This window comes from Sciurus carolinensis, chromosome 8 (genome assembly GCF_902686445.1).
Source record: "Sciurus carolinensis chromosome 8, mSciCar1.2, whole genome shotgun sequence".
Classification (NCBI taxonomy): Eukaryota; Metazoa; Chordata; class Mammalia; order Rodentia; family Sciuridae; genus Sciurus; species Sciurus carolinensis.
The window spans coordinates 113,534,290-113,678,468 of record NC_062220.1 but is presented as its reverse complement, the minus strand read 5'-3'; the positions used below and the strand labels follow the sequence as shown (position 1 = coordinate 113,678,468).

Here is a 144,179-nt window from a genome sequence, read left to right as displayed (position 1 = left end):
TGACAAGGGCCATGTCCTCATAAGTAATAACCAAGCTTTCTGCTAAAAACCCTAACTGTAATTATGCTTCTATTTTAAGCCAGCTTCTTTTTCAACTAGATTCTACTCATCTGATTCTATGAAGAGGAGAAAATGATAGAAAGCATTGATAGGCAGGAATATCTAAAGACGGTCAGTATGGCAGGTGACTAGATCCTATTCTAGTCTGACCTCCTTTGAAAACTTTAGAAGAAAACTATTCCTAGACAAAATGAATCACTTGTTAACTAGTTTTGCAATTTCATACTTGAAGCACTATTGACAAAATTTTAGTTACTTGTCAAGAAAAGCAGTCCTGGGATGTGTAATTATATCAAGTTATATCCCAGTCCTGGCAAGAAAGTAAGCAGAAGACTGTTGCTGAGCTCTGACTATAGAAAACCTTCAATGATCTTTGTTGGCATGGGACAGGAGTTACAGGGACAACTTGGATAAATTAAGTTCTCATACCATTATTATCTAAGAAGCTATTGGATGAATTCAACCCTCCCAACACCCCTTTACAATGCAAACAATTTGTTTAAGATCTACTCTCCCTCCTCCTGGCCATTCCCTAACAAAAATGCTAACCATCATCTATCTATTCAAAAATGAAAGGTCAGATAAAATTTTCAACCATCCAAATGGTTCTGTTTTTTCAGCAATTCCAATCTTAAATCATCAAAGTGATTTTTACTTCCTGAAGATCACTTCCACTCAACATCCCAACATCCCTTTCCCCAATATACCTCCAACCCCTGATTTTGATTCTTCTAAATCAAATGTCTAACTATATTAATAATGCTTCCTTGAAATGAAGATAAAGTACTTGACAACTATGACATTAAAATTGGAAAAGGTTGACATCCACCATCTTTCAATTCCAAATCCCTGGTAATTACAGGTCCTGCACTTACTTTTTCTCCTGATGGGTCCTTCAGACCCTAGGGCTTCAAGGATCCCTCTTAGGGCCTATTATGACTTCAAGACCTCTCTGATTAACTCCTAATTTCATTAACCCCCTGGGGAAAGTCAAGAAAACTCTGGTCCTGCCCATGCCCAAGGAATGTTAAAGACAAACACCAGCTCTCCTGTGCCAGCACAGGGGAAGACAGAGTGGCCAAGCCCCAGTGGACATGACCCCAACTTCTTCACATGCAGGAGGTGGATCATGGGTCCATGCCCAAAGTCAGTGTATCCTGTGTATCTGGGAGGGCCAGTGGATTGGTGCTGCCAAGAGTTGAGGAGAGCCTACCCACTTCATTTCACAGCTCACCTCAACTGACACTTCACCTCACTTGACACCTGAGAAGCCTGGAGTACCCAGCACTGCGCTGTGAAATGTGGAAAGTCCTAGAGTAAAAAAAATCCACACAAAGTCTGACAGGGTGTCCTTCTGTTCATAGAAAATGAATACCAGTGACAACGCCAACCTACAAAGAGTGAAAGCTAAGGAGATCTCCATGTCTGTAAGGTTTCTGTATTGGATTGAACTAGTCAAATGTCGACACTTCTTACACTGGAACAAATAGGACACCCTCTATTGTTCTCAGAACAGCAAAACAAAGACAAACTCAAGACAAAACTGGAGAACCTCCATATCTAAAGATACCAAGACAGCAGATCAAACATTCACAAACAAGTTTTTGTGGGAACAGGAGCCTGATTTTTCTGGCTTCAATGCCTACAAAAAGTATTGTAGGTCTCAGGGTCAGCTGTCCCTGCCAGCTGGGTCTGCTGCACTTCATAGCTGTCATCCCAGACAGACATCTGGTGGCCACCCACACTACTGTTCTCAGCAGCTCTCCCTTCCAGTGTTCCCAGGGTAAGTGCAGGAGGACACATAGGCCCTGATCCCAAAGATGCCACCTGCTGCAGATGCCACTTAACCTGGGGCCCTGCTCTGCAGCCGTTCCCCTCTGTCTAGTCAGCCCCAATCCCTGATCGCTCTCTGATAACTCTTGGGCCCAAACATGGGCAGAGGGGTTCTGTGTAATTGCAAGAATCCTGGCTCTCAGTCCCATGACCCACATCCCTCACCAGAAGATTCACAGCAAGTAAGCTCCCAAGTTGCCCTCTTGCTGGTCCCAGATCAAGGCTAGAGACAGGTGCCAGAATACTTGCTCTGGGACAGAAAAGGTCAGGGTCCAAAGTGCAGGGCATGTTACCCTGATGACTGCATGCCATTCTGATTTGCCCATGGAGAAGCAGTGAGTGCCTGCCTGTGCACCACTGATCCCCTGTTGATGATTCCTTGTTTCAGAAGCCCTGAAGCAGGCTCCCACCTGACATACCACAAGACTCTCAATGGCATGTGAGGTGCTTAGTGTAGAGTGCATGCCAGAGTCCAGGATGCTTGGGAGGAGCACCCAAAAAGAGGCACACTTATCTGTGTGTCCCTACACGGGAAGTTCAGGGTACCATGAGTCTGAGACCCATAGGCAGCACTATGAACCCCACCTACCATGAGCTGGCAGCATCCGTGGTGTCTGCAGTTCTTGCCACACTGCTCACATACTATCCCCTCACCTCAACCAGCCCTCTTCTGGGCCCCATCCTACAGAGCTCCTGCCCAGGCCACTGCCTGGTGGGTCACTGCATAAGGCAGATGTAGAAGTGGTTGCAGAAGGTCTGCCTCACTCCAAGAGGTGAGGCAGATTCATGGGCGGTATGGGAAGTTTTAGAGCTTTATAACCAACCCTCGGCACAGTGTTGTTAAACTCATAAAACTAATAGAAGGACAACTCTGACATAAAGAGTGTACAGCAAAGTGATCTCTGCCTGTATAGGTTTCTGTATTTTATTTACCTTGGCAAAACCCCAATGACAAGCTCACTTGACAAATTGAAGATCCTCAGCATCTAGAAGATGTGAAGAAAGCTGCCCAAACATTCACTCACAAGTGTCTGTGAGGACACAGCTTGGTTTTACTGGTTTTCATACCTAGGAAAAGGATTGTGTGTCACAGGGTAAGCTGGTCCTCCTAGCCTGCCTTGCTCCACTCCTCAGCTATCACCCCAGCCAACATTGCATAGTACCTTCATTTTTGATCCCACCAGCTGTCCCCTCCAGTGTTCCCAGAACATGGACAGGACATACAGGTCTTATCTTAAACTGCCTCCTCATGGAGTTGCTGCTGGGCCAGTAACCTTCCTCCACAATATTTCCCTGTGTGCATGGTGTGGATCATCCTTAGACTGACAGCTCTAGGGCCCAGCCATGAGCAGGGATCCCTGCTATGGCAATAGATGTCAATCCCAACACCTTCCATCTTCCCCAGGAGACATGGAGCCTCACTGCATTGCCAGTGGCATGGTATCCACTAGCCCACAATAGTCTCCCCAGGTCACATGAGAGCACACATGCACACAATCCACCCCTCTTCCTACATCTTGTGCAAACACACCTTGCATGTATGCCCCTTTCTGGCACATCAGTGCACCCTTGGTCACCAGTTTTCTGCCCATGTGCCCATTCTTTGCTTGTACTTTCCTAACCTGCATCTTGGCAACAGATCAAATATTACCTTTCCTGCTGAAGCCAATGCTGCTTTGGCAACAGAAGGAAAACTATTCTGGACCTCCAGAATCAAACTTTCCCCAACTGTTGCCCTGGGGAGTTCCCTAGGCAAGCTTTGTCCCTCACTACTGCCCCTGGCCCTGGGGATAAAGGACCTGCCAAAAGGTTCCCACATTGAACCTGCTCACTATGTCTTCCAAGGACCCACTGGCTGGACATGCTTGGTTGGCCAGGCTTAGCTGCTGGTGCCCATGGGCAAGTGGACCATCCTTCCCATATTCTGACACTGTATATTGGTGGTTTGGAAAAAGGCCTTCCAGGCACTTTTGGGGTCCTATGGACCCAACAATTTTCTGGGAGAGGGAAACATTACCTCAATCCACAAACCTGGACTCCTAAAGATGTTGCTGTCCACTGCCTCTTTCAAAACTTCCTGTAGCTCAGACTACCTACTGAGCAAACTGACTCGTTGATTGGCATGAGAGCAGGAAGTTTCCCCTTGACATCCTACAACACTTGACCTGCCTAACCCCCCCTGCACTGGAAAGATTGTTCAGAGCCCCAGGAGACAGAGGCACACGGGTGACTGAGCAGGGGGAAGACCCTGCAGTCAGAGCAACAGAGGAAAGACATGAATGGCTTGGTGGTGCACAGTCTGCCTTTAGGCCGCTGGTGCTCCATGGAGGCTGGTCTTCCTTTGTGCTCAGGTTTGGAGCTCAGTTGAGAAACCTTCAGGCCCAGAGCTGCTAAGATGGAGCTGAGAAGATCTCCAGGGCCTCTCCTGCCCCAGAAAAATACCATCACCAGTCTCATACAGATCCACTTGAGGTATCATACCGCTGAAGAGGAGGGATTGGGGCTCATCCAATTGCAAACTGCCCCTGGGATCCTCAGAAATGAAGGAGAAGGGCTCCTAGGCTCCCTCTTCAGTCTCAGAGACTGCCTGGAAGAAGGCCAGTGCAAGATGTCAGACCGCTAGCAGGGCAGCCAGCTATGTGGAAGAAGCACTCAACCATGGTGGACAGTTGTAGGCCAGGTAAACAAAAGATTGCTCTGCTACTGTGCCCTTGCACAGAGACTGCTGCCACCTCTGGAACTGGCATTTCCAGCCACTGTTGAGGACCTAGACTGGGAGAAGAAAGCTCTGTAGCACATCAACAGTGCTACCACTTTTGTCATCCAAAACATGCAAGCCTATGGATAACTCTAGACCTGGTGTCTTACCCCAAAAGGAAAATGACCTTAGAAAAGGACCAAAGTGGCTACCGTAAGGAAAATGGGCACTGGAAGGAAAACTGCCCCAAAGACTTCCATGAAAAGGACCAGCTAAGTAAAGAGATGAGCATCAGATGCCAGTGGCAGCGATGATCTCACTGAGGGTTTGCAGACCCAGGGGCCCCAATCATCATCTCCCCACAGAATCCCTGGGTATAGCCGGCAGTGGGGGACAAACCAGTAGACTTCCTCATCAGTATTGGAGCCAGAAATAAGAACCTAATGACCTCCCCACAAGACACAAAATTCTAATCAGACTGCCTATTATAGGAGCAGCAGGAAAGCCCCAGGAGCAGGAACTCATGCAGCCTGCGCAATGCCACTGAGGAGACCTGCACTTACCCCACAGCTGCCTACATCTACCACAGTGCCTGGCTCCACTCCTCGGCAGGAATAGTTGTCTCCCATTATTGTTGTCATTGTTATTATTCAATCCTTGTTAGATTTTGAATCAGGGTCATACTGGTCTTGTAGACTGAGTTTAGACAAGTTCTTTTCACTTCCATGTTATGGAATAGTTTGAGGAGCTCTGGTGTTAGTGCTTCTTTTAGATTCTGGTAAAATTCAGCATTGACTCCATCTGGACTTGAGCTTTATTTTCTTTGCTGTAAGACCTTTTATTCCTGCTTCAATCTCCTTGTTACTCATTATTTTGATTTTTTATATCCTCTTGGTTCAATTTGGTATGTCATAAGTGTCCATAAATTTGTCTCTTTCTTCTGGATTTTCCAACATATTGACATAATTGTTCTTCAATGTTCTCTGTAATGATCCTTTGAATTTCTGTGGTACCTGTTATGGTACCAATTCTCATTTTATTGATTTGGCTCTAATCTGTCTTTCTTTTGGTTAATTTAACTAAAGGTATGTCAATTTTGTTTTATCCTTTTGAAAAAGGATCTTTTGTATTGTTGCTTTAGGTTTAATTTCATTTATTTCTGCACTTATCTTTATTATTTTTTACCTTCTAGTTATTTTAACTTGGTTTGTCTAAATTTTCCTAAGATACTGAGATGCATCATTAGTTTATTAGTTTGAGATATCTCTCTTATTTGGTAGGCACTTAGGGTTGTAAACTTCCTTCTTAGCACTGTTGGCTCTGTATCCCACAAGTCTGGCTTGTTGGGTTTCCATATTCATTTGATTCTAGGAATTTTTAAGCTAGGCCCCTAATTTCCTCAATGGCCCACTTAACTATTCCTCAGTCAAATCAAAACACATTAAAATCAATTAACCAATTAACACCAATTAACTCATTTCCATGAGGAAATATAAAACCGTTCTCAGGCTTAAGCCAAGGTAAAGTGTGCTGCAAAGGAGCAGCTCTTTTTTTGTCATCAATCACAGGTTTTCCAACTAACATTTAGGTTGTCCTCCATCTCTTCCCATTTATACTAGGAAGTTTAATTTACACAGAGCCCTGTAGCCCGTCCCAGAAGGCTACTAATTGGAAAGACTAGAAGCAGTTGTTCCTTTTGGGTGCCTCCCTGCATTTCATTACATGAACCTCTTGTGACAATCCTTTCATCTTAAAGAGCAGGCTGATTAATGCTCCCATATCAGATGTTCCATGTGAAACATGATACTTTTCACTTTTTGATTGCTATTGACCAGGGTCATGGAGAGAATTCATATTGTCCTGCAAGGTGCTGTGTGCTTCCTCAGCCTCAGTTGTGGGAAGCAAGCTAGGCTTGCTGTCCTCACTTCTATATCAGGCTGGTGCTGTGCCCAAACCAGAACCAGGCAATGGCCAGGTAGGAGCACAGGTGGGCAGTGGACTGTGAAGGGCGTCACCTACCTTGGTTAATCCCCAGGCCCTGTGTGAGTGGGAACCAGCTTTCTGCTGGCAGTCCCAGCTCAAATCACAATGTCTGTTGTCTGTGCAGCAGGTAGGAAACATATGCCTGTGCTTCCTTACTGTTGCCATAGCCCCTGGCACATGCCCTAAGATAAGCACCCCTAGTGCCATGAGGGTCATGGATGTAAGACAAGAAAGCCACCCAAATATTCACCCATGAGTGTCTATGAGACCACAAGCTTGATTTTTCTGGCTTCGTTACTTGGGAAGCTGATTGTGGGTCACAGGTAAGCTGCCCCTCCCAGCCTGCCCTGCTCCACCCCTCAGCTGTCACCCCAGATAGACACTAGGTGACACTCACACTTCTGTTCTCAGCAGCTGTTCCCTCCAGTGTTCCCAGGACATGGGCAGGAAGACACACAGACTCAAACCCTAAAGCCCCCTCCTCATGCAGATTCTGTTCCCCAGTAGTTCCCCATGTGCAGGGTGTGGACCATCCCTGACAGAGGTCCAGCCATGGGTCGAGGGGTCCCTGGCATTGCATTGGTGCTTGATCCTCAAACCCAGCACCTTCAACCCTACCCAGAAGATCAGGGAACTTCACTGGGTCTGCCTGCCGGATCCACAGTCCAGGCACCAGTGTCCACCCCCCATCACTTACACACAGTCCCTATACCTCTTCCTGCTCATATACTTTGCATGAGTGGACCTTCCTGGAGAATCTATGACTGGGACACTCCATGGGGTACAGGTACACAGACACACAAGAGTAAGACCCAGTCCTTGCAAGGAGCCATGGTTGCCCTGATTTTCAGTGTCATTCCCCAAAATCTGCCCAGGCAGAAACTCCTAAGATCGCCTTTGGGGGTCAGCACCACCCCCAAAATGCTATTATGCCCTGGACATCAGTGGGATCTGGGAGCATAGACTTGCCTGCAAATCTGATACCTGTCTTCGTGGCAATGAGCCTCTGTCACAAAAGTAGAGAGACCCTCTGCACCAGAAAGTGCAATGAGGCAAGCTTGGGCCTAAATACATCTGAAGTTCCTAATAGAAGCACCTCCATTGAGACCAAGGGACACAGACGAGGAGGAAACATGTGCAAGGAGCCACAGCTGTTTCTAATTTTGGTGCTAACCACAAAGACTGCTCAAGTAGAAATACCCAAGTTCAACTCTAGGGACCAGCAGTGCCCTAAGAAAGGCCACCTCCAGAGATCCAGGAGCATATACTTGTCCCCCAGATCTAATATCTCCATTTGGGGGCAATGTACATATGCTCCCAAAGAAGAGGGTCCCCAAGCAACAGATGCCATGGGGTAAACTTGTCCCTGAACAACTGCACAGTCTGAGCATCCCTCTGCATCCACAGCATCTCCATAGTGACTAAGGGACAAAGAGCAACCTTGTACTTGAATCCAGGGTGCCCTTCTTTTACTGCCATCCCCAAAGGGCCACCCAAGCAGAAAGCTCCAAGTTCACCTTGGAGTCCCCGCACCACTTCTAGCAAGGCCGCATCCAGCTGCACATCTGTGTCAGCCTCTCACCCTTGCAGCTCTGCTTCTCATAGGGTAACAGTGAAGAGAAACTTTGCCTTTAGAACCTCCTCATACATCCAGGGCTTCGCTGCATCAGTCACCAAGCCATCCTCTTCTGGGCAGGTCCCATTCCTGTGAGGTCCAAGAGGGAAAGGTTTCCCTAAGACAACATTCACCTTCTCCCTCGTGGGACCTGGTGTAAGCCCCATTTAGATGCATCATGCAGGTTGTGCCTTGACCTCTGTGATCCTGAGGCAAGCTGGAGGCTCAGAGACACAACATCCCATTCCCACCCACTTCCTGGCAAATTTTCTCTCAGTAGGAGGCTGTCATCTTATTTGGACTCAGTGCTCAGAGTCCTCACCATTACAGACAGAGGTCCTACTGCCTCTTCTATTGTCCTCGTTGGAGCTCCTTGGAGCTCTTTGGGCTTAGATCATTTGCCTGAATGTGGCAAAGTGGAAATTGACAGGTTTGTAGTATCAGAGAATGAGAAGAGATGTGAAGGACACAGAGGAACCAGGTATTGGGGGGAACTCTGTTGTCATTTGTACTATGGGAAATGCTGAGCCCATACTATCAGGAAGCTCCCAAGGGAGAATTTTCACTGATTGCTCTGCAACAGATCATGTGTGGTGTGCACTCTGTTTACTCCTACAATGGGAAGGGAAGCATCTATCAGGTGTTGGGGGTTTCCTCGGGTTAATTACTGTTGGCATATTCCTTGAAATCATTTCTGTTCCAGTTGTGGTGATGAACCTGCAGCTTTTTATCCTCTTCTTGGACACTAGTGCAGTTCCAGTCATGACTCAGGGAGAAGCAGGGACCATGATCACAGCTGACCCTCTGTGGCATTCACCTCCCATATTCTTGGCCATATGTGACCTTACAGGGGGTGGGTGCAACTGAGACTGAGGCCTCTTGTAGCTGCAGCATCCACAATAGTTGTGATTTCTTACCACTATTGCTGTGTGGTGAGAGTCCAGGATGGAACTTTAGATCCTTTCTAGCCAAGCTAACTTGGGGATGGGTTGTTGGCTGGAGGACATTATCCTTCACATTCTTTAACTTATAGTATACATCAAGGATTGAGCAGGATTGGGTCATGGCGGGAGTCATGTGCAATTCTTTGTGCTGTGTAGAAGCATCACCCAGCAGAAGAGGAAGTTCCCAGCATGAGGAAAGTACTACACTTGGTCTGAAGCCACACAGAACAGGGGAAAATGTTAAAAATCAGTTGAAGTAAAAATCAAGACTAGTAACACCACTACCAGAAAAAAAAACAGGGAAATATGTAGTGAAATACAAAGTTAAAACTTACGCTAATAAAAATTTTTAAAGGAAAAAAGCAGGAAGAGAGAAAAGACATAAAAGAAGGAGAAAGAAAAGAAAGACAAACATTAACAACTAACAGGGGGAGAAAAGAGGCAATAGGGAATGCAAGAAATAGCTCAGGGAAAAAAGTGGGAAGTAGTTATAAGAAAAGGAAGAAGACAGAAAAATTAAATATTAGGAAGAAGAGAAAAGGGAAAAGAAGAGAAAACACAAAACAGCAACAACAAAAGAGCATCGCTACCACAGAACAGATTCCTCTTGGCTAAGGTGCTCAACGAGAGGGTAAACTGGATGTTTGCAACTGAACCCAGTCAGAGCTCCTCACCATGTCTTCTTCGGGTGAACGCAACTTGTTGCACACAAGAAGGAATTGGGCAGGGCGCAGGCCATTTGTGCCAGGCACCCCAGGAGCAGGGTGCACGCCATGGCTGGAATGTGTCAGTGAGGTAGTGCAAAAAACGTAACTTCCAAGATAGTTTCTCTGGAGCTGCTTCTGCTGTGTGCACTAAGGGTTGGGGTAACGCCAGCTCTGTGGAGAGAGCCATGGAGTCTCAAAGATCAGCGCTTGGGCTAGGGAGGATAGCACCAGGTTTCACACCACATGCCACCTCCAGTTTGCCACTGCATAGAACTCTTAGTGAGTAGGCGTCAGAATCTCTCCCTCCAGGGTTGAAGTGAATCTCAGAGATGCCATCTATTGAGATGGTGCAGTGATATTTCTGTGGGGCCCGAAAGGCAGAAAAATGCAGGGGTCTTTGAATTCAAAGAAGTTCAGACAACAGAGCCCTTAAGATGGCTCCCACCTATGGCATCATGAGAATATGCAGGGAAGGGCGGAGAAATTCTCCAGAGCCACTTCACCAGGCACATCCCGGGTCCATCACATGTTTAGACTACATTACTGCAGAGCGCTAAATCCTGTGCATGTGATGCTCACTAGGACTCTCCATCTTTCACCTCTGCTCTTGCTGGGGAATCACTCCCCTGACCTTGCTGTTCTTCCCTGTGATCACTGCTGGGTGCTCTCTTCCACAATTCACTGCATAGTGCAATGTCTTTGGGTTTTGCAGGTCTGTGCCTGCCCTCTATTGAACTCCAGCATTTCCGAATGGCCACCCACTTCCATAAGCAGTTACACTCCAGTTGTTTGGTTTCATCTTCTGGACAGGCAGGGAAGTACCAGGTATCTCTACTCCACAATCTTTACCCTCTCACCTGAATTTGATTTAACTACATTTTCCCTGGAATATTTGGGAGCAGATGAAAAGAAGCTCAAGAATTGGGTATTCAGGAATTGAATCCATCTTCCCCACTGGAACCTAAATCCTCAGTGTCATTTTACTGTTGAGAGGTTTGGGTTTGTCAAAATTGATTATATTCACCAAGGCCCTCATTGTGGGCCAGATATGTTATCAAAATTTGCCAGACCAAACCTCAAAGGATGAGGATCATTGTAGGCAATAAAAAGGTGACCCAAAACATGCCAACTCTGTGCCTAAAATAATGTGAAAACAAAATAGCCACCAAGAAGTTGTGGGGCCTGATGTCATAGGCCATATGCCTTGAAGACTGGCAAGTGGAATTCACCTGAATGTCCCAGAATGGTAGAAATTTAAGAAAAAGATGACTAGCTTTCAGTGGCAGTATCTCCAGTTAAGTTGAGACATATCCTTCAGGAAAGAGAAAGGTCTCAGAAGTGCCTTGAGACTTACACACCTCAGACAGTATTCCCAGGTCTCACATACCTGACTACATACAGGTAATTCTGAATCTGTCTTTCTCTCCAAAGTAATTAAACAGCTCAGTAAATCTTGAGTTCTTTGGAGACTGTGTGATGCTTTGTGACCTCAATGGACAGGGAAGACAAAAAAGATGAACCAAACCCTAAAATAACTCTAGCAAAACTATGTCAGGAAAATAGTCTGATATGGGAAGAGATGTTACCTACTCCCTTCTCCACATAAGGATGGACCTCAGAAGTGGGCTGCAATTGAGCCATCATGAGGTTTTATATGGGAGACCTTTTCAGACATTGCTAAGAGGGATGTTTTCTCCACATTGAAAATATGAAGTAAACATCAAGTATTCTGCACAATGGCTTACATTATAACTTCAGTGCAGGAATTTGTTTCCCCTGGGACCTGACCCTATCCTCAGGACCCTCCACATTTTTCCCAACCAAGAGATCCAGAACTGTGAAGACATGGGGGAACCAGTCATCAGAGGAGCAACTCATGGAAAAGTGGACAGGCCCTTGTGATATACTCCTAATTGCTCAGACATTGCTAAATCTTACAGGTATTAAACCATAGCTTCACCACCAGAAGATGACTCCTGTCATCATCCCGAGCACCCACAATCACCTGGTTGTTTGACACCCCTCTAGAGAGCCTGAAATATCTCTTCAGTTGGTAAGTTCAGATGGGGCATCTAAACTAATTATATGGTATATTATTGTTCCTCTTTACCTTCTCTGTTCTTTCCCAAGCCACAATCACATTCACTTGATTAGGCTCTCACAGTTTCTTGCCTTCAGCTTAAAGTTGAGAGGTGGAAATGTGGAGAGTTTCATCTCTTGGCCACTGGTAGGCTAATGTGGAAAATGTAGGCAGCCAAACTAAACCCACAGCAGCAGTTTTCTAATTGACTTAAGTAATGGAGAGTTTGTATTTTCCCATTCCTAGTGAAAAATACCTGCTTCCCCCTTCTATGAAGGAAAGTGTTCATGGTTTCAAAATCAAGACTGAGACCAGACAACAAGTTTTTGCTCCAGTATAAGAAGAGGTTCACACCACTCAGGGCAAAGGCTGTGAGTATATGATAGAGCCAGACAAATAACTACAGGACAAGTTCAATGGGATGATATCTGCCTAATAAACTGATGCGCTAAATTACATTTATGGGATGTCCCAGAGAATAGATTGGACTCCCCAACAGAGATGGTATGCAACTGTCACTCCAAATGATTCTGTGTCTTAGCCTATGGATTCATTTCTGAAAAATGGGAATTTCCACTGTCTTAGTGAAAACATTTCTTGAGTTTAAGGCATGGTGGCCCAGGATCTAGTGCATCCATTGGAAGAATAAAGGGAAGTCTTTTTCTTGCTGTTGGAGCTGCCACTGTCACCTACCTTCCTGACCACAGTGCACTGTACCATCCCTCACATCCACCAGGGATTTCCATACCATGTTTAGTCTTTGCTAATGATGCCACTTCTTTTTTAGAGTTTCTGATGTTAATAAGTCTTATTCCAATCACCCAAGTGGACATCTCACCCAGTGAATAAGAGCCTGGCATCAGAACACCTGGACCAGGAAGAACAAAAACAGAAAACTCACTTTTGTTCTGTAACCTAGGAAAACATTCATTCTAGGATGTAACATATTCTTGAGTGATTTGTGGCATCCTGCTTTGAAAAAGGAGGAGGAAGTGTTGAGTACATCTCTTCCCTCTTTTAGGAATAGGGTTGTTAGGAGCCTATTTTCCATGTGAACATGCAAAGTTCATCAGATTTTAGTTCTAAAGAATAACTCAAATGCTTCCAATTTTGGTCCTATATATATGGAGTTTTGCAGTCATCATACTTAACCTCACAGTCCTCTAAGAGCAGAACAAACTGAAAATGACTACTCTTTTCAGCCTCATCAGAGGATTGAGGTCAGAGGGTCAACCAAGCTCCCCAAATTGGTATGGCTGGAAAATCTAGACCATTAACTTAACCAAGCAGGAAACTCTGCTGGAGCCTGTAGTTGGGTAGGAAAACTGACACTGTCATTGGAAATGACTGGAGGTGCAGTGCTGTCAAGCTGAACAAATAAAAGGCCCCAGGGAAGAGCCAGTCTTGTGGACCTCATCATACTTTCATGTATTTACTTCAGTTACCCTACTAGCTTTTCAGCATGAACATCAGAGAAAAGTAGCCTCTTGCTTCCAGTAGGGAAAGAAAAAAAATGGAAGCATTAGGATCTGTGTCCATCTGGCTCTGTTCTCCTTTTTATGAAAAGAACATACGCCCACAGGAGAAACCACCCTGAGCAGAGAATAACTGGGTTAGATTGTGACAGGGTCTCCTTGGACTGGGGAGAGGAAAGGATCCAAATCCAGCCTCTCTAGCCTTTCACCTGGGAGAAGGGAAATATCTAACTCCAGTTCCCTTTGTACTTCCTGTCACATCTGAGAAGGAGGAATAAGAAGGACTTGTGGAGTCACAGTCCAGGGTTTCAGGCTCACTCATTGACTAGTCACAGGATAAAAGAAGACTTTCCTCTCTCCGTACCTCACTCTTCACCCCTAGAACCTCCGTATACTAACAGCAGGTTTCAACAGAAGGAATGGGAAGTTTCAGATAGCATGAAAAAGAGATCCCTATGGGAAAACTAAAGTCACAACTAAATTAAAAGAAATACATCACAAGCTAACACACCTCAATTCTGAATCAGAAAAATTTTTTAAAAAAATCACACTAAAGATCTTTTTGCCTCACTACATTTTTCTCTGTACATCACACCCACATCAGGACTAAATGGGAAAAGCCATACTAAAAGACATAAAAACATCATTTGAAGGGACAGAGCTAGCATCAGAACCACACTGAGATACATAACTATGTGAGGATTTCCCAACTGAAAATTAAAGTAACTATTATTAACACGCTACATCTCTAATGGAGGAAGTAGGAGACATGCAATATTAACAGAGACAATATGTGGTTTGAAGAGATAGAGCAAGCCTTGGAACCAGGTTCAGATATGGCAGAGATATTGGCATTTTAAGACCAGAGATTTAAAATGGCAATGGTCACTGTGTGCATGCACTAATGTGAAAGGCAGACAGCATGCAAGACCTGGTGAGGAGGCAGGGCAGTAGAAACTCTTATAAGAACCAAAACATGAAGTTTAGAAGTAAAGGCACTGGAGTTCGAAGACGGTGGACTGTAGGCTGTGTTGCTTTTTGCTCTGAAACTCAGGTTTCAAACAGAGGAAAAACTGTTTCTCTGTGAGGCAATCTTTGCTGCTTATCCATCCCCTGCTGTTTACCTCATTAGTCCACATGATCGCCTGCCATCTGCCATCATATTGCCTGCATTTTGAGTGCAGATTGCTCGCTGACTGCCACCTATCATCTGGCATTTGCCCGTTTACCTGCCTCTTGCAAGTCCATCACCTGCCTTTCACCTACCCATTACCACCACCCAAGATCCACCTGCTGATTGTCCATCAGTAGCCTGCAGACTGCCTGCAACTGCCACTGGAGTTCCAGCTGCCTGCTCTTACCTGGAAGTCCATTGTCACAGTACCCACAGGTTTTGTTACATGTGGTTGCTGCCATTTTGGAACAACTGCCAGGACTTGCAGGACCCCTAGCCTGACTGACCAAGCCCTGCCTTCAAGACCCCCTGCCCAACCGACTGTGCCCCAAATGAACCTGGTGCCCATGCCCTGCCCTGCAGTTCCCCATTTGCCAACACATCTGGAAGCCAGTGCAGCCATCTTGGATTATCCTGGAAGCAGAAGCTGCCAGCTTTAGGTGGGGCAAATCCCATCCTGAGACATCTGCTGGAGACTGGCAGCTCATTGTCAGTTACCTCTCATACATCAGGCTACTGAAGATGGGGAAGTTTGAATACTATATGACTGTTGTAGTGTAGATTTATTTTCTCCTTTTTGACAATTTTTAAGTTTTTATTTCTTTATTTTTTAAATTTATTTTTTTATTTTTCTCCCTCTATTTTCCTTTTGCTTACCTGTTTCCACAGTGTCTCTTCCCCTTTTTTCATGCTAACAATCAACTTCTTTTGATTCCACTTTTACTCTTCCTACAATCTAGTACTTCTATATACTCTTTTCTTATCCCATTAACAGTTACATCCTACACCCCTCCCCATCCTCTTTGCTCACCATTAGAAACTGCAGATATCATTGCAAATCTATTTGCTATCCTGTAGATAATAATTGAACTGATCATCCTCTCTGTTTATTATGGCAATACTGTTAACATCTTCATAGGGGCTCTTTGGTTTAGGGCTGCATATTGTTTGTACTGGGTGCTGCTAATATCAATCTCCCCCTTAAAGAAGAGATTTTGGAAACTTGCAGGGCCACTATAAGCCTATTTGGGGGAAAACTGCAATACCTCAAATCTGCATTGCTAGAGGAGAAAATACATGAACATCATGAAAAAAACAAGGGAAGAAAGTGTTCCAAGCAAACCTAGATTCTATATTAATAGAATGACAGCATGGTAGAAGAAATGTCAAAAAAGGAGTTCAAAAGTAAAAGCATTAACATGAGTGGGCTTTGCATACATGGGCTCCTCTACAGAATTCACAGTGTCAAGGGAAGAATCTGAGACCAAGAATCTGAAAGAGTCATTTTAAATGAACTCAGCAAACCCTGAGAAACACAGAGAAATAATAAAGAAACTTGCCAGAGAAGGTGAACCAAGGGATTCAAGTAATTTTTATTGGTTTTTTTTTTTTTAGTTATACATGACAGTATAATTCATTTTGATATAATTATAAAAGCATGGAATATATCATGTTCTAGTTCAGTTCCCAGTACCTCCCCTACCCCTCTCCTCCTCCTACCCCCTGCTTCCTTCCTTCTACAGATCTTTCTGCAATTTGCCTATAGTCATTTTTAAAATTACTTTCTTGTGGATGTACATGAGGGTGAGATTCATGGTGGTACATTTGAATATGTACATAGGAAAGTTATGTCAGATTCATTCCACTGTCTTTATTTCATCTCTCCTCCCTTCCCTTCATTGTCCTTTGTTTACTCCACTGATCTTTTTTTATCCTCCCCCTTATTGATGGATCTGGAGACTATCATGCTAAATAAGCCAGTCCCAAAAAACCAAAGGTCAGTTTTTTTTTTCTCTAATATGAGGAAGCTACTCAAATCACTGTTTAAAATCCCACACAAACCCTGAAACCCACAATGAATTAGCTCCAGGATATACTGAGTCTCAGCAGCAGAATGCAGCAAGCAGAGCAAAGAATCAGTGAGCTCTAGTACAGTCCTTTTGAAAAAAACCATAGAGGAGAAAAAAGAAAGAAATGAAATGAAGAAGGGTTAATGGAATAGGATTAAGAAGGCAGATGTATGACACATTGTCTTTGAAGAGGAGGAGACAATTAGAAAGGTGTAGCTCATTTATTCAAATACCAGAAATGTTTCTTAACCTGAAAATAGATGAAAGTACTGATGCACAAAATAGGTCAAAGTTCACCAATGAGATTCAACCCCAATTTTACTATCCCAAGGCAGATAATAGGAAAACTCTCAAAAATCAAAGATTAAGAGAGGGTCCTGAGAGCATCAAGAGGAAGAGGCAAAACTTCTATGGGCATTCCAATATGCCTGGAAATAGACTTCTCAGCAGAAGTTTACAGGCCTAAAAGGAATGAAATGATACATTTGAAGTATAGAAAGAGAAAAAACTACCACCCAAGATGACTGCACCCAGCACAATTCTCCTTCAGACATGAAGAAGAGATACAGACTTTCCCAAACAAATGGTGAAGGAATTTGTCCCACCAGACTTGTCTTATAAACATGCTAAGTGGATCCCCTCATAATAAAAGAAAAAAAAAAAGCATATGTGTAACACAAAAACAGGCAAAGGTATAAAACTCACTGCAATAGTAAGTGAACAGGCACTTTAAGAATAGTTGATAACCATGACATATAAACACTTATGCATATGGCCCAAAGATGAAAAGACAAAACCATTAATGACAAGTTATAATAACTTTTTAAGGAATAACAAAGACAAATATGTCTATAGCATATGTTATGCTATAGATAAGAGTGAACTATTAAAATTATTAAAGTCATATCAAGGAGTAGAAAATATAAACTAAGTAGATCATACTATCAAAAATTCAAAACATGTGATGGGGATATAGCTCAGTTGGTAGAGTGCTAGCCTCACAAGTATCAAAACCCTTTGTTCAATTTCCAGCCCTGCAAAAAAAAAAAAAAATCAAAATTCAAAACATGGGGTGGGCTGGAGTCAAATTATGAAGTTTTTTGCCCCTTTTTTCTTTAATCAAATATATCAGTTATTTGTTTAAATAGACTTGTTATAAGATGTTTTTGAAAGCCTCATAGTAACCACAAAGCCAAAACCTATAATACATACACTAATATCAAAAGCAACCAGATATAAAGCAACCATACTGTATATCACTTAAGCACAAGAAAAACTAGCAAGAGAAGAAGGATGTATGTCACAATGAGTAAATAAGCACCAAACTAACGGTACTAAGGCATTACCTATCAATAGTTACCTTTATATGAATGCTTTAAATTCTTCAATTAAATGACACAGAGTGATGGAATAATAAAAAAATAATTCCCAACTACACGTTGCCTATAAGAGGCCCACTTCATCTGCAAGGACATACATAGACTAAAATTGAAGAGATGGAAACAGATATTCCATGCAAACACAAACAAAAAGGCAGCAGGAATAACCATGTACGTAAGATAAACTTCAAGTCCAAAACTACAAAAAGAGAAAAGAAGGCCATTATATAATGAGAAAGGGACTAATACAATAAGAGGAAATAACGATTGTAAATATACATGGACACGACCGTGGATATCACAAATCTATAATACAAACATTAACAGATTTAAGGGGAGAGATAGACTACAATAAAATAACAAAAGAGAATTAAGTCCCCATTTTCATCAATAGAAAAATCATCCACATAGAAAATCAACTAATAAAAATGAAACATTGTATTTAAACTGAATACTAGAAAAAATGGATCTAATGAATATTAATGGAACATTCTATCCAACACCTGCAGCATACACATTCTTTTCAATGAGATATGGCACATTCTGCATGTTAGATCATATGTTACTCTATAGACAAGAGTGAACTATTAAAAATTATTAAAGTCATATCAAGTATCTTTTCTGACAACATTTGAATAAAATTCTGTATCAATAATAGAATTATTGGCAAATTAATAAATGAATGCAAATAAGGCACATGAAACTATCTGGACTGGACCAATATGTTAGTCAGCAGAACAAATCTCACTATAGTTTAAAAGCTCAAAATCATATAAACTATCTTTCCTCACTGCAATGGAATGAATCTTAAGTTAATAACAGAAGAATAGGAAAATTAAAAAAAATACATGGAAATAAGCAACATACAATTAACCAATAGTGAGTCACAGAAAAAAATATTTATTTTGAGATAATTTGAGATAAAATAAGTGGAAACACAACTTATCAACTTATTGAAAACAATGCTCGGACGGAACTTTTAAATGCTCACAGTGAAGAGGAAGAAGCATCTAAAATCAATAACCTTATAGTAGAATTTCTCTATCAGAAAAGGTAGAGTAAGCTATGCCAAACCAAGCAGAAGGCAGGGATTAATGATAATTAGAGTGAAGACTAATGAAATATAATGCTATAAAAGCAATGAGGAAAACAAAATCGAAAGTTCATCCTTTTTTGGGTGGGGTGGTTGCTGGGGATCGAACCCAGGGCCTTGTGCTTACAAGGCAAGCACTCTACCGACTGAGCTATCTCCCCAGCCCCAAAAGTTCATACTTTGACTACATCAAAAGTAGCAAATTGTTAAAATCAGAAATGCAGTGGGGAAGATTCCTAGCAATGTTTTAGAAATTCTTTTTCCATAAAGGTTTATTGTTGGGGTTTCTAGAGCCCCTGGCCTTAGACATGGTCAAGATGGCGCCTGACGCTGAGCCAGAGGCGGCCAGCTATACAGTAAACAACCAGCGAATTCCAATAATTGGCTAGTTAACGATGTGATTAGAGCATGCCCCCCCTCGTGTACCCATCCTGTGCCTGCAGCTGTCCGAGTTTATCTCGTGTACTCTCCCCTGATTGGTTGAAGTGTATATAAGCCTGGTGGGTGGGAGAGTAGGGGGCTGAAGCTGAGAAGAAAACGGAACGAACGGAGCGGAAGAAGCTGCGGCGACGGCGGCGGTGACGGCGGCGGCCGCGGCAGCAGCGGGAGCGGAGCTGGAAGGAGGGAGTACTCGGGAGTGGAAGGAGCTGGGAAAAGGGAAGCTGAGAGTGCGCAGAAGCTAGGGGTAAGAGAAGCGTAGGAAAGAAACTGTGCACAATAAACTTCCAAAGCTTCAGACATTTGTCGTGTCTCTCTCTGCGGCCAGAGGGGACCCGATAACTGGTGCCGAAACCCGGGAAGATGAAGGCCTTATAAAGAAAACAAGGTAAGATATTTGAAAGAATTTTTTTTTGTATACAAGTTGAACCGGTTATAAAAAAGTTAAAGGGTGTCAGGATGCGCCATTGGCGATCCTGGGGACACGCGGAGTGCGGTCCGGTTGAAAGGTATCAGGAGTCCTGACGCGTGGAACGCGGGTTGAAAGGTATTGGGGTCCTGACGCGTGGAACGCGGGTCTCAGGACGCGCCATTAGCGGTCCTGACGCGTGGAACGCGGGTTGAGGGGTACCGGGATCCTAACGCGTAGAACGCGGGTCGGGGGGGTATCGGGACACGCCATCGGCGGTCCTGGCGCGTGGATCGCGGTCTAATTAAAGTGAAAGTAGAAACACGTTTGAAGCGGTCCTACGTGAAAAGCCGCTATAAAAATTTTAATGCGCACTTGATAGTTTTCCTTTCAGCAATCTCCTTGCTCCTGGCAGCTAGGCCACTGTTATTGTAATTGCCATAACTAAAGCTATTCAAATTAGTAACAATGGGGTCTGAATGCAGCAACCCCTCAGGGAACCATTAAAAAACAATGGGATGCCATTGAGGAAAAAAAAAAAAAAAAAAAAAAAAAACAGCTAAAGTAAAGAAAAGCCGCTTAGTGTGCCACAAGGGGGATCTTCATGAACAGGGTCTAATAGTAACAGAAAAGAACGCTTAAAGAGAATAAAGTGAGGAAAAATTGAGTGGTGGTGACCTAGAAAATAATTGCTCAAAAAATCTAAGAACAAGGGAAAAAAGGGAACTAAGTCTAACATGAACCCCCAAAAAATAAATAACCAAGTGGTAGTAAAAACTTAAGAACAAGGGAAAAAGGTAGGAGAAACCTAAGCCTAATAAAAAGAGCTTCAGGATTTGTAGAACCTGCCCGTATTTGAGGAGCAAATGGAGATACCATCAACCATTAGAAAAACTTTAAAGAGGCAGTTAAGATTTGGAGACAGGTATGCAGAGCAGTGTTATCTGGAGAACAATGGCTAATTGGGGAAGCTCAGTAGCAAGAAATAGCTGTTGAAACTGCTTGCAGAAACATAGTGGCAAGGTTTCCCGATAGAAATGTTAATAGGAGAAGACCAATACGTTTCAATAGATGCACAAAATCAGCAGCAAGGAGATAATGCCCTAACAAAAGATAAGAGATAACTATAGTAAAATCTGTTACACCTTATGCCCTAGGGCTATGTCCAAGATGCAGAAAGGAAGTCATCGGAATAGTGCCTGTCAGCCTATTAGAGATAGGGAGGATAATTTCCTAGGGTCGAATCCTGAACTTCAAAAAAACGGGAGACAGGGCCCTCCCCGGGGCCCGCAACAAATATACGGGGTAATTCAACAAGTTCCCCGACGGTGGTATCCTCCCACAGAGAAGGGGAGCGCAGAGCCACCTCAGGAAGTGCAGGATTGGACATCTGTGCCACCTCCAGACTCATACTAACCCCAGATATGGGGGTGCAGATGATTGATACTGATTGGCATGAAAAAATCCCACAAAATAGTGTAGGACTATTATTAGGTAGAGGTTCCTCAACACTAAAAGGACTTATAGTACACCCAGGGGTTATTGATCCTGATTTCACTGGACAAATTTAGCCTTGGTCTCTTCACCAAAAGGAATTACGGTCATCTCTCCAGGGGATCGCATTGCACAAATGCTTATATTGCCCAGTCGACATTCCTTGTGGCCCAGTGAAAATACAAATAAAAGACAAGGAGGTTTTGGATCAACAGGAACCACTTTAATAAACCTTACTATGGATATGGAACAGAGGCCACTCCTAGAATTAAAAGTGGGAAATATGGAATTTACAGGTTTATTAGATACGGGAGCAGACAAAAGTATTATCAGTGCAATGGTCTGGCCAAAGCACTGGCCATTGATCACAGCAGCTCAGAGCTTGAGAGGCTTAGGAGTAGCAGAGAGCCCCAATCAAAGTGCTTCCTCATTATCATGGAAAGATACAGAGGGACACACAGGAATATTTCAACCATATGTCTGTAATGTTCCTATTAGCCTATGGGGACGAGACGTCCTGCAGCAAATGGATATGAAACTCACCACTGACCAGATTTACCAAGGGACTCCTGTAAGAAATATGTTATAAAATATGAATTATGATGATAAAAAAGGATTAGGAAGACATAGCCAAGGATCTACCCAACCACTGCCTTTACTTCCACCAAAAAATGATTCTCATGGGTTGGGTTTTTCCTAGGGGCCACTGATAAACCATCAATCCCTATAATATGGAAAGATGATAAGCCTCGCTGGATTCCACAGTGGCCCCTAACAAAAGAAAAGCTAGAGGCAGCTCATAAGTTAGTACAAGAGCAGGTACAAGCAGGTCATTTACAACATTCTGCCTCTCCTTGGAATACTCCAATATTCTTAACAAAGAAAAAATCAGGAAAATGGAGGTTATTACATGATTTAAGAGCCATAAACGAACAAATGTACCCTATGGGACCCGTCCAATGTGGACTCCCTCTTGTTACTGCACTACCAAAAAATTGGCCTACTATTATTCTGGATTTAAAAGATTGCTTTTTCTCTATACCCTTACACAAAAATGATTGTTGGAGATTTGCCTTTACTTTGCCCTCTCTTAATCACACTCAGCCTGACCAGAGATTCGAATGGACTGTGTTGCCTCAAGGTATGGCTAACAGTCCTACTATATGCCAAATATACGTAGATAAAGCGTTAACAACTACTAGACAAAAGTTTAAGAGATTGTTGATTTATCACTATATGGACGACATACTTATTTGCCATCCAGAAAAAGAAGTTTTGTTAGAAGCATTACAATTTATAACTCAAGCATTAGAAAAGAGAGGACTAACGATAGCCCCTGAAAAATTACAATCAGAGGAGATCCAAGAATATTTGGGTACAAGGCTCACTGCTACTACAGTCAGACCAATAAGGTTGACCATCAGGACAGATCAATTGAATACCTTGAACGATTTTCAGAAACTCTTAGGTGACATTAACTGGATCAGATCCTATTTAAAATTATCCACAGGGGAATTAAAACCTTTATTCGATATATTAAAAGGTAATCCTGACTTGAATTCCCCTAGGAAACTTACTCCTGAAGCACGGATATCCTTACAGCTAGTAGAGAATAGACTTCAGCAGTGTTACGTTGATCGTTGTGATCCTACTCAACCATTAAGTTTAATCATAATCTCAGAGAAGCATACCCCTTTTGGCATAGTTTGGCAAGGAGGACCTCTGCAAAGTGTAAATCTCCCTAGCTCTCCAGCTAAAACATTGCAATCATATCCCCAAGCTATTGCCCAGGTAATATTCAAGGGAATAGAATCTTGCATTACTGTTTTTGGAATCCATCCGTCTATTATTATAACTCCTTATTCCACTCAGCAAATTAAATGGTTAATTAATAATGATGATGATTGGTCAGTATTATATTGTTCCACTTCAGCTCAGTTCGATAACCATTATCCCCAACATCCCTGGATTCAATTCTGTAAAAATACTCCCATAGTTTTTCCAAAAGTGACTAGTGTCCAGCCTCTTAAAGACTGTGTAACTATTTTTACTGATGGCTCCAAAAATGGAGTAGGTGCAGTACTTATCGGTAAACAACTTCACACCATAATAGTTCCACCCAACTCCGCACAGGTTACTGAACTTGCAGCTGTAATATTAGCCTTTAAATTAGCAGATAATCAGCCATTCAATCTTCTATCTGATAGCTTATATATCGTTAACGCTTTACAGGTTCTTGAAACGGTACCCCATATTTCTTCCATGTCCACGGTAGCTTCTTATTTTACAACGCTACAAAACCTTATCCTACAGCGTAAACATCTATTCTATGTAGGACATATTAGAGCTCATTCTAATTTACCAGGACCTTTGGCCAATGCTAATGACTTGGTAGATATGGCCACCAAATCAATTTTTGTTTTTTCCATAGAGGAACAGGCAAAACTCTTTCATGAAAAATTTCATGTAAATTCCACTACTTTGAGCAGAAAATTTCCTATATCTAAATGTATGGCTCGACAAATAGTAAGAAATTGTCAACATTGTGCTCCTTTAATCCCAGTGCAATCCTTTGGAGTTAATCCTAGGGGACTGCTGCCTGGTCATATTTGGCAGATGGATGTAACCCATATTTCTGAATTTGGTACTGTTAAGTATGTACATGTGTCAGTAGACACTGCTTCAGGGGTCATTATGGCTTCTGCTCATTCTGGAGAAAAGGTGAAAGATGTCATTCAACACTGCCTACAAGCATTTGCTGGCTGGGGCATACCTAAAGTTATTAAAACAGATAATGGTCCTGCTTATACTTCCAAAAGCTTTCGGTTGTTTTTACAAACATTTAACATCCAATCAGTCACTGGCATTCCCTATAATCCTCAGGGACAGGGCATTGTGGAAAGAGCACATCTTACTTTAAAAAATTGTTTAAATAAACAAAAAGGGGGAATAGGAGCCTCCTACAGGTCTCCTAAAGATAAACTTAATTTAGTTCTTTTCATTCTAAATTTCTTAACTTTGGATAGGGACGGCCATTCTGCCGCTGATCGACATTATAATCCCCATAATACTCCTCAAGTATGGGCAAAATGGAAAGATATCCTGACAGGTTGTTGGAAAGGACCAGATCCAGTCCTTCGTTGGGTCCGAGGGTCTGTTTGTATTTTCCCACAGGATCAACAGACTCCAGTCTGGATTCCAGAAAGGCTAATCAGAGTTTTACAGCATGCAAGTGATGCTGCTCCTCCTCACAATGGCGAGTCTGACCCTTCCTCCAATAACAAAAACTCAGACGGAAAGGCAAACCCGGAACCTATGGGCCATTGTTAGCCTGGCCATATTTTTCATTTCTGACTAACATATTTTTTATCCTTCCTTTTCTTGCTTTTCACCAATTTCTTTACAAGCCTGTCAATTCTACTGATGATTTTTCAGGTCATGCTGTTTTTGGTGACAAGGATATTTCTAGCCTTTCTTTGCTTTAACAGGAGGAATTTCTGTACTTTGCCGTTGGAATCATACTACAAATCAGACCCAGAGTAGAGCAACTTGTTCTGCTGACCCTAGCTGTGATATTGCTTTTCCTCCTACGTCAGCTTGTGTATTTTCTCTTTTTTATGTTTCTGCCAGCTAACATTTCTAATAATACCTCTTAACTGTTCATTAACTGTGTGCTATCTTTCATAATGCTGGAATGGTTCTTTTGCCACCTGTGCAATTTGCACATTTCTATCTTCCTACCAGTCCTAGTTTCTGTTGCAGATATAGAATTGTCAGTGCTATTATCAAGAAACAGAAGAGGCTTTGACATTGCAACAGCCGTGATCATTGCCACCACAGTCCTTGCAGTAGCAGCATTGACACAACCATAACAACGATCACTTGGTCGAAGAATGCAGCTGCAGCCTTACAGACCATAGAGACTCTATCAGAGAATGGACTCATTATAAGAACAAGTGGATACCTTGCAAGAACTTTTGGGACTGGGATGCGTTTATTCCCTGAGAGCTGTTTTGTGTTACCCGTATTGTAACTCCATTGGGATGTATATTGTTTCTGTATTTAATATGGCTATAAGGTTCCTCTTCTGTTTATAGATTTGTCAAACAGTGGGCAAGCTTAGGAGCTATGGTGGTACTCCTCTGCCTTGGTCTTCTTCTCTTCATTCGTTTTGGCATGCATCTGCAAGCTAGCCAATAGAGATCAAATTATTTTTCATCAGGCCATGACCGCCCTAAAGGCCGACAGCCCCCCATTAGTATGGCTCTTGATGCTGGATCGGTAGTCAAGGACGGGTAATGAAGGAGGTGGCTGTGTACCAACCTAAGACAGGAGCTGCAGCATGCTCTGCAGGCTCTGATGACGGGTAAGGACATATGCTGACCACTCAGCCTAAGACAGACACAGTCCCGAGCCTTAGTTTAATATTAAAGAAGGGGGATCTGTTGGGGTTTCTAGAGCCCCTGGCCTTAGACATGGTCAAGATGGCGCCTGACGCTGAGCCAGAGGCGGCCAGCTATACAGTAAACAACCAGCGAATTCCAATAATTGGCTAGTTAACGATGTGATTAGAGCATGCCCCCCCTCGTGTACCCATCCTGTGCCTGCAGCTGTCCGAGTTTATCTCGTGTACTCTCCCCTGATTGGTTGAAGTGTATATAAGCCTGGTGGGTGGGAGAGTAGGGGGCTGAAGCTGAGAAGAAAACGGAACGAACGGAGCGGAAGAAGCTGCGGCGACGGCGGCGGTGACGGCGGCGGCCGCGGCAGCAGCAGGAGCGGAGCTGGAAGGAGGGAGTACTCGGGAGTGGAAGGAGCTGGGAAAAGGGAAGCTGAGAGTGCGCAGAAGCTAGGGGTAAGAGAAGCGTAGGAAAGAAACTGTGCACAATAAACTTCCAAAGCTTCAGACATTTGTCGTGTCTCTCTCTGCGGCCAGAGGGGACCCGATAGTTTATGAGAAAATACAATAAATTATTGCATATGAACAACTTAATATGAAATGGATAAGTTCCTCAAAACCACTAAAACTGACTCAAGAAGTGAAAGAAAGGAGGAACAACAAAGACAAATAACAAAGAATCAATAGTTAAAAACTTCCCAACAAAAAACCACCATGAAAGATGATGTTATTAATGAATTCAACCAAGAATTTAAAGAAGAATTTACACTAATCATTCTCAAATATTCTAATAAATATAAGAGGGAACAATCTCTTTCTCATTGTATTAGCCCTGCATTTCCCTGACAGCAAAACCTGACAAAGAAATAACAAAACAAACAAAAACCACAGACCATCACACTTAATAAATGTCCTCAAGAAAATGCTAGCAAAACAATTCCAAAAAAACAGCAAAAGTATTATATACATCACGATCATGAGTGGTTTATCACAAGAATGAAAGATGGTCATAAACCATCCAATTCAATCAATGGACTATACCATGTTAACAGAATGGAGGGGAAAAAGAGATCATGTCAACAGATGCAAGAAAGCATTTGTCAAAGCCCAACACATTTTAATGATGAAAACTTCAATGAAACAAAATTGAACCAATTATATATTCTCATAAGTACATTCCCAAATATGTGACAAGGAATCCTAGTAACATGCATAATTTTAATGTACTAATAAAAGTACTACAACTAACTGAGACAACTCCCTCAACCTAATAAAGGGTCACTAACACTCAATAGTTAAAAGTCAAATCTTTCCCCCTAAGGAATAAGATGAGGATGCTCACTTTCACCACATTAGTTCAACACTGTATTGGAAATCCTAGCCAATGCAACTATGCAACAAAAAGGGATAAAATACATCTAAGTTAGAAAAGAAGTGCAATTATCTCTAGTCTGTGAAGACATGACTTTAGGTATAAACAATTCTACAGAATCAACACATAAAGTGTTAAAGATAATAAATCCTCAATGTTTCTGGATAAAAGACCAACATACCATGCAAAATAATTCAATTCTGTATACTAGCAATGAACAATCCAAAAGGAAGTGAAGAAACCAGTTTCCTTTACAACAGCATCAGAAAGAATAACTGACAGGCGATCCAAGACGGCGGCCTAGAGGGTGACTGCAACCCCAGTTGCTCCAGAACCCAGGAGTTAAGAAGGGGAGGCATTGAGAGACTCGGACTGAAATAGAGCCACGGGTGAGTCTGCCCACTGGGTAAAGCTCGGCCCGGGTGGCAGGCCCAGATAGAGGTGGCTTATTGGAGCCGGGCAGGGCAGCTAGAGTCTTCCACAGGCAGCCCTGCGCACTTCGGGTGGGCCCCGCCCACACAGCCAGCTTCTCCAGGTTCTAGGAGCAGGCCTCCTAGTGAGAACCTTTCTGACCAGAACAAGCGCCAAGTCCCGGAGTCAGCGCAGCGCAGCGTACTCCGGCACGCAAGCAGCTTCAGGGACCAGGATAGGGCAGCCAGAGACTTCCCCAAGTAGCCTGGACCCCTGCGGTGGGAGGTGCCTTTCAAGGCTAGCTTCTTGGACCAGACCGCCCAGTGAGAGGCTTTCTACATAGAACCAGCCACAAGTCCCCGAACCAACGGAGAGTTTCGATCCGCAAGCAGCCTCTGGGATCAGGGCAGGGCAGCCAGAGACCTCTTCAGGTGACTCTGCCCACTCTGGCCACAGGCTCTTTTCACGGGGCGATCCAGGATGGCGGCCTAGAGGGTGACTGCACCCCCAGTTGCTCCAGAACCCAGGAGTTAAGAAGGGGAGGCATTGAGAGACTCGGACTGAAATAGAGCCACGGGTGAGTCTGCCCACTGGGTAAAGCTCGGCCCCGGGTGGCAGGCCCAGATAGAGGTGGCTTATCGGAGCAGGGCAGGGCAGCTAGAGTCTTCCACGGGCAGCCCTGCGCACTCCGGCGGTAGGGCCCCAACCACACAGCCAGCTTCTCCAGGTTCTCGGAGCAGGCCCCCTAGTGAGAGCCTTTCTGACCAGAACAAGCGCCAAGACCCAGAGCCAGCGCAGCGTACTCCCAGCGTACTCTGGCACACAAGCAACTTCAGGGACCAGGATAGGGCAGCCAGAGACTTCCCCAAGTAGCCTGGACCCCTGTGGTGGGAGGTGCCTTTCAAGGCTAGCTTCTCAGACCAGACCGCCCAGTGAGAGGCTTTCTACATAGAACCAGCCACAAGTCCCTGAACCAACGGAGAGCTTCGATCCGCAAGCAGCCTCTGGGATCAGGGCAGGGCAGCCAGAGACCACTTCAGGCGGTTCTGCCCACTCTGGCTGCAGGCTCTTTCCATGGGACGATCCAAGATGGCGGCCTAGAGGGTGACTGCAACCCCAGTCACTCCAGAACCCAGGAGTTAAGAAGGGGAGGCATTGAGAGACTCGGACTGAAATAGAGCCACAGGTGAGTCTGCCCACTGGGTAAATCTCGGCCTGGGTGGCAGGCACAGATAGGGGTGGCTTATCAGAGCAGGGCAGGGCAGCTAGAGTCTTCCCCAGGTAGCCTTCCACACTCCAGCAGTGGGCTCCTTCCACACGGCCAGCTGCACGGTGTAGGCCCTCAGTGAGAGCCTTTCCGCATAGAGCCAGCTCCAAACCCTGGAACCAGTAGGTGGCTAGGGGCAGCTTTCTTCGGATGCACTGCATTATCAAATTCCTCCAAGACATCAGGCTACTGAAGTCTGGGAGGTGATACACTGGAAATCTACCGGGACACTATAAGCCAATAGCGGAAATCTGCAATATCTCAGGGTCCCACTGACAGCTGACCAATATGAGAAAACAAGGGAAGAGAATGTTCCAAACAAACCTAGATACTACATCAATAAAACCCAATGACAGCACAGCAGAAGAAATGTCAGAAAGGGAGTTCAGAATGTACATAATTAAAACAATCAGAGAAGCAAATGAGGAGATGAAAGAGCAAATGCAGGCATTGAAGGAGGAGATGAAAGAGCAAATGCAGGCATTAAATGATCGCACCAATCAACAGTTAAAAGACCAAATACGGGAAACAAGAAATCATTTCAATAAAGAGTTAGAGATACTGAAGAAAAAGCAAACTGAAATACTTGAAATGAAGGAAACAATAAACCAAGTTAAAAACTCCATAGAAAGCATAACCAATAGGATAGAACACCTGGAAGACAGAACCTCAGACATTGAAGACAAATTATTTAATCTTGAAAGCAAAGTTGGCCAAACAGAAAAGATGGTAAAAAATCATGAACAGAATCTACAAGAATTATGGGATATCATGAAAAGGTCAAATTTAAGAATTATTTGGATTGAGGAAGGCTTAGAGAAACAAACCAAAGGAATGAACAATCTATTCAATGAAATAATATCAGAAAATTTCCCAAATCTGAAGAATGAAATGGAAAACCAAGTACAAGAGGCTTATAGAACTCCAAACATACAAAATTACAACAGACCCACACCAAGGCACATTATTATGAAAATACCTAACATACAAAATAAAGACAGAATTTTAAAGGCCGCGAGAGAAAAGAATCAAATTACATTCAGAGGGAAACCAATAAGAATATCAGCAGATTTTTCAGTCCAGACCCTAAAAGCTAGAAGGGCCTGGAACATATACCAAGCCCTAAAAGAAAACGGATGCCAACCAAGAATCTTATACCCAGCAAAACGTACCTTCAAATTTGGCGATGAAATAAGATCCTTCCATGATAAACAAAAGCTAAAGGAATTTACAAAAAGAAAGCCAGCATTACAGAACATTCTCAGCAAAATATTCCATGAGGAAGAGATGAAAAACAACGATGCAAATCAGCAACAGGAGGCGCTAGCCTAAAGGAATAGCCAAATAAAGGAGAAACCATATCATGTCAAAAACAAATATGAGTCAATTGACTGGGAATACAAATCATATCACAATAATAACCCTGAATGTTAATGGCCTGAACTCATCAATCAAAAGACATAGACTGGCAGATTGGATTAAAAAGAAAAATCCAACAATATCCTGCCTGCAGGAGACTCATCTCATAGAAAGAGACACCCATAGACTAAAGTTGAAAGGATGGAAGAAAACATACCATGCACACAGACACAGCAAAAAAGCTGGAGTATCCATCCTCATTTCAGATAATGTGGACTTCAAGCCAAAACTAGTCAGAAGGGATAAAGAAGGACATTACATGCTGCTTAAGGGAAGCATAAATCAGCAAGACATAACAATCATAAAAATCTATGCCCCGAACATTGGCTCATCCACATATGTCAAACAAGTCCTTCTCAATTCCAGAAATCAAATAGAACACAACACAATAATACTAGGCGATTTTAACACACCTCTCTCACCACTGGATAGATCGTCCAAAAAAAATTGAATAAAGAAACTATAGATCTCAACAACACAATCAACAACTTAGACTTAACGGACATATATAGAATATACTATCCAACAAAGAACGAATACACTTTCTTCTCAGCAGCACATGGATCCTTCTCTAAAATAGACCATATTTTATGCCACAAAACTATTGTTAGCAAATACAAGAAGATAGAGATACTACCTTGTACTCTATCAGATCATAATGGATTGAAATTAGAAATAAATGACAGAATAAAAAACAGAAACTTCTCCAATACCTGGAGATTAAATAATACACTATTATATGATGAATGGATAACAGAAGACATCAGGAGGGAAATAAAAAAATTCTTAGAAGTAAACGAGAACAAAGACACATCATATCTAAATCTCTGGGACACTATGAAAGCAGTACTTAGAGGAAGATTTACTTCATGGGCGCATTCAAAAAAGAAGTAGAAATCAACAAATAAACGACTTAACACTACAGCTCAAAGTGCTAGAAAAAGAAGAGCAGACCAATACCAAAAGTAGTAGAAGACAGGAAATAGTTAAAATCAGAGCCGAAATCAATGAAATCGAAACGAAAGAAACAATTGGAAAAATTAACAAAACAAATAGTTGGTTCTTTGAAAATATAAACAAAATTGATAAACCCTTAGCCACACTAACAAAGAGAAAGAGGAAGAAAACTCAAATTACTAAAATTCGGAATGAACAAGGAAACATCAATTATGTTTTGAAATACAAAACATAATTAGAAGCTATTTTGAAAATCTATACTCCAACAAAACAGAAAACCTCGAAGACATCAACCAATTTCTAGAGACTTTTGAATTACCTAAACTGAACGAGGAGGACATACACAACTTAAATAAACCAATTTCAAGCAATGAAATAGAAGAGGTCACCAAAAGCCTACCAACAAAGAAAAGTCCAGGACCAGATGGGTTCTCAGCCCAGTTCTACAAAACCTTTAAAGAAGAGTTCATTCCAATACTCCTCAAAGTATTCCATGAAATAGAAGAGGAGGGAACCCTCCCGAACTCATTTATGAAGCCAATATCACCCTGATACCTAAACCAGACAGAGACACATCGAGGAAAGAAAATTTCAGACCAATATCCTTAATGAACATCGACGCAAAAATTCTCAACAAAATTTTAGCAAATCGCATATAAATATATATTAAAAAGACAGTGCACCACGATCAAGTGGGTTTTATCCCAGGGATGCAAGGTTGGTTCAACATTCGGAAATCAATAAATGTCATTCACCATATCAACAGACTTAAAGAATCACATGATTATTTCAATAGATGCAGAAAAAGCATTCGATAAAATACAGCATCCCTTCATGCTCAAAACACTAGAAAAAATTGGGGTAGTGGGAACATTCCTTAACTTTATAAAGGCCATCTATGCTAAGCCCATGGCTAATATCATTCTAAATGGTGAAAAACTGAAAGTGTTCCCCCTAAAAACTGGAACAAGGCAGGGATGCCCTCTTTCACCACTTCTATTCAACATCGTCCTTGAGACTCTAGCCAGAGCAATTAGACAAACCAAAGAAATTAAAGGAATACGAATTAGGAAAAGAAGAACTCAAACTATCCCTGTTCGCTGATGACATGATTATATATTTAGAGGAACCTGGAAATTCCACCAGAAAACTTTTAGAACTCATAAGTGAATTCAGTAAAGTAGCAGGTTACAAGATCAATGCTCATAAATCCAATGCATTTTTATACATGTGATGAATCTTCAGAAAGAGAAATTAGGAAAACTTCCCCATTCACAATAGCATCGAAAAAAATAAAATACTTGGGAATCAATCTCACAAAAGAGGTGAAAGACCTCTACAATGAGAACTACAGAACACTAAAGAAAGAAATTCAAGAACACCTTAGAAGATGGAAAGATCTCCCATGTTCCTGGATAGGCAGAATTAATATTGTCAAAATGGCTATACTACCTAAAGTGCTATCTCACTGATAAGCGGATGAGGACATATAATGGGGGGTGGGAGGGGTTAGCATTAGGTTTAGGGTTAGGTTTAGGGTTAGGGATTAGGAGAGCGGTAAGAATGAAGGAAAGAAGGACTGTATAGAGGGGAAAGAGGGGGGGGGGGGGTGGGGGGGGGAAGGAAAAAAAAATAATCAAACATCATTGCCCTATGTAAACGTATGATTACACAAATGATATGCCTTGACTCTATGTACAAATAGAGAAACAACATGTATCCCATTTGTATACAATAATAAAAAAAATAAAATAAAATAAAATAAAAAAAGAATAACTGACAGATGATCCCCAATTTATAATGGTTCCACTTATGAGTTTTCAACTCTTATAATGGTGCAAAAGTGATGTGAATTCAGTAGGAACTGTGAATTTGGCATTGCCCCAAGCAGCAACATGCAATATGATGGTGTCTTTTTTTTTTATTGTAAACAAATGGGATACATGTTGTTTCTCTGTTTGTACATAAGGGCATACCATTTGTGTAATCATAAATTTACATAGGGTGATGTTGATTGATTCATTCTGTTATTTTTCCCCTTCCCCCCACCCCTCCCATCTCTCTTTTCCCTCTATACAGTCCTTCCTTCCCCCATTCTTGCCCCCCTCCCTAACCCTAACTCTAACCCTAAAACTAACCCCTCCCATGCCCCATTATGTATCATCATCCACTTATCAGCGAGATCATTCTTCCTTTGGTTTTTTGAGATTGGCTTATCTCACTTAGCATGATATTCTCCAATTTCGTCCATTTGCCTGCAAATGCCATAATTTTATCATTCTTTATGGCTGAGTAATATTCCATTGTATATATATGCCACAGTTTCTTTATCCATTCATCAACTGAAGGGCATCTAGGTTGGTTCCACAATCTGGCTATGGTGAATTGAGCATCAATGAACATTGATGTGGCTGTATCTCTGTAGTATGCTGATTTTCAGTCCTTTGGGTATAGACCAAGGAGTGGGATAGCTGGGTCAAATGGTAGTTCCATTCCAAGTTTTCTAAGGAATCTCCATACTGCCTTCCAGAGTGGCTGCACTAATTTGCAACCCCACCAGCAATGTATGAGTGTACCTTTTTCCCCACATCCTCGTCAAAACCTACTGTTTGCTTGTATTCTTGATAATCGCCATTCTAATTGGGGTGAGATGGAATCTTAGAGTGGTTTTGATTTGCATTTCCCTTATTACTAGAGATTTTGAACATCTTTCCATATGTTTGTTGATTGTTTGTAGGTCTTCTTCTGTGAAGTGTCTGTTCATTTCCTTAGACCATTTGTCGATTGGGTTATTTGTAGTCTTGGTGTTGAGTTTTTTGAGTTCTTTATAGATTCTGGAGATTAGTTCTCTATCTGAAGTATGATTGGCAAAGATTTTCTCCCACTCTGTAGGCTGTCTCTTCACATTACTGATAGTTTCCTTTGCTGAGAGAAAGCTTTTTAGTTTGAATCTATCCCAGTTGTTGATTCTTGCTTTTATTTCTTGTGCTATGGGAGTCCTGTTGAGAAAGTCTGGTCCTAAGCCGACATGTTGAAGATCTGGACCTACTTTTTTCTTCTATAAGATGCAAGGTCTCTGGTCTGATTCCGAGGTCCTTAATCCATTTTGAGTTTAGTTTTGTGCACGGTGAGAGATATGGGTTTAGTTTCATTTTGTTGCATATGGATTTCCAATTTTCCCAGCACCATTTGTTGAAGAGGCTATCTTTTCTCCATTGCATATTTTTGGCCCCTTTGTCTAGTATGAGGAAATTATATTTATTTGGGTTTGTGTCCGTGTCCTCTATTCTGTGCATTTTTATACATAAGTGATGAATCTTCAGAAAGAGAAGTTAGGAAAACTACCCCATTCACAATAGCCTCGAAAAAAATAAAATACTTGGGAATCAATCTCACAAAAGAGGTGAAAGACCTCTACAATGAGAACTACAGAACACTAAAGAAAGAAATTCAAGAACACCTTAGAAGATGGAAAGATCTCCCATGTTCCTGGATAGGCAGAATTAATATTGTCAAAATGGCCATACTACCAAAAGTGCCATACAGATTCAATGCAATTCCAATTAAAATCCCAATGATGTACCTTACAGAAGTAGAACAAGCAATCATGAAATTCATCTGGAAGAATAAGAAACCCAGAATTGCTAAAGCAATCCTTCGCAGGAAAAATGAAGCAGGGGGTATTGCAATACCTGAACTTCAACTGTACTACAAAGCAATAGTAACAAAAACGGCATGGTATTGGTACCAAAATAGACAGGTAGATCAATGATGGTGTCTTGAGAAGCTCCACAGTTGCAGTGAGCACAGCTCCCAGCTGAACCAGGCAATCACCAGTACAATGCAGTGTTGAGTGAATAACCAGTACAAAGTACTGTGTTGCCCAGCTGTGATATTCAGTAGGTTAAGTGTATGAAATGCATTTGCAACTTAAGGATATTTTCAACCTGCAAAGGAGTTTTCAGGACATAACCCCATCACAAGTTGAAAAGCACCTACGCTTATAAATTTAACCAAGCACATGCAAGTGTGGCTCACTGAAAACTATAAGATAATTCTCAAAGGAATTGAAGAAGACCTAATAAAACTGAGCCCCAATAGACACTGCACCCTCATGGTGAACATGGGACTCAGCACCATTGATGTCCTTGTGTTTGGAAGCATTATTGCCCCCAAATTTCCCCCAGGGCCCACCCAGGCAGCATCCCCTCATCACAGAGAAAGTCCAGGAGCATAGCAAAGAAAGTTGTATTCAGGTGCATGCACCCTCCCACCTTCACTCCTGGTACCCTGCCTTTGGCCTGGGCACAGCAAGGAGCAACTCTGTATTTAGGCTCCCACAGCACCTGACCAGAGTGTGTTGGATACAGAACTGGTATGGACCATATACCAGCCTAATTTTCTCTGAATCAGGAGGCAAAACATGAGGTCTAAAAAGCAAACTGGTCTGAAAGAACAGCTTTCTTGGGAATCATCAAGTTTTCCTATCTCTTTACTCCCCAGCCTGGGTCTTATGCTCTGTCTAGATTTCTAACACAAACTTATTTCAGATCTCTTCCTTTCTCTAGTCAACTGGAGGTCCAAGACTCTAAACTGGTATGAGGAGATGGAGACAGACATGTCCACAGGTTTGAACTGACATGGTCTGCCTCTGATCCAGTTTCCATGGGAAGCCAGATGTAGCCTTCTTTTATGCTTTTCACTGGAACTAAAAGTGTATAGAGGGAGGAACGAGCAGCATTCACTTTCTGGTACCATTGCAAGGGGTCACACATTTCTCTACATCTCCATTTTGCTTGACATTAAGAAGACGTGCCCTTCTCCTGACCCCAAGGATCTGTTTCCCAGGCAGTGTGCAGGTTCCTCTCTGGGTCCTTGGGCAACAGTAAATGGGATGATGGCCAATCCATCTTAGCCTGCAGAACAGTCCCTGAGGGGGTCCAGGGTGCTACTGTTGGCCCACTTCATTTCATTGCTACTGCTGCCTGGCCCATTTCCCTGCAGCCTGGGAGCAGCTAGGATGCCCACTGCTGCCTACACTTCCTACCTCCCTATACCCCATTTTTCTCCTTGTTTTTCTTCTCAATGTTTTATAAATAAACTTTTTTCTTGCTTATTTATGGAATTTTCATATGTCAGTGCTCTGTAAATCAAGTGTGGAGAAGACACTGATATGAAGGAGTGGTGATGTGTGAAGCCAGCAATAACCATTTAAAGCTTCCTGAGATTCAGCTAACAGTGTAGAAAATAGCACAACCTGATGACTCTGAGTGCTCACACCCAATTTCTTAAACACATTTTTGAATTTAAAGGCTGGTAGGTAAATCAAGGGTGGAGAAAGTGCTGATGAATATTAAACAGATGTGTGGCAAGTGGGCAGAACCAGGTTCACCACTACCGAAGTGATCAAGGGAAAGAGCATAGAATGATTGATGTAATGGATTAGAGTTGGAGACATCAATATAAATCTTGTTTGCTTTAATGAGGATATAGGGCCACATATACAAATAATTGAAGATTCCTACATATACACAGATGAATATGCACAGGTTAACATTCACACATCAATTTCCTAACTATGTCAGTTGAAAGGGCCCAGAAGCAACAAAACCCTATAGCAACAACTCCACCCAGCAACACAATCTTGGTTTCTATACCATTCTCCATCAAGCATCCAAATCCCTGGAAAAATAGGTGATTCTAAACAGGGACTGAAAATATATAAGATGATCAATGAACTATACAGTGCCAGAAAAGTCAGAAAGTGAAGAGAGAGCCAGAAACACACACACACACACACACACACACACACACACACACACACAGAGAGAGAGAGAGAGAGAGAAATGGATGTATGTCAATCAACAAATATATGAAGAAATTTTCAACATCTCTAGCAATTAGAGAAGTGCAAATCAAAACTACTCTAAAATTTCATCTCACTCCAGTCAGAATGATAATTATCAAGAATACAAGCCACAATAAATGTTGGCGAGGATGAAGGAAAAAAGCTGCAATTGTAAAATGCAAACTGGAGCAACCATTATATAAAGCAGTATGGAGATTCCTCAGAAAACTTGGAATGGAACCACCATTTGACCCAGTTATCCCACTCCTCAGTTTGTACCTAAAGGACTTAAAATCAACATACTACAGTGACACAGTCACATCAAAGTTTATAGCAGCTCAATTCACAATAGCTGAACTATGGAACCAACCTAGATGCACTTCAATAGAAGAATGGATAAATAAAATGTGATATAGATATAGATATATATCACATGTATATTATATATATATACATATATGTATATGTGTATATATATATATATATGTATATATATATATGATGGCCTATTACTCAACTTTAAAGAAGAATGAAATATGAAATTCTGGCATTTGCTGGTAAATAGATGGAGTTAGAGAATATCATGCTAAGTGAAATAAGCCAAACCCCCAAAACTAAAGGTCAAATGTTTTCTCTGATATGCAGAAGGTAATTCACAATAAAGTGTGGGGGGATAGGGAAGAATAGAGTTTATATTAGGTAGAGGAGAGTGAAGGGAGGGGATGGGGTATGGGGGTAGGAAGGATAGTAGAGTGAAACATACATTATTACCTCATGTACATATTTCTGTGTGACCAATGTGATCCTTCAGTATGTATAATCAGAAAAATGAAAAATTATATCAAAATTTATAGTATGATTTATCAAAATGCATAAATGTATTCTATGGTCATGTATACCTAATTAGAACAAATAAAAAATAGCTGTATGTCAATGGGATACTGGAGCCAACTAAAAGAATCCCATGGCCAAAGATGGAACAATCTGAGCCACCAAAGTAATATCTGATTATAACCCAAGTTATAAAACAAATATCATGAGCTCATGCTAATCTAATTTATTGAACAAGTTAAGAAATAGTATGAGACAAATATTATCTTCTGCAAAATAATTCCAAATAATTTATGTAAAATATCTTGAAAAAAGAAGACCAAAATTAGAGGATGCATAGTTCAAATAGTCATCAAAACAGTGTGGTACTAGCATAAGGAGAGCCGTATAGACAACTAAATAGAATTGAAAGCCCAATAAATAGACCCAAATATTTCCTGTCTTCCAGGACTTTTGCAGACATTGGAGACTGGGAAAATGAGAAAGTGAGGGCTGACCAGAGTTTTACTTCTGAGGGAGAGGGTGGGAAGGCCAACTAGAGCTTCCTCTTTAGTGGTCTTAGTGGGGTTGGGTACTGCAGGGCCTTCTTTAGGATGGGACCATACAGCACATAATTTTAATCTTTCAGTCAGTATTTTGTGAAAGTCACCATCTAGTTGTATGTAATTCATTTACTCATTCTTGCTGCATTAATCCAGTGGGTGAATGTCTCGAAAGCTATGTACTCTTGTTCTGTTGAAGAACAGTTGTGCTGTTTCTGGCTTGTGTATTCTCCCTGGCTTAGTGGGAGGCTAATCTTCTGGATGACTTGCAGAGTCAGGAGGAGTTTGGAGAGGAAGGGAAGGGAGGAGAATTGGAAGCGTCTCTGGGTAGGGAACAGGGCAGGTGTGAGGGACCTGGCTACAGAAGTGCAGAGCAGGCCCTATGGGTGCCATGAGGACCTTTCTGAGATGGAAGGGGTGCACTTCCTCCAAAGCTATGGTTAGGATGTTTGTCTGTCATGGGCACCACCCCTCCACCATCTGGACTAGGCTACCTGATCCCTGTATGCCTCTGGGGTACAAGCCAGTCCTCTGTGCATAATGGAGTCAGGAAAAGAGTTTATTACAAAAGACTGCCCATGGGGAACAGTGGAAACACCACCAATTGGCCAGCCACTGTGTCTCCTTTCCCAGGATGGGCATATCTGAAGAGTTTTATGGTTGGGGAGTCCAGGGATTAGCTGTCACACATCCAGATGCAGACTTGCTTGTAAATAAGCCAGCCAGAGCCCTGGAGTGAAGATACTTATAAATCTGATCACTCCCCACACCTCAGCAGTACAGGAAGCCAGGCTGCTCTGCGGAACCCAACTCTTGGGAAACTTGTGGCAGCCCAGGGCATAGCTCCTCACCTTTACCAGAAAACCAATCTCCAAAAACACCCCAAATCTAGTAATTCATGCTGGGGAGTGTCCTGCACAGATATGGTCCTGCATAAAGACTCCTGCCAGGGGTCTTCCTTCCCCTGAGAGCCCTGACAGATGTTCTCCCTTGGTTTGGCAGGTTTAAGTAAGAGAAAGCTGTCATTGCCTGAGAGCCAACAGACTGCATGGTAGATGAGTAGGATTCCTTCTGACTTCCATGGGGACCGTATAGAAAAGCAGGTAGAGTAGGGGGGGATCAGCCACAGAGTCAGCTTTGGCAAGATGCCACCTTTTACACCATAGACATGTCAGATTTTGTTAATCTTCATCTATTTCCTCACTGATCCCAATAGCCCCATGCGAAGATTGGATAAACATCCTCACAGATGAAATATTAAAGCAGAGCACAGCAGTCAAAATTGCCCCAAGATAAGCAAGTAGTGGGGCTAGAACACAGGTTCCACTACTCTGAATCAGGGCTTCTGTCTACTGGGTGGCAAAAAGCCAGGCACACATGGGCACTTGCCTGGGCAGGCACTGAGCTGTGGCTTCACCAGGCTGAGGCTGTCACAGCTCTGATGGAGATGGTGTCTGCTGCCAACTGGTCTTAGATACAGATTGTCCCTCGCTAGATATGGAAGCTGTAGCATTGAGAGAGGGAGTTCCTCATAGGAGGGGATGCCCACCTGGTTCTCTTCTGGACTAAGCTGTGCCACTGCATGGAAATCCTGACTTTAAAAAGTCAGGCGGGAAGATGCAGTCAATAGGATCAGGTACAGAAACACCACAACAAGGTGCTTGTGAAAGTTTTATTAGCCCAAAGTAAGAGAAAAGTGTGACAAGGTAACAGCAGGCCTTCAGAGCTGCTGGGTCCAGCATGAAATCACCAGACTGGCACAGCCCTGCACACACCCCCTGGGCTGGATGCCTCAGGTCTTAGCCACCTGACTATGACTATGAGAATATTAGCTGTGCTCATCCTCCACCACCTCCCTGTCATGGGACCCACTAATGCTTCCCAATCTCCTGGGGAGGTTTGTGGATGTTGGATTTGAGGGTGATGAGCTATTTCTATTGCATGGATCCCTCAATCCATGCCCAGACTCCAGTGCAGTCATGGATTTGTCAGGGATCGTCCCTGCCTAGCACAGGGGGAATGGCTAGCAGTTTCTGGCTGAGCAGCATCTGCATGAGGAGGTAGATTTGGGATCAGCCACTGTGTGTCCTCCTGCCCTTACCTGGAAACACTGGATGGGACAGATATTGAGAACAGAAGTGCAGACACCACTCAGTGTCTTCTGGGGTGGCAATTGAAACATGGAGCAAGAAAGGCTGCTGGAGGGTGGGACACCTTACCCTTGACCTATGCTGCTTTTTCTAGGATTTTAACCAAGAAAAACCAATCTTGTGTTCTATAAAAACCTTTATGTGAATGTTTGAGCAGCTTATTTTGTGTTTTCTACCTACTGAGGTTCTCCAGCTTTTCTTGAGTTTGTCATTATTTAGTTGTTCTGAGAACAACTCTAGGTATACTAACAATTTCACAGTACATTTAGAATTAATATTTGACTGATTAGACAAAATATAGAAGCCTGAAAGACATATAGTTCACTGTGCCATCCACTCTTTGTTAGAGTTGTCTTATGTTTTACATTTACATAAATTGAAGACACCCTGTCAGACTTTGTATAATTTTCCTGAAAATGTTTCTATACTCTGCCCTGGCCACACTGTGTACTCCGTCCACCTCAGCTTTCAGCTGCCACTGTCATCTCGGGCTGGTACAGCCTGGGGCAGGCTCCAGCCTGGGCAGGAGCACAGGTGGGCTGGGGCCAGGTGGGGCAAGGCAAGGAGGGCAGTACCACCTGAGCCAACACCCACTGTGGTTTGTCCTTATCTCCTCCTGCTGCCCACAGGAGGTCCTGAGGGACAGGGTGGGTGGTGACCAGTGTGCAGCCCATGTATCCCCAGCTCAGGAGCTAGGTACATCTGGATAAAGGACCTGTGACTTTTGCCTCTTTCTGGGCCCCCTCTTCCCATGCAGGGGCCCTGTGCTGATTGATAGGTTGGCATGCAGGGTCCTGCATGCTGTTGGGTTCTGAACCTCTAAAGGAGGGGATCATGGATGGGTCATGTATAGGCATCTGACCCATGTTCCACCTCCAGTAAGTGAAGAAGTGGGTGTCTTGTCTACCTGGGTTCAGGCATTCTGTCCTCTACATCAGTTCTAGTGAGCTGGTGTTCCTCTTTACCTTCCTTAGTGTCAGACAGACCAGAGGCTCACATGCTTCCCTGGCCTCTACTGGAATAAGTCAACTGCTGTAGGGCTCTAGTGAGGAGTGAAGTCATAGTTCTGTGGGTCCTGTGTCTGTGACATCAGGAGTTACTAGGAAAGAGGCTGTGATATCAAGACAGGCCCTAAGAGGGATCGATGCTGCAGGGAAGGACATGAAGTAATGTAGGGGAGAAAAGGAAGTTTAGTTGTTTGTCAAAGCCTGGAATCACAGAGGATTTGAGTTAGAAGTTGTTTGATATCATCTTCTTCCAGTATAATGTGATAGTTTCACATGCTTTACTGCATTTAAAAACAAGCATTTTGGGTAGAGTTGTAGTTGACTGTCTGTCAACCAGCATTCACTTATTTTCCAGGTGTAGTAATCATTTTTGTTCAGCAATAGTGGCTTTCAGGAAAGAAGTGAATAAAGGGTGAATATCTTAAACCACATCTTATAAAATTAGACTTTTCAAAGAGCAGTTTTATGTTCATAGGAAAATTGAGAGGAAAGTACACATACTATTCATATTCCACTGCACCCATTCATGTAGAACCTTGCTCCCAAATTAATATCCTCACAGAATGGTGCACATTCGTGGGCCTGCACTGACACAACAGAGCCACCCAGAGGCCACACTACACACTAGGGTTCATTCTTGGTGTGGTTCATTCTATGGGGTAGTAGTCTGTTTTCTTTTTCTGTAATGCAATGCCTGAGGCTTGGTGACTTATAGAGAAGAGAGGCTCACTTAGGTCAGTTTTGAAGGTTCCAGGGCATGGGAATGATGGCAGCTCAGCCTGGCTCTGGGGAGGATAGCATCACAACAGCAGAAATGCATGTGAGGGGAGCTCATACCACAAGAAGGAACCAGAGCTCAAAAAGGGACTCATTACTAAGAGCTTACATTCAAGAGAACTCACTAGGATCCCACAAGAACTGTGCTGATCCCTTTGAGAGCACACCATGGTGACCTCAGTGTCCCCACTAAAACTCAACTCTTCAGTGCCCCAACCCTGACTCACTGGAACAAGCTTCCAATGCTGAGCCCTTGGGAATACACCCAAACTACCCAAGCCACAGGACCATGTTGGCAGGTGCAAGGACAGGGTGCCGCATGGCCTGTGTTCCATCAGTCACAAATTCTTCTGACCCCATGACCACTGATCTCTCTACCAACTCCTTAGTTTATACTTATATTTCCTTAACAACAAAAACCTTTTGTTTTGAATAATCTGAGCTCTCCTAAAACTGTGAAGACAAGGCAGAGACCCTGCACAGCCCTTGGGACATGCTCCTTCCTTTCACCTCACTTCCCCAGAGCATTTCCACAGTTGAGAACTGATATTGGCTTGTTGCTATTATTCAGTTCCGGATGAATCTCAGATGCTACTGATTACCATGAGTGCTGCTCCTGTCCCAGATTCCCACCAGTGGCTCCAGCTACATTTGGTTGTCACCAGTCCTTCCTTCTGTGGTCTGTGACCCTCCCTTCTCCCTGTCTTTCATAACCTTGAGGAGTAGGCTGGGTGTTCTGTGGAATGTTCTCCAGTTCAGGGGTGTGGGAAAATTTTATATTGTGTCAGGGGTACCTGGTGCTGTCACCCTTCATGGCTTGCTAAGATAGTGTTCCATTCTTGTCTCCATCTCTTCTGTGACTACCAGTCTCAGTCAAGACCTCCCCTTCTTGGAGGGAGTATCTGCATATGCTAATTGAAAATCTTTTCCAAGTAAATTTTTCCTCCTCTTCCTCATTTACTCATTTACGGAATCATGTATTTCTGCACCTGGATTATAAATCCATATCACCCTCCATTCCATCCTTCCAATTGCTCCTGCTTGTCCATGTGCTCTGAACTTTCTTTACCGAAGGTTCCCTGACTTTCTGGCATGATGCAATGCTCAGATCCATCTCATGCTGTCTGCTGCAGCCCTAGAATTGACCGCTTCTCCAAGGGCCCCGTGATTGGAGAGTGAGATTAGAAACCAAGATTGGGTGGATATTGGGATTAGAAAACAGAATTGGGCCAAGACTGGTCCTCCAGTGTCTGTCACACACCTTCACCCTGCTGTGTTGAGTCTTGACCCTACTCAGGTCAGAGCAGCCACAGGCTCAGCTCCTCTGTGCCAGGCAGGGATGTGGGCTCAAGCTCCAAATCCATGCTCACTCTGGGAGCCTCTAAAGTGACTTCTCCCCTGCTGCCTCAATTCTCTGACTCAAAACTAGAATACTAATGGCCTAAGCCACTGTGTAGTCACCATCCCACAGTGCACTCAGGTGGGAGAGTCCCACCACGTTAGCAGGGCTATGTGGTGCCCACCATGTCTTTAACACAGGCAACTTCTCTCTTGGTTGTTTTAAAAAAAAAAAAAAAAAAAAAAAAAAAAAAACTTTTCTTCATTGGCACTTTCTCTTAAGTACTTTTTTGTGATTTGATTAAATTTAAGATATTCTTTATGGAATCTCTGTTCAACTAATTTATTTTTTAAAATTCATTTCAATTGTCATAATAATTGCATACATGGATGGGTGCAATACTTTCATTTATGTTTACAATGTGAAATTGTTAAACCACAGTGATCAACACATCTATGCTTCACATACTTGCTGTTTTGTGGTAAAAAAGTTTAAATTCTACTCTTGGCAGTTTTGAAGTGTAGGATGCATTTTTATCTGGAAGTTACCCCTCTTGCAATGAATCACCATCCTGCTCCTCTGGTGTAGCTTGGCTGGTCATTTGATCCACTCTTCCACAACTACCCGGCCCTAGTGAACATAGTTCTGCTCTCCTTTGAGCTTGCGGCTCTACATTTCACATGTGAGATAAACACACATGTAACTTACTGTTGCAGTGAGCCTGGAACTCCACCAGGGCTCAGTCCTTTCCTGGGGACCCATCCTGTGGGCCCCTTTCTCTCTATCTTGGCTTGTGATAGGTAAAGTTGGAAATTACAGTCCTCAGTCTTTTAAAGTTTCTCCTAAGTTATGTGAGTGAGGTGGCATGGGCCTGGTTGACAGTCATGGTCCTGTGTAACCTCTAGACACTGGTGCTGCATGCAAGTCAGCTGGTCCCCTTGTGCAAAATGCATCACTTTTTGAGTAAAGATTGCAGAAGGCAGTAGATTCACCCCAGTGACAAGACAGGTCAGCAAACAACTGTTTCCAGAAAATAGCAAGTCACTTTGAAGGCAATAATAGAGCTTCTGGATCATTACATGATTCACATCTGAAGGAAGAAGCACACCTGGTGAGGTATTAAAAGGCTCTGATTACCTCAGCACAGCCATGAAACTGATTCATGGTACGGATTTTAAGTACCCCTTGTTTCAATGGGTGCATGAAAGGCAACAGGCTCTCTTGTTTGTCAGAGTCATAAATTAGGGCATGAACATTCCCCCTCAAGCTGACGATGGCTGTGGAGCTCTCACAGTGGGGTCTGCTCAGGACTTGGGATGTTCTGGAGCTGCCTGCACCTGGGTCCTTGTCCTCTGACATTTTCTCTGCAATTATTGTGCTTCTTCATTTTATGTGCTCCTCATTGTGCATCTGGGTGAGGCAGTTGCCCAGGAGGTATTAGGATTTTATTGTGACTAAACATGATTAACTTTTGTCATCTTCATTTCTTGTTTTAATTGATGCTTTGAGGTTAAGTAATGAATAGATGAAAGTTTATGATAAACTCATTTTTCACTGCCTTAAAATGAATTAAAATCTTATTTAGAATTTTACCCATAGAAACATTGTTTTTTAAGTGAAGGGAACATATTAAAAAGGCATATTGAAGGTGTATATTGAAGGAGAGTAGGAAAAAGTTAGAAAAAGAATTGACATCAAGACAGAGAATTTGGATCAGTTTGCCTTTCTAAACACCAACAGAAGCATCCAGTGGGCCCTCGACTCCCTCTTTGTGGTTTTGCCTCCCCCCTGAGTACACAGTCATCAGTCATTTGCAGTCACTTATCTCCTTTACATTATTAAGAGATTCAGCTACTTCCCCAGCAACACCAGCATTGCTGTTTCCATTTCCTTTGATGTGATGCTGTGGACACATGACTTGCAAGTACAGTGGAAAGAATACAAGATCCAACATCAGTCCTGGCTCTGACAACTGGTGGGTAGCCTTGGACACACACGTTCTTTCTTGTGTCTCAGTTTCCTCATGTCAAGTGGAACCAGCATCCTTAAGTTCAGTTATGTCTGTGTGTGCACCTACATCCTGTGATCACAGCTGGAACTCATCCCAGCCCTCCAGGCTCAGCTTCTGTCTTGGCTACAGACTCCCATGATTCCCTTCCAGCAGGCTTTTGCAATGTTCACTTCGTATTAAGGATCAAGTTGTTCAAATCTTTTCTCAGGTTCTTCTTGTGAGAAATAGAAAGTCCAGTGGTCTATTTTCAGAATACAGTATTTAGCCTTAAGTGTTACATTGAGATATAAGAAAGGCAGCCAGAGGGGGAATAGCAGAATAGAAAGTTGCACAATAGATCCATAGCCCATGGATGTGGCAGATCCAAAATCCATCACCTGTACATCCCCTTGAAAAACAGGTGGGGGAAGGGATTGGTCTGACCAAGAGAGAGAGAGAAATCTCTCTGTTAAGAAAGAGTAACTAAAAGAGGGGTGGGAGGGGTGGGAGGAAGGGAAAAAATAACAGAATGAATCAAACAACATTACCCTATGTAAATTTATGATTACACAAATGGTATGCCTTTATTCCATGTACAGAGAAACAAAATGTATCCCATTTGTTTACAATAATAAAAAAAATACATAAAAAGAGTAACTTAGCTAAGTAAGAGGTATACAGGTGTCAGAATGCATGCACCCCAAGAATACTTTCCCACCCCAAGATAACAGAGGGAGGTAGGAAAAACTAAAGGTATATTTCTTTCAATAACTCAATTAACTAATTGCATAGATTGTACCCCTGAGTTCCTCCTGTCAGGTCAAGGGGCAGAGCTGCATTAGGGATAAAAGCAGGTGAACTGCCCACCCAGGTGTGATTGCTCTGCAGACCTTATTTGGTAGCACACCCTTCTGCAGAAGTACTTTGCCTTTGCCTTGCTAAACTACTTCTGAGCACAAGCCTGATTCCTCATGACACCTGGCATGTCAAACATTCTCATATCTGAAATGTTTGTGTGTTGTAATTCATGTCTTTCTTTTTCTGATGACTGTGAATACAAAACCACAGCTCCTAACCTTTAATGAGCTGAATGTGGGTGTGCTGACCAGAAGTGAGCAACAGGGAACAGGCACAGCTCCCCTTCCTGATATTCTGTGAGGTCACACCCTGGCTTGTGCCCAGGCAGCCTGCAGGAATCTGAGGTCCACTGGTAAAACATTGGATCAATGGCAACCACTGCAACAGCAGCCACCTGACTACTTCTTCCCTTGCCTTTCTTCACAGGTCCTAAACAGACCAATAAATATTCACCAGTCACTGTACAGGGAGAGCACACCTAGTCCCCAGTGTGAGGGACTAAGACATTTCCAGGGCTGACCTGAAGTCTGCAGAAAGCAATCTGAGTGACAGGGAAAGTCACTGTATGTTTGAGCAGAGTAACATGATCTATTCTGAAAAGGATCATTCTGACTACTGATAAAGATGGGGGTAACTGAATAGTGCCAAGGGGCCAAACAAGGACCAGTGGTAAAACCTACTGAGAGGCTGAGCTAACCTTGATTAGGAAATGGCTTTCTAACTGACCTGGTCATAAATGAAGCACGCTGCCTCAGGAGATGGTCAGCAGTCCCTGAGTCAAAGGAACCCTGGGGGACTAGTTGCTGAGTAGGGAAGTTCTGCCCTCAGTACTCAAGCATCTGATGTGATTAGACAACTCTCCAAGTCTCTTCCAAGTGGAGATAATGTGGTTCTGGGAAATCAATTGAGAGAATTATTTTCCAGACAGTAGGAATCATTGAACACCTGGGAAGATAAGGATGTGTTCAGTGGTGGAAATGTGGGGAGAGGAACTACTGAGTAAATGAGCAGCATAAGCCAAACTCCAGAGGTGAATAAACAGGGTCTTTGGGGAATCTAGCATACCAAGAAGGGAAAGGTATATGAAGGATGGGGAGGGAGATGAAGCTGGAAGGAGATGCAGGACCTCATAGGGGAGAGCTCCCACAGGGCCTGATGATACTGAGAAAACACTTTGCCAGCCCTTGTTGAAGAAGCAAAAGAGAGACTGTAGGAGCCAAAGAAGCAGGTTTTGACCCCTTGGTTCCCCTCAACAGTTTTTTCCCTGACAGCTTGGTCAGAAACTTCTTGAGTGCAGGTCACCCCAATGTTCATTCTGCTCCCTGCCCAACTTCCCACTTGGAAATATATCCAGAAATGGCTTCCTAACAACCAACAATATAAATATACGCTCATGAGGGCCCTTTCCTGGTGGCTGTTTTGTGACTTCATCATAAGAAGATGGGAACAGACAATTCTGGGGACAATTCTGGGGTGGACCAGTATTTGATGCAAGAGAACTATGCTCATGAGATGCCATAAGATGGAGTCCTTTCCTTCCATCAACTCAGAGCCACTCCACAAGCACCACCCCTGGAATTCCCAGTGCTCAGAACCCAGTGACATCATCTTTAGGTAACAATGGGACTCGTGCCTTCCGAAGACACCGATTGATGGACAGATTCGTGGGGGAATTGATTCTTTGCTGAGCCATGGGCCTGGTAACAAGTCTCAATGGTATGGATCCTCAAATGGAGAACCTGGGTCTTCCTGGCAGTAAGTATCCCTTCAGTCCTTAAGCGGACAAACTTTCAGGGAGTAGACATGGATGGGGTGGTGGCTGCCTGCACAGACTGCTAAATAGTTAAGAGACAGACTCCTCTAGGGAACTAAGGCATTTTACAAGGCAGAAACCATGTTCTGCCCAACCAGAAAAGATACATTGGTGCCCTTGTCAAGTGGTTCCTTGAGGGTCTTGACCTTAAGTTTAATTTATCAGTCTGAGGGATTGGATGGGTCCTGGACTGGGAATCAGAAGGCCTGACTGAGTTTGAACAGGTCATGTTCCCTCTGGACCTAGTATCCCTTATCTCTAAAAGGCTAATGTGGACTCTTAGGCTCCCTGCAGACCTAACTTTAACTGAATAATAAAATGATGAGATAGGTCTTTAAGGAGGGAGGGAGGGAATGGATGGATGAGTGAGCCAAATCAAGGAGAGGGATGAGAAATGGTTCAGGTCCCAAGCCAGAGCTCTTGGTCAGCTGCCTCTTTTCTTTCTTTTACTGCCTCAGCCTGGTTCTTGCTATACTTTGGATTCATGGGACTGTGTTGTGTGATTACCGGTGGCTGCATTATATTTCTTCACTGGAGGAAGAAGCTGCAGCAGGAGAAGTGTGCCCAGCATTGGGTGGAAGTGATGAACGCTTCCACCTTCACTAACAGTCCACTCTTGTACTGGGTAAATACGCAGAGACACCATGGTATCAATGCAGCTATCAGAATAGGCCCTCCCTCAGCTGGTACCAACACTGAGATTAAAGTCAAGATTCCAGATTGTCTGTGGGATACAGACACCCCTGAAGGCAGAGTTTATGGCCTCAGAGGCAGCAGCCCCAGGGCAGAGAACCCTGTTGCTATGCAAGCTGCTCTGGTGGTCTCACAGCAGCTCCTATCTAATCAGTTGCCACAGTGCCAAATCAGATCCCCATTCCCAATTCCCGTCTTTCAGGAGATACCCTTTGCCCCACCCCTCCACAAAATGCCTCCCATGCTGGAACACTCTGCCTCCAACCTGTTGGACATCTATCCTAAAAGGAATGTCCACTACCATTCCCTTCCCACACTGGCCCTGGAGTGAACTGTTTCAATACCAAGCTTTTGCTTCATATTTGTGGCCTCCACTCGCTGAAGGCAGTCATGTTGACACAGAGGACCCAGTTGGATGTTACCTTATTTAAGTAAGATTTTTGAAAAGTCAGAGTCTATTGTGTCTCATTTGCTGTTAGGAGTGCAATGTCCTTCCTCTGGTTGATGGTGGCACAAGTCTAACCAATACAATGAGAACTGGAAGTTGGGTTTGAAGAGACACATTGAATCAATACTTGTGGATGAGCTTAATTCCCTCCATCCAAACATGGGCTAAGTCCCCAAAGGCACTGCTGTTCTGCAGGATGGTAAGTACAATTGCCACAAGAATGACAGTTGCTGAGGGCCACAGGTATGGCAGTCCACAATGGCCATGCCACTGGTCAAACAAGTCTTCATGAGGCCCATGAAGCATACCACACTGTGGGCTGAATATGTTTTTGTAAGGCAAAATTATTTTTGTTTTCTTTTTTCAAATTTAAAGACCTATGAAAAGAAGAGGCTTAAAGTTAACAACCAATATTCAATTTGATAAAGGAAGAGAAAAACAGGAAAATTTCATAAACACATACCCAATATTTAGAGATTTTTGTAAGATTTTTTAATGAAAATATATTTTAATTGTCACCTGAGTCTACTACATTTTCATCCAAAATGGTTAAAACCTATTTTTATTTCAAGTGATCAATGAATAAGGTAAGATCTTTATCTGGACAAAAACAAATTGTAAAAACACTGTACTGAAGATTTATTTCCAGGGAATCCTCAATTAGTACTGCACACTCTTTCCAAAGGTCAATACTTTTTATCAATACATCTTTAACTGGTCATCTAAACATAAATTTCATTGGGATTTTTACTATGACTTTTCTAACATGAAAAGTTTTCAACATAATTCATCAACACTGATTTCATCACTACCCAATCAAATTGCATGGCTTACTGTAATATCAATTACTAATAGCTTATCTTTGTTACTGTCTATAAACAATTCCAAGCACTTTAGAATAAGCGCCTACCATGCAAATTTTTGGAAAGGCAGTGTGTTTCTCTTTTTTATCTGACAAAGCAATTTCATATTTAAAACATTTTTCTTTAGGCAGAAGGCCAATGTATGAGATTTGGGCATTTTACTTCATGCCAAATATAACATAATTAAATCAAAACACATTTAAAGTCATTTACACATGTTTGTGAACCAGAAAATAGGAAGGACTGGGGTTGTTGCTCAGTGGTGGAGCACTTACCTCTAATGTGTGAGGCTCTGGGTTTGATTCTCAGCATCACATACAAATAAATAAAAAATAAAGGTTCATTGACCTCTAAAAAATATTTTAAAAAATAAATTAAAAAAAGAAAGATTTCCTGGGAATATTTAATAAATCTAATTCAAAAGCTTCTATTACAGGAATTTTCTAATATGTTTCAGAGATTATATTTAATAAGGATTAGTAAAATGGAATTATTAGTTACCTTTCTCTTATAATGGGAATGAAGTCTCTTAATTTAGAAAATTATTGTTCTATACAGTGTAAGTACCCTATTTAATTTTATTGGTGACTGAATTTACAAGACAGTCCCTACCTTAAATAAAGAAACCAGTTTTAACATAAACAAATTGAATTTTACTTAGTTAAGGAAGGAAGATGACAGAGAATTTTAAATGAAGTCACATATATAAAAATGCATGTTTTATTATTATGTATTTATGGCAGAAGTTCTTGGTATGGAATATTACAGGCATAGAGTAACTTTGAATTGGTTTATCACTTAGGGATTAGAGTCTTCAATGTTAAAATCAAATTTTCCTGGAAAAAGAAGTACGCAATCAGCGACTGCTACTCCCATAAAGACTAAGGGCAGAGGAAAGATTACCTTGGTATGAGTTCTTTAATATTTTGATATTAAATTGATAAACACAGGCCATGTAAACATATCCAGAGTTCATATATTCTACCCAGAAAGCCAGAAGAACTTCTCAGTTTTCAAAATGGATTTTTCCTTTTTGTTCAATGATGTTATCTAAGTACACCACAAAATGTTAGTGAGGGCCAAGGTGTCTCCACATCTGGCGTGGAGAGTCACAGCTCTTAGATTGCTCAATACAGCATGGACAAAAAGCAGATTTTTTTTTTTGTTGTTTAGAATTCATGTCTTATATGCATTCAACTAGGTTGTTAATAAATTTCTGACCACTTTTACATATTTTTAGTTTTGTGATATGTCAATGTGATTTAAGGTTTAAAAAGTTAATCATTGACTACTCTGAATAATTTTCCACATAGCCTGTGGTTGTTTGGGAGCATGATTTAACAATACAAAATGAAGAGGTGGTATAAAGGTTGTCTCCATGGCCAAGAGATCAAAATAATTATTCCATCACTATAAGTAAGGTTTGCATTTGGTAACAAGCAAAGTCTTTACATGTACGTTAGGCACAAAACTCCAATGGAAAAATTTTTGTAAAGTAGATGCTATTTGATGTGATAGATATATTCATTTTATTATCTATTCCTTGGGGAAAATTTTCCTGGATGAAGATGGAACTATCTAAAAAACATAAGCATAATAATATCAAAAGAAGAGCCCCAATAGGTGGTCCTGACACTACTGTGTCATTGCCCCTTTGGAGCAGCCATGTAATTCTTATGTTTGCAGGTACACTTTTCAGTTCCCTGTCCAATTGTGACATGAGTGAATGTTGCCATTAATAATCTGGGGTTATAGGGGTAGAAATTGATCAATGGCAGAGTAAAGACATTATCTTATTATCTTTGCTTTCTCTCTGATTTGTTTTTTATTTTTCTCCCACTTGAATATTTACTCCCACGCTTATTATCTTATCATTGGATTTTAATTTCTCAGTAATGAAAACAAAGATTTGGTTTTTCTTCTGGATTCTGCAATTTAATATTTTTCCCCATGAAAATGAAAAAAAAGAGTGGGGACATGCAACATTAAGTAATGCAGCATATTCTTATTTTTAAAGGAAACTCAAATATGACAAGTGCAAGTGACATTACTCCAAAATAAATCCCTTTTCCCTCATGCCTCATGACTTACCATAGATTCTCTTGTTTAACTGCCCCTAAAGGATATGAGGCGTGCTTCACTTTCTTGGAGATGTTCCTTTTTAATAAATGTTCTCCATATTACTGCAAATGATTTTAAATAAAATAACATGACTAGTGAATAAATAATATAAATAATATTGAATAAAATAATATTACAATATCAGAAAATTATGTAATTTGCTTGATGTGATATATGCATGCATAGATAGATGGACAGATACATAGATAGGTTCATACAGTTAGTAGTTACAGACAGTTGCACCTCTTTGGTCTTTTAATTAAGATAATTAAGAAAACTCTGATACCCACAGGGTCTGCTTTCAGTCTCTGTGCTGCCACTCTAGCATTCATGATCACAATAGGAAGTGTAATTGAGAAGAAAGGTGTTATTTCATATAGATTTAGTTCTCATTTTATTCTGATTTGTGAAACAGCTGAGAAAAAGTGTGGATGTGGCATTTAAATGATACGGCATTCAATTTCAATCTCTTGATTTTGTAGTTTTCTTGAAGAAATGTTGTCTTACTTTGTCTTAAAAATGTGAACAAAATAGAACACACACAAATATTCTTAAACAATCTATAAAATGCATGTAACAGCCTGGTAGAAAGTAAATGTTAATATTCTTTCATCAATCTTTCTGGCTATGATCTATCCGGTCAATTTATGAACAAATGTATCTAAAAATTTCACTTATACTAGGATATAAATAAGTGAAAAAGGTCTAAATTTTATAATATAGTATAGATATTTGACTTACACATTTTCAGAACTATAATCCAGGGAAAGAACATGAAAGAATGACTTAATTCAGGTAATATAATTCTCAACAAAATATGAAAAGATGCTTCTGAAATCAAATCAGAGATTAGGCATATGCACCACCTCTGTGTAGAATCAACCTAGAATTTACTCTGAATGTGCAGCTATAGTTAACCATACCTTCTATATATTTATGTTCTTATATTAAATTATTTTGATATTTGTGTCAACTATATGACATTCATTTACTTGGAAATGATAATATATAAACCTCACATGGGAGAACATTTAATAGAAACTTGCAACCAGATATTAGAACTCTAGAGGTTTTTATACAAAATCAAAATCTCAAATTCAGATTTAAATACTGTATTTTCTGAGATTACTACTAAAATACAGGGCATTTGATATTTTCATATTTATTCTCTCATGTATGTCCTATTTTCATAACAATCAACAGGGACTTAAAATCAACCAAGGCCTGATTTTCATTAGCAGTCAGAAAACTGCAAATAATAATTTCACTGAGATCTCATCTCACCCCAATTAGAATAGCAACCATTAAGAATATAACTAATAGTAAGCATTGGCTAGCATGTGGCAATAAAAGGTGTTCCTAAATATTGTTGGTATGACTACAAATGAGTACACAGTTCAAGCTGTGTGGAGATTCCTCAATGCCAAAATAACTCCACTGTTATGTATCTCTAAAAAGAACAAATTTTTAAAATTTACAAAGGAGCAACAATGGAGTCATCATTTGATCAGCTATTCCACTCCTCAGTATTTATACAAAATGATAGAAATAAGCACATTATAGCAACATATATGCATTCACATGTTTATAGCTTTGAAATTTAGAACAGTCAAATCATGAAACCAGCCTAGACATCTGTCAACAGATGAATGAATTTTAAGAATGTGATATACTTTCTCACAAGCATACATACATTCACATGCAATGGAGTTGTACCAAGTCATGAAGAAGAACAAAATTATGAAATTTTCATTAATTGAGTGGAACTAGAGAAAATTGTGCTCTGTGAAGCAGATCAATTCAGAAAGCCAAGGGTCAAAGGTTTTCCCTCATATGTGAAAAGCAGAGAGAAAAAAATGGAAAAACAGAAAATAAAAGGGAGATCAGTAGAGGAAACAACAGGTTAAGGTAAATCAAAGATCAGAAAGAAAAAGGAAGAACTGGAGAATACAATCCAACAAATTATTCTATATGTGTATATAAATGCAGCAAAACGAATCCCACCTTCATGTATAATTATAAGGCAACAATGAAAATTTTTAAAAAATGTAATCGAGTAGAAAGAAAATCAGAATAGTAGTAGGAAGGGTGTAAGTGAAGGGAAGCTGAGACAGAAATAGGAAGCACTGGGAGATGAATAAGAATAAATTATATTATGTGTACTATGAATATGTAATAACGAACCCCATTATTATATACCATTATAGTTCACCAGTAAAACCATAAAATAGATTAACCAACGCAATACTAAAAAACCCTAAAATTCACTGAGAAATAATGTGAAATCTCTATACTGGAGATGAAGATGCTGGGAAAAGGAGAATTAGGACTTTTAAAATGTAGAGTAAATCAAGACACTGGAACATTCAGTTTTATATTAGGATGAGCATACTTGAAGTGTGTCAGTAATTAAAAAATAAGTAAAGAAAAGAAAAGAAAAAAAAAAAGCATGTAAATTAATGGAGTTGCATTACTTGCTTTAGAACTCAAAGCCAGGAATCCAAAGCCAAAATATTTGACCCTACAGTCACAATATAATAAGTTTCTGTTTTAAATAATGTGACTGGACATCCAGTACAGTCATTAATAAATGATTCAAATAGAGGCAGGCACACCGATTTATTAAAACCTTTATTTAGGGGTCCTGCTTGATTGTTTGATTATGAAAAATATGTCGGTTAGTTTAATGCAGAGAAAGCAGAAAATAACTATATGCAGAGGGTCTGATGAGCAAAACCACAGAAGCTGCAATTACAAAGGGGTGGGAGATTATAAGAAGGCCATCCTGACAAAGCCACTCAGAGATGAAGTAACTGGATGCAACGAGTCATTAAGGTATAATACTGAGGGTAAAAATAGTATAACTCAGTTCTTGGTGAATTAAAAATGAAAATTTTTCAAGTAATGGATTCCAAGACCATAAAATGTGTCAAAATGTTAGAAGTCATTACTCTTTTCTCAAGAAGAGTACCAATTCTGCTCTTTGATTTATTTTAAAAAGAAAAAAAAATGTGATAAGAAAAGAGGCATCAAGACTTCAGCGCGTCGAGTCAGGGGCTGCTGCAACTGGCCAGTCAGCTGCAGATCCCGTTAGCTCGTCGCTCAGGCAGCACCCAGACCGGCAGGCTGTCCGTCTGCAGGAGCTGCAGAAAGTGGCCTGTTTCCAGCGTCTGTGCGGACGGAGGCGCCACCGAACCGCTCAGCCAAACAGAGGGAGGATGAGAAGGCTGAGGCGCCGCTAGCGGGAGACCCCTCGGGGGCAAGGACTGCAGTCCGAGCGACCAAGGTCCCCCAGCCGCCAGGGAGCGACCACAGTCAGCGCTCAGTCAAGCCGGACGCAGCGGCGCCCTTAATGGCTTACAGAACTGGCTGGCGGCGAGCTGGGCCCAGCCTCGTCGCGGGCTCCCTGTGACGCAACTCGTTGGCGGGCGAGGAGGGCGAGCTGGCCCGAGAGCAACTGGCCGCTCTCCTCCCTGTTCTGCTTGGGCACGAGTTGGGCTACGGACTCTTACATCATGTTCTTCCCTTTCTGGATCTGGAACCTGGACGCCCTACTGGGTCGCAGGCTGGTGATCATCTGGGTGCTGGTCATGTACCTGGGCCAGTGCACCAAGGACATCATCCGCTGGCCGCCACCCTCCTCGCCTCCTGTGTCAAGTTGGAGGTCTTCTACAACTCCCAGTACAGCATGCCCTCCAGCCACGCCCTGTCCGGCACCGCCATCCCCATTTCCCTGGTCCTCCTCACCTATGGCCGCTGGCAGTATCCTCCTGTTTGTGGACTGCTTCTTATTCCCTGCTGGTGTTCTCTAGTTTGCCTAAGTAGAATGCACCTGGGAATGCACTCCATTCTGGACATTATTGCTGCATTCCTATATACCATTTTAATCTTAGCTGTTTCCTATCCATTTGTGGACCTGATTGACAACTTCAATCAAACGTATAACTATGCTCCACTAATTATCATCGGTCTTCATTTAGCTTTAGGGATCTTTCCTTTCACTCTTGATACCTGGAACACATCCTATGGAGACACAGCTGAGATTCTAGGAAGTGGTGCTGGAATTGCATGTGGATTCCATGTTGCTCATAGCGTGGGTCTACTATTAGATCCTTCTTCAGAGATACTACCGTTACCTAGGCCCCCCGTTACTGTGACTCTGTTTGGAAAAGTCATATTGCGGATTCTCATGGGAATGATATTTGTACTGATCGTCAGAGATGTAATGAAAAAGACCGCCATTCCTTTAACCTGTAAAATCTTCAACATACCATGTGATGATATTGGAAAAGCAAGACAGCACATGGAAGTTGAACTTCCTTACCGGTATATTACCTATGGAATGGTGGGTTTCTCCATCACATTTTTGGTTCCCTACATATTTTTCTTTATTGGTATCTCTTGATAGGGACATAATATTTGTGATAAGAAAGAGGTTATCAGTTATTGATACCTAAAAATATACTCTAGATAAAAGATCAGAGTTAGGCTTTTGTAAGAATTTAACTTAAATCATTATTTAAGTAAATTCTTAAGAGTCAGTGATTTTTATCATTGCACATCCAGATTTTGTCTTAGGTGTGCTGAGCTCTTTCTGTACTGAGAAAATGATAAGTATCTATTTAGAATGTTCATGTAATATTTGGTGAGTTCTGTGCTGTTATGGATTCAAGTTATATGTAGTATATATTAAGGTACATAATAGGCAATTATATATCTAATATGTTATATATAAAGTAATATACCTAAGTTTTTTTAAACTGAGGTGTATTATGAAATCAATAACAATATGCAAACAGTTGTGCCTGTGTATTTGAAATTAATACAAGTATGTTATTAACATATATATTTAACATTTATTTACTAGGGAGCCATTTCCTAATTGAACTGCATAATTAATATACCACAATTCATATGCTACCACATATTAATTTACTGCCTCTTTTTACACTGCCATCACCTTTCATGTTACCCATGATGTTGAACATGGGAGGCATTCTTAATGGACCTAATTTTCAGAAAAATTACTTTTTAGATTCCTTATTTTTTTTAAGTTCTCTACACTGCGTTGAATGTATTGTTTTTGCAACTGTTTTGTACATCACTTTAATAATTCAGGTACTGAATTTTATTGCTTGCTAATTGTGCCTTTCTGTTGCTGAATTAAGAAATGCCATGTATACTGTGATATAAAAGACTGATCCTATCTTAATTACTTATAATCAGGCAACTGTTTTAAAAATATATGTCAAACTAACAGGGATTGAACTAAACCACCCTTAATCCTTTAGTCCTTTATTTAGAAAGAAATGTGGAATGGGCTAAAATTTCTCACTAATTTATTGGAAAGCTAAGTGGATAAATATTTTCCATTTTTCTTAGATTTTTCTTTTATAGGAAGAAGATATTTTTTTTGCACATTGTTGTCTTGATTGTTTATACTGCAGGTAGCTATTTCCAGTGAACAGAACATAGTTGAAATTTATAGGTGGGACAGTGCAAATGCTTCATATGTAAAACCATTTTTCTAAATTTGGAAAGGATTGGATTTCCCAATCTTTTAAATTAATAGTTAACTTTTAATACTCACTTATCAACAACTTAAGATAAATTATAAAATCTAAAAATAATAAATATTAATTGTTTAGATCCTATTATTTTTCCAACTTTTTATTATTTTCACAGTGGAAAATTTGGGTATAGTATGTAACTATTTTTTTTGTCTGTGCATTATATTTTCAAGTGTGATTGTAAGTAGATTAATATAATTTTATTTGTAGTAAGATATTCATAAAGAAGAGAATGAACTTTCCATATAAATGAACATCAGGTATGGGATTACTGATTTTAGTGTAATATCTATATGATTATCCAGAAATATCAATCCAGATAACTTTGAGCTCATATTTTTATAATTCTGATTGAGAATTTAGGAACATGGTAACTTTTACCAAAACAGAACTTGATAATTTTAAATAAAGCAACTAAATGTGGGCTCTTTATTAAAAAGAAACCAAGGAACTTTAGAACTTAACAGTGTGTTGGAAAATGTGAAAAGAGCTTTTCTTTCAAAATGTATAGTTAATGAATTAATTTTGGGGTCTATGCTATCCTATTAATTTATAGGTCCAACTTAAAAAGTATTTGAAAATATTCCATTTCTTTGAGTTTAATTATTTTCGGTCCTTTGACAGTTCTATGCTAAATGTATTTTAAAATAAAAATCAAAGTCAATCTTGTAAAAAAAAGAAAAGAGGTATCAACTTTCTGGGAAAAATGGTAATATCAGGTTCAATTATTTTCATAGAAATATTTACTTAATAAAATGGTATGTGTCTTTCTAGGCAAGTGAGTAGGAATACCTAATTTTACAATTACTCTTTTAGTTATTTGTACACTCACTCATGAATACATGCTATTTATCAGGCAATGTATAAAGCATGAGGATATGAGGGAACACACCTCCCCAGGGAAGAATGTGACGTACACCTCAGATCTGGAGCACTCGGTGTTTGGGATAAATACAGATGACTATGAATGCATTTTGTTGGTAGAAGGCGACATGTTCTCCTGATGAATTAGGTAGTTGATCAGGAGAAACCAGTGTAGCAGAAAAGAAGAACAACAGAATAAAACAAAAACACTGAAAGGTAAGTTGTCCTCAAAGCCTAGTGAAGGGAAAGTATCAAGCAAGAGGAAGTGAGCAGCTAAAAATGTCAAATGCTGACTTCTTAAAAAAATAGAGACTAAAAATCGGCACTTAAAAGATGCACATTAAAAAATAGAGAACAGCAAAATAATCATGACATAAATGTACTGGTCCTAGCACATTGTTGGGATTGGGGTACCAAAGGGAGTAAGATAGACTGGAGTGAGTGGTTAGAAGTTAGGCTAGATGACATATAAAAGCTAATTGTTAAAGAAATTTCAGGAATTTTGTGAGCTGTTGAAAAATGATGGGTAACTGAAAACCCACCATAACTTGATAATTTGTAATATGGAAATCAGTAAATTCTGTAAGTCTTGACTTTTTTTTCTTTTCCCAGAGTCACTGCATACATAGTATACATTGAAAATTAAAATGTGTAGGTTATAACTTGAGAATGAGTGCTAAAGTAAGTTACGAGCAAAACTAAGAAAAGAAAATAATTTTGTAATGCAAAATTCAAGGCATTTGACATACAATGTACATATTGTTCTTTATATGTATATAGGAATTATGAAAAATTAATGTGTAGTGTTATGGTTTGGGCATGTGGTATCCCCAAAGAGGTCCTGTTAATGCTGAGATAGTCAGAGGTAAGATGTAAGATCATAAGAGCTGTAACCTAGTCCATTCTGGTTTGAGTGACTGTGTGCCAACTATAAGCAGGTGGGACATGACTGGGTGCGATGAGTCATAGGGGTGTGCCCTGGAAGGCTGCATTTTCCCTAGAGGCCCTGGCCCAGTCTCTCTATATCTGCCTCCTGGCCCTGCCATGAACTGAGCAGCTCTCTTCTGCTGGACCATTTCCCCAGGATGTGCTGCCTCACCTTGGGAAGGGCAATGGAGTTGATGATCTCTGGATTGAGACTTTTGTAACTCTGAGCCCCATATAAAACTTTTCTCCTTTAAGTTGCTTTTGTCAAGTGTTTTGGTCACAATGAAGCAAAATCTAAACTAACTCATAATATTTGAAACTATAACCAGGAATCAGAAGCTAAAAAAAAACTAGAAATGATGAGGTGAGTTAAGCAGTTGTTGGATCACACCAGCATTAGTGTGTGATGGATGTAGGTAATATTTGATTGAAAGTTGAAGGTGCCAGCATTTAAAAAAAAATGATCTAAAAGAGGCAATGGGAACAAGTGTCTATGTGCTTATCTCTTTAGGGTCTGTGGTATGAGAAACGTGGGAGAAAAAAACAGGCTATCACTTGAGAAGTCGAAAAGGAAAGCCAAGTTTGCAGCAGTAAGCCAGCCTTTTATTAACTAAAGAATAATAATAGAAAGTTTAGAGGAATAGATCAGGATACAGGAGCTTGTTCTGATGATGTCTTGTAAATATGAAGTCCCTTGATTGAGTTTTGAGATGTATTTATTTAATAGTGAAGGACATGGCATTTGACCTAGAAGATTGAAGGTTCTGGTGTTGACTGATATTGAGAGGAATAATGGACTTAATGAGATTAGTTATGTGGAATTCAAGAGAGGGAGAGCTTATAGGTTGTTTTGTATGTCAAGGAGAGGCAGGCTTTTGTTTTTTCCCGTTCATTCTTAATGGTGTGGCTATAAAATTCAGGAGGAATGGTCTTTGGCCAAGTGTGCCCATCCGCTGACTTTTGGGATATGAGACTTCAGGTGATCAAGAAGTGTTACATATATGGTGTTATGAGGTAAGGCCCATCCTTCACCAATGAGAATGAGGGAAGAAGGTCTGAGGGAGGTGTGGTCGTTAGTCCCTGTGCCCAAATCTGTGACTTGGCCTCTGAGGCTAAAAGGAAGTATGAAAATTTTCTTTCTAAACAGTCATTAATAATATCAAAGCATTAACCAAGCTCTTTCAAACTGAATATTCTTGAAATAGGGAAATGACAATGTGTGTTTAAACTTGGGGAATGTTTAATTTTATTCATCGTCAGTATAACAATTGAATTGTCCAGGTAAAGATGAAATATAACCATTGATTTTGGGAATGGCCAGAGTGAATCATGCAAACTGCCCATGTACCATGAATGGAAAACATTTTCTAGTAAAGCCACAGTTTAGTGCCTCTGACTTTTTTTTTTTTTTCTATGCAAGTTAGAGAAAGTCTATATTGACCAGGGATTAGGGTTTGCTTACTTTCTCCATCAGGTTTTCAACACTCTTAAGACAAAAAGTAAGAGGTAGAAAGACAATTTGCTTAAGGAGCCTAGGACTATTTTAGAAAGAAAGGGATCTGATACACCATGTACTTTTTAATTTTTAAGTCATGAAGACAAGACGACATGGCTGAAGTTTGTCCTGTTCTAAGTCTCATTTCAGGAAAAAGAAAAATAAATGACCCTGGTGTGTGGAAAACCTGGTTTGGTTGAATAAAAATGCCATGAAGATTCTTAGTAAGTGCTGATGTCATCAGTTTACAGCAAAACCACGTGATGCTCCTCAGGGCTCAGACCTCACTGCACTGTGTGATGCTGGGTACTCTAACATAGCTTTACCTTTGTGCTGTGGCAGACAGCACTAGGCAACATGATTGCTGAGTGGATGTGCATCCCTAAAATTGTCACAGAGCAAAACAGATAAAAATCATGGGACCCATCACACTTTTGGGGAAATAATTATCTAGAAAGTCAAATGTCAGCACTTCCAGTTACTTTGATGTCAGTGTTTAGGAGACTAAAATCTTGCATAATTTAAGAGTGGTTTTTAGATGCAGGCAGAAGGTAGTTTTTGACTCCCGTGATTACCTGCAAACAAATTATTCCAAAAGATGTTACTGTTTTATGTTGACTAGGCCCAATAGTTATGGCTCTCATGATTCTCACTTAAACTCTGCTGCTGGTGAGAATTTAGTACTGTTATGAAGAACTGCCTCTAAGGTATTGAAAGAGAAAAGCACATGCCAAGTTAGAATTTGTCTTTTCAAGTAATCCATTCACAACTGAATTTCTAATTTAATCAACAAATAAATGAAATCTATGTTTAGAAAAAACAGAAATAAGGACTGTATTACATTATAACCTATAAGGTGGCACTGTAACTTGAAAACAATTAATAGATTATAAGAGTTAACCCTAGCATGTAACTGAGATATTTTTATTAGAAAATTCATAAATATATTGCTTTGAGTTTTCTGCTATTTTAATTTTAAGTGGACGATCAAAGCTTATGATAAAGTAATGAGATTTACATCTATCAGAGTAAGTGAAGTACCTTAAGACAAAAAAATCATAAAATTAATGCAAAGAAGTCATTATTACTCATCTCACCAAAGAATCTACAGAGATGGCAAATAACTATATGTAAAGGTACTTGTGTTGTTCAACTTTCCATTGCTTTGAAAAAATATTTGAGATAAACAACTTATAAGGAGGAAAGATTTATTTTGATCCACGATTTTAGTTATTTCAGTCCATGTTCACTTGTCCCTCCCCTTGCTTTTGAGCCTCTAGAGAGGCAGTAGTACACCATGGCAGAAGCCAGCCTGTGCTTTCTGTGTTGAAGAAAACCTTATCTCCTACTGTGGCTAGGAAGCAAAGAAAGGTCACGGACAATAGGTCTCACTTCGTGAAGATTCTACCACCTCCCTAAGTCCTACAGGCTGGCTAGCAATCTTTTAACATATGAGTCTTTGGTGAAAACTTCAAATGCAAAACATAGCAATGCTCAAGATCCTATAACATTAGGGAACTGCAAATTAACAATGAGAAACTATCATTCATTTTTAAGATCAGCTCAAGTTCTAAACACTGATATTATCAAATGTTGGGCAGGAGGTGAAACAAGAGAAATTCTCATTAATTTCAATAGTTGCACAAAATCCTCAAGCTTCTCAATCAATTCCTGAAGATGTGCTAATGCACAATGATCAATCAGGTTGAACTCCTGAACAAAAAATAAAATCCTTACAGAAGTGTTGAGTTATGTTTCCTCTAGCTGTTCACATTAATAAAGCTTATTTTGTAACCTAGAATGAGAAAGGGCCACTTAGAGAATGTACAGGATGGATACAGAAAACCAAACAAAATATTAATTTATTCTTGAACTGTAGAAATAGACTTGCCTGCAAGAATGACTTTTAAAAAGAAGACAGGATAATAAAAAGAAAGGTATAATATTATCCATCTGATTAAAATGCTATTATTTCAATGAAAAATGCAAGGTATAAGAAGTATACAGGTTTACTGTTTTAGGCACACAGAAGTGCACACCCTTATTTTAGGTATGATTTTTAGGTACCGTTTTGATTAGTATTCAAAGTTGTCTTGTTAGAAAGCAAAATAAACCTTATTGACTGCAATACTTATTGTTTATCTTGTATAATATCAATAATTTTATCCTTATCAATTAGTACACTAATGACTTCTTTCTAAATTATTGTCCATCATACTACATAGTATAGAAAATAATATAACAAAAATGTCTGTGTTGCTTTACATTAAACTTTATTTTGGATTATGTATTAAATTATGAATAATGCATTTGTGCTATAATTGTCTCATCATAAATTATAAAATTTTCTATTAATCACAGTATGTGAAAACTATTTCCTACAAAAAAACTATAATTAACAGTATAGGCTGCATCCAAAATATGTAATAATATATGTATGCAGCAATATAATACTTTGATCATTTAAATAACTGTTAATTTTTGAGCTCTTGTGATTATGTTCAACATTTCATTTGATTTAAAATGTGTATTTACTTGTAACATATGACTATTTTCTATGAATGAAAAAAATCTCAAAACACATAAAATAGTAAAACACTATGACTTCTTTGTAGACTAAAAGCAAATTTTTTGATTAATTATTCCATTAAGTAAAACAGCAAAGTGAAGAATTGATGAAGAATACCATATTACTTTCCTAAATTTTATATTGGAATGAAAACATCAGTTTATATAAATTTTGATTTTAATAACATATTTTCCAATGTGCAGAATACATTTAAGATTGCTGTGTTATACAGTAAAGTTTAAATGATATAAATTTTAATTTACATACTCTGTGTCGCTACACATTTAAAACTTGGATTAAAAATATTTTGCCATCTGGACAAGAAAATCCACTGATTAATTGATTCAAGCATTTAGACTGCATGCATCTTGTATTCTTTCTTGTGTGTCTGTGTGTGTGTTTCTACACACACACAGAGAAATTACTTTCTTTAGATTACGAATAGATTATCATCTATAGTGAGATGATACTTAAAATTTAACACTGGAAGAGTAAGAACAAGAAATTAAAGGATACTTGATAAATTCAGTGCAATTCTTTAAAATTAAGTGAATTAAAAAATAAGCATTGGTAGCACATTCAGAGACACATGAAAAGCAGCTATACAATCTATAGGAAAAACAGGGATTGAGGAACACTCAAAGTATGAAATTTAAAAAATGGAAAAAGTTAAATGAAAAAGTAATTACAAGATATGAAACAAAGTGTTTCCATGCAAAATTGTTACAGGATTATTTGTGGATATACTTGACCAGAGTGAAAGAGAGTCACATTTGCTGGTTTGCTTCCATTTGCCAAACATGGTAAATACTTAAGACATTTCTGGGGGACTGGATATCTATGGTCCACAATCTCTGGGGATGTGAACTGTAAACTACTGAAATTGTGATTAGGCCTATTTTCCAATTTATTTTGAGTGACCTATTGAATGAGTCAATGACTATATTTAGAAAGCCTTGCAAAGTCTATGTGGTTTAAATAAGCAAAGTGAAGCTATGAGTTTAATAAAGTGATTAAAAAATGAATGGAATGGTAGAAGAAAGGTGCATATTATTCTGGAAAAATAGATACAAAGAAACTGGTTTTACTTTAAAAATCCCAGCATGGTCACTTAAGAGAGGAGGAGAATTCCTCTCTGCTTCATGTCTACATCAAGTATATCTTTATAATTTTATGAGAAGCATAATTTCTTCTTTTAATATTCAGGGAATATTATCTAAACAATAAATCAAATGGATACAGCTTTCATTACCTAAATATGCACAATCCAATCTGAATATAAAATGCCATCAATTGGCAAATTACACATGAAATACAAAGGGAATGCAATTATACATATGTGAAAAAGTTGTCAGTTATATCAATGTAACAAATTAAAAACACTGTACATGAAAAAATAAAAAAATCTTAAAACCAATTATCTTTAGTAAACCAAAGGCAAGACTGATATGGAATGCTTTGATTCAAGAAAGAGCAAGACACCTGCTATAAATTTAGAGCAATAACTTTCATTTTTAAAGTTAGAATAAAGTAGAATTAGGTAACAAAAACTTGTTTCAAAGAGAGAAACAAGTACAGGCCTTGATATATTTACTGGGTGAGAAAAGTAGGAAATGGTTCAACTTAAATCCTGCTGGTCCAAGGTCAGCTAATTCCTTTCCTATTGCAGCAGTTAAGTTCCTAGACACCCTTAACCACCTCTCTCCTTTACTCTCTTCATTACTTGAAGGTATGTCAGAAGTCCCCTATGAGGTTCAAACTGTATATATTAGGTAGCAAATTTCCCTTCTGTTCCTGTTAAAACAGTTTAAGAAGAGATATTCTGAGGCAATTCACAAAGCAAACATAAGCAGCCTTTTACCTAATCATTAACACACACACACACACTGTTCAGGCTTTTTGCACCAAGTTATGACTAAGTGTAGCCAAGACTTACAGTTTTCAACAGTACCAAAAAACCCAAAATCTGCCTTATCACCCTCACCCTTCCTAGTGGTAACAAGAAAATCTGATCAAACCTAACCTATAAAATTATACAAGGGGAGACTAAAGACTGATCCAATCCATTTAATTTCAAATGCCACTCTAGACTGATAAATCTAGTACCTATAAGGGCATTTAAAAAAATAATTTTTAGTTGTAGATGGACACAATATGTTTATTTTTATGTGATGCTGAAGCTCGAACCCGGTAACTTGCACATGTGACACAAGCACTCTATCACTGAGCTATAGCTCAGGCCCATAGGGGCATTTTAATTATTATTAGTTTGAAAAAGCATTTTCAAACCAGTGTAACTTTTTAGCTGATGTGTCTTTTTTGGTATTAAAAGTGCTGACTATGCTGTCTTACGGCACACTGAACTCAAGATGTGATGGTATGTCCTGATGCACACATTTCTAGTAGTATTGTTCCCTAAAATTTTGTCTAGCATAGTAAACCCCTTTGATATATTAAAATATCCTAATGAAATCAACATGACATAAACCTTGTGTGACTTCACTCCACCATGGTAGTTTTAGTGAAATCTCAGTGGCTGAACAAGTTACAAAATTATCAACCAAGTTTTTTCTTTTTTTTTTTCCTAAGAATGGGCCTTTAGATTATACTTATGTGAAATTCAAGGAAAAGAATTAGAAATAATATCATTAAAATAGACGTGGCTTATATATAAGCATCTCTGCTTATATTATACATTCAGAAGCTTTTCAAAAATTTCAGGTGTCAATGGTTATGGTAAAACTAGTTCTGTAGTCCATTTATAAGTATCTTATTACAGGACAGTTACATGACCCTAAATCGAGTGTGGTTTCAATTCAAGACAGTATTAAAGTGCCTACCTATATAAAAACCTTAATATTCCAAATTTTAAATTAAGCTAACTACAATTACATGTTAGGGTTAATAAAATCTAGATTCTGTCTACATAGATTTAATCTAATTACTCATACATCATTCTGTCTCAATAACCACATTTTAAAAACTTACTTTTTATTAAGTAGGGTCCACTACGATAAACAATTGAATTTTATTGCTTTATTCATATGGTGCTTTTTGCAAGGCACTGTGGTATTAACTAGAAACCCCGGAATGACTCGTGAAAAAAACCTGGGACTGACACATGAAGGATGATATGAAGTCATTTTGAGGCAGGATGCTTCAGTAAATTGTTTTTAACCAGGAGAACATCAGGAATGAGTTCAAGTTAAAATTCACATAATGGAAACATCTTAAGGTAAGTGACTTCACATGCCCTTCCTGACACTCTGAATAATCTGGAAAATTGAAGAGCCACGGACAGAAAAATAAATGAAAAGAGCCAATAACCAGGGTCTTACTGTCGTCTTCCCTTCAGGCACATTTTGCGAGGTCTTGGGACCACCCGCGCTGCAGGACATCCTGTTCTTGCCGTGCTTCTTGGCCAGCTGGATCCTCTGCTTGCCAACCATCTTCGTGGCGTCCCTGGGTCTCCCTTGCTGGCCTCCTGGGCACGGTAAGGCTGGGCTCCTGGCTGGGCTCCCGGTGCCCTCGCTGCCGTTATGAGGAGGCGCTCGCGACAGGCGCCCACTGTGGCCGTTGGGCGCGGGCGCAGGCTGGCAGGCGGGGCCATCAGGGCACGTGGAGCACCGAGCGGGTGGCCAGGACATTCTGAGCTGCTGCTCTGGCCACTGCCGGAGCCAAGAGAGAAAGAGGAAAGAAATCCAACGACAGGACGGTGCAGCCCACCGCCTCCCTGAAGCACAGTTTCTTGTGTAAAATGCAGTATCGGTTTATGTACAGTGTTGATCCGGATGAACCTCCGTCCTTGAATTAGCAAGGCAACGATCATGGCCTATACCAACTATCCTTTTTCAAAAATCATAAGGATATTTATTAGAGAGAATGCTATGACGAGAAGCAGCTAGATGTGATTGCTGTACAGGAGAAGTAACACCGTTTTGTATGGGGGCTCTAGGTTGAGTCTTGCCTGGTCCCAGGGCTGAGTAGATTCGGCACTGTAGAAAGTGGGCCTAGCCTGAGACCAGCCTTGGATGGTAGGAAGTCCACTGAAAATTAGGAATGATTTCTCCAGTCACCAAAGCGGGCCCCGCTTTTCTTGTGGTGCGACACACCCATTCAGATGGGCATGTATCCTGAAGGCAGGGTCAGTGAGAAGAAGCCGCCAGTTGGTGCTGGATTTTGCTGATTTTGAAATGATTCTGTGTTCTGGATGATTCATTTCCAAAGTCACTGACCATAACCTTATTCTATTATTTAGATTATTGATTAAAGTTCATCGTTAAAGGCACCATAGCAACTTACTGGTAGAATTTCTGTCAGGACCACTGTAGTACAAATTCGCATGTGCCATTAGAATTCCCTTTACTAGCACAAGGAGTAGTTTCACGTTTTATCATCATATTTGTACTTTTCTTATGTGCCATTTTAAGGCAAGATTAATTTAATTTTTGGTCTCCAAAAATTTGAGATATATTGTGTTAAGGTATAGAAATGTAAGAATGAATGAGACTATGTCTCTTTCTTTAAGAGATATGTTCCAGTGAGAGACACTGACATCTCCTAAGAAATTAGAGCCTGAAAGATCAACTGTAACTCTTGCCAATAATTTCTATGAAATAAAGAAGAAAATTATCCCCCTGAAAAGAATGGAGTACCCCTCACTCTTTCCACTAAAAATTCTTTGTCAAGTGGGAAATCTATATCTACTATATTTTCCCCTAACAAAATATGCAAGCAACTTTCTCTAGGAAAAATGTTGTTTCAGATACTTGGGTTCCAAAAAAGTACATCTCCATCACGTTTTGTGTATTCACAAATATGGTGCTTCTGCCAGACATCAAACTGGTTTAATTAAATAATCTCCTGCTGATATTGACAGTAAGGAAATTTTCCACTGAATTACAGGTGAATAAAAACAAACAACAGACCAAGACTAAATGGAACAAAATCTTTCTGTCCAGTGTTTTCTGTAAAAATGTGTCATACTTCTCCTGAGACTGTTCTTGGGATCTTGTTTTAAAATGTCTACATTAATTGCAAATATTGCAGGAGTAAGGGTAGCAATTTATTCCAAAATTATGCAACCTACAATAGAGATGATTTGAAATCTATAGTTTTACTGCCTATAAAAAGTGACATTTATTATGTAGGAATGAGAAAACAAGTCAATAATCAGTTGAGTCACTTATCTTTATCAAATTCCTATTCTTCACATAGTACCTGCCAATAAAGATGAGACTTTTTACCATTGGGTGGAAACAAGTTGTGTCATAAAATATGAAAAATTTCTGTATGGAAACTTGACTCCCCCTGGCTTTCACATACAGATTTCATCTATGACTTCCTGCCAGCAGAATGTGTATTTACTTCATAAATAAGGATTTTGTTGTTGTTTATTTATTCCATAATTTTTTTCTCATTAAGTACAGCACCCCATTCTTAACAGGCCAATTGCTTAAAAGCTGGTATTCAAAAGCAGGATATATACAAAAAATAAAAGACAGATTTGGCTTTTCTGACCTTAAAGAAGCAAAACTCAACTAAATGTCTGAAAGTTGTTCTTGATTTTATCAGGTTTCATCATCTAAGAATGACAAATCATAAAAATAAAATAAAATGCTTGTTTCCCTTACAAATTAAAGTTTTCTTCAAATGACTTCAAAGTACTTGCTCCTTGCCTCATGAAATGTACATTTTGAACCATGGAATAGAGAAATCATTTTTTCTTCCCAGCAGAGAAAGTCATTTTACTTTGCTACAAATGGTTAGACTATGACAAATATCTTTCTACTTTGCTTTATGGTAAAGATTTTTAAATTAAATGCTTAGTTAAAGGTCTTAAATTACATTGTTGAATAGTTTTTGAAATTTATGCGGTCATCCATATTGACTTTATAGTTTAAATTTTAAATATATTTAAAATTATGCTCTAATGTAGCTAATAATTAATTCCACAATGGATAAAGTCATCTGTTTCTACAGATGGCTTATCTAGTCATGTGTTTTGGTATCTCCTCATTACCATCAAGAAGCCATATATTTAATGTTTGAAAATTAGAAAAATCTTCCCATTTCACTAATGTCAGGCACTGTCATTGATCTATAGCATGACTGACCTGTGACAGACAGAACATATGTGCATAGTCATCACAAACCCTAACCCTAACCATAGAATTGTTTGTAAGTGGCTTATAGGTCTTGAGAAATAAATATCCATGTAATAAAGGAAACTTAATCTTCAGTCATTACCTTTATAACAACTATGATAGAATCTCAGCTCTTTCACATCTTTTATCCACAAGTCAACAAGTCTGTTTTTTTTTAGTAATAATGATCCTAAATTTTAAATTTGATTTTTCAGTTTTTTTTTTTTTTTTTTTTTTTTTTTTTGTGGTACTGGGGATCGAACTCAGGGCCTTGTGCTTGCGAGGCAAGCACTGTACCAGCTGAGCTATCTCCCCAGCCCTGATTTTTAAGTTTTAAAAAGTATATATCTATATCTATATTTATATTGCAAAGTTTGTTCCAAATGAAAGGAATTGGTAGTATAAGAAAAATGCACTGCAGAATATTTTTGTTAACCAAATCTTGTTATTTTTCTCCTCCCTTTCTACATTTCAAAATATAAACATTAAGGAAATCTTTGGAAATTTAAAAGTTCCACCTTAAAAAGGCAATATCATAGGGGCTGAGGCTGAAGCTCTGTGGTAGAGCATTTACCTAACACACATGAGATACTGGGTTCAGTCGTCAGCACCACATAAAAATAAATAAATGAAATAAGTTATTGTGTCCATCTACGACTACAATTTTTTTAAAGAAAGATAATATAGACCTTGGGAGAGTAAGATCAAGCATAACATGTATGAGATGTGCTTTCCAAAGATCTGCCTGCATACTGATTTCTTTGAAAAATAGGGTCCAATCAAATGCTATGTTATGCAATTTATAATTATGCAACAAATTATGATTCCTTCAGTTCTTTTTTGTGTGTTCTGTTTTCCTTTGAGGTACTTTTTATTTTATTCTTGGAACCTGTTACTTTGTTTGATGTACTTTTTCAAGAAAAGAATAAATATCTAGATGTAGGATAGTTCATATTGAAGCCAGAATTGGGGACAGGCAGTTAGTGTAGAAATAGGAAATCGGGTCAGATCAAGAAAATAGAGGCCATCAAGTCATCTGCCTCTGGAAGTTGGAGACTGCAATGGGAGAATGGAATGTCAAGGACCTGCAGAACCCATTGATAACCAGATTTACCTGCCCTTGTCAGAGACTACAGGCAAGAAGGTGCTAATCAATGCCCCCTGGGCCCTTGCCTGTCTGAGACACCTTGACCCTCCCTCTGCCCCATCCGCTTTTCGCTTTTTACATTTCAAAACCAGGCCTAATCCCGCAGGCAGGAAGGGAAGAGATAAGGGGAAAGAATGGGAGAATGAAACCCATAAAAAGAACGAGATTTGCTCATCCCACGGATTCCGCCTTTGGGTCCCCTTCTTCCACCCGGGAGAAGTCTGCTTTTCCTTTTCTTTAATAAAGCTGCATTTTCCACTCTACATTTGCCTCGGCGTGCTTCTCCGGCGTTATACTTCAACACCTGAGGAAGCAGGACTCGTCACCGGGTAAAAAGCGGTATCAATATCATTAATAATTCAGCTTATTACTCATTTGTTATATTGGACACCAATTTCACAAAGAAGATTTATTTGTTAATATGATGAGTAAATTTCCTAGAGTATTTGTGCAAAATGATGGGATAGTTGAATCACAATTGGTACAAGTGGTCAAATAGCAGTGACTTACTAGGAGGTCAAAGCGGCCACCTCCAGGTTTAAAGTTGTTGATGAGCTTAGAATATTAAAAAAAAATGATTGCCCTGAATTTGATGGCTTCAATTATTTCACATCTTGGGCATTTTCTGCAAAAAGGAAAAATATGTATAAATTCATAACAAGCATTTTATCTTTATTTGAAACACACATTGCTCAATGTTAATTTTAATAATCATGTCTAAAGTTTAAAGATTACTTTTGATGTAAGAAGCCTTTCATATAATGAAAGGGTGACTAAATGGAAAGATTTGGGATGATTCTCTGGTTCAACAATTTAAATATTATAAAACCATCATAGATAGCTGTAATATTTAAATTCACTTATTATAACACTACTGCCAAAAATAAATAAAAGTGTCATTAACTCAGATATAACAATTGAGATAGAGAACTATGATTAATCATGCCATTGTTCATGGCTTTCACACAATTTACTAATATTCATTTATTTTACTATGTGACTCTCTAATAAGCTATAATATAGGGTGACATTTATATTTGTTCTTGATGTAACATAGAGCATCATTTTCTGAAATTAAATGCTTTCTTAAAATCATTGTTCTACTGTTTACATTTTCTTCTGTTTATTGTGTTCTAGCATCCATATTTAACTGTCATTCATTTCATACTTATCAGCTATGTGTTTAAAGTTCACTCTCAGTTATACTGGAATTAGTGAGGATGTGAATAACAGTCCTGTTAACTGATGTTCTTTGCCTTTTCTCCTTACCCAGTATTGGCTGCCTCTGACATGTCTGTTCCACACAGAAAATTGTGATCAAAGCTAAAGCTGAACTTACCTAGCAGTTGACTATTTGGGAGACTATATGCATATTAAATAGACTAGTGCTATATTTTACAAATCATGTTCTACTAGCACAGAAGGATCCAATTAACTGAACAGACTGCTACCTTTGTGTTAAGCTTTTTTAATATATCAAGTTTGGTATTTACAATAATTAAAAATTCTAATGGTAGAATTACCATCACATATGTATATAATAATTTAGATTATAAAAATAGTCCTCTACAGTTACCTCAATAGGATATTCAAGAAATGTTTTCAAATAAGTATTCTGTAAATTAGCCTTGTTATTACTGACTACACAAATTAATTGTCATTTTCCTTTGGGAGGTGCTAAGGAAGGATTACAAACAGGAATGCGGACTCTTAGCAAAACAAAAACCAAACAAGAAGTGCAGGGGTGTGTCCAAGGACTGAGGGGAGTAGTGAGAGGAAGGAAAGAGTCCTATTTTTCCCCCTTCTTCCGAGTTCTTTAAAAAACCAACACAAGAAAGCACACGCACACACAACCATTTGTTTTTTCCCAGGTAGAAACATAAATAGGGCAGAATCGAACACTCTGTTCTTTCTTCCAAAGGCAAACAACAACAACAAAAAGAAGTAAAAGAGAAGACAGGCTGGAGGCTATGCCCCAAGGAGCCAGCCCCCTTTGGCTGCGGTGTGTAGGAAGGGGCTGCAGTGTACCAAAGGGCGACAGTGTACGAAAGGGCGATCATCGAAGCGCGCGGATATGGCAACACAGGGCGGCTGCGCCCCTGGGACATAAGCAGCGAGGGGATGGGGGTGTCACGCACTCAGGAGCAGGGGTTCAGCTTGTGGAAGTCTAGGGCGCCCTCCCCGAGTTCTGGGCACCCTCGAGAATATTCCTGGCGACCACGTCCTCTCCAAATCATGGGCACCCTCGGAGAGGGGTTCGCCACTGCCGCACCTTTTCCGAGTCTCGGGCGCCCACGGCCGCCCCTCCCCCCACGATCCCACCCCTGGAGGAGGGAGCCGCTCATGCGTCCCCATGATCCTGCTCAGTACGCGGGCACCTGGAGCTGGGCAGCAGCGGGCAGCCGCGGGTGACGTGGCTGAGGACTTTTCTGCTTGAGCTTCGCCACCTGCTCGCGCAGGATTGCGGGTTTGAGGGGACACCAACTCGGTATTCTGGCTCTTGAATTTCTTCACTTTCTCCTCCAGGCGCCAGATGCGCTCCAGCACTTGGAGGCGAGGATTGGGTTGCCGCCATCCCTAGCTCTACACTTTGATACGTTGCCTACCCATGTGGATGGGCTCTTCCAGAATCTTGGTACGCACGTCGGGCACCGTCTGTGGTTCTTCCTTCAGCGTAGCCAGGCGCGGGTGTTGCGGGGCAGCGGCGGCGGTGGAAAGGGAAAGGGCTAGGAGGCTAAAGCAACTTTTGCAGCACCCCCAGCATCGCTGGCACCAGCCGCATAGCTGCTTCGGTTCGTGTAGACCTGCGCCAAGGCCAGCTCGCCTGGGGTGCGGCGCCCGCTGCTATGCCAAGAGTCCCCCTGCGGCTGCCGAACCCGCCCCACACTGGTTCTGCTTGTACAAGTCCTCCAGGACTTTGACAAAGCCCTCGGGGAACTCCTGCTCCTTGCTGGCCGCCACCTTGGTGTAGAGGAACTGTGTGCTTATAGGCGTGGTGATGACCAGCCCGATGGACTGGACGATACGCTTGTGCCCAGGAGAGGAGAGCTTGAGTAGCCCCAGGTCGGGCAGCGAGAGCAGGCCGTTGTGGGGTGCCGCGCTTGGGGTGCCTGCCCTCTGTGCACAAGAGGGACTGAGATTGGCGCCGCCGCCACCTGCTTGACCAGTGCATACTTGTTTCCATCCTCTGCCTCCCCCACCAACAGGGGACCCTGCACCTGTGCTAGCCAAGTCCGCGGCGCCCCTCCTCCCCTGGCGGCGGCTCCTCTATTAGTCATTTTCTAATTGCAGAGTACAGAGGTGATGCTTAAACTCAGTCAAATTCAAGTCAAATTTAGAAGAAAGCAAAAATTTTAATGTCACTATTTCGTCACTATTTAGGGAGGTGCATGTGTTGATAGAAAGTGTGTAAGCTATTTCAGACAAAGGACTTTCCTGATCCTCCTGTGACTCAGTATAGATCCTTATGCAAACACCAAATTTCATTGGCAATTGGTGCTGCCTGTTTTGTAACCTTCATTGATAACTCCAGGGACATAATCATTGAATCACAACAATGGCAATGTCATTATTTTATAATTTACTAAGTGGAATGAATTGGTAAAGCCCTGAAGTAGTAAATATTTAACATGTATTTTGTTTCTTGTAGGAAATAGATTTCAAATATTTTCATTAATTGAAAGTGTTTTAATTCATTGAGGCAACTATAGCACATATGCATTATTCAAAATTGTAATAAATAATCTGAATTAAAACTTAATATAAAACCTCATAGAAGTTGTTATATTATTTTCTATATTATGTAGTATGATGGATATAATACAACATACAATAATTTAGAAAGAACTAAATAACTGACAAATAAAAGTAGTAGTAATATTAAAAAATAAAGAATAATAAAAATTGTAGCCAATATAAGCACTATTTTGCTCTCTATCAAGAAATGTCTAGATAGTAATTAAAAGGATACCTAAAAATTATACCTCAAAAGGTGTACACTTGAGTGTGCCTAAAATAGTGAATCTACTTCTTATAGCATGCATTTTTCATAGAAATAATATTTTAATCAGAGATAATATTGTCTTGTTTTTCCTGACTTCCAGAAAAGTTTAATCTTGTTTTTCAGAAGTAGTATCCTTTCCTGAAAGTCTACCTCCTTCACTTCAAGAATAAATTAATATTTTGTTTGGTTTTCTGTATCTACCCAGTAAGTTCTCTAAGTGGCCCTTTCTCATTCTATGCTACAAAATAAGCTTTATTAATGTGAACAGCTAGAGGAAGCATGACTCAATGCTTCTTTAACAATTTTATTTTTCATTGAGTTCAATCTGATTGGTCAACAAGCATTAGCACCTCTTCAGGAATTAATTGAAAGGTTTGAAGCTTAGATCCAAAGACAGTTGAACATTTCTACTAGAACACAGTTGCCTTTTGTTTCATTTATGTCCAGAGCTATCTCATTGCTGTTATACCAGTGACATGAACTCTGAAAAACTTTCTAAAAAGAGACCACATGTCTGTGTCTATTGGTAGAATTGTCACATGGTAGGTAAACTTGATGTCTCAGAGTGAGAAATTAGGAACACAGGCAACTCTGAGGTACAATGTGAGCTCACCCTGCTGTGGTCATGGAATTACCCTTGACTGTGATATGTCGTGACTGATCTATCATTTATTGGTTTAGTTATTTTTTCCTTTGCAGAAGAAAATGATTGGGGTTAACAAAAGTAATCTAAAAATTACTATAAATAATTAAAAGGTTTCCACAACAAATTTCTTAACATAATCACAGATATTATTCCACTAACATTTTCAGAAATATACTTGTAAATTTTTAATTGTTAGAACTGCTGTTATCACTTTGAGAAACCTTTATCTGTAAGTAGGTTTACTTGCCAGTGTTTATTTTGATTAAAAATATGTGTATATTTTTACAAAGAATATTGCTTTTATTCAGATTATCATGACATTTGGGATGGCAGCAATCAGTTATTGCTAAAATGCCTTAATTTTTTTGTTTGCATTTTTAATATATAACTCTTTAGAAGATTTTTATGAAGATCCATGTGTAAGTACCAGAAATAAGTTTTATAAGTCTAATGGTTTTGTAGTTATTCTTTCATGTTAAATCTTTATTGATTTTTAAAATATTTAATTTTGGTAGTTTTCATAATATGAATCTCATAATATAAATGTCATAATTTTCCAGAATTATGAAAAAACTCAATCTCATAGGTAAGATTTAACTTATGAGCTAGACACATAAATGCAATCCTTTGCAGTTTTTTAAATTCAGCGTAGAAGAAAAGAAAGTAGCATTTTTGTTTTGAATTGACATAAAAAGTTACTTCTACATTTGTTTTTATTGTATATTGAGTCTTGTCATGAGTACTGTGGAAATGTGTAAGTTTTATTTGGATTAATATTTATCCTCAAGAAAACCACATTAAAATTATGAGGGTAAAGAAAATACAAAATATACACACAAAACTTGAACAATACTGTACATAATAATGAAGCAAATATGTAATACTCATCAATATATTCCCAATTATTAATCAAATATTTACAAGTCCTAAGTATTCTAATATTAAAATAAAGAGCATAATTAAGAGAAAAATGTTTAATTAATGAAATCCTTATTTCAAAGATTTTCAAATCTCTGATGAGCTATTTCTGGAACCTACTGATTAGCTTTCACACATATCTACATGGTGAACTGAAGTTGTTTAGCTTGATTCAATCAAATCTGTAGTTTTCTGGATTTAATAAAAATTCCAGAAAAGGGAGATGTTTACTTTCAAATGGAAAATACCTTTTATCAATGTACATGAATTGGATCCTATGAAATGAAAAATAAAAACTTTATAGGTCATCCTTAATATATGCAGGATACACATGCTAAGGTCATGTTGTAGTTTACATTTCACCTTACACTGATTTCCTACTAGTACTTTTCCTATTTGTGGGCAAGTGTTTATATGAATTGCTTTTCTTAATTAAAATAAGTTCTCTAAACTACTTCCTCAATTGTTTAAAGTATAAAATTGTATTTTCTCATTCTAAATAAAAATTACTATTCAATATTTGAAGAAGTTCAAATTATGAATAACTAATTATGAATAACTAATGCTTCTTTTGTTAAAATTATATGAGAGTAATATGAAGGAAACCATATTACCATCCTGAAATACTTAAATTTATCATGTTATTTCTAAACATGCATCTGTATCTAGAGATACATGGACTATTATTTGGTTACTTTATTTTCTAAAGAAATTCTAGTAATTATTCAAAAGGAAAGACAATGGATAATTTTTCCCTTGTCTTTCCTGATAAGAAGGGAGAAATGATGATAAATTACAATACTACATGTGGGTATGCTTATTTATAAAGATATTAGCATTTGCAGTTTACTTAGATGACTAGCCCATCAAGCTTTATGTTGGCAGTCTGTATTTTTGAGAGAGAACAACCACAGACAAGAGTCTATGCTTTCTTTCTCCTCCTGCAGCTTGACAGGAAATCTCTACTTCTGTACTCCTTATTTTCAATTTTTCCTCTAGTATTAATTGGAGGTATAAGAAAAGTCAATTCTAACTTACATGTAATTTGCATTAACACGTTTCTTTTTATTTCCCTGAAGTAATGTGAATATGACCCTATATTTTTCAATAGTTGTATCTGAGCTTCTAGAAATTATTTTAAGGACTAAGTTGGTGCCTAATTGCAATGATTTTCATGATAATCACATTACATTTTTCCTTTACTTTCTGTTACATAACTTTAGAACTGTGGGGGAGATTAAGTCAGAATTATTACCCCTTTTATCCTTGATATCCTTTTATATTTAGAAGATCTTCCTTTTTTCGGGGATCCTTGGGTCGGTGTCCAGAAATTGAATCTGGGCATAGGCTTGAATGCTGTCATGGGCATCTGGAGCTTGTTCCTGCTTGTTCCTCTAGTCATTTTAATCCTGCTTTAGTCACTCATCTGTGTTCCTCCCTATTAAATAGTTAGAAGGAGCTGGAGGCAGTCAATGGTTGGTATGGATAATGGACTCCCTCAGGTCAATCATGGCTTGGAGCTTCTTCATGTAGGAGGGAATATAATTTTTTTCCAATTCAACAGATCAGTACTGGTGAAAGACTGGTACACAAAATTGTGTTTTCCCTTGGACGTTTCCCTCCTGATCAACAAAGGCAAGTCCTCTAGTCCTTCATAGGGGCATCTGGAGAGCTCTCATTTGGTCATGGTTCTGGTCTTGGGTGATTTTGCATCTTGGTCTCAGGCGTGGAGGAGTCTGGTTCTGGGGAAGCCTATGGCACAGATGACTTGAGGAGGAAGGAGGAGCTGATGTTCAGGAGCCAGCATCTGTTGCTTCTGAGGACAAGGGGGCTGGGGGGACAACCTGTTGACTGGGTGGTGTTGGCAAAGTTGGGTAGAGTGGTACATAAGGTGGTTGGTTCTCTTCTGTCTCACTGTGAGTAAAAGAGATACTTCTTAGCTTGATAAGACTTATCCACAATAAAACCCACGGCCAATGTCCCACTTAACAAATTAGGACTGGGTGTTTTCTCCACATCACAGCAAAGAGAAATGAATGTTGACTCTCACTCCTCCATTCTGTATCTTGATACAAAGTTTAGGCTTTGAAATAAGCAAAGAAAAATACAAAAGTCACTCTATTTGAAAGGAATGAGTAAGAGTGGATGAACAGTAAGCATGATGTGTGTGGGGACTGGCAGGGGGCAGGCTTGAAATTGAATCCCAGGCCTCCTGCCTGCTAAGGATGTGCTCTACCATACAGATGCAGTCACTGCTCTGAGGTAAAGTGTTTTAAAATGTTTCTTTGTATTTATACACAACAGTAGGATTTATTTTGACATAATTACAAAAGCATGGAATATAATTCGCACTAATTTAGTCCTCAGAACTCCCCTTTCCCTTTCCTTCTCTGTCCTGCACTTACCTTCCCCTCTCTACTCCACTGAACTTTCTGCTATTTTTCTTTTAGTTTTTTTTAGTAAGACTCTTGTGGATATAAATGGTGGTTGAGATTCACTAAGATACTCATATGTATATAGAAAAGTGAAGTCAGATTCCTTCTGCTGTCTGAGATAATACTGTGATAAAAATTATGCCTTACAAAATTGGTACACTTGTGTGCTCAATTTCCAAGGCTTCCTCAGAGGTATAACTTGCAGTTGACTTATTATTTAATAATAATTATAAGTAAATATTTTTATTGCACACAAGATGTTGTGCTGGGGGAATTACAAAAGATTGCTATGGCTCAGGTCCCTGGGGCTTACAAAGGAAGTGGAGGTCCCAAGTCAGACAGGCTCAGCTAAATCATAAGAGAAAATATGATTATGTGTCAGAAAGTGCTGTGAGCCAGTTGTCTTAGGGCCAGTGAAAAGACGACTGTGTTCTAATGGAAGGATGAGAAACAGTTTCGGAAAGGAATGGTCTCATGTAATTGAATAGAGGAAACCCTCAGCAGCCAGAATTCTAACTCTGGCTTCAGTATCTACGTGGTGTGTGAACTACATCATCTCCTTTCTTGGAATCTCAGATTCATCATATGTAAAGCCAATGGTATGAATCCACTGGTTTCCACAAGCACATTCTAAAATTAAATATGTAGGATGATTTTTGATATGCTGGCATTTTTACCTGACCCGTCCGTCACACAAGGCCAGGTCTGGAATTATCCATTTGTACTATCTTGTTGAATTCAAAATTTTTGAATATTAAAGAGATTTGGGTGTTGGGGTGAATGATATTCAAATTTCATATTGTAATTTCAATGCCGAGAACATCCACAGGTCAGCTGGTTGTGGGGCACCTCAGGTCATGTAGTGGGTATCATTTGTTTGCCCAGCAGGAGCAGGGGCAGAAACTTACCCAGTCTTCATGGGACAGAAATTGAGGTGCACTCCACTGAGCCTGGGTGCACTGCAGCCCACTCAGAAGTGGAGGGGGTAGCTCTCAGTCTCCAACTGAATGTGTGCCCATCCCAGTGGGCTTAGGTAGGTGGCCACGGGTGCACCTGGAACCTGTGCAGGGCACTTACATTCACCAACAGCAGGAAGTTCAGGTACCCATGTTATCGTGTCCCCTGCCCGCAGAGAAACACGAAACCGGATCAGGGCAAGTTCTTTATTTTCTGCAGTCTGCTTCTTCTGGCTGGCCAGCAGCGGCGGGCCGCTCTTGCAAGCGCCTTACATTACATACAACAACCAATCAGCTTATAGATCACGAGGGGAAAGCATGGACAGTAATGGAGCACAATAGTGTGGATATAGCAATCATGCAGTGTCCACGAGGACCCATGGCCAATCACATTAACTTCCTCAAAATACGCCACTTGTTGGCAGAGAGTATTAGTCTGCTGGAGGTACCTGGTTTTGTTCTCAGCACTTCCTTGGCACCTTGCCAGGCGCCATCTTGGCCACGCCGAAGGGCTGGGGGCCTGCAGTACCCCGACAGCTCCCCCTTTTTTATTTATTAAAAGAATGCTGGCTTGGGATCGTGCCTGTCTTAGGCGGAGTGGTCAACCATCGTCCTTACCCGTCATCGGATAACTGTAGAGCATGCTACAGCTCCTGTCTTAGGTCGGTACGCGGTTACCTCCTTCCTTACCTGTCGTTGACTACCGATCCAGCATGCTCAGCCAGACTTGAGGAGAGCTGCCAGCCTCTAAGGCCATCAGGGCTTGATGGAAAATGATGCGATCTCTGGCATGAACTTGGTGTATACGCATGATAAAGCGTGTGAGGAAGATAATTGCAATAATCATTAGCACACACAATGCTCCCATTCCTGCCCATTGCTTTACAAAACTGAAGGAAGAAGATAACCAATTTTGCATTTCAGATATAGGGGCTACATTAACTCTAGTAGAATTAAGGCTAACAATTTGTGATCTAAGAATGGCAGTAAGATTATCAAATTTATAAGACCAATTGGCACGTAGCTGAGTAGATATGATTTTAGACAAATTTGCTGCATAACTAAGATTATGATAAGCTACAGGTGTAATGCACAGTCCCGGCAGATGATAAATACACCCCACGCTTAACAGTTCTTGTAAAAGGTCCATTTGTTCTTGAAGTAAGTCCACACGCTGGTTCACCAAAAGTAGTCCTGCTTTTAGGTGTTGATGCACTGTTTGTTGAGTAGACAGAGCAGTAGCTGTCCGCTGGACCACTTCATTAAGCTTAGTTGCTGACTGTACTGATGTCGTCAAGGCTACAGCTGCTGCGGCGACTGCTGCTGCTGATGCAACTATGGTGGTAATGACTGCTACGGTGATTCCAAAGTCCCTCTTATTTCTGGAAAGCAATACTGGCAATTCATCATCTGTAACAGAGACTGGGACTGGTAGGAAGGTAGGAACACACATTAAGTCTGCCAGCAGGAACCTAGAAGCATTTTAACATTGAGAGATAGCACAAATCTGAAGTACAATTGAGAGAAGCAGTTGTTTTGTTACATAGTTGAACTGTTCCTCCTAAGAGACTAAAAAGAGGTTGTAAGTTAGTTTATTCCGTGGAAACACACAAACTGAGCCGCAGCTCCAGTAAAGCACCGGGTTACCCTTATTACCCAGAGTTAAAAAAAAAAAAAAACCCAAACAAAGAGACAAAGAGAAAGTTTATCTTTAGGGGACCTGAAGGTCTCCTCTATTCCCCCTTTTTGTTTATCATGGATAGAATCTTATATCCATTTGTCCATCCTGCCTCGGTTATCAGTTTGTTTAATCATTTGGTACTGTTGAGTAAGGACCATAGTTTGGATTGTTTAAAGGGAATAATACAGACTTCTCCCGGCAGGGAGAAAGCTGATATTTCAAAAGTCCCGAGAAGTGAGCGCACCCTACATCCCCTATAGGCAGGTAAATTTGGTAATCAATGGGCTCCGGAGATCCTTGACATTTGTAAAGGCAGATGGCTTCATGGCTTCATTTCCTCGAATTGACCCGATTCCCTATTTCTACACTAACTACCTGTCCTTAATTCTGGCTTCATTCCCCGCTTTAGCTATAGGAACTCCCAACTGCTTCAAGGAAAAGGGGGCGTCGGTCGTTCTGGCTGCTTCGAAGCTGAAAGGGGGCAGTGAGGGGCAAGCAGTTTGGAGTTCCTTTTTTAAAAATCGGGTCAATCGAGGGGTCCGAGGTAGAAGTCTGGTTGGGGAGGAGCAGGTTGTAAAGTCATCTGGGGGTGGGTGCTTCTATGATAGAAGAACAAAAAGACATGAGTACTGAAATGAAATTAGTACAAAGTAAATGTTGCAGCATCTGGAACATGCCACTGAGTATCATGAAAATGACAGAAGTCAATCTTTCACCAGGAGGTGGAAGAACTGAGAAATTGTTCCCATAACTAGACCTAGCAAAGGCTGGAAAGGACAAGGCCTTTATTTGGGAACTTTAACATAGTCCAGGTTATCAGGAATGTAAACACAACATTTAACTCTTAATGTCATAGATATCCCAAAAAATATAGTTAAGCTACTTAAGTCATCTGATTGTGTAAAATATCCCTTTATTGGTATAACCTGTGTTTAGTAGAGAGCTCTATATTTCTGTTACTTAGGGCTAGGTAATCATACGAGCAAACATAGATTAAGTCTACCTGTGTAGCTTAGGAAGATCTGTAGGCCTTAAACTGACTAAAAACTTCTGACTCTGGCAGTTTCTCTTGATTGTTATCAGGCACATTTGCTGAAGAATCTTTTTTTCATTTGTAGCTTCCAGTCTTTATTCTAGTGGACTAACATAAGTGTACATCTTAAGTTATATTTAATTATTATTTCTCTTAAATGCCCAAGAATGGCTATATTTTGGTTTTTACTGTTTTGCTGGGTGTCCAGGATCCTCTAGTCTCAACAATCTCCTTGATCAGGAGGTTGTGTGACCCAGAGTTGCAGCACTCCTTAGAGAAGTCCTCTTATTCCCTGGGTTCAGGCTGACTGAGGGCAAAAGATCCAAATACTGGCCTATCTTGCCTTCTGTATTTAATTCCAATCTCTAAGTTTGATCTTAATCATCCAGCAAGCCAGTTTTACCAGTCATAGAGTGAGAGTACTGGGCTTTAACTTTAATGTTCATAACTTTACAGTTATTTACCCTTTTATCTAACTGGAGTCTGCATTAGTTCTGGAAGTTACCACTATCTGTTCTATAGGTGATGGCTTATTATCATAAGTTACCTAGGTTGCATGTACTTGAAGCAGCTACTTCTGCAAAACATTAACAGGTAACAGTTTTATAAAATGAAATTAGCAAGAGTAAAAATATATTCTGCTTGTATAATAGCTATCTTGAATTTTGACTGAGAACCACATTATATTTCCTATTTGAGATCATAGTAATTTTACAACAAGAACCAATCTTTTGATTATAACTTTAAATAAGCTGAAGTCTGACTTATTTTGGAGTCACTCTAACATGTAGTAAGGTGAGAGGGAGAGCCTTATCTCAGGTAAGGCGTGACTCTTTATAGATCTTAAGTGTTCTAATTCTGATGTTGATCTTTGCTTCTTCCTTAAATATCATTAAGTAGTTTATATATACTGTTTCCTGAGTCTATACAAACTTTATAATTAACACAATTTAACATTGTATCTAAAACATGAATCAAAGAAAGGCTGAGAGAGCTTTTAACTTTCCTTTTGTGTGTCAAAGTGGCAAAATATTTTCATGTTTCACAAAATTAACCTTTAAACAAGTCAGGCTCTAATGTTTAGAAATACATTTACATTTGAAATTTTTTATCTCAATGTAAAATATAACCAATTTTATATATATCCTATTGATAACAGGTCCTCTAATAGAACACTAAATGATAGAAATTAATCCCCAATGAAATTTACTCTTTATAAGCTTAAAATTACCATTACAGACAAGTTTATCTGGAGAATAGCAGCTTGATAAATTTTCTGCTTTAAAACTTGTATACCTGAAAAATATGAACACATTTAATATACAACTAGAAACCATTTCACAATTACCTTGACACCTTTTTTTCTTACCAAATTTAGTTTTTAAAGAAAAATTTAGACTCTGTAACACAGTACAATACTTTAACAGTTGTTTAACCATAATTGTATACACCCCAATTTTTAAGACTAATTGTTCTAAAGAATAAAACTTAAGAGACTTGTTGAAACTTGTCCTTTACTTACACACAGACTTTCTTACTCAGAAACATTTCCTTTTTCTTTTTATTTACCAACCTATGAAAACACCAAGAATGTTTAAGTATGATACCCCATGTAATTTAAGAAGTTAAAAGTACTTGATGTTATTTAACAATTAGCATTTTAACTTTGTAAATTAACCAGACGTCTCTACAAACACATTTGAGTAATCCCATACATGTTAACTCCAATTTATTTATTTTATAAAAACCAAGATATCAGACAAGTGTCCTGAACAGGATCCGTTGCCTCTTTCCTGCTGAAGAAAAGTCCTAGAAGCAATTGATATTAGACATTGTTTAACAATAACATTTCATTAGTTTGACCACCTGGAGACTTGTAAGTTATTTTCAAAGATATTTTACTTTTATTAGTTTACCCAATATAAATTGAACCTTTTTAAATCACGTGAATAAAAGTATTTGGATCCATTTTTAAATTTTAATTTTAAGAGCGCTCAGTTTTGACAAAATATGACATTAGACAGCACGACATACAGATAACATAAAATCAAAGGCCTTGTAACTTTATAGGTAAATGTTCATTGCAATGAAACAGATGTTTAAAAACTTCAGTTGAATAAAAAATAGAACTGATCAAAAAGAAAAAAATCATTAACCTAGGTATGTAGGATCAAAATTATGAGCTCAAAAATACAGCATTAAAGAAAAACAAAACAAACAAAGAATCCTAGAAAATAAGTTAGTTAAGTTTAAAACGGACACCTTTTTTTTTTCTTTTCTTCAGGTTACCCCTCCTCCTTCCCGCTAAGACTGTTGTAATTTATAATCCATTGTAGGCTTTGACAAGGCCAGGCAGGGGGGAGGGAGGATCACCCAGGACTTTTTAACCCTTTTTTTACCTGGTTGAGAAATCAGATTAGGTTTGAATGCAGAAAATCATGAAACAATTATCTCCCAATACTTGTGGGGACTATGGCTACTATATTATGTTCCCACTCTTTCTGAAGTCTGAGAACATGATCGTTCCTCTTTAATTTCTTCTAAGATCTGACTTCCTTCTTCTAAAGGCCCCTTTAAATCCCAAAAAGGGTTTTTTGATTTACCTTGCTGCATCAAACAAGATTATTAACAAGTGACCATATTGCCAGAGTTCCCATTGGCAAAGGCTCGCGTCTCTCCGCGTCACGCAGATCCTCTCCTAGCTGTTCCCACTGAGGAAGATTTAATAATCCCTCGTCTAAAAACCACGGAGAGACTTTCTCTACAGTATCTAGGAACTTGAAGGCCGTGTTTGCCTTCAATGGTGTTCCGTGATTTTTTTTTTTTAAAAGTTCTCTAAGAGGCCGCTGCATTCTAATCTTAGACAGATCCGTTCCCACGACTACGAGGTAGTTTACTAGTTTAAACACACAAACAAAAGACAGGCGCGCGCACGCACACACGCTCACTCACACACGCACACAGTTTGGTACCACTTGAATCGTCCCTCCCACGGGGAACCTTTTATGATGAATCGTCCCTCCTCTGGGGAACCTCTTATGATGAATTGTCCCTCCGCTGGGGAACCTCCTGTGATGAATTGTCCCTCTGCTGGGGAACCTCCTGTAATGAATTGTCCCTCTGCTGGGGAACCTCCTGTAATGAATTGTCCCTCTGCTGGGGAACCTCCTGTAATGAATTGTCCCTCTGCTGGGGAACCTCCTGTAATGAATTGTCCCTCTGCTGGGGAACCTCCTGTAATGAATTGTCCCTCTGCTGGGGAACCTCCTGTAATGAATTGTCCCTCTGCTGGGGAACCTCCTGTAATGAATTGTCCCTCTGCTGGGGAACCTCCTGTAATGAATTGTCCCTCTGCTGGGGAACCTCCTGTAATGAATTGTCGCTGCTCCGCGAACCTCGAGACGTCTCACCTTTTGAACTCTCAAACTAATTTTTCTTGATTTGAAAACTTATGTGAACTTACCCTTATATTTTTTCTTGTTCCGGGTGTTTCGGCACCATCTATCGCGTCCCCTGCCCGCAGAGAAACACGAAACCGGATCAGGGCAAGTTCTTTATTTTCTGCAGTCTGCTTCTTCTGGCTGGCCAGCAGCGGCGGGCCGCTCTTGCAAGCGCCTTACATTACATACAACAACCAATCAGCTTATAGATCACGAGGGGAAAGCATGGACAGTAATGGAGCACAATAGTGTGGATATAGCAATCATGCAGTGTCCACGAGGACCCATGGCCAATCACATTAACTTCCTCAAAATACGCCACTTGTTGGCAGAGAGTATTAGTCTGCTGGAGGTACCTGGTTTTGTTCTCAGCACTTCCTTGGCACCTTGCCAGGCGCCATCTTGGCCACGCCGAAGGGCTGGGGGCCTGCAGTACCCCGACACCATGTTATTGATGGGGTTGCTGGGAGACTCCTGTTTCCCTTTTCTCTGTTATGGATCTGATCAATGATCAATTACATTCATGCCAGTGTGGAAAACAATAAATGAAACAAGCCAAATATTTCATAAAAAAACTAGATCCTCACATATATTCCCAATCTCATCTGTATGAATCAAAGAAAGTCAACATAAAAGACAAAACTTTCCTCTGTTCATGTATGAATACACCACCAGTGAAACTACACATCTCGTATGAACACAAGGATGGAATCCTAATTAGAGTAAGTTATATACTGTACGTTCTACTGCCTGTATATCTAAAAAGAACAAATGAAATAAGAGAGTGTGACACACACTATACATTTCCCAAAGGTAAATCAGAAGAGTATCTTTATGACAACAGAATAAAATTATGTCTCTTAAATGAGATGCAAAAATCACAAATAATAAATAGAAAAAGTGAGAGATTCTATTACCCTTAACTGTTAACTTCAGTAAACCAAAAAATCCCATGAAGAGAGTAAAAAGAAATGTAAGATCTGAGTTTTTCCAGCACATATAACCAAAGGATATTCAAAGTTAAAAAAAAAAAATGCTTACAAATCAGCACATAAAATAATTTTAAAAAATAAAAAATTTGAATGTTTCTTAGTAGAGGGAATTCAAATGACCCATTCATACACAAATGTCATAAGGGAAAACCAAAATTCAAGCCACAACACCCACAATTTTTAAAATGCTAAGATGGCAAATTAAAATATCTGTTAGCAAAGATACAGACCAAAATGAACTGTTGTTGTCTGGCATCCATTTAGGACTCCGGTGGCTGCAGGGTCCAAAGCACACATGCTTTGGGAGTCCGGTGTCAGGAGTAGGGTTTCAGTCCTAGGGCGTGGGGCAAAGTGCATTGACATTGGTGCAGCGTCAGCAAGCAGGTTTGGAGGAGAAATGATTGGGTTTTAAGACACCTTAACCCACTCAGTGAATTAATCCGTGCTGGGGCTGAGTGGTAGCTGGAGGCAGGTAGGGTGTGGCTGGGGTGGGAATATGCCCCTGGGGGATATATTTGGATCTGGTGAGTGGAGACTCTCTCTCTGCTTCCTGCATCATGTGAGCTGCTTGCCTCCACCACACTCTTCCACCATGATGTTCTGCCTCATCTCAAGCCCTGAGGAATGGAGAGGCTGTCTACGGACTGAGACCTCTGAAACCCCAAGCCCTCCAATAAGCTTTTTCTCCTCTAAAATCGTTCTCATCAGGTCATTTAATCACAGCAGCAAAAAGGTGACCACAACAGGGCTCCTTCAATTTCTAGTTCTACCACGCCTTCCTCCTTAACCAGTAGCTAAAAATGAGCCACTGTACTCCAGGGCCTCTGACTGAAACCCTAAAATGCCCTTCAGTGACCTCTTTGTAAGTGGCTTCTGATCGCTTGACTTACTAAATGCTTAACTAACTCTCTTCCTGCTCAGACTCCTCGACCACAGCCTCCACTGCCTCCCCTGGTGTTATAACATCCATTTGCTCCTGTTGGTTTCCTATTATAGGTTTCCAGACAAAAATCTCCTGATTGGTAATGAACCTTTCCCTCCTCTTCCTACAGTACAGGTGTCTCGGTCAAGTTAGGCTAAATACTTGTAAGAAGTCCCAGGACAAGCATGCACCCAGGGCTGTCCACTGTGGTAAAAGGCTTGACTGCAGAAGCAGGGGGCCTGAGGCTCACCCGCTGCCCAGCAGGCCCAGAGCATTGCCTCCAGGGCAGAGGACACACAGGGGGAGTCCCCAGGCTGGAGATCTGGTGTCAGCTCTTACCAATTAGATCCCCATTTCCTATTTACACTTTGTGGTACAGTGTCACTCACTCAGTGGCACTTTGACATCTATGAAGCTGACATCATCCCCTTCTCCATCCACCAGCAGCTCCTAAGGCTTCTGTCATGTGGAGACATGTGATTTTGCAGAGGCACAGTCTCAACTTCGTGTGCTGCGAGGCTGCTTATTCTGCATGAATCACTTAGCAGAAAGAGTGCCAAGCATTTGGGGTTTCATTGAGTCAGACCCCCAGCAATAAAAACTGAAGGCCAATGCTCAGGACTAAACCAAGTAAAAGGCAAACCAAAGCAAACCATAGTACTTGTCACTGTGAGATCAAAAAGGAGCGCAGAAGCAGGATTGGCAGCACCACATTTCCCAATGCTCCCCAGGGACCCTAGAATCCTGGAGCCAGAGAGGCTGGTTGCAGCAGATAGCAGGGTTCCTGGGATCTCTGACAAAGAAAGGAGGGAATAGGACAAGCTGATCTGGTCCTGAAACAGCACCCACACCCAGTGGGGGCAAAGCCCATGCTCTCTGAAATGCACCCACCCCAAGAAAGAAACTGACATGCTTTCCTCCCAGCCAGCATGAAGATTTCCTTTTATTCTGCTAAGTAGAAATGCCTCAGAGCACAGCAGGTCACAAGCTGAGAGAGACCCCTGTGTAAGAGACAAGCAGAGTGACATAAAACCCTGGGACTCCCTTTCCCAGAAGTGAAATCCTTCAAAAAGTGAGTCTTGCTGGCGAAAGGTGTCAACCCCAGTACCATTTTTGTGACGTGTTCTGCTTCATCTTGTCCTCAAGGGCATCTGCGTAACACTGCTCAGAGAATAATAAGCCCCGCTTATCTCCTTGGGGGATTCTGCACCTTTGGGGGATACATTATCCTGGAAATCAGATTAAATTCCCATTCACATGGAGCTCATCTCGCATGTCTCCACGGCCCGGTTCAGCAGCCGAGGGAGAAGGTACCGCCAGGCCTGGGCTTTGCAAGGAAACAGGTTTAAAGAGTCTAGTTCAGTTTCAACACTTGGAAATCATCCATCTTTATGAGGAAATGAAATCAGCTGATCTTTTACTTTGTTCATTTGAAGGCAAAGACATTTCTCTGCATCAGAAAAAGAGGCACGTGACCCCCAAGGTCAACTCTCTCTCTGCAGCTGTGAGGTCTGAGCAGCAGACGTGAGTGTGAAGGAACAGGTTCCTCGCCGTACAGTCAAGGATGGATGATCTGAGCCAACACCAGGGTCAGAGATATCAGGAACCCCAGACGGCAGTTAATTTTCATTTTCATTTTAATTGGCCTTGGCATACCTTGGATGACTTCTTGTGTAATAAGTTCATCCTCCTAGTTATTAGCTTAATTAACCTAATTACCAGCTGGGCTAATATTTAAGTTAGTTGGTTTTCTTGAAGTCACTCACAGTACAAAGGGCCTGTGAACATGCAGAACAGGAGCACAGGGCCTGAGGTTACTCTGATGGGCAACTGGGAGTGGATGGGCATCCCCATCTGGAATATCAGGCACACTGCTGACCTAGAGCAGTGTTGGGTAAACAGGGTTCGAATCAGTTGAGCCTCCAAACTCTGCAGTTATCCTCCACAGAATTTCTGTCAGTGAAGAGGTCAGGAAGTGGCCCTAAGTCACCATGCCTGTGACCACCCATGCCCTTATGTCCCCATGTCCCCAGCTTGTAGTACATTTAGCCTTAAACTTCCTGGGACTCTCTTCTCCCGAGACTCCGTGAATCAGCTCAATGGTACCTCCTGCTGGCAGCCTTCCCAACAGGCTTCCTACTCACTGTCCTTGTATCAATGCCATCCAGCCAATTGACTTGTGGGGGAAGGACCTCGATAAATGTTTGATGAAGAAATGAATCAATTACCTGTGCTTAGCACTTTCAGCATTCATACTAATTGCCTGTTTTCATATGTATCACTCCCAGTACCATGAGCCCCTTGAGGATAAGAAACTCATTTTATTCTTTAGTATGTCCTTGCTTTCAATAATGCATAGGAAAGGTGCTTAGTAAGTAGGCATCTATTCCCACTTTGGGCAAACTGGGGTTTTGTGAAACAAGCGAGCTTTTGTGGAAATCTTTCTGTCTTAGGAAGTGTTTCTCATCTGTTATGATTGCTTATCCTCTTGGGGACCAAAGATGGCAAAGGGGTCTGAGGGGAACTGGGTTCTTGTCCTCACTGTACTCATGAGGAAGCTAAAGCTCCTGAGAGTCCATGGCTGCCCACGAACCTGTGGCTCATGGGTGAGCCAGAACTCTGGCTTGTTGCCTGACTCTGAGTCTGTACTCATGCCTTTCTCACAGACGGCCATAGAGCACTGCATTTCTTACCCACAAATCCTCTCTCCAGGGCATCCTCCTCTCAGCTGGCTCTGAACAATGTACATTCAAGGCTTCCCTGGTTGCAGTTTGAGGCTAAAATAAAGCACACACACAGGTACTAGCCTTTTCAAAGTGACGCTCATGAAAAGTGATGTCCAGAGGAGCATGAGCTTCAGGTACAAGAATTTCAGAAAATGAACCAGGGGAGAGACAGCAGTCAGCTGGGAGGCCCCTTCAGTCAGTCAGTGTGCACATTATATGAAATGACACTCGTCATTCTTTATTGCTGCATATCAAATATTCCCAATTTAGCAGCTTGCACCAATAATAAACATTTACTCTTGCACCCAATATGGGAGTGTCAGGCCTTGGAGCAGCTTCTCCAGTCCAACTGCTAGCTGGGCTCTGCCATCTGAAGGTCTGACTCAGGATGGAAGATCCACTTTCAGATGGTGCCCTCACATGGCACTCACTGTTGGTAGGAGGCCTTGTCCCCCCAATTGGACCCTCTCCCCATTAAGGACACTTGAGTGTCCTCAGGATGTTGCTGGCTTTGCTCAGAGTGAGTGATCCAAGAGACTGCAAGTGATGGGTTCAGGACACACTGGTTACACTGGCTCCTTGGCATTTGAGGACACATCAGAAGTGGTGGTTTTCTGTGCCCTTCGTCCTGAAGCAGAACGTAATTCCCTGGCCTTCCTCTCTGAAGTAGGTCAGAAGACCCTCACCCTAGCCCTACCCTCCCTTTAAGCTGCCTGTACCAGTTTACCTTCTGTTTTAGTCAGCTTTTTGTCCCTCTGCTTTGACCAAAAGAACACAACCAGAACAACTGTAGGGAGGAAGTTTATTGGGGACTCACCATTTCAGAGGCCTTAGTCCATAGAAAGACAGCTCCATTCCTCAGGGCTCAAGGTGAGGCAGAACATCATGGCCGAAGAGTGTGGCAGAGTGAAGTGGCTCACATGATGACCAGGAAGCAGAGAGAGAGACTCCACTCTCCACATACAAAATATATACCCCATGGCCATGCCCTGCGAGCCACTTTCCCCAGCCACACCCCTCCTGCCTCCAGGTGCCACTCAGTTAATCCATCAGGGATTCATTCACTGACTAGGTTAAGGCTATCATTTCTCTTCTGAACCTTCTTGCATTGTCTCAAACATGAGCTTTGGGGGACACTTCACATCCAAATCATAACAGTCACCAAGACAGAGAGAGGCCAAGAGGAATCTGGACAAACGGGCCAGTTGATTGCCATTCGCTCATGCCCTGTTGTCCTCTGGTCAACTTTCTCCACACATCCGTCCACTTGTGCATCACACTTAGATCCAGGTGCAGTGGCTCACACCTATAACCCCAGAAACTCGGGAGGCTGAGGCAGGAGGATTGCAAACTTGAGGCCAGCTTGAGAAACTTAGCAAGACCCTGTGTCATAAGAAATAAAAAGGTCAGGGGAGGTAGCTAGTGGTAGAGTACCCTTGGGTTCCAGTTCCCATACAGGAAACAAAATCAAAAAAGTCATGGTTTTCCCTATTTGTTTCTTTAGGTCTTCATTTCTGAAGATGCCAGTGACACACAAAATTTACATTAAATAGTTAATTGGTCTTTTATCATAGTGGCCTCAGCCATAGACCTTGGAATGCAAGAGAAAAAGACCTGGACCTCTAAGGTCCTGCCAGGTCTAACGTCCCCCAAAGCACAGGAGTCAAGAGTCACTGCTTATTTGGCACTGCTCTGTGAGTCACACAGGGCTCCTTCAGCGAGGAGGAAGGGTAGGACAGGGAAGGTCAGATTCTGACCCCTGAACTCTTGCCATGGTGTATTGAATCAAGCAGAAACATGAAGTGGCTGCTGGATGGAAGTAAAACAGCCCCAGGTATTGTGCTGTGACCCGTGTCTCCTCTCCTCCCTGGTCCTGCTTGGCCTGGGCTTCCTACCTCCCCAGCGGCAGGGCTACAGCCCTGAGCTGGCTGCTCCGGAAGGCTATGTATAGATGCCCCACCTGGAAAACTGGGTCACAGAAGGGCTACCTGGTTGGTTTTGTCATCCCCATTAGAATCAGCAAAGACTAGTGACTGCCACCATGGGTCATATGCAGGGGCTGCTGCAGAGCAAGGTGGCAGGTGGCACAGCAATGCTCGGGGGCCCACAGCACTCGACTGCTGGCTGCTGCTGCAGTGTATGTGACCTGAGGGCCTTGCAAGCAGCTTCCTGTGGTGGGCAGATGAATGAGGCAGAGAGGAAGCCAGGGCCCCTACGCCCTCCTGGGCTGCCTCCTGACTTTGGGCAAGACCGGTAACCCTGACTAGGCTCCATGCAGAACCTCCCCATCATCCTCCTATCCAATGATCAGTTGTCCTTGTCCCTGAGCAGAGCTACCCTGCTGTCCTTACATCCTGGAAAAACATTCCCTTCCTGGGTATCATGTACCCAGGAGGATACAAACATCTCCCCCAACCCTCCCAGAGTGCCTGTCCCCACACTGAGGTGCAGAGTCCAGCCCTGAGGATGCAGACTGTGAACTCAGCCATTGCTTTAAAGACCACCAGTGTCACTGCAGGGAAGCCTTCTGACCTGGGGTGGTTGGCTCAGAGCTCAGTAGAGGCCTGGCCTCTGCTTTTCCTTCTGGAGAAGCCTCTGCATAAGAAGAGAGAGGCTTCTGCCTTCCAGGGATGGAGAAATGGTCTCCTGTTGGAGGTCTGTCCCATCTTGTGATGTCACAGGAACCCAGCTGAAGTGGTGGGCTGAATGAAACTTCTCAATGTTGATATGTGATTGGAAAAAAAAAAAAAAAAAACCTTGGTATTTAATTGGTATTTTATTAATCCCAGGAGAAAGACTAAGACCTGCTGAAGAAGCTAATGGAAGCCAGATTCCAGCCCTACACAGCACTTCCTGCCCCAGGACGGGGCTGAGCTCCCTGTCCCTGGACAGTTCAAGCAACAATCTGTGAAGAATGTTGGACACAATTTAAATGAAAGATAAATTTCAAGAGACTCAAAAACCAATCGAGAATTTTTTTTTTTTTAATGGAGTTGAAAAAGCGGAGGGGGAGTGGGAATCCGGAGACTCCAGCAGAGAGGTTCTTGACTACTGAGTCCCAAGGCCCAGGAGCAGGACCTTCCTCTGGTTCTCCCCAACTTGAGAAAGCTTCAGGGTCTTCAGGGAACCAGGCAGTGTCCTCTGCGGGGCCTCCAGGAGGTGAACCAAGGGAGGGGAGGCAGCCTCTTCAACACTGAGCATCTTGGAGTCTGTCAAGGAAAGAAAAAGTCACCCAGAATATAAGGAAAATACTCTAAATCACTGCCAGCCTGAATATTTAACAAAATCAGTGGCTCTTTTTCAGCAACAAAGAGAGTGTTTCATGCAAATTTCCCCTCAGGGCTCTCATTAAGATGTTAACATCTTTCTTGTCACTATATCTCCCTATCACAATGAGTCACAGTATTTCTTTTTTCTCTTGCTGAGACATCTTTGTAAGATGAACTCTCCCAGCTGAGAACAGGGCTTAACTTTTTCCTTTTTAAAGTGAAAACCTCTTGTTGGGAGTTCCAAAGAAAGGACTGGGAGAACAGAGATTAAGACAGAAAAAGGTTTCACGTGCGGTGAGATCAGACCACGGACCAGGAACATCCTGGGGAAGAGATGGTTTGCTGGACTTTGGTGGCTCTGCTACCCCAGACTGAACTCCTGGTCCCTCCCATGCCAAACATGTCTTCAGAATGCCCTGGATTCTTTGGGGTTGTCACTGTGGTTGTTGACTGATCCCTGTCTGCCTCCCCTGCTGAACATGAACTGGAAGCTTGGTCCAGGTGGGGACTTCACTGGTGCTTGCTCATCACTGCGTCCCAGGGCTCAGGAACTTGCTTGAGACAAATTGGGCTCTCAGCAAACACTGCATAAATGCACACATGAGAGTGAGCAGACAGAAATAGAAAATTACACAGAAGCACAGTGTGAGGTGACAGTGTGAAGGCGGTGACCCGCCTGCTCACACTTGCTGACATGGGGGACAGGGTGTGGGTAATTGGCAGTCTGCACTCTGTGGGCTCCATTCTCCCTGTTGCTTTTCTCAGGGGTTTTGGAAGGAGGGGCACATCATCCCTACTGTTCAATTTCTCCTTTGCTCTCAGTTCAAACCGCAAACTCAGTCGTTAGCTTTCCCCATCGTTTCTGGCACAGTGAGCCCTTTCCCCCAGTTCAGTGCCCAGAGCGATCTCACTTAAACACTGCTCCCTCTGCATCAGCAGCACAGGGAGATCTCCATCCTCCCTGACGGCAGTCCGCAGGCTCAACCCCATTACCTGCCCCCAAGTCCTGCAGATGTGGAGAAGGCACCAGAGAAGCTGAGACCGAACCCAGGCGGACGGCAAGCGGGGCTGTAAGCTTCATTGGCACATATTCGAGAAGACAGAAATAAGTTACTAGTGTCGCTGCTACTCTGAGGAAACACAGTTGTTTCCAATTCAGGGATATAAAACTTTATAAGACCCAGCTCTCTCAGAGCATATAACTCACTCTTCAAGGGAATCCATCAAATCCCAGCACGGTGTATCTCATGGCAGCAGTTAGTGTGTGACACAATTACTCTAAACCCTCCAGAATTAATCTAGGGTCCAAAGAAGTCAGGGAACAGACATTGAAACAGACTAACAAAAACATCGCTGGCCAAAGGGCTGAGTCCTTCCTTCTCTGCTAAGATCTTGGCCAATGGCTTTCCATGCACGGTGTCCAAGGTCTGCCTCTGGGACAGGCCAGGAAGCCTGCTGGAGAGTGCAGAGTGCCCTTAGAAGGAGGCGCAGCTCTGCGACTTTGCATTTTGCAATCTTACAATCAACCACTGTTCCTTGACCTCCATCCCCAACACCTCCCTGGGGTCACCCAACAGCCTCCCGGGAGCCTTGGACACTTCCTTCTATTTTGTAAATCTTCTTTTTTCTTGTGTTTGGTGTGACTTCAGACTTGACAACAAACTCTCTGGGGACTGGCAAGGCCTCTTTCATCTCTAAACTGCAACTGCACAACATCTGTCGTGACCAAGACCAGAGCAGATTGGATACTTCCCGGGCTGTGGACTCACAGGACATGCGTGGGGGCGTCCACTCAGAGTGCTGCCTGAGGCCGTGGCCAAGGCCCATCCTCAAGCTTACTTTGCAAGCTCCTGCCCCAGAGGGGGACTTCTCAGTGCCCAGGTGACAGGAGTTTGCCCTGGTGCCCTGAAAAGGAGCTGTTTGGCTCTGCTGTATTTATTTGGGTTTGCTTTGTCTTGTTTTGTTGATGACATAATTATCAGCAGGGAGTATGACTCAAACCCCTCTAAGATCTGGTTCTAGAGAGGAGTCTAGAGGGTCAGCTATCAGAAGGCCAGATTTGGCAAATAAAAATGTAAACTATATAAATTTGAATTTCAGATAAACAACAAATCATTTTATAGTATAAGTACTATAAAATGATGTGAGACATACTTATACTAAATTCAATATGTGAGAAATACTTATACTAAAGATGATTTGTAGTTTAGCTGAAATTCAAATTTAGTGGCATCATGTACTTTCTCTGATAACTCAAGGCAGACAGGAAACCACACAAGCAGCTAGACAGAAGAAAACTAACAAAACCTTCCCTCAAAATGAGCCTTCCAACCAAAGTTCCAATTTATTTGAATCAGTTAGGAGCTAATATAGACAATCAATAAATCAGCTGCAACACAAATTCACTCTGAAATTAATTTATACAACAGTTGGACAGACTTTTTTTTTTTCTTCTTCTTTTCTCTTTTCTTGTGGTGCTGGGGATTGAACCCGGGGCCTTGTGCTTATGAGCCACTGAACTACACCCCCAGTCCCACCCAGTTGGACAGACTTTTAAGCATGGTATCTCTAGGACACTCCTGGGAAAAGGGAAACCACAACTTCCATGTTGAAAAGAGTAAGAAATTATTATATCAGTCAGCAAGGAAATATGGATAGGTAAGAAAGAGAACCCATTAGAAATCCTACAAATTAAAGGAAAATATCATTGAATTTTAAAAAGTCAATATTTGATAAAAACATAAAATCAGGTGCCATTTTGTTTTGGTTTTGTGTGCTGGGGGTTGAACCCCAGGCCTTACACATACTGGACAAGTGTTGGTTCTACCACTGAGCTATATCCCCTGCTCTTAGAATGGACACTGTTAAGGAAATAATACTTACATCATCTGGAAAATGAAACCAGGGAATGTACCCAGAACCCAGGGTGCATATGGATATACACTTGTGTGTGCATTTATAACACAGGTAAGAGATAGGAAGAAACCTCATCTAATGCTTAACATTTATCTAATCCCAGAAAAAGTGAAAATGAGAGGAGAGCCAGAGAATCAGTATTTGAAGAGACAATTGCAGAAAGTTTTCCAAAACTGGATAAAGACACAAGTCTTTAAGTGGAAAATGAATTCTAAGTATCTATCAAAAGAAATAAAAATAAATGTACTCACAGGCACATTAGGGAATAACTGGGATCAGGGAGAAATCTTTAAATTGGCCCAGACAAGAAGATAGAACCATTAGACTCAGCAACCTTTTACCTGGCTCACAGACGTCCAAGGACAATAGAAAACCATGTCAGCATGTGAAAAGAAAATAAATGCCGACCCAGACTGAGTGTGCCTGTTAGAACCAAAGACTAGTGACAGAGGCCAGCTCTGGGCTGAGGTGGAGCCTGCCTCCACTCTACCTGCTTCCTCGCCTTGCAGGCTCCTGTGTCCAAGGAAAGAAGGGCAAGGGCAGCAGGGTGATCCTCTCGACTGAGCCTCACCCAGCTCACCATGAGGGCCACAGCCCCGTTCTCCTGCTTGCCTCTCACGGGTCACCCATGGCTCCAGGAGTCTGGAAAGCATGGTCTTTCTGCTGAGCACAGGGCCTTCTCGAATGAAATCAGCACTGTGGTTCTCCTTCTTAGGGGGATGTTGTGTCCACCACCTTTGTGTCACTGTGACCAAAACACCCGACAAGAGCAACTCAGAGGAGGAAGAGTTTATTTTGGCCCACTGTTTAAGAGATTCAGTCCATGGTCAGCAGAGTCCATTATTAGGGCGCAGAATGAGGCAGAAAATAAGGCATCATGGTGAAGGGCACCATGGAGGAGTGTTCACTACCCAGCTGGGAAGCAGAGAGCCAAGAAAAGGTTCCTGGGACAGATACAGTCCAATGCCTGCCCCAGGGACCTGCTTCCTCCAGCCACACCCACATGTGACCGTTACTACCAGTGGTCCATTCCAATCATTAATCTATCAAATGGATTAATCCACAGGGAGGTTCCAGCCCTAATCACTGCCTAAAAGCCCCATCTCTGAACCTTGGTGCTTTGGGGTTCATGTCTTCAAAACCTGAGCTTTTCTGATGACATTTCTAGATCTAAAGTAGAGCATGAGAAGAAAGACCAGGGCTAGCTAGCAGTCTTCCACAGCTACTGTGTTTAAGAAGGCAAAATAAAGATCTTTTTAGTTATAAAAAAAAAAAAAACTAAGTGAATATAACATCCAGAGACTCTCTCTAAAAGCATCATCAAGGATGTACCTATTTAGAAATACAATGAAACCAGAGGGAAGACGTGGACCCTGAGAAGCAAAGATGAGCAGAGAAGTTCGCAGAACAGGGCAGTAAATGCAACTGCAGTTCAATGCAAAACGATAAACGTTTCAATTGATTTTTTAAAAGGGCAAAACTAAATCACCAGATAAAAATTACAAGCTGGTGGGAAAATTAAATGTGGCAAGATACAAAGGTTTTATGAAGCTGCTGGTGAGTATATAGATTTTATATTCTCCTTTATACTCACCTATAAATTTAGAACATTCCATAATTTGAAAATTAAAGAGAAGGAATACTTACATAGAAATTTAAAACTTCCATACATCAAAAGACACCACAAACAAAGTTAAAAGATGAGAGCGAAAGACTAGAGGGAACTCTCTGGCAATATATACAACAGAAATATCAATATCTAGGATATAGAGCTATCACACAAAATCCAAAGCCCAGGGGAGAAGGAGAACAGGATAGGAGAAATATTTTATAAAAGGAATACTAATGGCTAATAAGCATTTTAAAAATATGCTCAACCATATAATCAGGAAAATCAATTTAAATCAGAAATGGGGTTTATCCTTTTACCCACTGAGAAATAAAAAAAAAATTAGAAAATCTAAATATGAAGCGCTGACAGCACAGTAGGGATTAGTCCCTCTGGAATCTGCTGGGGCACAAGCCATTTAGCAAAACTTGTTTGAAGTATAATTTGTTAGTAAGATTTCACCTCATTCCAACTAGAATGGCGATTATCAAGAACACAAACAATGACAGATGTTGGCGTGGCTGTGGGAAAAAAGGCACACTCATACGTTGCTGGTGGAGTTGCAAATTGGTGCAGCCACTCTGGAAAGCAGTGTGGAGAATCTTCAGAAAACGTGGACTGGACCCGCCTGTTGACCCAGTTATCCCACTCCTCAGTTTATACCCAAAGGACTTAAAATCAGCATACTGCAGTGACACAATCACATCAATGTTTAGAGCAGCTCAATTCACAATAGCTAGATCATGGAACCAACCAAGATGCCCTTCAACAGATGAATGGATAAAGAAACTGTGGTATATATATACACAATGGAATATTACTCAGTCATAAAGAAGAATAAAATTATGGCATTTGCAGGCAAATGGATGCAGCTGGAGAATATCATGCTAAGTGAAATAAGCCAATCCCAAAAAACCAAAGGCGAAATGTTTTCCCTGACAAGTGGATGATGATATATAATGGGGGTAAGGTGTGGGGAGTAAGAGAAGAATGGAGGAACTTTAGATTATGTAGAAGGAAATGAGAGGGAGGTAGGGAATGAAAAATCATGGAATGAGAGACACATTACCCTATGTACATGTATGATTACATGAATGGTATGACTCTACATTGTGCACAACCATAGAAATGAAATGATGTACCCCATTTGTGTACAATGAATCAAATGCAGTCTGTAAAAAATAAAAAATAAATAAAAATATTTAAATATCCTTATTATTAGGTCCATAGTTATGCTTCTAGAAAACTGTTCTATGAAAAGCATCATAGGGGGTCCTGAAATATGTAATGATAAGGGTTCACTATAATCATTAAATACTGGGCTCACCCAAGTACCCAACAATGGTGGGGGTGGGGTGTACAAATAAAGGAACATCTATGCTATGGGATGTCATGACAGCTCAAGAAGCAGAACAGGCCTCTGTAGTACTGAAGCACACAGGCGGTGAGTGTGCACACGCAGGCTCCTTGCAGAGTGTGCCAGTGCTGCATGTCCAGGACAGAGGGAGGGGGACGGCAATGCCAGCAGGGCTTGGTGCTGAGGACCCTTCATCTTCCTGGTTTTAGAATGGGAAGACTCTTAATTGTCTACAAGTCAAGACGTGGTGGTTTAGTCTTAGTCCTAGGCTACCTTGGTCAAGCCACTTAATCTTTCTGAGCTCAGCTTTCTCATCTGTAAAACAGATCTCAATAATAATAATGAATAAAAATACTTGCCTTAATACTTGAGGGAATTCAGTGAAAATATAGAATATATACTAAACTAAAACCTGATGCATTTATTAGTGAATCATTATAATTCAAAACTCATTCTTGCCCATGGAAACAACAACTAAACTATGCATTCTGGATTTTTTATGGAAAATCCATTATCAAATTACCTGCCCCCCTAAGATGAGTTGCCATAGCTGTCTGGCTTTGGCAGTCATGACATGCCATGAGCTATCCTGAGACTGTGAAGACAAGGCAGAGGCCCTGCACAGCCCTCAGGACATGCTCCTTCTCTTCACCTTTCACTTCCCCAGGGCATTTGCACAGCTGAGAGCTGATATAGACTTGTTGCTATTATTCAGAACCAGATGAAACTCAGATGCTACTGGTTACCATGAGTGCTGCTTCCTGTCCCAGAGTCCCACCAATGGCTCCAGCTGCATTTGGTTGTCACCAGTCCTCCCTTCTGTGGTCTGTGACCCCCACTTCTCCCTGTGTTTCATAACCTTGAGGAGTAGGCTGGGTATTCTGTGGAATGTTCTCCAGTCCAGCGGTGTGAGAAATTCTTTCATGGTGTCAGAGGTGCCTGGTGCTGTCATCCTTCATGGCTTGCTCAAGCAGTGTCCTATACTTGTCCCCATTTCTTCTGTGGCTGCCAGCCTCAGTCAAGACCTCCCCTTCTTGGAGGAAGTATCTGCATATCTTAATTGAAAATCTTTTCCAAGTAAAGTTTGCCTCCTCTGCCTCATTTACTCATTTATGGAATCATGTATTTCTGCACCTGGGTTATATTCCATAATCCTCCATTCCATCCTTCCAATTGCTCCTACTTGTCCATGTGCTCTGAACTTTCTTGACTGAAGGTTCTCTGACTTTCTGGCATGATGCAATGCTCAGATCCATCTCATGCTGTCTGCTGCAGCCCTAGAATTGACCACTTCTCCAAGGGCCCTGTGATTGGAGAGTGAGATTAGAAACCAAGATTTGGTGGATATTGGGATTAGAAAACTGGACTAGACCAAGACTGGTCCTCCAGTGTCTGTCACACACCTTCACCCTGCTGTGTTGATCCTTGACCCAGCTCAGGTCAGAGCAGCCACAGGCTCTCAGCTCCTCTGTGCCAGGCAGGGATGTGGGCTCAAGCTCCAAGGTCATGCTCACTCTGGGAGCCTCTAAAGTGACTTCTCCCCTGCAGCCACAATTCTCTGACTCAAAGTGGGAATACTAATGACCCTGTGGCCAGGGCCACTGTGTAGCCAGCATCCCGCAGTGCATTCAGGTGGGAGAGCTCCAGCACACAGCAGACACTATTTGATGTCTACCATGTCTTTAACACAGGCAACTCCTCTCTCTTGATTGGCACTTTCTTTTAACTACTTTTTTGTGAGTTCATTAAACTTAAGCCATTCTTTTTGGAATCTCTTGGTCCAACTAATTATTTCAAAAATCCATTTTAATTGACATAATAATTGCATATATGGATGGGTGCAATACTTTCATGCATGTTTACAATCAGAGTGATCAACATATTTATGCTTCACATGATTGCTGATTTGTGGTGAAAAGTTTAAATTCTACTCTTGGCAGTTTTGAAGTGTAGGAAGCATTTTTATTTGGCAGTAACCCGTCTTCCAATGGATCACCATCATATTTTATTTCTTGTTTTAATTGATGCTTTGAAGTTTACTTAAGTAATGAATAGAATTAAAGATTTTGATAATCTCAATTTTTCACTGGCTTAATATGGATTAAAATCTTATTTAGAATTTTACCCATAGAAACATTACCATGTTTTTTAAATGAATACAGCATATTAAAAAGGTATATTGAAGGTGAATATTGAAAGAGAGTAGGAAAAAGGTAGATTAACAATTGTGCTCAAGGCAGAGAATCCAGATCACTTTGACTCCTGGACACCAACAGAAGCATCCAGTGACACCCTCAGCTCCCTCTTTGTGACTTTGCCTCCCACCTGAGTGCACAGTCATCAGTCATTTGCAGTCAATTGTGTGCTTTTACATTATTAAGAGATTCAACTACTTCCCCAGCAACACCAGCATCGCTGCTTCCATTTCCTTTGATGTGATGCTGTGGACACAAGAATTTCAAGAACAGTGGGAAGAATATAAGATCCATCATTAGTCCTGGCTCTGTCAACTGGTGGGTAGCCTTGGCCACACACGTTCTTTCCTGTGCCTCAGTTTCCTCATCTGTCAAGTGGAACCAGCATCCTTAAGTTCAGTTATGTCTGTGTGTGCACCTACATCCCCTGACCACAGTCATACCTCATCCCAGCCCACCAGGCTCAGCTTCTGTCTTCCCCATAGTCAGACTTCCCATGATTCCCTTCCAGCAGGCTCTTGCAATATTGATCTTATTAGGATCAAGTTGATCTTATTGAGGATCAAGTTGTTCAAATCTTTTCTCAGGTTCTTCTTGTGAGAAATAGAAAGTCCAGTGGTCTATTTTCAGAATACAGTATGTAGTCTTAAGTGTTATACTGGTATATAAGAAAGCAGTCAGAGAACAAATAGCAGAATGAAAGTGACACAATAGCACCAGAGCCCATGATCCAAAATCCATCACCTGAACATCCTCGTGACAAACAAGTTGGGGAAGGGATCAGTCTGAGAGGGAAAGAAATCTGTTAAGAAAGAGGAATTTAGGTAAGTAAGAGGTAAACAGGTGTATACAGAATGCATGCACCCCAAGAATGCTTTCCCACCATAAGAGAACAGGAAGGGAGGAACAACTCAAGGTATATTTCTTTAAATATCTCAATTAGTCAATTGTATAGATTGGCCCCTGAATTTGTCCTGTCAGGTCAAGGGTCAGAGCTGCATAAGGGATAAAAGCAAGTGGACTACCTACCTAGGTGTGATTGCTCTGCAGACCTTATTTGGCAGCACACCCTTCTGCAGAAGCACTTTGCTTTTACTTTGCTGCACTACTTCTGAGCACAAGTCTGATTCCTCATGACACCTGGCATGTCAAACATTCTCAGATCTGAAAAGTTTGGAGTTGTAATTCATGTCAATCTTTTTCTGATGACTTTGAATACAAAACCACATCTCCTAACCTTTGATGAGCTGAATGTGTGTGTTCTGACCCTAAGTGGGAACCAGGGACTAGGCATAGTTCCCCTTACTAATATTCTGTGTGCACACCCTGGCTCCTGCCCAGGCAGCCTGCAGGAATCTGAGGTCCACTGGTAAAACATTGGATCAATGGCAACCACTACAACAGCAGCCACCTGACTACTTCTTCCCTTGCCTTTCTTCACAGGTCCTAAGCAGAACAATAGAAATTCATCAGTCACTGTACAGGGAGAGCACACCTCGTCCACAGGGTGAGAGACTAAAACATTTGCAGGACCCACCTGCAGCCTGCAGGAAAGCAATCTGAGTGAGATGGGAAGTCACTGTATGTTTGAACTGAGTAACATGGTCTATTCTTAAAAGGATCATTCCGGCTACTGATAAAGATGGGAGTAACTAAATAGTACCAGCCAGGGCCAGTGGTACAACCTACTGGGAGGTTGAGCTAGACTTGATTAGAAAATAGCTTTCTAATTTAACTGGTCATAAATGAAGCATGCTGCATCAGGAGATGGTAAGCAAGTCCCTGAATCAAAGGAACCCTGGGGAACTGGTTGCTGAGTAGAGAAGTTCTGCCCTTAGTACCCAAGCATCTATGTGATTAGACAACTGTCCAAGTCTCTTCCAACTGGAGATGATGTGGTTCTGGGAAATCAACTGAAGTGACTATATGCCTGAAAGTAGGGATGGCTGACCAACTGGGAAGATAAGAAGGTGTTCAGTGGAGGAAATGTGGGGAGATGCGCTGCTGAGGGAAGGAGCAGCATAAGCCAAACTCCATAGGTGAATAAACATGGTCTTTGGGGAATCTAGCATACCAAGCAGAGAAAGGTATATGAAGGATGGGGAGGGAGTGAAGCTGGAAGGAGATGCAGGACCTCATAGGGGAGAGCTCCCACAGGGCCTGATGATTCTGAGAAAACACTTTGCCAGCCCTTGTTGAAGAAGCAAAAGAGATACTGTAGAAGCCAAAGAAGCATGTTGTGACTACTTGGTTCCCCTGAACAGTTTGTTTTCCCTGACAGCTTAGTCAGAAATTTCTTGAGTGCAGGTCTCCCCAGTGTTCACTCTGCTCCCTGTCTAACTCTCCGCTGGAAAATATATCCAGAAATGACTTCCTAACAACCAACAATATAAATATAAGCTCATGAGGGCCCTTTCCTGGTGGCTGCTTTGTGACTTCACCATAAGAAGTTGGGACAATACTGGGGTGGACCAGTACTTGATGAAAGACAACTATGCTCATGAGACACCAAAGATGGAGTCCCTTCCTTCCATCAACTCAGAGTCACTCCACAAGCACCACCCCTGGAATTCCCAGTACTCAGAACCCAGTGACATCATCTTTAGGCAACAATGGAGCTTCGACCTTCCGAAGACTCCCATTGGTGGACAGATTAGTGGATGAGTTCATTCTTTGCCGAGCCATGGGCCTGGTAACAAGTCTCAATGGTATGGATCCTCAAAAGGAGAACCTGGGCCTTCCTGGCTGTAAGTATCCCTTCAGTTCTTTGAGGGGACAAATATTCAGGGAGTAGACATGGATGGGGTAGTGGCTGCCTGCATGGAGTGCTAAATAGTTAAGAGAGAGACTCCTCTAGGTATCTAAGGAGTTTTAGAAGGCAGAAACCATGTTGTGCCCAGCCAGAAATGATACATTGGTGTCCTTGTCAAGTGGTTCCTTGAGAGTCATGCCCTTAAGTTCAGTTTATCAGTCTGATGGATTGGATGAGTCCTGGACTGGGAGCCAGAAGGCCTGAGTCTGGGCAGTGTCCCTTACCTCTAAAAGGCTAAAGTGGACTCTTAGGCTACCCTGCAGACCTAGCTTTAACTGAATAATAAAATGATGAGATAGGTCTTTAAGGAGGGAGGGAGGGAATGGATGGATGAATGAGCCAAATCAAGGAGAGGGATGAGAAACAGTTCGGGTCCCAAGCCAGAACTGTCAGTCAGCTGCCTCTTTTCTTTCTTTTACTGCCTCAGCCTGGGTCTCGCTATACTTTGGACTCATGAGACTGTGTTGTGTGGTAACTGGGAGTTGCATTATATTTATTCACTGGAGGAAGAAGCTGGGGTGGGAGAGGCATGCCCAGCAGTGGGTGGAAGTGATGAGAGCTTCCACTTTCACTTGCAGCCCCCAGCTGTTACCAACACGCAAATTAAAGTCAAGATTCCAGATTGTCTGTGGGAGTCAGACATCCCTGAAGGCAGGGCTTATGGCCTCAGAGGCAGCAGCCCCAGGGCTGAGACCCCTGTTGCTATGCAAGCTGCTCTGGTGGTCTCATGGCAGCCCCTATCTAATCAGATGTCACAGCACCTGACCAGATCCCCATTCCCGAAACCCATCTTTCAGTAGATACCCTTTGCCCCACCCTTCCACAAAATACCTCCCATGCTGGAACACACTGTCTCCTACCCATTGGACATCGATCCTGAAAGGAATGTCCACTACCATCCCCTTCCCACACTGAAAGTGAACTGTTTCAATGCCAAGCTTTTGCTTCATATCCCTAGCCTCCACTCACTGAAGGTGGGAGCTTTATGTACCAGGGTATGAGTAGAAAATGGAGCTAACCTCATGGCACTCATGTTGACACAGAGGGATCACTTGGAAGTTACATTATTAAAGATTTTTGGAAAAGTCAGACTGTTGTGTCTCATTTACCAGTAGGAGGGCAATGTCCTTCCCCTATCTGATGGTGGCACAAGTCTAACCAATACAATGAGAACTGGAGGTTGGCTTTGAAGGTACACATTGAATCAATACTTCTGGATGAGCTCAATTCCTCCATTCGAACATGTGCAAGACCCTGGGCTAGGTCCCCAAAGGCACTGCTGTTGTGGAGGATGGTAAGTACAATTGGCACAAGAATGACAGTTGCTGTGGGCACACAGGTATGGCAGTCCACAATGGCTATGCCACTGGTCAAACAAGTCATCATGAGGTCCATGAACCACACCACACTCTGGGCTGAATGGCTGATATCTATGATGTATTGAATCTTAGGTCGTTGTCTCTGTGAATCGTTTCTAACAGAAGAGCAATGCAAAATGGTTATCATGTTTCCTCTCTTACTGATGAACAGACAGGTTCCAAGGGCATATGCCATTAGTTTTGTTTGTTTTTGCTGAGCCACTTCTCCAATTTGCATCTGCCTGGCATTAACATTCCTGGTCTTTCCACCATACCCCATGGTATCCTTGCCCTAATCATGTCTTGTTAAAACGTATGTGGTGAATGCTTTAGTGTTTGCAGAGTGTCATCAGCTTGGTCCACAGATTGGCTTAGTGGAAGGCCTGATACATCCATAGTATATTTTTTAGAGATCCATGGCTACACAAAAGTGAAGAACCCCTGTCACTCTATTACATGGGAATACCTTTTATACTTTCTGGAAATGGTCCTAAAAGGAGAGACAAATGTAATTATGAGCTATTTGGCCCCAGTTTAAAGATGAGAAAGCCTGGTTCAGGCACAAAAATTTTACTATTTACTTTGGAAATGAGCAACCCACTCACCATAGTTGCTCTAAACTTTAAATGTAGATTTCCCTAAGTGGAATGACCAAATTTTGCCTATTTTGTGGAGTGGTATGTGTGTGCGTGTGTGTGTGGGGGGTGTTTGACAAAGAGAGATTGCATTCTTGCTCCGCACTTAGTAAAACAGTTAATTTGTTTTTCTTTCCTTTTCTTTTTTTTTTTTTTTTTTTTTTTTTCCTGTGTGGGCTGAAGAGTTTAGGTCCAGCAACTGTAAAGAAAGCTTTAGCCCTATCTTTATGACCTCTGTCTAGCAATGGTTTTTAGGCCCTTTTTTAAAAAAAATTTTTAAGGTAAGCAAGAACTTTCTTTTCCCTTTTATAAACATGATCTTATATTGTAACTCAAAATATAAAATGGGGCTAAGTGGATCTTCTCTGGTAGAACAGGGGCAGAAGTTCCCTTGTTCCACACCTTGTCCACTCAGTCTTGCCCATTTCAACCCTGCACATGCCTAAAGCCCAAGACCTACAGTATTCATTAGAACACTGCATTGTGCCCACCATCTGTTAGCACTTGCTTTCAAAGATGGAAGGAATCCATAAACATAAGGATCAAAGCAGATTTTTTGTTCTCTTAAGAACCAGGGGAGGTGGGAGAGACTTTAGTAAAACAGTGAAAGAAGAAGGAAATGTTTAGACATAGTAAAATGGCTGTTATCACTGATAAGAAATAAACAAAGCTCAAATGAAGTCATGAAAACCTTGAATTTACTCACTAAACAGAACCAAAATTGCTTGTGTGACCAATATAGCTCCACTAGGACAAAGTAGATTTGTATTTCTTAATATGAGAAAACAAGGGAGGTTAAGTTCATATAACAAACAATACATGCTCTATAAAGTCTCAGGAAAGCCATATGTGTTCCGGTTTGGTTATTAAAGAAACCACATCTTGTTGGTATTGGTAAGCAAGCTAATGAGGTGTGCAGCAAACAAAAGGTGTCACTGAAAACAACTCAACAGGCCATTACATGTCTGAGTCCATCATAGTCAAAATCCTCATCTGTAACTGCAGGACTAGCAAGGGAGGTGACAGGGGTTATGTCCAGCAAGTGCAAAGAAAGGAAACTACAGCAGAATGCAAAACAGCCAGTAGCAGGGGAAGGGTCTTTCACCTCCTTTATGAGATTGATTCCCAAGTTTTTTTTTTTTTTCTGTGTGTGTGTATGTGTGGTGAGGCTATTGTGAATGGGGTAGTTTTCCTAATTTCCCTTTCAGACGATTCATCACTTACGAATAAAAAAGCATTGGATTTATGAGTGTTGATTTCATATCCTGCTCCTTTACTGAATTCATTTATGAGTTCTAGAAGTTTTCTGGTGGAATTTTTTGGCTCCTCTAAATATAGAATCATGTCTCTCAGCAAATAGTGTTCAAGTTCTTCTTTTCCTATTCATATCCCTTTAATTTTTTGGTCCATCTAATTGCTCTGGCTAGTGTTCAAAGGATGATGTTGAAGAGAAGTGGTGAAAGAGGGCATCCCTGCCTTGTTCCAGATTTTAGGGGGAATGCTTTCAGTTTTTCTCCATTTAGAATGATGTTGGCTGTGGGCTTAGCATAGATAGCCTTTACATGGGTGGTATGTTTCTACTATTCCTATCTTTTCTGGTGTTTTGAGCATGAAGGGGTGATGTATTTTTATCAAATCCTTTTCCTGCATCTATTGAAATAATCATATGATTCTTAACTTCAAGTCTGTTGATGTGGTGAATTACATTTATTGATTTCCCACTCGAATGTTGAACCAACCTTGCATTCCTGGGACAAAACCCACTTGATCCTTTTGCACTAGCTTTTTAATATGTATTTCTATGTGATTTGAAAAATTTTGTATCTTTTTTAAAAATTGTTTTTGTAATCGCAGATTGACAGCATGCCATTCTTTCTCTTTAATGTGGTGCTAAGGATCAAACCTAGTGCCTCACATGTGCTAGGCAAGTACTCTGCCACTGAGCTACAGCCCTAGCCCCAGAGACTATCTTTTCAAAGCATTCTAAGCATTCTCTTTCTCTGCTGCCTCCACCAACTCCTCCAATTTTTTTCTAGTAGTTAAAAGCAGAGCAATGCCACCAGATGACCTGTATCTTCTTCATTCTAAAGACACTATTTCTGCCAACAGAATTGGAGAATTTCTATCAGTAGTCTAGTATTTAAAAGGACTTCATTTTGTCCCCACAGTCAAATAGAATTCTTAATCTCTTAACACCAAAGAAGACCAACCTATCTTATATTTCTGTATATTTCTTTAAAAATATCTCAAGAGACCCAGGCCCAGCCCAGTGCCTCTGGGTAAGACTTCCACACCAGGGAGTCCTGGCCCAGAAAACCAGGCCTAGCCCAGCCTGGACCCAGACCGAGATTTATCACCCATGCTGCTCACTGGCCATCTGTCAACAGGTAGGGCCACCTCTGCCCACTAGCAGGGATTATAGCCCACCTGGAGTCCAGCATCCCTAGAGGGACATCACCCTTCTTGTGATACAGCATTAAATTCCTGCCAGGCATCAGGCTACTGAAGAGTAGGAGGTTTGAATAGTACTGAATAGTTTTATTGTATTTTTTATAGTAGTAATAATATTACAATTATATTATACCTACTATTATTCCTACTTTTCTTTTATTAATATTTTTCTCATCCTATTTTCTCCTTATGTATCTGTCTCCTTGTAGTCTCTTTCTCCCTTTTCACATGCTAACAATGAATTTCTTTTAATTCCGCTTTCACTACTCCTATGACATTGTACCTCTATAGTTGCACTTCTTATCTCATTAATGTTATATACCCTACACCCCTCCCCATCCTTTGTCCACCATTAGAAATCATGGTCCTTATTGTAAACCTATTGGCTAAGTTGAAGATAATAATCAAATTCATAATCTGTTTATTAAGACAATGTGGTTAATATCTTAAAAGGGACTATTTGAGTTAAGGATGCATATTGTTTGTATAGTATGCTGCTATTACTGATCTCTCACTTCAAGGTGAGGTATTAGAAACCTTCAGGGACACTGTAAGTCTATAGGGAAGTTATACCTCAGATTCCCACTCCGAGAAGGGAAGATACATGAACAACATGAGAAAACAAGGGAAGAAAGGATCCCAAACAAACCTAGATGCTACAACAATAAAATCCAATGACAGAATGGTAGAAGAAATGTCAGAAAGGGAGTTCAGAATGTACATAATTAAAATGAGAGAAGCAAATGATGAGATGACAGAGCGAATGGCAAGCAATGAATGTTCACTAATCAACAGTTAAAAGAGCAAATGCAGGAAGCAAAAGATCATTTCAATGAAGAGATAGATATTTTGAAAACAAACAAATCCTTGAAATGAAGGAAATAAGTCAAATTAAAAAACTTAATAGAAAGCATAACCAATAGGCTAGATCACTTGGAATACAGAACCTCAGACATTGAAAAAAAAATATTTAATCTTGAAAATGAAATTGACCAAAAGAGAAGATTGTAAGAAATCATGAACAAAACCTCCAAGAATTATGGGATATCACAAAAAGACCAACATTAAGAATTATTGGGATTGAGGAAGGTACAGAGATACAAACCAAAGGAATGAACTATCTATTCAATGAAATATCAGAAAATTTCCCTAATCTGAATAATGAAATGGAAAATCAAATACAAGTGTCTTATAGGACACCAAATGTACACAATTACAACAGATCCACACCAAGTCACATTATAATGAAAGTACCTAACATATAAAATAAAGATAGAATTTTAAAGGCTGTGAGAGAAAAAAAATCAGATTACATTCAAGGGGAAACCAATATGGATATCAGCAGATTTCTCAAACCGGACCCTAAAAGTTAGAAGAACCTGGAACATATTTCAATCTCCGAAAGAAAATGGATGCCAACCAAGAATCTTATACCCAGTGAACCTTACCTTCAGATTTAATGATGAAATAAAATCCTTCCATGACAAAAGCTAAAATAATTTAGAAATAGAAAACCAGCACTATAAAACATTCTCCTCAAAATATTCCATGAGAAAGAAATGAAAAACATTGATGTAAGTCAGCATAGGGAGAAACTACCCTAAAAGTAAAGGAGAAATCAAGTTGAAACCCAAAAATAAGCCAAAATGACTGGGAATACAAATCACATCTCAATAATAACCCTGAATGTTAATGGCCTGAACTCATCAATCAAAAGACATAAACTGGCAGATTGGATTAAAAAAAAAAAAGACCCTACAATATAATACCTTCAAGAGACTCATCTCATAGAAAAAGATATCCACAGACTAAAGGTAAAAGGATAGGAAAAAATATACCACGCACATGAACTCAGTAAAAAAAGCAGGGGTATCCATACTCATATCAGATAACGCAGACTTCAAGACAAAATTAGTTAGAAGGGATAGTTTGTGTACAACCAGAGAAACTACAGCTGTACCCCATATGTCTAAAATGAATCAAAATAAATAAATTTAAAAAAGAAAATGAATTTTAACATCTGTGTATCTAAAAAAAAAATCCTAAATTACCTTTTTAACCTTCATTTATTTAAGATTACACTTACACTCAATGGACCTCTTGCTGTTTGGTAGTCAATTTAATGAGGCCCCCAAGAAACTTAGTGAAAAACTGAGTCTAAATAAAATATAAAAAGGTAGAAAGGGATGAATGTGTCTCAGTAGTTAAGTATCCTTGAGTTCAATCCCCAACATCAAAAAAATAATAAAGGGTGCATAAAAATATCACATAAGATTACTATTAGGGCCTGGGGATGTAAATCAGTGGCAGAGGGCTTGCCTAGCATGTGCAAGGTCCTCAGTTCAAGTCCCAGAACTGCAAAAAAAAAAAAAAAAACAGAAAGAAAAAGAAAAAAAATATGGAAAAAAAAAGAGTCCACGTGTTCCCAAGTATCAGGCTAGGTGTATAAGAAACATAAGTTTCATATTGAGACCTGACTACCCATATCCAAGATATTTCAATATATATATATATATGCAAACATTCCAAAAATCTAAAACATTTCAAGTCCCAAACATTAAGCATAAGTGATACTCAGGCTATAGTACAAGTTAGCATTATACATATTTAGATAGTAAGAGTTTATGCCGTCAAGTGATAACAGCATAAAATCAGGATATTAAAGATCTTTTAATATCCTGGAAGACAGGAAATAAATAAGCTTGGTCTGGGAGTACAAGCTACTAAGTAAGCTAGTGCTAAAAGACTGTTTCCATAAGATTATGTAGCACCAAATATTAGGCAAGACCTCCCACTGTTGTTCTGTTTCCCAATCAAAAGAACGCAACGAAGGCTATCTTGCTTTCCCAAACTGAATAATACTTATTGGAAAAGGGGTCAAAGTCAACATAGTCTAATGCCTTTGTTATGTCCATAATGGAATTAATGCATCTGCCAATATTAATTAATTATGTCCTTACCAAACCAAAGTCAAGTGCTCTTCTAATCTGATGATCTAACCATTAAATGTTAATGGTTACCAGTAGGACTAACATCTATTTTTAAGTAAATTATATACAGAAATGAAGAGTCCCACAAACTACACATAGGGCTGGTTTAATATGTTGTGACAGTAAAGCTTTTGCCTATAATTGGATGTAGACAGCATGGAGAATTCTATTTCCACCTAAACATTACCCACTCTTCCCTTAATAGACCAGAGTACAAATCATGTACAAAATGGGCTTTTTCTTAATAAAAACAGAGTGCATGAACTTCACCTTCGTAAGCTCAGGCATCACTCACTGGGTTCAATCAGTGCAGCTGAAACACCTTTCACACTCCCTACATGGGAGCAAGCTGCCCAAACCTGCATGAAATACTCACAAGCCAGCTCAGTGCTCGCCTTCTGCAGTCTCTGGAGGCCTATAGCTGTCGAGTTTGTTTGTGAGAGCACCGATCAGCTCCAGCTTCTCTCACAGCTTGAACACCTGAGAATTTGGACTATCTTCTTTCTACCCACAACAAAGATCAAAGAAGGTTTAAGTGGCTGGAGTTGCAGCTCAGAGGTAGAGTACTTGTCTAGCATGTGTGAGGTACTGGGTTTAATTCTCAGCACCACATATAAATCAATAATATAAAGGTGCATTGACAACTAAAATGAAGAACATTTAAGGTAGAAGACCTCACCTGAATCCTGAGTCTCTACTATGTTCCCTCTAAAGGCACTGAAGGAATGAATAAACAAATGCCAAGGAACTTTCTTGTTCAGTATTGATGTGTGTCTGGCTGGATTTGAGTCTAAATCATTAAGGCAACATTATTCTCCAGATGATCTCATTTGCTGTGAACATTTGGCTGATGGGAGAAGGCATGTATCATCAGCAGTAAAGAAAATGTACCCTTGCTCAGGTACCTATACAACACCCATTTCTTAAATGAGGAGAATATTGTTATCTAGGAGCTATATCATACTAACTAAATAACTGTCCTAAATATCTCAGACTCCTTTGTGACCAGACCACTTGAGGAAGAGTTTTATGCCCATACCAGCCTAAATACCCTCCTAAAATAACAAAGAAAACAATAACAACAAAAAGAGCTGAACACAAACAAAACACAAGCATTCCCCTATACTTCCCTCTGTTTCCCTATTGTGATGGTCAATTGATGGCAACAACTCTCAGAAACATAAAGAAGGAGGCATAATAATTCTTTTATTTTTAATTATTGTAAACAAATGGGACACATGTTGTTTCTCTATTTGTACATGGAGTTAAGGCATACCATTTGTGTAATCATAAATTTACATAGGGCAATGATTGTTTGATTCATTCTGTTATTTTTTCCCTTCCCCCACACCCCTCCCACCCCTCTTTTCCCTCTATACAGTCCTTCCTTCCTCCATTCTTATCACCCTCCTTATCCCTAACTCAAAACCTAACCCGAACCCTAACGCTAACACTTCCCACACCACATCATATGTCCTCATCCGCTTATCAGCGAGATCATTCATCCTTTAGTTTTTTGAGATTGGCTTATCTCACTGAGCATGATATTCTCCAATTTCATCCATTTGCCTGCAAGTGCCATAATTTTATCATTCTTTATGGCGGAGTAATATTCCATTGTATATATATACCACATTTCTTTAACCATTCATCAACTGAAGGGCATCTAGGTTGGTTCCACAATCTAGCTATGGTGAATTGAGCAGCTAATGAACATTGATGTGACTGTATCTCTGTAGTACACTGATTTTAAGTCCTTTGGGTATAGGCCAAGGAGTGGGATAGCTGGGTCAAATGGTGGGTTCATTCCAAGCTTTCTAAGGAATCTCCATACTACTTTCCAAAGTGGCTGCACTAATTTGCAACCCCACCAGCAATGTATGAGTGTACCTTTTTCCCCACATCCTCGCCAACATCTATTGTTGCTTGTCTTCTTGATAATCGCCATTCTAATTGGGGTGAGATGAAATCTTAGGGTAGTTTTGATTTGCATTTCTCTAATTACTGGAGATGTTGAACATTTTTTCATATATCTGTTGATTGCTTGTATATCTTCTTCTGTGAAGTGTCTGTTCATTTCCTTAGCCCATTTGTTGGTTGGATTATTTGTATTCTTGGTGTAGAGTTTTTTGAGTTCTTTATAGATTCTGGAAATTAGTGCTCTATCTGAAGTATGAGTGGCAAAGATATTCTCCACTCTGTAGGCTGTCTCTTCACATTACTGATAGTTTCCTTTGCTGAGAGAAAGCTTTTTAGTTTGAATCTATCCCAGTTGTTGATTCTTGCTTTTATTTCTTGAGCTATGGGAGTCCTGTTAAGGAAGTCTGATCCTAAGCCAACAAGTTGAAGATTTGGACCTACTTTTTCTTCTATAAGATGAAGGGTCTCTGGTCTGATTCCAAGGTCCTTGATCCACTTTGAGTTGAGTTTTGTGTAGGGTGAGAGATAGGGTTTTAATTTCATTCTGTTGCATATGGTTTTCCAGTTTTCCCAGCACCATTTGTTGAAGAGGCTATCTTTTCTCCATTGCATATTTTTGACCCCTTTGTCTAGTATGAGAAAATTGTATTTATTTGGGTTTGTGTACTCTGTTCTGTACCATTGATCTACCTGTCTATTTTGGTATGAATACCATGCTGTTTTTGTTACTATTGCTTTGTAACAGAATTGAAGATCTGGTATTGCAATACCCCTGCTTTGCTCTTTCTACTGAGGATTGCTTTAGCTATTCTGGGTTTTTTATTGTTCCAGATGAATTTCATAATTGCTTGCTCTATTTCTGCAAGGTACATCAATGGGATTTTAATCGGAATTGCATTGAATCTGTATAGCACTTTTGGTAGTATGGCCACTTTGACAATATTAATTCTGCCTATCCAAGAACATGGGAGATCTTTCCATCTTCTAAGGTTTTCTTTAATTTCTTTCTTTAGTGTTCTGTAGTTCTCATTGTAGAGGTCTTTCACCTCTTTTGTGAGATTGATTCCCAAGTATTTTATTTTTTTTGATGCTATTGTGAATGGGGTAGTTTTCCTAATTTCTCCTTCTGAAGATTCATCACTTATGTATAAAAATGCATTGGATTTATGAGCATTGATCTTGTAACCTGCTACTTTACTGAATTCACTTATGAGTTCCAAAAGTTTTCTGGTGAAATTTCCAGGTTCCTCTAAATATATAATCATGTCATCAGTGAACAGGGATAGTTTGAGTTCTTCTTTTCCAATTCATATCCCTTTAATTTCTTTGGCTTGTCTAATTGCTCTGGCTAGAGTCTCAAGGATGATGTTGAATAGAAGTGGTGAAAGAGGGCATCCCTGCCTTGTTCCAGTTTTTAGGGGGAATGCTTTCAGTTTTTCACCATTTAGAATGATATTGGCCATGGGTTTAGTGTAGATGGCCTTTACAATGTTAAGGAATGTTCCCACTACCCCAATATTTTCTAGTGTTTTGAGCATGAAGGGATGCTGTGTTTTATCAAATGCTTTTTCTGCATCTATTGAAATAATCATGTGATTCTTAACTTTAAATCTGTTGATATGGTGAATGACATTTATTGATTTCCGGATGTTGAAGCAACCTTGCAACCCTGGGATAAAACCCACTTGATCATGGTGCACTATCTTTTTAATATATTTTTGTATGCCATTTGCTAAAATTTTGTTGAGAATTTTTGCATCGATGTTCATTAAGGATATTGGTCTGAAATTTTCTTTTCTCGATGTGTTTCTGTCTGGTTTAGGTATCAGGGTGATATTGGCTTCATAGAACGAGTTTGGGAAGGTTCCCTCCTCTTCTATTTCATGGAATACTTTGAGGAGTATTGGAATGAGCTCTTCTTTAAAGGTTTTGTAGAACTCGGCTGAGAACCCATCTGGTCCCGGACTTTTCTTTGTTGGTAGGCTTTTGATGACCTCTTCTATTTCATTGCTTGAAATTGGTTTATTTAAGTTGTGTATGCCCTCCTCGATCAGTTTAGGAAATTCATATGTCTCTAGAAACTTGTTGATGTCTTCGAGGTTTTCTGTTTTGTTGGAGTATAATTTTCAAAATAGCTTCTAATTATGTTTTGTATTTCACTCGTGTCTGTTGTGATATTTCCTTGTTCATTCCGAATTTTAGTAATTTGAGTTTTCTCCCTCTTTGTTAGTGTGGCTAAGGGCTTATCAATTTTGTTTATTTTTTCAAAGAACCAACTATTTATTTTGTTAATTTTTCCAATTGTTTCTTATGTTTCAATTTCATTGATTTCAGCTCTGAGTTTAACTATTTCCTGTCTTCTACTACTTTTGGTATTGGTCTGCTCTTCTTTTTCTAGCACTTTGAGCTGTAGTGTTAAGTCGTTTATTTGTTGATTTCTACTTCTTTTTATGAATGCGCTCCATGAAATAAATCTTCCTCTAAGTACTTCTTTCATAGTGTCCTAGAGATTTTGATATGATGTGTCTTTGTTCTCGTTTACTTCTAAGAATTTTTTTATTTCCCTCCTGATGTCTTCTGTTATCCATTCATCATATAATAGGGTATTATTTAATCTCCAGGTATTGGAGAAGTTTCTGTTTTTTATTCTGTCATTTATTTCTAATTTCAATCCATTATGATCTGATAGAGTACAAGGTAGTATCTCTATCTTCTTGTATTTGCTAACAGTAGCTTTGTGGCATAAAATATGGTCTATTTTAGAGAAGGATCCATGTGCTGCTGAGAAGAAAGTGTATTCATTCTTTGTTGGATGGTATATTCTATATATGTCCGTTAAGTCTAAATTGTTGATTGTGTTATTGAGATCTATGGTTTCTTTATTCAATTTTTGTTTGGACGATCTATCCAGTGGTGAGAGAGGTGTGTTAAAATCGCCTAGTATTATTGTGCTGTGGTCTATTTGATTTCTGGAATTGAGAAGGATTTGTTTAACGTACGTGGATGAGCCAATGTTCACGGCATAGATATTTATGATTGTTATGTCTTGCTGATTTATGCTTCCCTTAAGCAGTATGTCCTTCTTTATCCCTTCTGACTAGTTTTGGCTTGAAGTCCACATTATCTGAAATGAGGATGGATACTCCAGCTTTTTTGCTGTGTCTGTGTGCATGGAATGTTTTTTTCCATCCTTTCACCTTTAGTCTATGGGTATCTCTTTCTATAAGATGAGTCTCTTGCAGGCAGCATATTGTTGGATTTTTCTTTTTAATCCAATCTGCCAGTCTATGTCTTTTGATTGATGTGTTCAGGCCATTAACATTCAGGGTTATTATTGTGATATGATTTGTATTCCCAGTCATTTGACTCATTTTTGTTTTTTGACATGATTTGGTTTCTCCTTTATTTGGCTATTCCTTTAGGCTAGTTCCTCCCGTTGCTGATTTGCATCATTGTTTTTCATCTCTTCCTCATGGAATATTTTGCTGAGAATGTTCTGTAATGCTGGCTTTCTTTTTGTAAATTCCTTTAGCTTTTGTTTATCATGGAAGGATTTTATTTCATCGTCAAATCTGAAAGTAAGTTTTGCTGGGTATAAGATTCTTGGTTGGCATCCATTTTCTTTCAGGGCTTGGTAAATGTTGTTCCAGGCCCTTCTAGCTTTTAGGGTCTGGATTGAAAAATCTGCTGATATTCTTATTGGTTTCCCTCTGAATGTAATTTGATTCTTTTCTCTCATGGCCTTTAAAATTGTCTATATTTTGTTTGTTAGGTATTTTTATAATAATGTGCCTTGGTGTGGGTTTGTTGTAATTTTGTATATTTGGAGTCCTATAAGCCTCTTGTACTTGGTTTTCCATTTCATTCTTCAGATTTGGGAAATTTTCTGATATTATTTCATTGAATAGATTGTTCATTCCTTTGGTTTGTTTCTCTAAGCCTTCCTCAATCCCAATAATTCTTAAATTTGGCCTTTTCATGATATCCCATAATTCTTGTAGATTCTGTTCATGATTTCTTACCATCTTCTCTGTTTGTTCAACTTTGTTTTCAAGATTAAATATTTTTTCTTCAATGTCTGAGGTTCTTTCTTCTAGGTGTTCTCTCCTATTGCCTATGCTTTCTATGGAGTTTTTAACTTGGTTTATTGTTTCCTTCATTTCAAGGATTTGTTTGTTTTTTTTTTTTTTCAGTATCTCTCTTTATTGAAATGACACTTGCTTCCCGTATTTGGTCTTTTAACTGTTGATTGGTGCGATCATTTAATGCCTGCATTTGCTCTTTCATCTCCTCCTTCAATGCCTGCATTTGCTCTTTCATCTCCTCATTTGCTTCTCTGATCATTTTAATTATGTTCATTCTGAACTCCCTTTCTGACATTTCTCTGCTGTGCTATCATTGTGTTTTATTGATATAGTATCTAGGTTTGTTTGGGACATTTTCTTCCCTTGTTTTCTCATATTGGTCAGATATCAGTGGGACTCTGAGATATTGCAGATTTCCTCTATTGGCCTATAGTGTCCCTGTAGATTTCCAGTGTATCGCCTCCCAGCCTTCAGTAGCCTGAAGTCTTGGAGGAATTTGATAATGCAGTGCTTCAGAAGAACGCTGCCCCTAGCCTGCTACTGGTTCCAGAGCTTGGAGCTGGCTCTGTGCAGAAAGGCTCTCACTGGGGGGCCTGCTCCTAGAAGCTGGCCGTGTGGGAGGAGCCCACCCCTGGAGTGCACAGGGCTACCTGGGGAAGACTCTAGCTGCCCTGCCCTGTTTGATAAGCCACCCCTCTCCATGCCTGCCGTCCAGGCCAAGGTTGACCCGGTTGGGGAGACTCACCCCGTGGCTCTATTTTAGTCCGAGTCTTTCAATGCCTCCCCTTCTTCAATCCTGGGTTCTGGAGCGACTGGAGATGCAGTCACCCTCTAGTCTACCATCTTGGATCGTCCCATGCTGTAATAGTTCTAATTCAAAGTAGTACTTGTTTAAATTTTTTAAAAAAGTTTTCACAGTACACTTCGTTTTATTCCCATGAAAATCTAGAGTGTGTAATGAATATACATTTAATTATAAAAAGAGAGAAGTCTGCCTTCTATAAGGCTACTTTCTAACTGTTTAGGCTACTCTGAAGAGATAGGCCTGATCATATGTGTTTTAGAACATCAATTCATCTCACATTAATTTTATTCAATGTGTATTAATATTTTTCTCTTCTATCGCTACTTCTACCCTAATAGTTACTGTATAGTCGTTAACTCTATTTAGGGAGTTCCAATATGAACCATGTAATGAAAACAGATATCAACTGAAGAATGGTAAGGACAAACTGTATCTGGTTATGGTGCCTACCTGAAGCAGGACAAAGGGATTAGTACACTAGAGTCAGTTAAAAACAGAAAGGGTCTAAAAATAAAGCCAAAAAATTTAGGTGAAAGTGTATACTGGTGATCTTTTCTGATATTTTCTGTTAAACTGTGAACTACTGCTGAAACCACTACTACTGTCTGAAGTAAACGACTGTTATCTTTTCAAGCTCAACACTTCTATCTGGCTCTTAAATTTTCTTATTCTCCAAGTGAGGTTTAAAAAAAAATTGCAGAGGCAGAAAAGTCAATAAGAACCCAGTTGATAATGCATTAAAAAATTAAATATATGACCTGTGATGATATAAAAATGCTAAGGATGAAGAAATAAGATTGAAAGCATTACATCAAAAAGTGCCTGCACTGTGGTTCTACTCCAAGTTCATTTCTTTTAAGCCTCATATCCTCTGAAATTATCAAATGCAAGATGCATCTTGATGACACTCTAGAAATTTAGTAACAATCTTCCTGGCTTTCCCTTTATCTTAGCCCAGGACTCATAATATTAAACACTCTAATCAGAGAATACTGTACTCAATCTTTCAAAGGATAACAAAATATATGAAAGATTTTTTATTTCATCATTACATTATGTCTGGGTAGAACAAAAAAGAAGAGGTACATGATGAAGGGAACTTGTTGACACTGAAGGTATTAATGTACTAAGACTGTAGGTCTAAACATGGGAAATGATTTTGAGGCTGGATACCATTTTTAGATGATCTATACCTTTGTCCTCCCATCAATAGTATAGATAATTTACTGTCTTAGCTAAGTCATTTCCCTATGGAAGCCTTTCTGAATCTCTTAGAATTTCCTCAACATACCCTATATATTTCCTTTATAGCATTTATTAGACTTGTGATTAGTTATCTGTGTACTCCTGTGTAAAAGATTGCTTTTGACTGATGGATTTTGAGCTGTCCTAGAATAAGGGTCACATGTCTATGCTGCTCACTGGGGCTCTCCCAGCTTGGCAGAACATACATACCTAACATGATATTCATTTATTCACAAATATGGTAATTTACTAATTGCTTTGTCTTGAAATTTTAGTACCATGAGCTCAAATTGTTACTTTTGATAAGAAAGTAGCATGTCACAAGCAGAGAGTTTCTGATGCATTTATTTTTACTTCAGGGTAAGCCTCCTGTTATTTACCTTTATGGTTGTGATTTTTGTGGTATCAATTCTGTTGGTCACTTGATCAAAAGACTCTCTTTGCAGAATGGCAGCATCTTACAGGGCAAAAAAAAACAAGAAGAAAAGTTTAAAGGTGAATGAACATTAAAACTTGAATCACACCTACCTAGCATTTAAAAAAAAAATCAACTGCTCAAACTTATTTAATGTGTTTCAGACACTTTCAAGACAACTTCCAGAGGAATGGGACTATGAGAAGACAGAACTTTTACCCAGACTAGACTGGGTAGGATGCGCCTGGAATTGTAGCATGGATGGATACTATTACCAATTTACTGTGATTATGTTTGAGCTTGTTTCCAGCTTTGGTGGTTACTTGAACTTATAGTACAATTTCCTGTTTTTGGATTCACATTTTTATATACGCCAATGTCTTTGTAGTACGAAATCTTTAAAGGGTAGGGCCAAGAACTGTTAAGAAGATAATCTACGGGGTTCCCAGCACAATGTATGTAAAAGGTAATTAAACAACAATAAAAAAAAAAAAAACTATGTTCTAATCACTGACAGCATGAAAACTGCAGAGTCAAGAGGCATCAGAGATTTCATAGGTTACTTGGTTTACATGTAGGAAAAATGAGGAACTGAATTCAGTGACCTTGTAAGTTGAGCTGTTTTGACCTGATCTATTTTAAATGGATTTCCTGAGATCATATACAAGAGGTTTACCCCCTCCCAAACATGCAGACAGAAGGAGGATAAATCATAAAGCCAAGTTCAGACTTACAGAAATATCAAATAATTTTGGTAACTGTCACTGTCACTGCTACTGCCTATAACAACTTAGAAAAGATCAATAAGACCTCCTTTTGAAGTATGTGCCAGAACTTTCCAACCACATGGGGCACTGGTAACAATGCATCTAACACATGTTCTTTCATATGCCTCAGTTTCCTCATCTGTCAAGTGGAACCAGTGTCCTTAAGTTCAGTGATGTCTGTGTGTGTATGCACCTACATTTCATGACCACAGCTGGAACTCATCCCAGCCCACTAGGCTCAGCTTCTGTCTTGGCCAAAGGTTTTCCCATGATTCTCTTACAGCAGGCTCTTGCGACATTCACTTCTTATTAAAGATCAACTTGTTCAAATCTTTTCTCAGTTTCTTCTTGTGAGAAATAGAATGTACAGTGGTCTATTTTCAGAATACATTGAGATATAAGAAAGACAGCCAGAGGGGGAATAGAATAAAAAGTTGTGCAATAACTCCAGAGCCCATGGATGTGGCAGATCCAAAATCCATCACCTGAACATCCCCGTGACAAACAGGTGGGAAAAGGGGTCAGTCCCAGCAACAGAGATAGAAACCTCTCTGTTAAAACAGAGTAGCTACTGTATAGAGGGAAAAGAGCGGTAGGAGGGTGTAGAGGGGAAGGGAAAAAATAACAATGAATCAAACAATATTACCCTATGTAAATTTATGATTACATAAAGGTATGCCTTTACTCCATGTACAAACAGAGAAACAACATGTATCCCATTTGTTTACAATAAAAAAGGAATAAATCAAAATATTAGAAAAAAAAAACAAGAGTAGCTTAGCTAAGTAAAAGTTAAATAAATGTCAGAATGCATGCACCACTAGAATGCTTTCCCATCACAAGAGAAAACTGTGAGAAAGGAACAACTCAAGGTATATTTCTTTAAATATGTCAATTAGCCAAATGCATAAATTGTACACCTAAATTTGTTTTATCACATCAAGGATCAGAACTGCATTAGAGATAAAGCAAGTGGATTGCCCACCCAGGTTTGCTTGCTCTGCAGACCTTATTTGGTAGCACACCTTTCTGCAGAAGTACTTTGCTTTTACTTTGCTGGGCTCCTTCTGAGCACAAGTCTGATTCCTCATGACACCTGGCATGTCAAACTTTCTCAGATCTGAAAAGTTGGGTGTTGTAATTCATGTCATTCTTTTTTCTGATGACTGTGATTACAAAACCAAAGCTCCTAACCTTTGATGAGCTGAATGTATGTGTGCTGACCAGAAGTGAGCAACAGGGAATAGGCAAAGCTCCCCTTCCTGATATTCTGTGTGGTCACACCCTGGCTTGGGCCCAGGCAGCCTCCAGGAATCTGAGGTCCACTGGCAAACCTCTGGATCAATGGCAACCACTGCAACAGCAGCCACCTATTTCTTCCCTTGCCCTCTTCACAGGTCCTAAACAGAAAAATAGAAATTCATCAGTCACTGTGAAGGAGAGCACACCTGGACCACAGGGTGAGAGACTAAGACATTTCCAGGGCCTGCCTGCAGCCAGAAGCAAGTAATCTGAGTGAGAGAAGGAAGCCATGGAATGTTTGAGCAGAGTAACACCATCTATTCTTAAAAGGATCATTCTGGCTATTGATAAAGATGGGAGTAACAGAATAGTGACAAGGGGCCAAGTCAGAACCACTAGTACAATCTGCTGGGAGGCTTAGCTAGCCTTGATTAGGAAATGGATTTCAATCTGAAATAAATGTCATAAATGAAGCAAACTGCCTCAGGTGGTGGTAAGCAAGTCCCTGAGTCAATGGACCCATGGGGGACGGGTTACTCAGTAGGGAAGTTGAGCCATCAGTACTCAAGCATATGAAAGGAATTGTATTAGACAACTCTCAAAGTCTCTTCCAAATGGAGATAATGTGGTTCAGGTAAATCACCTGAAGGGATCATTTTTCTCAGAGTAGGGACAGCTGGCCACCTGGGAAGATAAGGAGGTATTCAGTGGTGGAAATGTGGGAGAGGCACTACTGAGTGAAGGAACAACTTCAGCCAAACTCCAGAGGTGAACAAACAGGGTTTTTTGGGAATCTAGAATACCAAGAAGGGAAAGGTATATGAAGGATGGGGAGGGAGATGAAGCTAGGAAGAGTTGCAGGACCTCATAGGGGAGAGCTCCCACGGGGCCTGATGATGTTGAGAAAACACTTTGCCAGCCCTTGTTGAAGAAGCAAAAGAGAGACTGTAGGAGCCAACAAAGAAGGTTTTGACCGCTGAGTTTCCCTGAACAGTTTTTTCTTCCCCTGACAGCTTGTTCACAAACTTCTTGAGGGCACATCTGCCCAATATTCACTGTGCTCACTGCCCAACTTCCCACTGGAAAATATATCCAGAAATAGCTTCCTAATGAGCAACAAAATAAATATAAGCCCATGAGTGTGTGAGGTCCTGATTCTGGGGACTGTGTTGTGACTTCACCATAAGAAGTTGGGAACAGACAATTCTAGGGTGGACGAGTATTTGATGGAAGAGAACTATGCTCATGAGATGCCACAAGATGGAATCCCTTCCTTCCATCAACTCAAAGCCACCCCACAAGCACCAGCCCTGGAATTCCCAGTGCTCAGAACCTGGTGACATCATCTTTAGGCAACAATGGGACTTGGGCCTTCCAAAGACTCCCATTGGTGGACAGACTTGTGGGGCAGTTGATTGTTTGCCGAGCCATGGGCCTGGTAACAAGTCTCAATAGTATGGATCCTCAAATGGAGAACCTGGGCCTCCCTGGCAGTAAGTATCCCTCAGTCCTTTGAGTGTGGGACAAACTTTCAGGGAAGATGCTTTGTATGGATGAGGTCACGGTGGCCTGCATGGAGTGCTAAATACTTAAGAGACAGACTCCTTTAGGAAACTAAGGAGTTTTAGAAGGCAGAATCCATGTTTTCCCCAGCCAGAAAAGATACACTGATGCCCTTGTCAAGTGGTTCCTTGAGGGTCTGGCCCTTAAGTTCAGTTTATCAGTCTGAGAGGTAGGATGGGTCCTGGACTGGGAGCCAGAAGGTCTGACTCAGTCTGGGCCAGTCATGTCCCCTGTAGACCTAGTGTCCCTTATCTCTAAAAGGCTAACATGAACTCTTAGGCTCCCTGCAGACCTAGATTTAACTGAATAATAAAATGATTAGGTAAGTCTTTAAGGAGGGAGGGAGGGAATGCACCGATGAATGAGCCAAATCAAGGAGAGGAATGAGAAACACTCAGGTCCCAAGCCAGAGCTGTCAGTCAGTTCCCTCTTTTCTTTTACTGCCTCAGCCTGATCTCACTATACTTTAGACTCATGGGACTGTGTTGTGTAGTAACCAGCAGCTGCATTGTATTTCTTCACTGGAGTAAGAAGCCGCAGCAGCAGAAGCATGCCCAGCAGTGGGTGGAAGTATTGAACGTTTCCACCTTCACTTACAGCCCACTCTTGTACTGGATAAATATGCAGAGATGCCATGATATCAATGCAGCTATCAAAATAGGCCCTCCCACAGCTGGTACCAACACTGAGATGAAAGTCCGTCCACATTCTGGATTGTCTGTGGGAATCAGACACCCCTGAAGGCAGGGCTTATGGCCTCAGAGGCAGCAGCCCCAGGGCTGAGACCCCCTGTTGCTATGCAAGCTGCTCTGGTGGTCTCATGGCAGCCCCTATCTAATCAGATGCCACAGCGCCAGACCAGATCCCCATTCCCGATTCCCATCTTTCAGTAGATACCCTTTGCCCCACTCCTCCACAAAATGCCTCCCATGCTGGAACACTCTGTCTCCCACCCATTAGACATCGAACCTGAAAGGAATGTCCACTACCATTCCCTTCCCACACTGGCCCTGGAGTGAACTGTGTCAATGCCAAGCTTTTGCTTCATATCCCTAGCCTCCACTCACTGAAGGTGGGAGCTTTACGTACCAGGGGTATGAGTAGAAAATGGAGCTAACCTCATGGCACTCATGTTGACACACAGGGCCCACTTGGATGTTATGTTATTAAAGATTTTTGGAAAAGTCAGACTGTCGTGTCTCATTTGCTGGTAGGAGGGCAATGTCCTTCCCCTGTCTGATGGTGGCGCAAGTCTAACCAATACAATGAGAACTGGAGGTTGGCTTTGAAGGGACACATTGAATCAATACTTGTGGTTGAGCTCAGTTCCCTCCATCCAGGATTTAAGCTCAAACATGTGCAAGACCCTGGGCTAGGTCCACAAAGGCAGTGCTATTATGCAGGATGGTAAGTTCAATTGCCACATGAATGATAGTTGCTCAGGGCACACAGGTGTGGCAGTCCACAAAGGCTATGCCACTGGTCAAACAAGTCATCATGAGGCCCATGAACCACACCACACTCTGGGCTGAATGGCTGGTATCTATGATGTATTGAATCTTAGGTGGTTGTCTCTGAATTGTTTCTAATACAAGAACACTGCAAAATGGCTATCATGAGTCTTCTCTTACTGATGAAGAGACAGGTTCCAAGGGCATATGCCATTTTCTTGTATTTTTTTGCTGTTGTACTGTTCCTGAACCACTTCTCCAATTTGCATCTGCCTGACATTAGAGTTCCTGGTCTTTCCGCCGTACCCCATGGTATCCATTCTGTAACCATGTCTTGTTCAAACATATGTGGTGGATGTTTTAGTGTGTGCAGAGAGTCATCTGCTTGGTCTATAGATTTTTTTAGAGGAAGGGCTGGTAAGTACCTCCTAAATCATACACAGGAATACATCCATAGCATATAGAGATCTATGGTTGCCCAAAAGTGAAGAGTCCCCTGTCACTCAGTGACATGGAACACCTTGAATACTTTCTGGAAATGGTCCTAAAAGAAGAGACAACTATAATTATAAACTATTCGGCTCCAGTTTGAAGATGAGGAAGCCCGGATCATGCACAAACTTTTACCCATTGACTTTGGAAATGAGCAACAAACTCACCATAGTTGCTCTAAACTTTAAATGTAGATTTCCCTTAGAGAAATGGCCAGTTTTTGCCTATTTTGTGGTGTGTGTGTGTGTGTGTGCGTGTGTGTGTGTGTGTTGTGTGTGTGTGAGAGAGAGAGAGAGATTGTGATTCTTGGCTCTTACTAAACAAAAATAATTTCTTCTTTTTTTCTTGAGTGGGCTGAAGGGATTATGTTCAGCAACTGAAAAGAAAGCCCTAGGCCTATCTATAAGACCTCTCTCTTGCAATGCTTTTAAACCTTTTTCTTTTATTTTTGAAAGGTAAGTGGAATCTTTTTTTCCCCATTTTGTAAACATGATCTTACACTGTAACTCGAAATATAAAACAGGACCAAGTGGATGTTCTCTGGTAGAACAGGGGCAGAGGTTCATGACTTCCTCACTCTGTCCCTTCATGACCTTGGTGCTTTCTACCATGCAGATGCCAAAATCCGAGACGTCACTAGAACACTGCTTTATGCCCACCATCTGTTAGCCTTTGCTTTCAATAAAAGAAGAAATCCATAAATGTACAAATCAGATTTTTTTTCTCTTATGAACCAGGGGCGTCAGGAGAGGCTTTAGTAAGATATAGTGGGAGAAAAAGGAAATGTTTTATTTAGACATAATATATTAGCTACTATCACTGATATAAAATAAATAAATCTCAAATGGAGTCATGAAAACCTTGAATTCACTCACTAAACAGAAATAAAATTGCTGATGTGTGACTAATACAGCTCCAGTAGAACAAAGTAGATTTATATTTCTTAATGTGAGAAAACAGGATACGTTAGGTGCATATAACACACAATACATGCTCTATAAAGTCTCAGGAAAGCCATGTATTTTCTGGTTTGGTTATGAAAGAAACCACATCTTGTTGGTATTGGTAAGCAAGCCAATAAGGTAAGCAGTAAACAAAAGCTGTCACTACAAATCAAATAACAAGTCATTACAAGTATGAGTTCATAGTCAAAATCCTCAACTGTAACTGCAGGAACAGCAAGGGGGGTGGTAGGGGTTATGTCCAGCAACTGCAAAGACAGGAAACAACAGCAGAATGCAAAACAGCCAGCAGCAGGGGAAGGGTGTCCACTGCTCAGCATTGTTGCCTCAGACCTTATCCTGAGTGCCAGGTACTCTGGAATCTTCTGGAAGTCAGGCAACTTATTCCTTTTGGTCTTTGCTTTCAACAGTACCTGTTTGCCTCTCTGACTTGCGGGAAGGCTCTTTAAGAAAACATTATGGCCAGACACACACACACACACACACACACACACACACACACACACATATATATGAAGCATTAGAATAGAAAGATCAAGTAGAGTGCTTTGGGAAACTAAGAAGTGAAGCAGTAAGAGTTGTCACAGTAAAGAGGAAAAAGAATTTAAAATGAAAGCCAATCTTTCTCAGAGCTGAGAATGTGGCAGCTGAGGCTTGACTGTAGCTCAACACAGGGCACAGGCTGGGTGAGTGAGGATGCCATACAGATGTAAACCCCAAATTAACATCAAGTGACAGGGCTTGTAAGCTGGGGAGTCTGCTGGATTTGAAACAAATGGAAGTTGAGATGCCTATCACTGCCTGGGAGACATGGTAGTTTCTCAGGCAGGATGACAAGGGTATCACAGGCCTGCGTGCAGGATGGGTGCCCCTGGCAGACCAGGCAGGGGAGGGGATGGCACTATACACAGCTCATGGGTGATGCTGCCAGACAAGCTTGAGGTGGGAAGAACAGAAAAGATTCTGAAAAAAATTTAGTTTTCCATGAATACAGCGAGTGGATGAACAAGAAAAGTACATACTACAAGAGTTAAGGTGTCCTTAAGTATAAGGCTATAAATAAGAACTTGAAACTAAAAGGACAAGCTACCTTTCCCTCAAATATATTTCATATAAATGAGTTATTCAAAAAACACCTCCCAGCTGGGTGCAGTGGCACATGCCTTTAATCCCAGTGGCTCAGGAGGCTGAGGCAGGAGGATGGCAAGTTCTATGGCAGCCTCAGCAATGGTGAGGCACTATGCAAGTCAGGGAGACCCTGTGTCCAAAGAAAATAAATATAGGGCTGGGGATGTGTCTCAGTGGTCACGTGTCCCTGACTTCAATCCCCAGTATCCCTCCTCCCCAAAAAATGCCTTCCATGTGCAGACATACTATTTATAAGTGTATAAAACAGATAGCAGTATAAAACAATTTATTGCTAGCACTTTACTTGGTTGTTACAACATGTGCAAGGGTACATATATGAAAGAGAAGAGGCATGGAAAGCAATCAGAAGAATAAGAAATTATCTTCAAGTTTCCTAAAGTGCCAGGCTAATTTTAACTATATTTCAACCTTTCCATGAAAGTGAAATAACATGGATGTGCAAGGGAAATGTTAAAGAAAAACATTTTTAAAGGGTGAAACAAAAGCAATAATGATAAGCTGACACATTCATTAAAAAACATATTGTCTTGCTTTAACTGAATGGTAGTACTTCTAGAAAAAAATTTAAGGTTAGCCAACACCAAGCTGAATGCTATGTGAACAAAAAACCAGCCTTTACATGTTTAACGGTACTGGACTGCACTGGGTCACAGATCAACTTCAACAAGTTAAAGGAAATAAACTCTATTAGAGAAATTAGTGCCAGGAGAGATCCTCTAATTTCTCCCTGACTTGGCTACAGCAATGTTTTGTAAGTTTTCCTTTTGTGTTGCCCCAAGACTGCTTCTAGAAACACCAGCAAGTGTATCTCAACAGACAGGTGACATGGAGGTACCATTCCCTCCCATCTAGGGACCTGCATTGCCAGGCCTACAAAAGGGAAAAGTATTGCACTTGCCATCATCACATGAAGGCTCCTACCACAGTGTCAGGTACCGTTAGGCATCCTCTGGACAGAAAACCTCTATCTACTTCTGAACTGATATCAGTAAGGAAAGGATATGATTTTACACATTTCACTTTACAAATTTTTTGGTCTTAGTCATCTCAATAAGAAATCTCTCAGATTCTTGGCTAGCTTCCAGGTAAAGTCTCAAGTGGTACAGCTTGAGTTAAAAGTAGATGTAGCTCTTTCTGCTAATGCTCTGGATGGCTAGTCAGACAGTGACTAGGGACATGCCATTTACAATTCAGAATTGAGAAGGTCCTGAAGGGAGGAGTCAGCTAGAGCCTTAGATAGACTTGTGTGGGCTACAGGAAGACAACCTAACTCACTTCAGGGAAAATGTAGCTCCCCACTGGGTAACTTTTTTATGCTCATAAACCCTGAAGAAAATTAAAAATGAGAAAAACCTTCGAGAAGTCTTCTCTGGTTCACAGGTTGGGTCATTGAGGGAATAGGAATAAACACTTAGAATCCAACTTTCTTAACCCTGGAGCTGGTATCAAGTCCTGAATCAACTGTCCCTGTCTTCAGGATAAACCCCATGGCAACACCTTGGTCTTTGAGGGATGAGTTAAGTATATTTGAGCACAGTTTCAGTTGCTACCCAAATCAGATAAGTGATTTTTAATACATCACTTGTTCACGTCCTGTTCAAAGTCATTCTTTCTCCTTTCTAAACATGCATAATTATTCTTTCACTTTAACTATTTACAAACAGAAAAGGCCTATCTTTTAAAGACAAGATATAATTCCCCCTCCAGGGAACCACCGATACACTGTCACTATATATCAGCTGCACTTTCTAGAATTCTACAAAAGTAGAACAAGTGAGTGAGTATACATTTTAAAGTATGGCTCCTTTCACCTCAGCATAGTTGAGATTCATTCATGTGGTAGCTACTCAGTATGCTGCTGTCTACTGTATGGCCATATCACAGTGTCTCTACTTACCTGTTGATGGACATTTAGGTTGTTTTCAGTATTTGACTATTACAATTAAAGCTGCCATAAACATTCATGTGTAAGTCTTTATGTAAATTATATCTTCATTCTTTTCATCATATGCTTTCTCATCATCACAATACGTAGGAAGTCAATGACTGATCATATGGCAGATCTATGCTTTGATTTCCGTAAAAAGCTGCCAAACCATCTTCTAAAATCATCATGCCATTTTATAGTTCCACCAGCAGTGTATGAGAGTTCCCATTACTCCATATCCTGTCAATTTTAGCCATTCTAATGGAAGTACAGTGGCATATTGTGATTTTAATTTACATTAAACCCTAACCAAAAGTAGGTATTTTTAATTATTTCAAATATCTTCAAATTATGAATTCTCTCCGATATGTATGATTTCCTAAATACATAAAACCAAAACATTTTCTCATTTTAAAGGACTTTTTCTAGAGGACAACAAACTATTTTCTAAAGAAAAAATATTGGTTTATGAATGTGGGATACAGGTTAAGGTTCATCCACACACTGCTTCTGTCAAGCATGTGTATGAGCAGGCAAATAGCCAGGTAGGTACAACACTGTGTCAGGAGCAAATGATGACTTTTGAACAAAAATGGGCAGGAACAATTTTTAGCTCTGAGAAATCCAGCATTGCAGAGATAAAGGAAAAATTCCATTTCTGTAGAATCCTGTAAGCAACTATTAGGCAGAGTTGAGTACATGAAGTGATATACTTTGCTTTCGTTAGGCCTAGGGAGCCTAAGTATACTGGGGACATGATTCAAAAGCCATATTTTTAAAAAGCACTGTCTTCAGGAAACAAGTCAAGGAATGTTATTATTGGTGGGTTCTGACCTTTTATAAAAATATACTGACAATTTATAGTGTCATATTAGCATTTTTAACCAAGGTAATGTTCTATCATATGGATATGCAAGAACCCAAGAGAATGAGAGGCAATATTTTTAAAACTAAAATAACAATCACATGACATACACTGAAGTTAGTATTTGAGATGACTTAGCACTTCAAAAAGGAGCTACTTGTAATAAAAGCAATGTCTACAATTATCAATACACATATCTCAGGGAGACAAGTGTAGAATCTGTAAATTGCAATACTATGTAGGCTCTGTTGTTACAAAAGCTAATACTATGTAGGCTCCATTGTTACAAAAGCTATAGGCATTCAGAGAGACACCTACTGTTAGAGAATCCTCACTGACTGGATGTATGAGCCCAGGAGGATGCCCGCAGTTAGTAAGCTCTTGTTTACAGATTTTGTTTTAAAAAAAGCAGGTGAGAGAACCATGTCAACTCTGGGATGAAACTCGGAAACTAGTATTGCCACCAATTGCAAAGAAAGTGGTACACACTGGAGGAAGCTGCACAAATATTTGGTGAATTAATGAATGTAAGAAAAGTCAGTTTCCTTTTTTAATCAAAGACTGCCAGAGTTGCTTCTGTACTAATACCTACAGAGGCCTTTTTCCTACTTGGCCCTTGGGAATTATGTCAAGAACCTGCTTCATCAAAGTCTTGTTTCTATTTTTTTGTTTGTTGTTTGTTTGTTTGAAGTAGATCACTATAACGAACAAGTAGCAAATTAAGACTGAGCACATATTGATGTTGTGGCTATAAACAGCATGTTTGCAAATTAGTGCAGCCACTCTGGAAAGCAGTGTGGAGATTCCTTAGAAAACTTGGAATGGAAACACCATTTGACCCAGCTATCCCACTCCTTGGCCTATACCCAAAGGACTTAAAATCAGCATATTACAGAGATACAGCCACATCAATGTTCATAGCTGCTCAGTTCACAATAGCCAGATTGTGGAACCAACCTAGATGTCCTTCAGTTGATGAATGGATAAAGAAAATGTGGCATATATATACAATGGAATATTACTCAGCCATAAAGAACGATAAAATTATGGCATTTGCGGGCAAATGGATGAAACTGGAGAATATCATGCTAAGTGAGATAAGCCAATCTCAAAAAACCAAAGGAAGAATGATATCGCTAATAAGTGGATGATGACACATAATGGGGGGTGGGAAGGGTTAGTGTTGGGGTTGCAGTTGGGTTTAGGGAGGGGGGCAGGAATGGAGGAAGGAAGGACTGTATAGATGGAGGGGAAGGGTGGGAGGGGGGGGAAGGGAAAAAATGGCAGAATGAATCAAACAACATTACCCTATGTAGATTTATGATTACACAAATGGTATGCCTTTACGCCATGTACAGACAGAGAAACAACATGTATCCCATTTGTTTACAATTTTATAATAAAAAATAAAAAAAAAAACAGCATGTTTTATCTTTGTTTCTGTCTCAAGAATTTCTTACTCTGCTATTGAAATAACTTAAAGATTTAAAGATAAACATTGGCATATAACTAAATCAAACTTATCACATATGATCTTTTTAGAGTCAATGATTCCCCTTCACAGATAAATGGATTAAAAATATGATATATGTATACATATATACACACAATGGAATACAACTCAACTTTAAAGAAGAATGAAATTATGGCATTTGCTGGTACATGGATGGAGGTGCAGAGTATCATGCTAAGCAAACTAAGTCAAACCCCAAAAACTAAAGGCCAATGTTTACTCTGATATGTGGATGCTAATTCATCATGGGTGGTGAGGCTATGGAAGAATGAATTACTTTATATTAGGTACAGGGGGTAAAAGGAGGGGAAGGCTAAGGGAGTAGGAAGGATAGTGCAGTAAAACAGACTTCATTACCTCATGTACATATAGGACTGCATGACTGATGTGATGAGAAAAGTGAGAAATTACACTCCATTTATGTATGATCTATCAAAATGTATAAATGCATTATACTGTTATATACAACTACATGGAACAAATAAAAAATTAATAGAAAAAGAAAAAAAGTCAATGATCCTAGGGGTTGTTGTTGTAGCTCAATGGTAGAGCACTTGCCTAGCATGTGTGAAGCACTGGATTCAGTCTCCAGCACCACATAAAAAGACATAAATAGAATGAAGGTATTGTGTCCACCTACAACTAAAAAAATTTAAAAAATAAAAATTCAATGATCCTAGACTTAATACCCATTGTTTAGGGATCTCTTACTCCTGAATCCTTTCTTTGATTTCCTGCTGCAGGGTATATCTGGTTCTTAGGTTCAGTTAGGTACCTTCTTTCCCCTTCCAACCACAATCCAGGTCTAAGTTTTCCTAAGTATCACCCATCTGGTTAGTTCTTGTCTCCTACTCTAGGCCTGAATCCTAGAGATCAAGCAAAGAGAAATTCTAACTATTCGTTTGGTGAACTCCTAAAATCTATGTATAAACTTACAAGTGTACTGCTTAGGGAATGTGTATGTTGACCTTTATAAAATGTCAAATTGTTTCCCAACGCGATTTATTTCCAATTTAAACTCACAACAGGAGGATTTGCTTCACATCCTTAGCAATACTTATTCCTTAAATAATTACTTTTTTCTCTTAGGTAGTTTTTTAAGGAAAAAATCCAACTCTTGTCTATCTTTTCCACTGGAGAAGGCCCCCATTCTCCTTTGGATGTGTACCTGATTTCCTAAACAGGTTTGCTGTGTCTTGAAATGAAAACAAAAACAAAAATCAACATTTTTTTAAACCATTGAAAATAGCAGAGACTTAGGGCAACACTCATGTACAAGTGGTCTGCTTTCAAAAAGACAATATGAATGAAAAATTTAAAAATACAAATGTTGAAAAGCAAACCCACAGAAGCTAAAGTAAAGAGTCCCAGCAGAGTAAGTCTATGACTGTGAAAGACAAATAAAAATGTGTGAACCACATAAACCATCATTAAAACAATATGTTGCAAATTAAAGTTCCAATTAACCAGACCAAAATAAAGTTTTCTAACTCTGTAAACACAATGATGCTGTTTTATTACTATCCTCTCTGACAAGCTGATTTTAAAAGCCAGGCATTCAAGGAAAAGTTTTAAGAAGCCAGAATTCCAGCAGAAGCTTAATCACAATATCCATATAAATCACTTTCTAAAGTCCCTCTGCATTGGCAGGAATTAAGTTCCCAGCTGACTTAACATTGGCTTTAAAGTGGTTTACTGCAGAAGTCAACAGAGAAAAACAAATAATGAAAGCAGAACTTGTAGACATATTTCCTTCACAAACTCCATGACTGAAGAAATCAAGGTACACTTTCAGTTCACAGGAGTAAATAACTTAAAGTACCTTGAATATAGATCAGATTCAGGAGGCAGTAATAATACCCCTCATTTCCCTGCCCAATCTAAACTAGTGCCAAAGGGGGAAAGAGAAGTTATTACTCTTTATAGTAGTACCATACTTATAAGGTCTAAAATTTTAAATTATGCAAAAGATGCAGTGATTGCACACAATCCTTCAATAGTTAGGTAAGAAGAAAGCTAAGGATCAGGGATCACTTCAAGGGTTCACTTTGGCAAAATATAACACCTTGAGTTGCTTAACTTAATTTTGTTCAAGTCCATGTGGGAACCTATTTTATAAAGTAAAAGCCCATCATTAGAAAATTTAACCTGCAGGAACTATACCTTGACAATTGGAACAGATATTCAACAGGGATTAGGTTTTGGTTTAAAAATATGATTCATATTTGAAACTCAGTAACTCTATTAAAGCACTACTTTGTACCCTGAAGGGGTACAATAAATACCACTGACTCATTGATTCAATTAATGTGTTAAAATAGGAACTGAATCAAAATGAAAAGCAGCTTTTCTTCTGCTACTTAGGGGTAGAATTCTAAATAGCAGAACTTCTCTTGCATGGAGACTGGGAGAACCTTTACAACATTCAATTTCAGGCTGCAGAGATAACATTCTAATGAGGTTTGCAGTGTAGCTAAAAAAAAAAAAAAAAAAAAAAGACTCTTCAAAGATTCCTAGATCCAAACTGCTTTCCTATTCCAAATTCTAGGATAAGAATGTGGATCTACTGACAGCAATGATATCAAGAATGGGCTTATAGAGTAACCACTGTTTTTCTGGGCACTGCTCTAGGTCAAGAATTGTGGCAGGTAGCAGAGGGACATTAGAGAAGGCAGAACTACATTTCCTTTCATTCCTTCAATAGATGCTTGGGCATCTTTCTCTGTGCCAAGCACTGCTGCAGACACTGAGGAGACAGTGGCAAATAAGATCACGGAGTTCTGCTCTAGTGGAGTTTTCATCCCAAAAGAAGGTAAAAGAAAAACAAAGGAATCAGAAAGTACTAAGTACTATGTAAAGAAGTTGAACAGAGCTCCTGGAGTGAGCAGCAGCTTGGTCTGGATAAGGGAGTCCAATGAAGAACTTGGGAACTTAGGAATTCAAGTTCTCATTTCCTTCTTCCCCCTTAGCACAGGAAAGTCCAGAGACATGACTATTTTTTCATTCACTTTAATACAACACATATTTATTAAGTCCTATTACATACCTGTAGTGAATAACACAGATGTCAGGGATCTTACGGTGCTTATGTTTCAGTGCAAGGAGATAAATGATTTTATGTAAGGAAAATATCAGATGGTAGACAGCATTAGAAGAAAATTAAAATAAGGTGACCTGGTAAGAGTGACTGGATAGCTACTTTGGATCAAAGTCAGAGGAGGTCTCTGCAGAAGGAATTTAAACTAAAATTTAAATAATAAAGAGAAATTAATCATACAAAGATTGGATGAATACACTTTAGGGTAGAGGGAATTGCTAGGGAAAGATCCCATTACAGGAAAGAGCTTGACATATTTAAAGAATAGGAAAAAGATCAGGTGGCAGGACCAAATAACGTGTGTTGGGGTGGTTGGTGGGTGAGGTAAAGCCAAAGATGCAGAAAAGGGTCAGAACAAGCAGGATTTTGTAAATCAGAACAAAGATATGGATTGTAATTGAGCTGTGACAGGAAAAGTTATAAGCAGAATCATTATGTGACTGGATATAACTTGTAAGATAAAAAACTCTTGCTCTTCTGTAGACATATGGAAACCAGGAAGGAAGCAACTGGAGTAGTCTAGGTAAGAGATAATGGTGGTTTGAACTTCAGTGGCAGCAGAGGAAGTGGCACAAGTTGTGACTGACGTGATTTGCTGGGAAGAGGTGAGAGAGAGAGGAAGTAAGGAACACTACCTCAAGAAGCTGAGAGAGAAGTCACATTAAAGAACTGATTCAGAACCAAAAGTGATATTGGGCAAAGTTCTAAAATAATATTAGGTGGAAACGTATAACGTACTGAAACCTGTCCTAAGTCAGTGTCTGATGGAAAAGTTAAGTATTATATATGAAAAAATAAAACAGGCATTCTTTCTAGGTTAGAAGGATGACAGTGGCATTGGGGAATAGACAGGGATCGACAGCATGAATAGGCTTGGGGGCACTTTTTCTTCCTAGCACTTCTCGAGGTGATGCTTCTTTGTGTGATTATTTGATTAAGGTTTCTCTCCTCCACAAGACTGTAAGCTTCATGTGATTGAGGACCACATTTGCTTATCTTCCAGGTAGGCTCGTCACAAAGACAGAGACTTGATAAGCATTTACTGAAAACATGAACAGCTGAGAAGAAACACTCTGTGTCTGGAACGAACACTGAGATGGTTAGTTCAAGTAGAGTAGGTGGAGAGCCAGAGGCAGGAGAAAAGGCTAGGTAATTAGTAAATTTATTTTTTTTTCATAGTATGAATAACAACAGACTACTGTTTAACAACTGTATCAGAGGGATGGGTGATGGTTCTAATATATGTTTACAAATTCTTTGATAGTCTTCTCTTTGTTTCCCCTTCAGTGTTTGCTGGACTAAAATGACTTGCTTTCGGTGATCAGAATAAAATGGAAGTGAGAATCAGCAGCTTTGGAAATGTCATACATAAAAGGCATTTTTATGACTTCCTCTCTGCTTGCTTGGATCACTCATTCTGGGAATGCTAGATGCCATTTTGGGAGGACACACATATATTCCCAGCTTGAAGTCCATGTTGGGAGGAACTGAGGTCTCTTGCTGACAGTCACCTCTCTCTTTCTCACCTGTTCCCAGCAAATCACGTCAGTAACAACTTCTGCCACTTCCTCTGCTACCACTCAAGTTCAAAGGACCTCTGACACTCACTCTTATCCTAGTTAGGCCTTATATGTTGAAGCCCTGACTGACATCTTCACTGCAACCTGAGATGCTTGTCCAAACCACTCTGCTAAACTACTTTCTAATTCCTGACTACAGAAATTCTGAGGTAACGAGTGTTTGTTGTTTTAAGCCACTAAGTTTTGGGATAACATGTATTCCAGCAACAGGTCACTAATATAGATTATGAGAACTAAACAACATATGCAACTGAAGCACAGTACCTGGGGTACAAACCAAACATCAAATAAACAACAGTTGGTTAGTACAATTTAATGAGCACTTAGGTAATTCTCCATGAGTGTTCTAAAATATTCAGATCACTCAACATCCTAACTCTAAAACCAAAAAGGTGAGAAACCTCAACCCACAGAGAGATTCTCAGCAAGCTATAAACCTCTAAAGGGTAGCAATTATATTAAGAAAGTTTTCACCCAGGCCTTTAAGAAGACATGAATAATATTATAATTTGAATAAGACATAAGGAAAAAGGCATTCTCAGGCATTGCTCATGGGAGTATAAATTGGAAAAGGTGTGTTAGAAAGTTATCTAGGAATATCCTTCCAAATTTGAAATGTTTAGATCTTTTATTCAGCAATTGCAATTCTAGAAAGATATCCTGAATATTATTGCTTATGTATACAAAAACATATGCACAAGGATACTAAGGACTTCTTTATATGTTAACAGCAAAGCACTAGACACCATCTAAACATCACTAAAGATGTAGATACATGCATTGAAAAAAGCAAGCTGTAGACCAACACATATCAAAGAACCCCTTTTATTCATTTCACACACACATGCTAACTCATAAGCAAATACAAATTAAAAGCTATTATGGTTTTCTAAATAAACGGAGACAAATGGAAAGATGCAGCTCATATTATTGATACTGGACAAAGACAGGGGCAGGGAACACAAATGTGTGTGTGTGTGTCCGTGATAGATCAGGGTACAAAGAAATGGGGACTGAAGTACAGTGTCTGTATAGGAGTTCTATAGTTATTTTATTATTTAAATCTTATATAAGAATATATTTATATATTATTTATAAAATTTTTAAAAGACAAAAGATAAAAAAAATTCACATATTTGAAAAAGATACCCCTTAACTGTGGAAGGTGTTGGATGAGTCTCCCTTGGTGCCCCTCTCTTCCATGCCCTATACTGGACCTTCCAAGATCATCTGAGCATGTCCAACTATAAAGAGGAAGAATGGATTCCTCCTCCAAGTATGTTTTACTCGGCGCCCCATAGGATGTATACAGTTGGCTCAAAACCAATTTGATAGGTAAAAACATAAATACTCCAAAAGCCCTATCAATTATGTGAGTAGTTTTTAAGGCCACCAAGAGGGACAAATTTCTTTCCATAACAACTGACCTTCTAAAGGGACAATGAAGTTCTGTGGTTAAGTGATCCAGGTAGAAACTATTGTCCCAGATTCCACAACATCCTGAGGTTATGGCAGAACTAGTCACAAGTAGTTCAGGAATGGTAATGACCTCACAAAATGCCAGTGTGTTTATTTGGCAGGTGTCATTTCACCCCAAACCAGAGAAGCAGCTGGAAGCCAATGCAGGTAGAATCAGATGAGGTACTGTTTCCCATTTCCCCAGACATTCTAGGCCTCGGGTTTCAGTTGAATCACTGAAAGACTAGGCTCTGAAGAGTTGACGATTAATTCTACAGTAACCTAACAAACTCACACCCTATTACTCACTTAAAAGACATGAATTGGGGTTAGGTTGTGACTCAGTGGTAGAACACTTTCCTGGCATATGTGAGGTACTGGGTTTGATCCTCAGCAACACATAAAATAAATAAATACAATGAAGGTATTGTATCCATCTACAACTACAAAATAAAAACAAAAAGACCTGGATCACATGTGCTCAGTCATTAAGACTCAGCTATTTTCCTGTAAATTACAAGGTTGAATTCCACCTTACAGCCTTCCTCTCTTCAGGGGAAAAATGCCAAAATCTCTGGAAAACTATAGCAAAGCTATGTGTGTACCTGAAAAGGAGAGATGAGGGGCACCCTCCCATTACTATTTGTGGAACTTCCCTGGCTTCTAATAGGTGTATTCTAGGATGTCATATTTGATTGAAGTATTACAGAACTTATCACTGAGTCACATTTTGCAAAGTGAAGAGTCTAAAATGTTGAATTAAACAGAAAACATACTGGAAAAAATTCACATTTCAGCCAAAAGATCAGTCATGACTTTTAGGTATATTACATGACTTTTCATTAGCAAAACTGAAAATTGCCAGTGTAGATCATTGGCTTAATAGATCACTTTATAAAGTAAAAAATGGTGTTTTTATTTATTTATTTTTTGCTTTGGGGATGGATTAAGTGTTCTTTAAATACTAAGCAAAAAAGTTACTAAAACAGACAATCATCTTTCAGTGTGAGTAGAAACAATCCTAGCAGGTACCTAGCATCTTATTCTTTCAACTTTATCTACCAAGCACCTACTGAATCCTGAAACATATATAAAGATGGGAGGCAGACTGGGAAATGAGAAATAGGCTCTCAAGATTTATCTTGATGGTAGTACTGCTATACAGCTGTGTGATCTTCTGTGAAATCCTTAAAATCTTTGACCCTTAGGTTTCCTACCAGTAAAATGGAGATATCACTTTCTACTTTATAGGACTACAGAAACAAAGAAGTGCATCTAACAGTGGACTACACAAAGAGAATACTCAATGAATGGCAGTTATCATTACCTGGTAACCCACCGCCATCATTATCACCATCATTTTCACCATCTTGCTTAAAATTCAAATAGTCTATGACCTTCTAGTGTAATTAGATATAAATGCAAATACTGGCCTCACACACTCACATATTTGTCTCAGGGTAACCTCAGACACTCCCCCAATATCATCACAGTGTCCTTTGACACTTATACTTACATAATAGCCCCACTGAGGCATCTGGCATGCAAATAAGACCATCACTTTGACCTCTGGCACCCACATAATGTCCTCAATGGAGTTTCTGACACTCACATAATATCCTCAAAGGGCCTCTGACACTCACATAAACATTCACTGTAACCTCGGACATTCACAAAATAGCATCACTGTGGCCTCTGACTCTCACATGATGCCATCAATGTGGCCTCTGAAGCTCACATAATATTGTCACTGGAGCCACTGACTTACCTTATACCTCACTATGGCATGTGAGACTCACAGATACGACCCTGATAGTCACATCATATCCTAGTATCTTTCTCTGATACCAAAACCAGACAAAACCACATCAAGGAAAGAAAACTTTAGACCAATATCCCGGATGAATATAGTCACAAAAATCCCTAACACAATTCTGGCAAAATGCATACAAAAGACAGTGTACCATGATGATCAAGTGGGATGCAAAGTTGGTTCAACATCTGGAAATCAATAAACATAATTCATCATATCAATAGACTTAAAGTTAAGAATCATGATTATTTCAATAGATGCTGAGAAAACATTTGATAAAGCACAGCATCCCTTCATGCTCAAAACACTAGAAAAAATAGGGATAGTAGGAACATACCTTGACATTTTAAACCCAAAACCAACATCATTCTAAGTGGAGAAAAACTGAAAGTATTCCCTCTAAAAACTGGAACAAGGCAGGGAGGCCCTCTTTCACAACTTCTATTCAACATTATCTTTGAAACACTAGTCAGAGAAAGCAGACAGACCAAAGAAATTAAAGGGATATGAATAGAAAAAGAAGAACTCAAGCGATCTCTATTTGACGATGACAAGATTCTATCTATAAAGGACCCAAAAAACTCCACCAGAACACTTCTAGAAATAATAGATGAATTCACCAAAGTAGCAGGATATAAAATCAACATATATAAATCTAATGCATTTCTATTCGTAAGTGATGAATCCTCTGAAAGAGAAATGAGGAAAACCACTCCATTCAAAATAGCCTCAAAAAAATAAAATACTTGGGAATCAATCTAACGGAAGAGGTGAAGAACCTCCACAATGAGAATTACAGAACACTAAAGAGAGAAATTAATGAAAACCTTAGAAGATGGAAAGATCTCCCATGTTCTTGGATAGGCAGAATTAATAATGTCAAGGTGACCATACTACTAAAGGTGCTATACAAATTCAATGCAACTTCAATTAAAATCCCAATGATGTTCCTCATAGAACCAGAGAAAGAAATCATGAACTTCATCTGGAATAATAAGAGATCTTGAATAGCCAAAGCAATCCTGAACAGGAAGAGTGAAGTAAAAATTATCATAATATCAGACCTCAAACTATACTAGAGCAATAGAAACAAAAACAGCATGGTATTTGCACTAAAATAGGCAGACCAATGGTACAGACCAATGGTACAGACCAATAGAGGACATGGAGACAAACTCACATAAATACAGTTATCTCATACTAGACAAAGGTGCCAAAAACATACAATGGAGAAAAAGCCTATTCAACAAATGGTGCTGGGAAAATTGGAAATCTATATGCAGTAAGATGAAATTAAAGCTCTATCTCTCACCCTGCAAAAACCCACCTTGAAATGGTTGGAGGACCTATAAATTAGACCAGAGACCCTACACCAAATAGAAGAAAAAGTAGGCCCAAATCTTCATCATGCTGGCTTAGGACCAGACTTCCTTAACAAGATTCCGAAAGCACAAGAAATGAATGCGAGAATCAATAAATTTGAAGGATTCACACTAAAAACCTTTTTCTCAGCAAAGGAAACAAACAATAATGTGAAAAGAGAGACTACAGAGTGGGAGAGAATCTCCACATGCACCTCAGATAAAGCACTAGTCTCCAAAATTTATAAAGAAGTTACAAAACTTTACAACAAAAATACAAAGAACCAAATCAATAAATGGGCCAAGGAACTGTACAAACACTTTACAGAAGAAGATATGCAGGCAATTAACACAAATATGAAAAAGTGTTCAACATCTCTAGTAATTAGAGAAATACAAATTGAAACCACCCTAAGATTTTATCTCATTCCAACTAGAATGGCTATTATTAAATACACAAGCAATAATAGGATTTGGGGTGGATGTGGGGGAAAAGGCATGCTGCACGCTTTTACATTGCTGGTGAAGTTGCAAATTGGCGCAGCCACTCTGGGAAGCAGTATGGAGATTCCTCAGAAAACTTGGAATAAACGCACCTTTTGACCCAGTTATCCCACTCCTCGTTTTACACCCAAAAGAATTAAAATCAACATACTACAGTAACACAGTCACATCAATGTTTAAAGCAGTTCAATTCACAGTGGCTAGATTGTGGAACAAACCTAGATGCCCTTTAATAAATGAATGGATAAACTGTGGTAAATATATGTAATGAAATATTAGGCAGTCATATAAGAAGAATAAAATTATGGCATTTGCAGGTAAATGGATGGAACTGGAGACTATCATGCTAAGTGAAATAAACCAATCCCAAAAAACCAAAGGCTGAAAGTTTTCACTGATAAGTGGATGATGATACATAATGTGGGTGGGGGGTCGGGGGGGAAGAAAAGAATGGAGTGACTTTGGATTACGTAGAGGGAAATGAAAGGGGGGAAAGTGTGGGGATATGAAAGAGTGGAATGAGAGATGTAACTATGCTATGTACACATATGATTACAAGAATGCTATGAATCTACATTATGTACAAGCATAGAAACAAAAAGCTCTACTCCATTTGTAAACAATAAATCAAAATGAATTCTGTAAAAATAAAAAGAAAATAATCTAAAAAAACCACTATTATGCTAAGTGAAAAAAACAGACATAAAAGGTCACATACCGAATAATTCCATTTACATGATCTGTTCAAAACAGACAAATCCATACAAATAAACTCTATAGAAACTAAAGCTCAGCTTCTCAGAGCAGGCCCCCCAGCGAGAGCCTTTCTGATCAGAACCAGCTCCAAGTCCTGGAGCCAGCACGGCGAGCTCTGGCCCGCAAGCGGCTTCAGGGACCAGGACAGGGCAGCCAGAGACTTCCCCAAGCAGCCCGACCCCCTCTGGCAGGAGGCACCTTTCAAGGCTAGCTTCTCGGAGCAGACCACCCAGTGAGAGCCTTTCTACACAGAGCCAGCCACAAGTCCCCTAGCCAACGGAGAGTGTCGACCCGCAAGTGTCCTCTGGGATCAGGGCAGGGCAGCCAGAGACTTCTCCAGGTGGCCCTGCCCCCTCTGGCCACAGCTCTTTCCACGGGACGATCCAAGATGGCGGACTAGAGGGTGAAACTAAAGCTCAGTTAGAATATAGAGAGGTGGTACCCTCAAGTAACAAGCATGGGGTTATTTGTAGTGTTCTAATGTTTGTGGTGATAACTGCACAAATCTGAATATACTAAAAATTATTTCTTATATTAAAAACAAATAGTAGTATTTTTATATTCTTACTCTTCTTTTCTCTTTCTTAAAAATCAAACTTACCCCTTTGAAGTGTATTTGCAATTATCAAGGATCACAATGCCTGCCACCTCCATATCTGGACCAAACAGAGGAGACACAAAGTAACATCAGCTTTCAAAAACAACAACAAAGTAAAGGGGGATTAGGGATATAGCTGCAGTATAGCATGCTGAAGACTCTGGGCCTGACTCCTAGCATGGCAAAAAAAAAAAAAAAAAGTAAAAGGGAAAAAT

At 40.4% G+C, this 144,179-nt stretch overlaps 2 protein-coding genes and 2 pseudogenes across 2 annotated transcripts; 2 read left to right on the top strand and 2 right to left on the bottom strand.

Annotated features, from left to right (window-relative positions):
* Positions 1-48,064: 48,064 nt before the first annotated feature.
* Positions 48,065-49,233, top strand: LOC124991403 (testis-expressed protein 38-like). The gene is made up of 2 exons (XM_047562156.1): positions 48,065-48,151; positions 48,668-49,233. The coding sequence occupies exons 1-2, from the start codon at positions 48,088-48,090 to the stop codon at positions 49,231-49,233; spliced, it is 630 nt and encodes a 209-aa protein (XP_047418112.1). The 5' UTR covers positions 48,065-48,087.
* Positions 49,234-49,570: 337 nt separating this feature from the next.
* On the top strand, positions 49,571-56,739 carry LOC124991402 (sphingosine-1-phosphate phosphatase 1-like; annotated as a pseudogene).
* A 10,265-nt stretch (positions 56,740-67,004) lies between these two features.
* On the bottom strand, positions 67,005-73,808 carry LOC124991825 (stress-associated endoplasmic reticulum protein 1-like). The gene is made up of 2 exons (XM_047562629.1): positions 73,797-73,808; positions 67,005-67,208 (listed from the first exon to the last, which is right to left on the bottom strand). The coding sequence occupies exon 2, from the start codon at positions 67,206-67,208 to the stop codon at positions 67,005-67,007; it is 204 nt and encodes a 67-aa protein (XP_047418585.1). The 5' UTR covers positions 73,797-73,808.
* On the bottom strand, positions 73,394-125,146 carry LOC124991401 (transcription factor JunD-like; annotated as a pseudogene).
* Between the last annotated feature and the right edge of the window lie 19,033 nt (positions 125,147-144,179).

What these genes read in the sequence shown, in the direction of transcription:
- LOC124991825 (XM_047562629.1), bottom strand. Translation starts at nt 67,208, where the DNA reads ATGGTTGGCAAGCAGAGGATCCAGCTGGCCAAGAAGCACGGCAAGAAC.
- LOC124991403 (XM_047562156.1), top strand. Translation starts at nt 48,088, where the DNA reads ATGGGCCTGGTAACAAGTCTCAATGGTATGGATCCTCAAATGGAGAAC. An exon ending in GAACCTGGGTCTTCCTGGCA is followed by an intron (nt 48,152 to 48,667) that starts GTAAGTATCCCT and finishes TTACTGCCTCAG; the next exon opens with CCTGGTTCTTGCTATACTTT.